Below are 124,071 nucleotides of genomic sequence, written 5' to 3' on the forward strand. Positions count from 1 at the left end.
AATTCCCTATAACACCCAGGAAGGGGGGGCACTATAGTGGAGTCCTTCCCTTCATATACCCTGAACTAGGTAGGTATAACCTGATGTACTTTCACACAGCTTCATACATCTTCACACCATACCTTGCAATCTTATTGGGCCGGTACTGACAGAATTGAAATCTCCCTTAAAATTGTACCAATTGTACTCGTCTATGCTCACATGTTTGGCGGGGGTATATGCCTAGGCAAACTTGGCACTAAAGTGATCTAATATGAGCCAGACCTTAAATAAATGTTCATTACTGGGACTGTGTGTTGTCGGTGTAACTCAAAAACTTATGGATAGTTGCAAAGTGCATCCTGCTTATTGCCGTGCGGAACATCGGGGTGTGGTACAATTTGTCTGTGCTCCAGTAGTCCCTGATTGCAGGCTTTACAATCCCCATAAGAAGTATTATGCCCCAATGCTTCTCCATCTCTGAGGCTACTTGGTCAGAGGAAGTCCCAGGCACTTCAATCGCAGAAGTTCCAGGCACAGGAACCCTACGCTGCCTTCTGGGGGGTCCTTCCAGGTCACTGGTAGTTGAGATGGAGGATGATGATAGGTAAAAGGGGACATCATCCCCACTTGCTGACTCAGTGTCAGAGGTAAGCATGTTGTATGCCTCCAACATGGCGTACTTCTTTTGAGGCATTGCACACAAAAAAAATAAGAATGTGCACCAGAAAAAAACTAGAGAGGTCCAGGTCGCTGTCCGGAAAGGGTGGAGCCTGCACATTAGAGCGGTTGTGCGGTCCATTAATTAACGCATACTATCCACACTTCTGTGCCTGCGTACTGCAAGTTTGTCTTGCAAGATGTAAGACTCAACAATGTATTATGGTTATTAATTGGTGCTTCAATTGTGTAGATCCGCACGCCAGTGCAGAGCGGACATTCAGATACAAAGGTGGTGTATCGCTATGTATATAAATAATCAACCAATATATCCTAACCAACAAACATTAATATAGGCTCAAAATACAGTAATATATTGTTTATTCCGTATTACACGTCTGACACAAAAATCCTTGATGATATAAATAAATGAATACAACAATACTCAATGTCATTAGTAACAAAATGGAGCTAAAATAATATGATTTTATGATTTACAAAATTTATGGCCTCTCTAAAGTAGGTGGAGTTATCACTAAGATGGCCGCCACTGGAAACTACATGTCCCAAGAGCCTTTAGTTCTCAGTAACTCCTGCTACCACTTATGCTCTGCTCCCAGTGATGATCTAACAGGTTTTCTTGCTCTGTTACCATAGTAATGATGTGTAACTGCCATCACCACAACACTGACCATACTGGATGCACTGCAACCAACCGACTACAGCCAAACGTAGTGGTGATCACATGACCTGCCCAGGCAGGTACAGGACATGTGATGTGGACATGTGACCAGCAGCCATCTTCTGTCCTGCAACGGACCGCGCGGAGGAAATTAACGAACTGATTAAAGGGCCAGTAGCATTTTAATTCTTCATTACAGTCTATGTCACCAGCATTTTCTGCTAAGGGGAGCAACATTTTAAACAACAACTAATTACACATTAGCTTATATTTTGAGTGCCCACTTGTATATGAATTATGCTGATTCCTGGAATACCCCTTTAACTAATCCTTATGATATTGAAGTGAATAAAAAGGTATAAAAGTATATTAAAACCCACTTACACACTTTCGTGATGTATTACTTCCACAGGTCTTAAAAAATCAGATATATTCAGAGGGCAAAACACATCAGTTCTCTATACCCACTATTTGTTTTATCCTAATGGACATACAGGCAGTCCCTGGGTTACATACAAGATAGGGTCCATAGGTTTGTACTTAAGTTGAATTTGTATGTAAGTCGAAACTGTACATTTTATAATTGTAGATCCAGACGAAAAAATTTTTGCCCTTGTGAAACTTAGAGTTTCAAAATTTTTTGCTGGAATCGGACCAAGGATTATCAATAAAGCTTCATTATAGTCACTTTACAGCTGATCATTGCAGTCTCGTACTATAGTAAATCTTCCAGATATCTTCACTGGAGGTCATAGGGGGCAGAGGGGTCCGTCTTTAACTATGTGTCGTCTGTAAGTCGGGTGTCCTTAAGTAGGGGACCGCCTGTATATAAGTAGGATGTCATCTCTGTCTAAGATGGCAACTGGTTGGACTGAAGATGTCCAACCTGAGCCTGTAATGTCTGATGGAGTCTTTTGAGCTGAGCTGTCCTCACGGATCCCCAATAGAACCATTTATAAAAAGCATTTAGTAAAAGTCAAGGAGAGTTTGACACTGAAGTCAAGCTCTCCCTGCATCATATCACCTCCTTCACTGTAATTGATGGTCCTGCATCCAGAGACATCACTAAGCAGATATCCTGAGGTCGGGTGTATGATATCCATCACAGCAGAGGAGGCATTCTGAGCTGGAGAGATCTTGACATGAGTACTAAACACTCCAATCTCATCGCATTTCAAAAATTATTTTATGGATGATGCCACCACACTGAGTCATGAAAGTAACATGATCTGGAAGGTATTGAGCTGCTTCACAACAAACTGGTATTGGTATTAGACCAATTTCTGATGGCAGGTTCCCTTTAAGTGAAACTGGCACTGACATATACACATTATTAGGTGGACCAAACCGAACTTGTAGAAAAACCTGCAAATGCCCTATTACAGCAGCACTTACCAATTGAAACCTATGACGTCAGTGCTATATCCATGCCAAATTCCAACTAAGTGCTTGAAAACCAAACATACAGTATTTTGTGACTCACCAAGTGTTAGCAATGAGCTACACTTGTTGGCATAGCAAAGCTGCCCTCTGTGGTCATCCTGCAGGGGGTAGTCTTTGAGCACTATATCCATTGTCAGTTTTTGCTTTAAAATACTGACTATAATTTTTCCACATACATATCACCTTTTCCTCAGTAACCTGAGGAAGGGGTAAGCACTACTCCAAAATGCATTGTTTTGAATATACTATGGAAATGTAAACTTTTAACTCATACAGCACAACTGGATTTGTCTTCCCACATATGGAAGAGTGGCTCCACCAAGGTCCATTTTTCTTCACTTCCTTTGCTTAGGTGGAGAAGTATCTGACAGCTTTCCATTCAAAGTATCCTGGAAAACATAATTTGCATATTTCCCAGAGTCCCATAGTGGAGGATCAATGGCTATAAGTCTCCACACACCTACAAGGCAGTCTTAATTGGCAAAGTGAACTCTTACTCCTGACCCTATTCAAAAGCTTCTTACTCAGCTAAACCAGTTCTCTAGGCTGTACTGAAAAGATGCAACCACGTCAAAACAGCGCTGTCTACAGTTGGGAATCGGTTACTTCTGGAATAAATATACTGGTATGACTTTCATCCCACATAGTATCATAGTATATAAGGCTGGAAAAAGACACAAGTCCATCAAGTCCAACCTTTAAGAATTAAATAAATGTTTTATGCCCATAACCCGTGATATTTTTTCTCTCCAGAAAGTCATCCAGGCCTCTCTCGAACATGTACATAGAGTTCCCCATAACAACCTCCTGCGGCAGAGAGTTCCACAGTCTCACTGCTCTTACAGTAAAGAACCTTTGTCTATGTTGATGGTAAAATCGCCTCTCCTCTAGGCGTAGAGGATGCCCCCTTGTCCTGGTCACAGGCCGAGGTATAAAAAGATCTTTGGAGAAATCCTTGTACTGTCCGTACATTTGTACATTGTAATGAGGTCTCCCCTCAGTCGTCTTTTTTCATTCCCCTAATAATCTTGGTTGCTCTCCTCTGCACCCGTTCCAGCTCTACTATATCCTTTTTATACACTGGTGCCCAAAACTGTACACAATATTCCATGTGTGTTCTGACCAGGGATTTGTATAAGGGCAAAACTATGTCTTTATCATGAGACTCTATTCCTCTCTTGATACATCCCATTATTTTATTTGCTTTAGCAGCAGCCGCCTGGCTCTGGTCACTAAAATTAAGTTTACCATCCACCAATACCCCCAAGTCCTTTTCAGCTTCAGTTTTACTAAGTAATTGACCGTTTAGAACATAATTATACTTTTTGTTTCCATGGCCCAAGTGCATAACTTTACATTTATCTACATTAAACCTCATCAACCATTTCTCTGCCTATCCCTCAAGCTTCCACAAATCCCTCTGTAATGCTAAACTATCGACCTCAGTATTTATTACTTTACACAGCTTAGTATCATCTGCAAATATTGAAACTTGACTGTGTAAACCCACTACAAGGTCATTAATAAAAATATTAAAAAGAAGTGGCCCCAATACTGACCCCTATGGCACTCCACTGGTAACGTCAACCCAATCTGAGAATGTGCCATTAATGACCACCCTCTGTTTTCTATCACTAAGCCAATTACTTACCCAAATACACAGATTTTCTCCTATTCCCAGCAGTCTCATTTTATATACCAACCTTTTATGTGGCACGGTGTCAAATGCCTTTGAAAAGTCCAAATATACAACATCTACAGCGTCCCCCAGATCCAGTCTTGAACTTACCTCCTCGTAGAGGCTTCCTGAAAGTCATGCGTGATGTTAATGGGGCTGCCCTTGAAGGTAGTAAAAAGCAGCATCCTGTTAGGGTTGGGTAACACAGAAGACAGTGGATAGTGTGCCCTGAGCTTGCCCCAACCTCTGTCCCTTCCTATAGCCCCCCCCCCACGCAAAACCGTGGGGCGACTACTTGAAGACTCGAAATACACTAGGTAAGTGCGGGAAGGGAAAACACAAACAGACTGACAAACATAAAACACAAAAGAGTGGTAAACAACGAGAGGGTACGTCAAGAGCAAAATCAGTAAGCAAAAGGGTCAATGTCACAAACTAGCCGAGATCACAACAATTCAGGACACAGAACAAGTCAAACCTATAGCAAGGAGCAAGCGATGAAAGGGATTTCAAACACTGGTACAGGTGACTAGTGAAGCTGCAATTTATGTACTGCAAATGACACTAATCCACATAAACCGTGTATATTTTATGCAGATTTACATGTGGATTTTCCGCATGGCAATCTGTAACATATGCAGTTAGCCTTAGGGTGATTCCCTAAAACATGCGTTTTCAGTCCGTTTTTAAAACGCATGTTTACCATGTGTTTGGCTGGTTTTAATCTGTTTACAGCTGCCTACACTTCTATAAATGAAGATAAACAGGTTCAAACAGCCAAACGCATGGTAAACATTCAAAAACGTATGCATTTTTTTAAAAAAAATGCACGCTTTTTCAAAACGCATCCTTTTTTTACTGTTTACCATGCGTTTGGCTGCTTTAACCCCTTAACGACTTGGCCTTTTTTAGTTTTTTCACTTCCATTTTTCACTCACCAACTTCAAAAATCTATAACTTTTTTATTTTTCCACATAAAGAGCTGTGTTATGGCTTATTTTCTGCGTAACAAATTGCACTTCATAGTGACGGTATTTAATATTCCATGGCGTGTACCGGGAAGCGGGAAAAAAATTCCAAATGCAGTGAAAATGGTGAAAAAACACATTTGCAACGTTTTCTTGTGGGCTTGGATTTTACAGCTTTCACTCTGCATCCCAAATGACATGTCTACTTTATTCTTTGGGTCGGTACGATCACGTGGATACCAAATTTGTATAGGTTTTATAATGTTTTCATACATTTAAAAAAATTAAAACCTCCTGTACAAAATATTTTTTTTTTATTTTGCCATCTTCTGGCGCCAATAACTTTTTCATACTTTGGTGTACGGAGCTGTGGGTGGTGTCATTTTTTGCGAATTTTGATGGAGTTTTCATTAATATAATTTTTGGGACTGTACAACCTTTTGATCACTTTTTATGAATTTTTTTATATTTTTCAAAATGGCAAAAAAATGCCATTTTCGACTATGGGCGGTATTTTCCGTTACGGGGTTAAAAGCAGTGAAAAAACTTTATTATACTTTGATAGATCAGGCATTTTCGGACGCGGCGATACCTAATGTGTTTATGATTTTTATTGTTTATTTTTTTATCAGTTCTAGGGAAAGGGGGGTGATTAGAATTTTTAGGTTTTTTTATTATAATTTTTTTTTTTTAACTTTTTTTTATTTTTACTTTTACTATTTTTCAGACTCCCTAGGGTACTTTAACCCTAGGTAGTCTGATTCATCATATCATATACTGCCATACTACAGTATGGCAGTATATGTGGATTTTACTCCCCTTGCATTACAATGTGCAATTAGCACATTGTAATGCATGGGTTAAAACGAAGTAGCCTCGGGTACTCGGAACACCCGAGGCTACCATGGCGGCGCCATCTCTTTGAAGCCGCCGGCAATGCTAGCACCGATCGCGGGTGTTACCGGTAAGCCTTTGCTGCAATATGCAGCAAAGACTTACCGGCTATGGAGAGGGCTTGGCCCGCGAGCCCTCTCCATGCACCGGGACCCGGCGCGCGCCGTACTAGTACGGCGCGCGTCGGGAAGGGGTTAATAATAGATAAACAGGTTCTAAGCAGCCAAACCCATGGTAAACGGTTAAAAATGCATGTGTTTTTAAAACACATGTGGGCTCCTGCGATTATTGCCCGGGATTCCCATCACTACAACACTGAGCTTGTAATTACAAATGGAGGTTAGTCAAGCATTACTAAGCATGACAAATCAACCTGAGTTGGATCACTCATACACAGCAGCTGGGGGATGGTGCAGCAATTGATTATTCTGTCTGGCAGGGAGAAGAGTGATTGCATCATCTTCTCCTGCAGAGAAAAACTGCTAGGAGAAGCGTGGAAGCAAGCGCTGAAGGAGCCATAGAAGAGACAGAGCTTCATTATCATAATGTTAGATCCATTTTATCAGCAAAACCACTCAGCACAGGGATTAACCAAGATTTCATCCTGTATCAGTGCAGCTACAGTGTCTCAAGGTATGTTTGGTTCAGTTTGGTTCATACTGCATCATATCAAATGGTATGTTTGTCAGCCTATACATACAAATTGTAAGGTGGGTTTTCTCTTTTTCTCTTTTGGAAATGTGTAAATTTTAGGGCTAAATGAACGTTTTACTATGAAGATCTCAAGGGGTTAACAATCTTCCTAAAAGCTGTTTCTGATAGTTTGAGGGATGCGGATTTGAAAATGGGTTGATTATGTAGGGTAGGTTTTCATACTAAATATTTAAAATTTCATTCAAAACAGTAATTATCCCCAAAATACTCAATTCTGAAAATAGGGAAAACCGATATTCGATTTGTAAGCCGCGTTACATCAAAATAAATTATCCAGACATTTCAAAAATTAGGAAAATGGAAAGTAGACAAATGGGAAATGTTATTCAGCATCTTATTTAAGTGGTAAATCTATCTGCCTGAAAACACGATGATTTCGAATTTTGAAAATTTGCCACTAAAATGTACAACATGTAAGGAAAAAACTATCTCAGAATCGCTGTGATAAGCAACAGTGTTCAAAAGTTATAACCATATAAAGTGACGCAAGTCAGAATCCAAAAAATGGGGCTGAGCCTTAAGCTGTAAAATGGCTGCGTCCTTAAGGGATTAAACAGACTGAAAACTCATGCTCTAAACCTGACCAAGAATGCCTTGTTACCCTAGCTTAAAGGGGTATTCCCATCTGGGCATTCACATTTGATGTTATTAAAAAAATGTTCCTGTGTAAAGATAATTTCTCAAAAACATAACCAAAAAAAGCACCTCAAAAACCCACACCAAAAAAACGCAGAGGAGAAACCGCCAATTTAAGACAATTTAACCTAAACCGATTAAAATAGCCAATATGCAAATATGATACGTTTTTCATGGATGCAAAAATGCAATGAAAAAAACACACAATAAAAACGCCACATGTCAACGGCCTAAGGGGAGCGGAATGAAAACTAAAAATAGAAGGTTTTATGAACCTTCTGTTATCTTCTGTTAAACATCTGTCATTAATGGCGGAAAAAAACACATACTGCTGTTTGGAATATTTTTTCAGCTATTATTAACAGACCCTGCCGAACGCAGGCGTGAACCTAACCTTAGGCCTCATCCACACTATCATTGTTTCCTCTGATGATACGGCTGTTTCATGGCTCTATGTATTTCTATGGCATGCTATAACAGCTGAGGATACCTCTGCACCATATCTGACCCTGCTGGGCAGGAGAAAGAACACAGAACAGGTCCTATTCTTGGTTGTGTTTACAGCTCTAGCCTTCCATAGAACTTTATAGGGGCTGCAAAAAACTGTGAGTCTTTTTTGCAGTGGATTGCATGACCTGAGGCCTGAAAACTCTACAGTACTCCTTACAGTGATGGCTTGTCTGCCAGTGGAGAAACTCATTTGATGTTCCATGACCATCCCATCCTTTGGGATGAACGGCTGTCACAGTACGTTGATGAAGGGATTAAGGAGTTGTGGCTGTGGAGCTGTATGGCAATTTGTGAGAAAGAGCAGATCCTTCTGGCAGAGTGAAATTAGGTACTTGTTTCTTTTTTTATTTTACGGAAGATGAACATTATACCTTTTTGACGTGTAATTTTTAATTTAGCGAAGCAAGTCAAGCAAGGTGACTGCATGCCCCCTAATTTGAGGCGCATGGAAGCCAGCGCAGCAGCGCCACAAATGGGATGCGTGCGCCACAATCACAGCACAGACACTTCTTACCTGTGCACGCCGTTTTAGCCATGAAGAATGTGCATGGTCCGACAAAAGTGCAGCGCGTTACCACATTGCGGGTTAATTAATAACTAAGGGTTCTTTGTGGCAAAGAAATTATTTTTCAAAATGAAAACAAATTGTAAGCTTGCAACTCAAGTTAAGAGGCCTCATGCTTGCGGTCTGGGTAGTAGTCAGTGGACCCTCTGGATCACCGCGGGAGATGGTACCAGCCGACACCTGAGACCGGAGTTTAAGTGGCACCCCTTGTCTTCACCAGAGCCCTCCGCAAAGCGGCCAGGTCGTTCCACAGGTGCGTCTAGCCCACGATGGCAGCCAAGGTAGTGATGCAGGAGACAGTAGGACTCACGTCAGGAAACTGGAGCTGGCACACAGAACAGGAACACAGGACCGCTGGAGACACAGGAACACAGAGGAACACGGGTAACGCTGGAGACACAGGAACACGGAGGAACACTGGTAACACTTGCAGACACAGGAACACGGAGAGCTTTCACTTCACAGGGATGGCTTAAAGATCCGGTGGGTAATGATGGGATTAAATACAGAACCGGAAATGGTCGCTGGGCCTTAAAATCCCAAAGTCCTGCCGTGCGTGGACCCTAGGGAGCAGGGCCTAGTCCGGACGGGAGCTAGGAGAAGTGAGTCCATGGTAGCGGGGCCAGGGCAGCGCATGGAGGTACGGGTGCACCCGCGATCCAAGTGTCACTTGCGAGTCCTTTCACTATTTTAAAATAAATGTACCCAAAAAATTTGCAAGGAAAATTTTTAAAAAATCTGGCACTTCCTATTGCCGCCATCTGCCCAGGAATGACCCCAGCTGGTCACATGACGTATGCTGCAAACTGCTCCCGAACAAACAGTCCCGCAACTTGGGGTCGACTGTGTTGGGTTTGTTTAGGGAAATCACTTCTGCATCATGTATTCTAACAAAACTGCAAAATAACGCAAGCATGAATTACTAGCTTTGCGTTGTCAGAATCCGGCTGAATGGAGGATAGGAATACCCGCCACATGCCATATACTGTTGCGCAGGTGTGAGGCGGAAGTTAAAAATGCTCCTCAAAGAATCCAAGCCATGGAAATGAAATGGCCACAGCATGGGAGATAAGACCAAATCCTTCAGCAGCAACAAAAACATAAGGGACCAGGGGACCCTGTCACCCATACAAAAGTCTGTCCTCAGGTAGTGCAAGCTGGTTAGAACGAATCTGCTCTGCCATTACGGGCCTACAATAAATAGTCAAAAGATGAGGATTGACATGCGACAGTACAAAATGAACCTGGTGCTATATATAAATTGTGGAAATGTCCTTTCCTTGGGTTAAAAGTGGTCTTGTGCCTTGTATAGGGATGGTAAGTTTTTGATTGACAGGTCCACAAAAAAGGATGACATAAGGAATACACACGGGCATACTTTGTAGCCACATGGCAGAAACACTGGTGATACAGGGTCCTAAAGAATGACCATTCGACCCTTTTATTCATGCGCAGATGGCCTTAAAACTACAGCAGAAACCAGACCTTCCATGGGGCAAATATATTGGAGAAAGGGCTCACTGACAGAGCAGGATTGTACTGTCCTGATACTCTTGTGAGTACAGCGTGGCAGGAGGTGGGTATTGATGTAAATACCCCATTCCTTTGCAGTTATTATGACATTTTATAGTTTTTCATATAATACTGTGTTTTTTCTCCCTCCATTGTGCCTGAAGGATGAAGCTGCATTGAAGCTTTGAGGTTTTGAGTTTAGTTGAGACTATTACCATGCATATTAAATGTCTGAGAAATAAAAGATTCACTTTGAGGTGAGGACCACTCCTCGATAGCTGCAGATGAAATATTCCACACAATGGAATGCAAAGGAACACACAGACAGCAACCTCTCCAACCCCAGAATGTTTTTTACAATTTATCAGGGGAAAAAAGCTGCACAGTGACTAGTTAAACTGTAAAAACCATATAAAACAACATAGCAACCAATATCTTCCATTCTTTCAATGCAGTTTGGCATGTGCTGTCATACTGTCCCTGTAACCCCGCAGCTACAGATACAGCAGGTAAATAGTCCATTCACCTCCCCTAAGGCCATGAGGAGAGAATTATGGCATAGGCTAGTGACGGTCCTGGCAGGAGAACTTTGGCCTGCAGACATGTGTTTACTGTGAGGTGACTCATGGATAAGCCTAGATACCTGTGAGGTGCGGATACTCGTGTGGGATGTGTGACGTCACAGATCACAAGGTGTTACAGGAAATGCAGTGTCCTGAATAGTCACTTCCGCGGCTCAGGATGTCTCAACACGTTCTGCATGTTTATAAAAGTAATAGTATTACCAAGGGCCCCATAAACCACATACATGTCACTGTACAGTAATATCCCCTGGAGCCGGGGAACACCTTATATAGAAAACTGATGAGTAACTATTTATCATGAAAGCTCTTATCTAATGAGCTTTAGATTTTACTAAACGGGGTCTTATATATTTAAGTAAAAGCCGAATTGCACTATGAACATTTCTAAAAATGTTTCCATCAAATCAATAAAACTGGCAGAGCATACGTCTTCATTTGTTACACTGACTACCTACTTCATTCTAATCATAACTAGTGCATATGTATTTAAGTATGTCCCAGAATTTAAAAAAAGACACCAGTAAATACAGACCACGCCTACAAATACATACATAAAAAATCACAGCTCATTGGGCACTTGTATGAACAACATACATCCGGGGGGATTACTACAAGACAGGTTTGAATTCGTATGTAAGTCGAAATGGGTATATTTTATAATTGTAACTCTGGACAAAAATTTTTTGGCCCAGTGACAATGGTATTTTTTTAATGTTTTGCTGTCATGGGAACAATGATTATCGAAAAAGAAACTGTATTACAGACATCTTACAGCTGACCATTGCAGCCTGGGACTAAAGTAAAGTATCCAGAGAGCTTCACCAGAGGTCACAGTGGACAGAGAGGTCCATCTGTAACCAGGAATCGTCTGTAAGTTTGGGGTGTCCTTAAAGGGAACCTGTCATCGCATTTTCACATTTACAGCTAGTGATAGGTTCCCATAGAGCCCTATTAACTAACTGACACCTTTTTTTAAATAAAAATTGTTCCCCTTACATCCTCATAAATCATTTATGTTATATTCCCTGGCATCAGAGGGGGCATGTCCTGCTCGGCCTGCCCCTCCCATCTACTCCTCCCCATGTCCTTCTAAATATTCAGCTCTTCATGTCATGTGACCAGAGTGGTGTCATTTAAGGTCCTGTTACATCTGCAACATCCACCCCATATATGTATCTGATCACATTAAAGCATGCCCACATTGATTTCTACTCCTCCCCATGCCTCCATGGACTTCTACACCTCCCCATGCCTCCATGGAGGCATGCATTGATTTCCTGTGATCAGATACTTACATGGGCTAGACTAACAGAGCTCTCTCTCAATGTTCCATATGCTGTCTAGCCTGGGGTACTACTTAGGGGGGCCCTGCCACCTAATTAATAGCTAAGGGGGGCTGTCACCTATTAGAATGCTAATAGGGGCCCTGCCACCTAATGAATTTCTAAGGGGGGGGGGTGCCCTGCCCCATAATGAATTGTGAAGAGGGGCCCTGTCACCTAATTAATTGCTAAGGGGGGACCCTGTCACGTAATGAACTCCTAAGGGGGGTGTCTACCGCCTAATGAACTGCTAAGGGGGAACCATATATTACATGGATTACTGACTGGGAGGTGGGTGCATATAGTGATCAATTGTGGTGTGAGGAGTATATATGTTATATCGGGGGCACAGTGTGGTCAGTGTTGGTGTTAGGGGTATATATGATATGTGTGGGGGCACAGTGTCGTCAGTGGTGGTGTGAGGGTATATATGATATATATGGGGGAAAATTTACTTACCCGGTCCTGTCGCGCTCCCCGATCCGGAGTGTCCGGCAAAGATGAAGTCCGGCACGATTCACATAGCTTGTGCACCTGAGTTCCTGCATCCGTCGCTTCCCCGCTAAGATCCGCCAGAGTTCACCTTCTTCTTCCTGGTGCATGTAAGTGTGTGTTTTGCGACACAATTTGAAATGTTAAATCCCACGCATAGTCCGACAGCCCTCCCCTGATTTGTGTCACGTGCAAGCCGGCGCCGCTGCACCAAAATCCGATCGCGTGCGACACAAATGTGTGCGATCGCACGCGGATCGAAAATCGCCGGAATATCCGTCCAAAGTGCGGCCGTAGGACCCTTAGTAAATGAGCCCCATTGTGATCAGTTTTGTTGTGAGGAGTATGTATGATATATGCAGGAAGCCCAGTGTGGTCAGTTGTGCTGTGAGGGGTATAAATGACATATGTATGGTCACATTGTGATCAGTTGTAGTGTGAGGCCCATCCTAAATTAGGTGCTCCATACTGCTGGTACCCTTAATCTGGCCCTACATAGGAGGTAGAAGTACTTGTACAATGGTTCAGCCATTCTTTTAAAAAATATCAAAATAAATGTGTAATGCTGCTTTACACATTTCAGTTTTATTGTAGTTGTGCAATTGGCTGATAAGAGAGGAAAGCGACAAGAGGACAACAACAGTTACTCCAGATAAGGGCTGCGGGTGTGTAGCTTATAACCAAGGTAGTGTCCACGCAGAATGTTGTTGCTTTTCCAGAAAACACAAAAACATCTTTATCTTTATGTTATGCATGCAAGTACTGTATACTGGATATGTGATACTGTTCAGAAACATTAATCTTATGTGAGCAAAGCCATCATGACTTTTGCTTTAAATATTTAATGACATTTGCTATATGATAAAAGATGATATTGTTTTGTGTGGTGTATGTAGGATAATATGGTGCTCTGTGTGGTACTGCGTGCTGTGTATGTAGGGTGATACTGTGTATTATGAAGGCAAGGTGATGCTATGTGCTCTGCATACTGGGTGATACAGGGCCTGGCTCTAATAATGCTGTATTCTGCCGGCAGCAGAGGATGCGCCTCCTGAGCTCTGCGATGTTCTACAATGATTTCCCATTTTCCCCATCACTGAGCACAGTTTGAAGAGTTCTCGCTGCTGGGGATGCGTGAAAACAAAAGCATTTTATCCCAAGTCACAAACCGCAGTATTCCTCATAACATTCAGGAGAGGCAGCACATCCATAGATGCCAAGTGATTGTCTATTCAGATGGTAATTGCCTGGGCTCTGTAGCCCACTAATTATTAGTCCCTGACTTTTATCAGGTTGATAAAAGCGGCAATATTTTTTTAAAAAAAACCTTTAGTGATAACCAATATGGCTGCCATTGGAACTCAAAAGGAGTAGTGGTCAACTTTTCCAGGTGTAAATGGCAAGCCTAGCAGAATCAGAAAATTTTTGTCCATTTAATTTTGTCCCTTAGTTAAAGTTTGGGACCATTTCCAACTTACAAAGATTATGGCAGCATGGCAAATCTGGTCATATAAGACTCTACTTTAGGTGCGGCATAACTTTGCAAACAGTCAAAGCACTGTGGAAGTGTCACAGGGGCACAAGTGCTCCCGCGACCCATATCGCCGGTTCACCCTTGCCTTTCCACATTCGCAGGCGCAGCGCATCGTTAATTGGCGCTGGCTATTTCCCAGAAGGCTATTTTAATCTGCCTCTCCCATAACACCCTGCTGGATCTTTGAGCCTATGCCATAGAGAAAGCGATATCCCTGAGTATTCCTGACTTCCTGGTTGTTCGTGTTCCTACGTTCCTGTGTGTTCCTGCTCCTGAGTTGCTGTGTTCCTGCGTTCCTGTTCCCTTGTTCCTGTGTGTTCCTGTGTTCCTACGTTACTGCTCCTGTGTGTTCCTGTTACCGTGCTTCTGTGTGTTCCAGTCCGTTCCTGTATTCCCGTTCATTTCTGCCTGGACCTCCCGTTGCTGACCCCGGATTGGACTTGACCTTGCATCTTTGCCGCCTGCCCTGACCCTGCCCTGACCCTTACCACAAGACTGTCTTCTGCAAAGGTACCTCGACCTTGGCTGCCACCGCGGGCTTGTCGCACCTGTGGAACAACCTGGTGGTACCCCGCCATAGGGAGACCATCCTGCTTTGCAGCGGGCTCTGGTGAAGACCAGGTGCCACTTAGATTCCAGTCCCAGGTGTCTGCTAGTACAACCTCCCGGGGTGGTCCAGATGCACTCAATGCACATGACAGGAAGATGGTAGCGGTGCAGGGAACTGGAGTATAGAGTAGAGAAAGAATGCATGAGGAGACTGAGACACAGACTGCTGAAGTTGTTACCCTATACCCCGAGGACTCACCACATGCTAGGGAGCCAGGTAATGTGAAACAAAAGCAATATTCAGAATGCTGACAAAGGCATTTCTTAAAAACAGGATAGGCTTTTGGAACTTGTCACCAGCTAAAATTTACATAACTGGTGACTGTAAAGTGAAATTATTTTACCAAATTATTAAATGTGATTTAATAACATAAGCAGAACAATGCCTACTTTTTGCTGCTCGTCCTTTTGTTTCCAAAATTATGGCATTATCTGTTCTGAAAGTGTTTGACGAAAATGTTTCTCACCAGAGGTGAAGTGGGTGGAGACTAATGACTGTCTGTCTATTCTATCAAGCTAAGCCCAGTTAGCTTGCCCACAGATCCCATGATGCCGTATGTTCTCTCTCAAAGTAATTTAGCATTAAACCCATTTAGTTTCCCACAAGTAAATCCATTAAGCACTGCACAGTGCACATACAGGATGTATATGGCCACTAGCCTGGCAACTTCCATCACATGGAGGAGCAGGGAACATGTAAGAAGTGGTAGAAATCATAAGTCAACCAGATACATGAAGTCTATAGCCTGTGCTGTGTGAGCACTAAGGGTTAATAGTTTATCTGCACAGTGCACAAATTGCAGATGCCAAGGTGGGGGGGGAGGAGCATGAGGTGAAGAGAGAGACAGAGTAAGTTCTGTAGGATCACAGGCTGGGGTAAAGGGACTGATAGGGAACAGAGGAGATCTTGTACCTCACTATTCTGTGCAGGAGACATCTGTATCCACAATGCTGAACACATCCAGCTCTGCTACATACACAGAGAGAGCTCTGTCACATGACCACCTCCGTTTAGCAGGGAGCATCAGCCCCTCCCCTCCCATGAAACCATCAAATAAACAAACTACAGACTCACAGGGCTTATTTATCAACACAGGGAGAGGAAGCATTTATTGCAGCAATGCGGTAATCTGAGGGCTATAGCAAAGAAACTGCTAGATTTAGATAACAAAGATAATAGGCAAAGTTATTTTACATCCCAAGAGCTATTGATTTATGGGGGGAAAAAACCTTTGCAGTAACTGTTTGAAGGGAATCTATTTAATAAAGTGTTGTTCCGTACTTTACCGCTGGGGTTTCTATTTATTGCATCTCTTGTCGCAATCTGCACTCGGCCAAGGGGTTAGAGAAACTGGCCATACAAATAACAACACACAATCCATAATAATAATCACTCTATCCACCTGAACAGTTGAATTCTGGGGCTCATTTACTAAGAGTTCGCGGTCTGCACTATGTGCGCCACATTTAGAAAGGGTTTTTGGCGCACCCGAACGGATTTTGGTGCATTGGCTTTCATGCGACACAGATAGGGGGCGGGCCATCTGACGATCCGATGGATTCGGATAATGCGCGGGATTTAACAAAGCAATTTGTGTCACAAGATCAGCACTCACATGCACCGGGAGGAAGATGGTGAACTCCAGCGGACCTCAGCGGGGGAAGCGACACCTGCTGGATATCAGGCACACGATCTTCATGAATCGTGGCAGATGTGGATTCCAGCGGACAACGCACCTCGGGGATCACGCAGGGAGCATGTAAGTAAATGTGCCCCACTATTTTGGTTGAACTGTGCAAGTATAGTTAATGGAGAAAAAGAGTTGAAGCTTTGGTGCAGGCTTTTCTTCCCAAGAGGAAACTGAACAGGCACTTGAATCAACTACTGTAATCCTTATTATCTTCTAATATCTGTAGTTAGGGGAAAGTTGGGAGCATTACATACACAATAGGAAACTTGCAGTTTAATAAAGGAATGTAGGTTAAATTGCTACCACAGAAAGGAGAACTGCTGACAGAGGATGATAAATCCCCTGAAGACAGGAAATCAAGACAGCATCACTCATCTCATCACTCATCTTAAGCGCCGAGCGCGTACCTCCCTGCGCCGGCTATAAAGTTTAAAAAGTGTTTTAAACCGCTATACAGCGGTTTAAAACACTAACAAAAATAAGCTCCGGCACCAGCTCACCCTGAGCTGGTGCTCGGTATTTCCATCTAAAACCTGCCACTTCAAGTGGTAGGTTTCCTTTAATGCTTCAGTACTGGATTTGAAGCAAATGTGTGTTTCGTAGACCCATAGGGGGAGATTTATCATATGCTAGTGGTCTGTGCATTATGAGGATTAGACTAAGGCTATGGTTCGTCCAGGTGTAGTTTTGCGTAAAAACCTCCAGTGTTTAATGTTTGCAGGTTTTTAGAAAGTATGCAGGAAGGGGGCAGACTGCACCCCTTCTGATCGTAGAACTATTCTAGTTGTCTATGGCAACCAATCAAAGCTTAGCTCTAATTTTATAAACAGCTCTGATTGGTGACCATAGGCAATTAGAATAGTTCTGCTTTCAGGCACTTTTCATAAATCTCCCTTGTAATATAAAGGTAAAATCGAAATCAATAATTGTGAAATTGAAACAGTATTCGTTTTGGCCAAACTCCATCCCATTTGCGTTTTTGATGCGCTTAAAAACGCCACGTGGGAAACCGCCCTCAGGGTCAAAATGCACAGTTCCTGTGTTATCAATGGCGTTATCACATGGCGTTAATGCATGCATTTTGAAACGGAATACAACAACTGAAGAGAGGAGATTTGGCTTATTAAATTGCTGCTAACATTTGCATTTACAAAATGCAATGTTAACGCAATGATAATGCATGTGTTAACATTGCGCTAGTACAGGTGGTTTGTTAACACATTAACATTGGTTTTGTACTTATGATGCTAACATGTATGTTAACATTGCGTTATCGGTTGCTTTTGTAAACACAAAATGTTAACTGCAGTGTAATTAGTTAAATATTCTCTCCTCAGCTGTTGTATTGCGTTTCAAAAACACAATACAGGCAGTCCCCGGGTTACATACAAGATAGGGACTGTAGGTTTGTTCTTAAGTTGAATTTGTATGTAAGTCGGAACTGTATATTTTATCATTGTAGTTTCCGACAATTTTTTTTTTTGCCCCAGTGACAATTGGAGTTTCAAATTTTTTTGCTGTAATAGGACCAAGAATTATCAATAAAGCTTAATTGCAGACAATTTTAAGCTGATTATTGCAATCTGGGACTATTTTAAAGCATCCAGAGAGCTTCACCAGAGGTCACAGTGGGCAGAGGGGTCCGTCTGTAACTATGGGTTGTCTGTAAGTCGGGTGTCCTTAAGTAGGGGACCGCCTGTATAAATGCTAGATGTGAACAAAGCCTAAGCAAAAATAACACTCCAACTGTCTTGTAGGGTCAAGGATCTTATCTGCCATGATTGAAACAACATTTGTCTCCAAAGCCACTACTAGTACACGTGATGATCATTTATAATGAAATGCCATCTGGAATCTCCCTTCTGTGGGTTCCTAATGCTCCTCTTTGTGCCCTTCCCATAGACCGCTGAGTTATCCAGACATCTCTCTGTGTTTAGCACACAGTCACCATGTGAATCTCCCTTCTATAGGTTATAAATATCATGATGCTCAGCTGGGGATTGATTGGCGCAGGTGTTGTGCACCCCGGAGACGGTGAAGAGCCCCAAAGCATGAAATAATTGCCATGGAGAGGATTCACTTTGGAAGTGAGGCAGAGAACCGCAGCCACTACTGTCAGGTCAGTTGGTTCACAGGTGGTCGAGGAAGATTATACTGGCCACTGTAATTTAAGAGGTGACTACATTTTACATTTATCATTACTGACACACACAGCCAATTCCTCAGAACCTGAGGCAACAAAATTATTAATTACCCCAGAAATGGCCTAGATGGCCTTATAGACTTCAGCGTAAATTTAAGACAAAAGAAGGGATGGATTTTTACAGGTAAAGCACCACTAAAAGTTATTTCTGGTGCAGATGTTATTGCTCTACCACTGTAATAGTTATTACAATTCGGCATTGATGTCTGACTATCAGCAGGGAGTCCTTGCATCATATGTCTTTATAATACACTGACTTGCAGTTAGTGGTATTTGACCAGAGCATGGTCCTTTTTCCCCACACCAAGCACATACTTGTGCAGGTAGACTAAAATGCAACATGAAGAAAAACTGAATACATCATCTTCATGCATATCAGTTAAAAGGGTTGCCTGACTTAAAGGAAACCTACCACCACAAATCTACCTATAAAGGTAGATCGGGTGGTAGGTGAATCAATGGGACGTGAGGAGAGCCCTTTTAAGGGCTAATCCTCACGTCCCCGCACTGTTTTATAAACTTTTATTACTTATATATGTTAATTTACTTATGCGGCTACCGGGGCGTGGAGTAGCCGCATCTGAGGTTACACGAGGCGGCTACTCCACGCCCCGCTAGCCACATTACCCCTCCTACTCACCATGTTCGGCGCGCAGCTGCTCGTAGCTGCGCGCCCCCGTCCGCCGATCCTGCCGTCTGCGCATGCGCAGAACAGCAGGCCCGCGCCTGCGCGGTCACTGCTCTGAAGCCGGGGCTGCGCAGGCGCGGGCCTGCTGTTCTGCGCATGCGCAGACGGCAGGATCGGCGGACGGGGGCGCGCAGCTACGAGCAGCTGCGCGCCGAACATGGTGAGTAGGAGGGGTAATGTGGCTAGCGGGGCGTGGAGTAGCCGCCTCGTGTAACCTCAGATGCGGCTACTCCACGCCCCGGTAGCCGCATAAGTAAATTAACATATATAAGTAATAAAAGTTTATAAAACAGTGCGGGGACGTGAGGATTAGCCCTTAAAAGGGCTATCCTCACGTCCCATTGATTCACCTACCACCCGATCTACCTTTATAGGTAGATTTGTGGTGGTAGGTGCCCTTTAAAGGGAACCTATCATCAGAAAATTGACCTAATAAACCACTACCTTTATGTTTCCAACAGATGAACACATTCCAGATCACATTTCTTTCATGACCCAGTGTGGTGGCATCGTTCAGAAAATCTACTTTGAAGTGAGATGGAAATTGGTTGTATAAAGTCAAGGAGGGGGAAAGTTTAACACTAAAGTCAATCTCTCTCTTACTCAGAAAGCCCACTTCTCTGTAATTGATGGTCTTACTTCCAGAGACATCATTAACCAGATCTCCTGAAGTCCAATCCATGATGTCAATCGCAGAGGAGGAGGCATTCAGAGTTCTGCACCTTGACTTCAGTGTTGAACTCTCCGCCTCCTTGACTTTATAAAACCTATTTACATCTCACTTCAAAGTTGATTTTCTGGATGATGCCACCGCACTGCACCATGAAAGAAACAAAAACTAGAAGGTGTTACATTGCCTGACAATATTCTGGTAGTGGTTTATTAGATCATTTGCTTATGACAGGTTACCTTTAGACACACTTCTGCTTCAATGCACGAATGTCGATGTCCAGTTAATCCTACATTCTGCCTAATTGCTCTTTTGCTTTACCCTGTTGCAGGCCATCTACACATTATCTAATTATCTAGTATCCAGACAATTCGCTACAAAATATTAGCAACGCAACAGATCCTTTCTATTTATCTTTTATATCAATTAAATATTAAATCTATTAGAAGGACATTTCAGCACTCACATTCTAATAACCTGTTATCAGCAGTCCCTACAAAATCTACTTTTCTTTCCCATTTGCAATTCTGCTCCTCCCGTATCCATACTTTGGTTCTCTCTATCCCAACACATGAAACTGTTATAAGATATTTATAGCTATGGAACTGGTTCAAATGATATGATTAAACAGGTTCAGTGCTAGATGATGTTATATTAGGGTTCAGTAATGGATGTTGTCATAATGTCTGGTGTCAATCACAGAGTGCCAGTAAGAGGACTATGTGTTCTGAATGGGGGCTAGGGATGCTATGTGAGGATCTCATCAATTGTTATTAATGTTTTAAGCACATCTTTGTATGTAAAGCAAGTGGGGGAACTTATATACACAGTAGCTGGAGGCCCTGGATGATGTTATATTATTGCAGGTTAATCATCATATAACAGGGGTATAACTGGGTAATTTCATATTTTTTCATGTTCAGCACTGGATGAGGTTTTAGTATACCAAGTTCAGCACCGGATGATGATTATTATATGAATTAATTATTATTATAGGTTCAGTGCTGGAGAAAGTTAGATTATTACAGGTTCAGCACTGGATGATGTTATATTATTATAGGTTCAACACTGGATGGTGGATATTATAGGTTCAGCACTGGATGATGTTAGATTATTGCAGGTTTAACACTGGATGACATTGTGTTATTAAAGGTTCAGCAGTGGATGATGGCTGTCATAGGTTCAGTAATGGATGACATTGTAGCATTATTACAGGCTCAGCACTGGATGATGTTATATTATTGTAGGTTCACCACTTGATGATGGATATTACAGGCTCAGCACTGGATGATGTTATATTATTGTAGGTTCACCACTTGATGATGGATATTACAGGTTCAGCACTGGATAATGTTATATTGTTACAGGCTCAGCACTGGATGATGGCTATTATTGGTTCAGCACTGGATGATGTTATATTATTACAGGTTCAGCACTGGATGATGGATAATACAGGCTCAGCACTGGATGATGTTATATTGTTACATGGTCAGCACTGGATGATGGCTGTTATTGGTTCAGTACTGAATGATGTTTTATTATTTCAGGTTCAGCACTGGATGATGTTATATTATTATAGGCTCAGCAGTGGATCATAGCTATTATAGGTTCAGCACGGGATGATGTTATGTTATTACTGATTCAGCACTGGATGATGGGTATTATAGGTTCAGCACTGGATGATGTTATATTATTATAGGTTCAGCACTAGATAATAGGTTTTATAGGTTCAATACTGGATGATGTTATATTATTATAGGCTCAGCACTGGATGATGGGTATTATAGGTTCAGCACTGGATGAGGTTATATTACTATAGGTTCAGCACTGGGTGATGTTATATTATTATAGGTTCAGCACTGGATGATGGGTATTATATGTTCAGCACTGGATGATGTTATATTATTATAGGTTCAGCACTGAGATGATGTTATATTATTATAGGTTCAGCACTGGATGATGGGTATTATATGTTCAGCACTGGATGATGTTATATTATTATAGGTTCAGTACTGGATAATGTTATACTATTATAGGCTCAGCACTGGATGATGGGTATTATATGTTCAACACTGGATGATGTTATATTATTATAGGTTCAGCACTGGATGATGTTATATTATTATAGGTTCAGCATTGGATGATGGGTATTATAGGTTCAGCACTGGATGATGTTACATTATTATAGGTTGACTACTGGATGATGTTATATTATTATAGGTTTAGCAGTGGATGATGTTATATCATTTTAGGTTCAGCACTGGATGATGTTATATTATTATAGGTTCAGCACTGGATGATGTTACTGTATATTATTATAGGTTCAGCACTGGATGATGTTATATTATTATAGGTTCAGCACTGGATGCTGTTATATTATTATAGGTTCAGCACTGGATGATGTTATATTGTTATAGGTTCAGCACCGGATGCTGTTATATTATTATAGGTTCAGCATTGGATGATATTGTATTATTATAGGTTCAGTACTAGATGATGTTATATTATTATAGGTTCAGTACTGGATGATGTGTATTATAGGTTCAGCACTAGATGATGGGTATTATAGGTTCAGCACTAAATGACGGGTATTATAGGTTCAGCACTGGATGAGTATTGGTATTATAGGTTCAGCACTGGATGATGTTATATTATTATAGGTTCAACACTAAATGATGTTATTTTTTTTATTGGTTCAGTACTGGATGATGTTATATTATTATAGGTTCAGCACTGGATGACGTTATATTATTATAGGTTCAGCACTGAATTATGTTATATTATTATAGGTTCAGCACTGGATGCTGTTATATTATTATAGGTTCAGCACTGGAAGATAGGTATTATAGGTTCAGCACTAAATGACGGGTATTATAGGTTCAGCAATGGATGAGTATTGGTATTATAGGTTCAGCACTGGATAATGTTATATTATTATAGGTCCAGCACTGGATGATGGGTATTATAGGTTCAGCACTGGATGATGTTATATTATTATAGGTTCAGCACTGAATTGTGTTATATTATTATAGGTTCAGCACTGAATTGTGTTATATTATTATATGTTCAGCACTGGATGATGGGTATTATAGGTTCAGTCCTGGATGATGTTATATTATTATAGGTTCAGAACTGGATGATGGGTATTATAGGTTCAGCACTGGATGATGGGTATTATAGGTTTAGCACTGGATGATGGATATTATAGGTTCAGTACTGGATGATGGGTATTATAGGTTCAGCACTGGATGATGGGTATTATAGGTTCAGTACTGGATGATGGGTATAATAGGTTCAGCACTGGATGATGGGTATTATAGGTTCAGTACTGGATGATGTTATATTATTATAGGTTCAGCACTGGATGATGTTATATTATTATAGGTTCAACACTGGATGATAGGTATTATAGGTTCAGTCCTGGATGATGTTATATTATTATAGGTTCAGCACTGAATGATGGGTATTATAGTTTCAGTACTGGATGATGGGTATTATAGGTTCAGCACTGGATGATGGGTATTATAGATTCAGTCCTGGATGATGTTATATTATTAAAGTTTCAGCACTGGATGATGGGTATTATAGGTTCAGTACTGGATGATGGGTGTTATAGGTTCAGTACTGGATGGTGGGTATTATAGGTTCAGTACTGGATGATGGGTATTATAGGTTCAGTACTGGATGATGGGTATTATAGGTTCAGCACTGGATGATGGTATATTATTATAGGTTCAGCACTGGATGACGTTATATTATTATAGGTTCAGCACTGAATTATGTTATATTATTATAGGTTCAGCACTGGATGCTGTTATATTATTATAGGTTCAGCATTGGATGATGTTATATTATTATAGGTTCAGTACTGGATGATGTGTTTTAAAGTTTCAGCCCTAGATAATAGGTATTATAGGTTCAGCACTAAATGACGGGTATTATAGGTTCAGCACTAAATGACGGGTATTATAGGTTCAGCACTGGATGAGTATTGGTATTATAGGTTCAGCACTGGATGATGTTATATTATAATAGGTCCAGCACTGGATGATGGGTATTATAGGTTCAGCACTGGATGATGTTATATTATTATAGGTTCAGCACTGAATTATGTTATATTATTATAGGTTCAGCACTGGATGATGGGTATTATAGGTTCAGTCCTGGATGATGTTATATTATTATAGGTTCAGAACTGGATGATGGGTATTATAGGTTCAGCACTGGATGATGGGTATTATAGGTTCAGTACTGGATGATGGGTATTATAGGTTCAGCACTGGATGATGGGTATTATAGGTTCAGTCCTGGATGATGTTATATTATTATAGGTTCAGTCCTGGATGATGTTATCTTATTATAGGTTCAGCACTGGATGATGGGTATTATAGGTTCAGTACTGGATGATGGGTATTATAGGTTCAGCACTGGATGATGTTATATTATTATAGGTTCAGCACTGGATGATGGGTATTATAGATTCAGTCCTGGATGATGTTATATTATTATAGTTTTAGCACTGGATGATGGGTATTATAGGTTAAGTACTGGATGATGGGTATTATAGGTTCAGTACTGGATGGTGGGTATTATAGGTTCAGTACTGGATGAAGGGTATTATAGGTTCAGCACTGGATGATGGGTATTATAGGTTCAGTACTGGATGATGGGTATTATAGGTTCAATACTGGATGATGGGTATTATAGGTTCAGTACTGGATGATGTTATATTATTATAGGTTCAGCACTGGATGATGTTATATTATTATAGGTTCAACACTGGATGATAGGTATTATAGGTTCAGTCCTGGATGATGTTATATTATTATAGGTTCAGCACTGGATGATGGATATTATAGGTTCAGTACTGGATGATGGATATTATAGGTTCAGTACTGGATGATGGATATTATAGGTTCAGTACTGGATGATGGGTATTATAGGTTCAGCACTGGATGATGTTATATTATTATAGGTTCAGCACTGGATGATGGATATTATAGGTTCAGTACTGGATGATGGATATTATAGGTTCAGTACTGGATGATGGGTATTATAGGTTCAGCACTGGATGATGTTATATTATTATAGGTTCAGCACTGGATGATGGGTATTATAGGTTCAGCACTGGATGATGTTATATTATTATAGTTTCAGCACTGGATGATGGGTATTATAGGTTCAGTCCTGGATGATGTTATATTATTATAGTTTCAGCACTGGATGATGGGTATTATAGGTTCAGAACTGGATGATGGGTAATATAGGTTCAGCACTGAATGATGGGTATTATAGGTTCAGCACTGGATGATGGGTATTATAGGTTCAGCACCGGAAGATGGGTATTATAGGTTCAACACTGGATGATGGCTATTATAGGTTCAGTACTGGATGATTGGTATTTCCAGGTTCTGTACAGGGTTACTATAACATCCATATTCACGGGACGCAGCATCTTCTGCAGTGCATTCTCGCTGGGCGTGGCCACTGCTCTGTGAAAGCAGACCTAATGGAGAGCCGCAACTGTAGGGGCTGGGTTAAGGAGCCCTTCTACCTGTACTGGGCGGGGAGTGAATGGGAAGAACAAATTTGGAATGTTCTCATTGGGCTAATTGTTGGTGGGCGGACACTGGAAGGGCGGAGTTCAGTGACGTCATATCCGTTTGGGCTGGCTCCTGGGCTGCTGTTGAACGTCTCGTCAGTCAGGAGCTGGAGGTCGAGAGGAGAGGAGTTGCGAACATGGCCATGTTTTCGGCGTTCTGCGCTTTGCTGGCCGCGGTCATCGTTCCCGGTCTGGCAGGTTACATCGAGGTACGAGCTCCCTGTCTGTCACTGTGATGAAAGGGAGGGGATCAGCAGACTTCCCCATCCTCCTCGCTGTGCTCATACTCTGTATGCAGCCTATGGGCTCCCCCTTCACAGGTTTCCTACCTCTTACCCGCGGTGATTGTGTGTTGTGTACAGCTCTGTCTATGCGGGGGGGAAAGCTGGAGTAGAGTGGGGTGAGCGTCATTCTCCTCCCGCGGTAATGTGCAGGTGGATGGGTGGGAGAGGGGGAGGGAGGGAGGACTCTCCGGGATGTGGAGAAGATGTAAACACTAGAAGTGCTCTACTTCATCAGTCACATCTGTATGTGTGACGGCAGGTGCTGCCTGCTGGTGTGTGGGAGTGTATGCTGAGTATGGGTAGGTGTTTACTGGGATGCAGGGGCAGGTCCTTTCCACTGCCACTGGTGGTGTACCAGGACCACCGGTAGTGGACTAGTCTATAGAGGGCAGGGACTCTCTGGGACCATAGGTAGTGGACTAGTGTATAGAGGGCAGGGACTCTCCGGGACCACAGGTAGAGGTCTAGTGTATAGGGGACAGGGACTCTCCGGGACCACAGGTAGAGGTCTAGTGTATAGGGGACAGGGACTCTCCGGGACCACAGGTAATAGACTAGTGTATAGGGGACAGGGACTCTCCGGGACCACAGGTAGTAGACTAGTGTATAGGGGACAGGGACTCTCTGGGACCACAGGTAGTAGACTAGTGTATAGGGGACAGGGACTCTCCGGGACCACAGGTAGTAGACTAGTGTATAGGGGACAGGGACTCTCTGGGACCACAGGTAGTGGACTAGTGTATAGGGGACAGGGACTCTCCGGGACCACAGGTAGAGGTCTAGTGTATAGGGGACAGGGACTCTCCGGGACCACAGGTAGTAGACTAGTGTATAGGGGACAGGGACTCTCCGGGACCACAGGTAGTGGACTAGTGTATAGGGGACAGGGACTCTCCAGGACCACAGGTAGTGGACTAGTGTATAGAAGGCAGGGACTCTCCGGGACCACAGGTAGTGGACTAGTGTATAGAGGACAGGGACTCACCGGGACCACAGGTAGAGGGCTAGTGTATAGGGCAGTGATGGCAAACCTTTTAGACACCGAGTGCCCAAACTACAACAAAGACCAGTTTTAATTGGTACCAGCACTGAGGACACCAATAAAGCAGAAAATAGTCCCAGGTAGCACTGTCACTTTAATATAGCTCTGTGCACAGCAAGTCCTGGGCTGTCTGGGACTGCAGGAGGATACCGGGAGTCCTCTGAGTGTCACCTCTGGCACCAGTGCCATAGGTTAGCCATCACTGGTATAGGGAATAGGGGCTTCCACCATATCGTTCCTGTTACTATGCTGCACATTACTGGATCTTTAAGTTAATGACTAGTTCTGGTGCCTGTGATACAGGTGTATAGGACGTTCTGGTGTGTTGGGAGTATTGTACTAATTCACGTCCCTGTTGTTCTATAATATGGTGGTGTGTATGGTATTACATAATGGCTTCACTCTGCCCGCCTCATACATGCAATGGCCCTGGGGCCCTTTGTGCAGTCTGTAGCAGCATTGATGAGGCAGAAGGGGTTAATCTGGCAGCTCTCCACCCTCCTGTGTCAGGATATCCTTAGGATGCTGGACTGCTCCACCCTGGCTCCTGGGAGGGGGGGTGTCCTGGGGCCTGTGCTCAGTGTGGCTGCTGGCCTGGGTGTGGGCTGGTGAATGTCATGATGCAGGTGCCCCTTGTCTGGGGATGTATCTTGGTGGCATCCTGCTATCTGGGATGGTGACTCCTGCTGTCCAGTGTCTGGAGGGAGGCTGCTGGTTCATTAACCCTTTAGTGTGTGGCATCTTGTACCCCCCCCCCCCATCTCCATCCTATTGAAGTGGGTTTTAATAATTAATAATCTCTCATGGAAAATTGCCCAAGGTTGCATGTGAAACAAATGACACATCAGAGGCTGCACCACATGTTGTCGTGTCTGCCACCGGGGCCGCAAGCCTTGTCCTGGCAGGGAGTCCCTGTGATGTGTGTGGTCTGACCCTGCTTTTCCTTCACCTTCTCTGCTGGCTGGGTGTTTGCTCAGGGTGGGGTGAGAGGGGGTGGGAGTCCTCCTGCTGGTGCTCTTCACTATTTGTTTTTCCTTTGCTCTCATACTTGATGTGGCTCCAGCCATCTCTCTGCTAGCACTTGGCCTGTAGGCACCTGGTTATAAAGCGGGTGGAGGGCTTAAGCTGTAGCCATGTCTGTTAGGAGATGTGCATTCCTGGGATTCCTACTTGTGTTGGATGTTCCAGGTGTGACAGGGAATCCGCCCGGGGTAATGGCTGCACCTGGACTTGGATCTTGTGGCTCCTGCTTAATCTCTTTGAAGGTGTTTAAAGCATGGGACAACCACTGCATGAAAAGTAACCAACCCCCCACTACCTCCTCCCAATCTTGCCAACTGCAAAAAGTGCAGAGCCCCCAGAAAACTAGGTGATAACAGCTGCACGGTTACAGTCTTAACAATTGACTTGCCATCCTTTGATCATGGTGAGATGTCTAGTGTACAGTTCACCATTTCTGGAACACACTTGAGTTTTAAGTCTTAACCCTTGTGCTAGAACTAGTGTGGGCAACTGTACTGGTCACTTGTGATCCTGGAACAGCTGGCTTGTTCATATCCCACCCAGATCAACATCTGCAAAGCGTTCTTATGTTCTCTCCGTGTTTCCGTGGGTTTTCTTTGGGTCCTCCAGTTTCCTCAAACACTCCAAAACATACTGTTAGGTTGTTTAGCTGGTGAGCCCCATGGGGACAGGGACCAATTTGACATGCTTTGTGCAGCGCTGCGTAATCTGTGTGCGGTATATAAAGAATTAGGGTGATGCCACACATGGTGTTTTGGTCCGTTAATTTTTTGAAAACTCATCCTTTTTTGACCATTTTTATTGAGATAATTGGTAAAATCTGTCAAAAATGCATCCGGTTTAAAAAAAATTGCATGCGGCTTTAAAAAATTATTTATTATTATTAATAATAATAATATCTTTAGCCCGGCACGATGTAAGCAGACAGCTTCTACTAGATACAGCTCATCCTGTATTTGTCACCTGAGTGCTATGAACATGAGTCTGTGTTCAGATTGTTGTGGAAACGTACTGTTCCCTGCTTTTTGGGATATCTGCAAACAAGGCAGAGGATACATGGATTATTGTGCTGAGGGTCGGTATTTCTTTTGGTAATCTTTTTATATCGGTGATTTCTCTGGTTCATTTTCATCTCCTACTGGTTTGCAAAAGAAGCTGGAAAATATTAATGTGGGTAGATAATTAAAGCATAAATTAGGGGCTGACATCACAGCAGCACAGAGGATTTCCCTGTTCTTGTGTTCACTATCTGCTTGCTATTTGTACATGCTAGGTTTATGCCGGGGTACTCTGCATAAGTAATTCTCAGGTGACCTAATGCTTTATGTACTGGGGATTGTACTCGCTATAGGAAGTTTACCTGCGCATTATCACACTTGTACTTGTACCATTTCCTTCACCCAGAATGTATTCATGGATTGCCTCTTGGGTGACATTTGCCCTCACCTAGTCATCTAGTGGTAATGAATGTTGACTGGACATTGTGGATGTGAGTGTGCGTCCACACATTCAGTTTTTCAGATGCAGTTTTTGGAGTCAAAAGCAGGTGCGGATAATATTGGGTTGAGACAAATAATTGAAAGGTGCTGCTCCTACTTTTACTCCATTTCTGGTTTGTGCATCCGAAAAACTGAACATGTGGATGCATCCTGAAGGTGGTGGGGGATTGTTTAAGATGCTGGGAATCATCGGTAAAACCAATTCCTTATAAGGCTAAAGAATCTTCTGGAAATATTTATACTGGAGTCAATGTCTTGCTTCCCACCTTTCTAGCTGATAAGGAGAGAAACCCAAATACTTTATAGTGGAGGGAGTCCTACAGGCAAAAATCTTTTTACTATTTTTTTTTTTTTTTTTCTAGTGCTGATCAGTTACACAACTCTGAGACTGAAACTTTCTGAAGGAACTAGACATGAATACGGGAAAACCCTGGCCTTTAAACAATGCAATTGGTTATTTTTAGGGTCAGTGCAACCAAGTTCCTCTTTACATTTACTGAAGTTGTCCTGACTTTATTCCCCTCACCAAACTGAAGATTGGTTATAGTAATCTGGTTTGGGTAAGACCTGTTGACAAAGATTACACTGATTGTGTAGACTGTTACACCGTAACATAATTCTGTGAGGAGGGCAGGTTTATAGGCCCATTCACAGAGGGGAAAGCAGATCCTGAAGAGGTTGTTCAGCGATTAAAAACATGACTGCTTTCTACCAGAAACGTCTCCTACTAACTATGGGTCTTGTGTATTATTACAACAAAATTCTATTCATTTCTATACACTAGTTGCAATACCGGCAGAAACCTTGTTCAGGGGTGGCGCTGTTTTTGTTAGAAAGCAGCCATGTTTGTCAACCACCTGAAAATGGTAAGAGATTAAAACACAAAATTCATTAGAGGCAGAACTTTTTATTCCAGTGTTTTACCTTTAATGGACATGAGGCTGGAGAATTGTTATAAAGTAGCTGACAGTTGCAGTGTTGTGTAGTGAAGCGTTCTGCAATCCCAGCCCTGTGTCAGGGATATTGCTCGCAGGAATGTGATCTTTGTCCTTCCTCTTGTCGCTGTTGACATTGGATCTTTCGGCCCCAGGTCCTGCTGTTTACCTGGTGCAGTGGTCATTATGACACTAGTACTCTGCCTCCATGATGTTTCCTGGGATCCCGTTCCCAAGCCAGTAGACAGGAGTAGTCTGTCATCGTGGTATTAGTGGATCAGGCCAAATAAGATGCTGATCGCAACAAAAAAAAAAAATCCCAAAAGCAGAATGGAGCACTTTAATAAAAAAAAAAAAAAAAAAAAAATTGGGGAAGCTTATGCAACAATAAACATAAACTTGTATGCCCTACTTTACAGTTCTGGGGCAGAGAAGGGTCACTGTTGTTGGGCTGTTTTTCCCTTTTAGGCTGCAGTCACATGTACCGTTTGCTTTCTAATAATAATAATCTTTATATAGCGCCATCAAATTCTGTAGTGCCTTACAGATTCTGGGGAACATATACAAATATAATAAGACATTACAGAGTAATAAGTCACGTAAAACAACTGGAGTGAGGGCAGTGCTCGCAAGAGCTTACAGTCTGAGGATGAGGGAGTGACACGAGGTATAACATTGCGTTTTGAAATTGTGGGGAGAAAATTTGTCTAATTACATTGTGTAAACATATAAACATAAATTAAACGCTTTGTTGACTTAGCGCTTTGTAACGGTAAAGTTGGTGCAGTGTGTTTACATTGCATTAACATGTAAAAACAAAGCAATTAGCCAAATATCCTCATCAGCTGTTGAAATGCATTTTTAAATGCAATGTAAACGCTGCATGTTTACTCCCCTTAGGCACATTTGTAAAGTAGGGGACAATGCTATTGTTGAGTATGGAAGTGGACATGCATGGTGGTGGTCTGTAAATGGAGCTGCTTTGTATAGTACACGGTGATGTAAGTTTGTAGCTGGTACAGTATATTTGGATGGATGCTTGTGGCTTTTGTTTATATATCAGATCCTCACTTAGCAATTCTTTTCATAGAAATGGGACATGACGTGGCCTGACACCCCTTCCTTTCCCTGCTGTAACCTGCAGCCAAGAGCTAAATTGCTTATTGCACCTCTATGCCTAATGGGATCACCTCTGTCTCTAATCTTTGTTACTTACAGCCCGAATGTTTGTTGAGTTACTATGATGCTCCCTTCCATTAGGTTACAAGGTTAGAATACATTGTAGCCACCATTTTATTGTCTGTGTTGTCCTTCCGCAGTGTCTGCTCTTGTGTGGTTGCTTATCCTGTCTCCTGGGTAGAATAACAGATACGCAGAAACGTGTGAAATACATGGCTTGTGCAAAGCTGTGTGATTTCTCATATGTATAGGCATAGCCTCAGCTGCATTGGGGTCTGATGTTTGATCTGATATTGCTATAATCCTCTATGAACACCCCAGGTGTGTGGATTATAATCAGGAAATGATTCTTAATGGTCTGTAGCCACTTGCCATTTTATTTTGTAGGACACTTTAAGAACACTTTCTCAGTCGCTTGTAAGGTTCAGCTGCTAAATAATCCTTATTGTTATTAAGCATTGTCTGAATGTGTAATGGAGACAAGCATATTACGTGTCGCTATCTCATGCTCGCAGTAGTCGTAGACAGGGAGTCGTTCTGATAACATTGGATTGATTCAATTATTTCTGGTCTTGGTGATTCGTCTCTGGTTATCGCAGCAGCCAAGGAGTCACCTTGGAGACTGGGTGTTATCTGCGGCAATCACCTGCGCGCCCTGAGTGATGATCATAAGCAGATTATATAACTGGCGCCAAGATGTGACTATGACGGATGCCCAATGAATGGTGACTTTTTGGTACTAGTTCCATAGATTCTGTTCTACAGTGCAGCATGTGAGACCGGGCTGACATTATCATAGATGCTGGAGTATGTAACCTGTATTATCTTATAATCTAACTGCTGTACCCCTTATTCATTGTTTGTAGTGCGTTGTGAAAGACAAGGTGTTTCTGGTCAGTACTATGCCATTAGTGTTATTCATTTTATGTTGCCTATAGATCAGCGCTGTACTAAAGGATGAATGGTTCAGCCAGCAGGCCTCTACATATATAAAGCCTAGCCATTAGCTGATGAAGTCACCCACATTCTCCATCACCTGTAGCTGTGGGGGCACCTTGCAGCAACTCCTTCCCCATTGCCAGGTTTCTTTGTGGTATAATTGTAGAGTTGGACTTGCTCAGTATTTTGTGCATTGCACTTTTCTGCTGCACAGAACGTGTGGAGAGCTAATAAGCTTGAAATTACAGAGCGATTACAGCCGCCGACGCCACATCTTTCTCTAATGGGACTGTTAAAAGCAACACCTTTCATTTTATAACCTCCGCCAGTAAAGTGAGAAATGTACACAGTGGGAAAGCATAACTTTATATGACGTGAAATCCTGGACCTCCCGGGGAAATAACTTCACATCATGGTTTCTATATTGCACTCCACTCATTGCATGACTGACACCTTCTACATTGTGTGCCCTCTACTCTCCTGTCAAATAGAATCCACACAAACCACCTTGAGTGGTGGAGCTGAAGGTTTCACCTGGACACTAGGTCAGTGGGTGGGTTACATAGTAATAACACTTATGGGCACTGTAACAGCAGGTATTGGTGGGCATCACCCAGCAGTGAGGTGCAGTTGGTGCTCTGATCCGCCTCTAGTCACTGGACCTCTGGAGCAGGGTTATGTAAGTGCAGGAAAACAAGGAAGCGTCTGTTCCCGACGCTCTTCCTGATTCTAACCTCCTAGAAATACAGAGAGGCTCATCCTGTCTCTGTGTGGCTTCCTGTGTCCTGACAACACTGTGTAACCTGAAGCAAAATGGCTGCATTGTGCCTTCCATGTAGCCGTGCAACCTGCTTTATATTCACAAATTGTCTATATAGGGATCAATGTACATACCACGCCCCTGTGACAGAGCTGAAAACTTTTTTTCTTTGGGGGGGGGGGGGGGCGGTCCAAATTCTATACTGCGGTCTCGGTTAAATATCCATAATGCATCCACAAGCAGGCGACACAACCTGTTAGGTCTTTACATGCTATTGCTGCTCTGGACTGAAGTCCTAAAGTCCCAAGGGTTTTACGGTCTTTATTACTTTTGGTTGCAATCCTTTTATCAAAGATCATTGTGTTGAGGATCCCTTATTGTCTTGTCAAAGCCCCTCCTCCTGTTCCCAGCAGTTCAGTAGGTTAAGGGCCCCTGATGGAGCCATAAAACTTGTCACATCCATTATCCTTTTAAGGAGTGAATGAGTTCAGGTTCATAGGTCACCATATCTTAAAGGAAAGATCTGTGACTGCTACATTGAGGAAGAGTCTTATCCCTGCATAACTTTAGGAAGCTGCCATTGTTTTTGCTGTGATGGAGAAAGCATATGGTCAGACAGTAGGTGTTCTCCTTATGGAAAGATTGCCAATTAAGGCCCCCTTATAGGCATGTGGAGACTTAAAGCCATAGATGCTCCACTAGGGAATTCTGGGAAGTATGCAAATAAGTTTTCCAAGGTGTTAAATAGAAAACAATGCCTCCTTTTGCTACCTCGAAAGGCAGCGCCCTTAACACAAAGTATGACCTACAAAGCCAAACCTGTATATCTATTCCAGAAGGAACAGACTCCCAACTGTAGACAGCACTGTTTCCACTTGGTTAGGTCTCCTCAGCACAGTGTAGGGAACTGGTTTGGCTGTGTGAGAGGCTATTGACTAGGGTCCATGGCAGTTGGCAACATGGCTGCTACCCGACTAGCATCCTGTTACCGATTCCTATATATTTTCTCTTCACTATTTTGTCATTCACCTTTTCTTATGTGGATGTAATTTTAATGTATATATAGATCACTGAATGTGATAAGTGTGAAGAACAGGTAATTTGATCTCTACTTTGTGTTAACTCCTTAAAGCTAATGAGCTGTAGTACATTTCGCTACAAGGCCAAGGATGGATCTTGGTTGAACATGCTCTGTGCTATACCTAATCCAGGCTGACTTGTGTAATAAGTAAACCTTCATATGATGGGACTAACCCGCCTTATAATGGACCTTTGCCATGTGAGATCTTTGTATAATGGATGGTTGCAATACTGTTTCATCATGAGATGTGGTAGCGTCTCCTATACTTGCAGTGGGTAAGATTGTGACTGTTGTGTCTAATCCCGCACTGAGTGACCTACATTCTAGTCCTGAAGCTGCTCCACTCCCTTATTTTACTCCTCAGTTTAGATAATCACCAGAGATTGTACTGATAAAGTTGTGCATGTTCAGCATTACTTGCTTGTAGCCTGGTAGATAAATATTTTTTGCACCACTATTTTTGTGCCGAAAGCAGAAATAGAACCTACACAAAGTACAATGAGAAATTGGAGCTTGTAATCTTTCGTGAAGTTTTTGGCAGAGGCCGGTGGACACGCACATTCCTTGCCTCCTTTAGAAAGTGGCGAGGGCTTTATTAAAAAATAAATATATGAACAGTGATGGCGAACCTTTTACAGACAGTACCCATACTACAACCAAAATCCACTTATTTACCATGAAAAGCCAGCATAGAATTTTATACAGTAACTTATTGCTACCTGTTCTTTCAAATCTTTCAATTGTATCGGCCGTCTGAGGCCACCAATACAGTTGACAGGAGGAGGGCAAATTCAAACTATCATTGTAGCTTCTTTCCAGGGCCTCTCTGTACAAGGAGAACATTGGGTCCAGCAGGATGACCTCCAAAGATAATGCACTTCTGTCAACACCTTCTTACTTTTCCGGCAGTTCCAAACAGCCAATAAACTGTCGATGATAGCATCATCTCTTAAAGGAAACCTACCATTTAGAATGGTAGGGTTAAGCTGTAAGTACCGAGCACCAGCTCAGGGTGAGCTGGTGCTGGTACTTACTTTCGTTAGTGTTATAAACCGCGGTATCGCGGTTTTAACACTTTTTAAACTTTAGAGCAGAAGGGGCTTCAGCGCTGCGCGCGACTGTGCACGAGCAACATCTCCGCTATTTCCTATGTAGGCGCACGCAGCGCCGGAGCCTCTTCTGCTCTAAAGTTTAAAAAGTGTTAAAACCGCGATACCACGGTTTATAACACTAACGAAAGTAAGTACCGGCACCAGCTCACCCTGAGCTGGTGCTCGGTACTTACAGCTTACCCCTACCATTCTAACTGGTAGGTTTCCTTTAAGTTGCCTGGGACTGCAGGAAGATTCAGTGTCTGGTGAACAGTGTTTGGTGGATGATGGCACCCGTGCCATAGGTTCTCCAGCACTGTTTTAGAGTGCTTTAGATATTCATAATGATCCCAATATGTAGCAGCAACAGGTGAACCTGACTGACCTCTATGTGGTGTAGCATTTATATAGTGGTCACCACTAAGGCCTGTAATTGGCTACACCGGTGACCTGCCCCAAACAGCACATTGCAGAATAACAGATTTGTTGTAGCATCGGTTGGTCTAAATATACTGTATATTAGAGCCATATCCATATGTTGTATTCTGCATATCTGGAAACTGAATAGTGCCACTCTTTTCATGTCCTGTTTACTGGGTATAATTCACAGTATCTCCATATAACGGAGGTGAGCCATCCTGCATTTTCCAGCGAGGGATGTATTGTGGCTTATAAGAATGAGTTTGGTTTGTGAATCCAGGGATGGGATTCCAAGTGTCTTAGTTGTATATGCTGTAAGGAGCCCCCCTACTGCAATGTTTACTGTACGGTACTCCAGTTTGGTGAGGGAAGAAGGGGCTCTTTGCATCATATGGGCATAACGCCGTGTGCTGGAGAGGAGGAGGTGACCCCTCCATAAGAAACAGCAGCACACAGCCGGGAAAAAATTATTCGGTTGTCCGGCGAAGAACGGCACTGTATCTGCAGGGAGGCCATTGTTGGCAGTTGGCAGTTGGCTGTCTGAATGAACCCTACACTGTCCAGTATTCGCAGACCAAGCATATTTGTGTGTGCTTGCTCTACATAATGTAAGCAAAGGCAAGCAAACAAAGTTGTAGTAAGGCTGCCAAGGATGCGGGAGTCCTGGGATGTCTGTACACTTTGAAGAATAAAAACACGTCTGTATATCAATAAATAGAATTGCTACACTTATACACTTAATGGCCTTCAATATTTACTTGCTTTAGTGTTGGGGGTTTGTTTTTGTTTACTTATTTGGGAGGGGTTTACCGTTGCAGTTTGATGTTCTAGAAATTAACTGTATCAAACCCTCTGTGAAACTTACCTGCTCGTAAATGGATTACATCCTGTGAATATTAATTCTCTTAGACCAGCAGAGATTTGGGTGCTGCACAGGGAAATAAACCTCATTACACAATAATGTGCCTAAAATGGGCTCCCCCTTTAATTCTCCCCCATCCCCTTTGCTGTCCTGTGAAGAGTCAAGGAGATAATGGATTGTGCCTCCATTTGCTGCTTCTCTGGGCCTTGAGGCCTCCACACTGATCAGCCATTATTCCAGCCGTATTTGCATTGCTCACATAACTGGTTTCCATGGTGACAGAGAAATTCTAGGACGAGGGAATTTGGGCCAAATACTTCAACCTGTTCTTGTGTTTGCGCAGTTGAGAATTAATCATTGTCTTCGTCCTTGTTCCCGCGCTAATGTCTCTGCCAGGACACCTAATTACCCAGATGTTCAGAGTGGAAACTGTGCCGTTATCATGGTCATCCTAAAATCTTAACCCTTGCATTAAGGCTTAAAACCTCCAAAAACATTAGAGATAAGCCTCCAGAGGTTCTTGGCCCTATGTGATATGGCATCAGGCTCGTGGGGCAGGGAGGTTTCTGTACTTTGTCACTTTGCAGAACACTACACTTTAGCCTGGAATGACTGATGGGGAACATTGGGTTACAGTAACGTACAGGCAGCCTTTCCCTGGACCGTAGGACCGGGAGCAATAAATGGATTGAATTCACATTTTGTATAATCCTCCTCTGTTAGTCTGAAATGAATGAGCAGTAGACTGTATTCCTATGTCCTATGGTCAGCCTCACCCACCCATCTGATAAGGTTAAAGGAATTTACTGTCTGATTCATACCTTATGAGGCAGTGTCACTAACAGAATCCTATTTTCTCCCTGGCCTTGTAATTATTATTTTTTTTACTGTCTCACGTTCCTAAAAATGTTATAAAAATATGCTAATGACTGTGTGCTTAGTGGGTGTAACCACAGCCCTTGCACAGGCAATAGAAACGCCCCAAGCCCACTTGCAGCTCCGTGGCATATTTTAAAAATTTTTAGGAGTAGGAGACCATAAAAAAAAAAAATTACAAGGCCATATCCTGCATCAGGGTGCAAAGAGCATTCAGTGATGCTGTTTTACAAGTGTGAATCTTAACTCTTTCATGCCAATTGCTTGGTTATTTCGTCTATCAAGCTTTTTATTCCTGTAGGTTGGAGGCTGTATTGGTAAGAAGGGTTACACCAAATGCTCCCACCTCTGCAGCTTCCAGATTACATTCGGCTTTCGCAGATTCCAATGTGGTGTAAAGATAATACTTGTACTAGATCGCCTATGGGTTGGTGCCGACTTATTCATTCCTAATGATGACACTTTTAATGTGTTTGTTAATGGATAATGCCTTATTATACTTAAGGCTTTCTAGATTGCCTCTAGAAAATGGTATACTTACATTTTGAGCTGCAAGTGCTGACTCTTCTCGACCATCTTTTCCCTTACATTGCAGAATTGGCTCCAAATAACGTGAAATGTATAACAGCGGCGGCTTCTCAGTGGTTAAATCATGCAGATTACATGAGATTTAAGGCTCCCGGTGTGCACAACCAGGTTTTATTGTGGACTAATTACTGAAGTAATTAAGTTTTCTTTCAGACTGGGCTGCACTTCATTAAAAATCCTGCTCCAAGCTGAAAATCACACGACTGTGACTACAGGCAGAGGCTAGTGATGGACTGTGAGGCTGTGTTCACATGTTGCGTTTACATTGCGTTTTGAAACCTGTTGCAACGGCTGTGTGAACTAAACTCGCTTACTCTTTTGGCATTTTCTTAAAGAAACTGGTGGTTTTTTTTCTTTTTACAGGCCACAATCTATTTTATTAGAAAAAAAGTTTTAAAATCTTGCTCCAGCCAGGATCCGGAACTCCAGTTGGACTTGGGTGTGTCGCTGCTTTCCATAACACAGAGCGCGAGGACCACTGCTATGATGCTTGGTGCTGTGCCTTTGCTTATGCACAGAGGAGGTGTGCATAATCATGCATATACTCCTCCCTCCCTGGCAGCCGGCTGCATGATGTTGCTAATGGACCTGCCTGACGTAATCAGCGCCATAGCAGTGGTGCTCACTCTGTTATGTAGAGCAGCGCCGCGCTGGAGCACCACACTGAAATGTAAAACTTTACTCAAGAAAAGATTGTGGCCTGTAAGAAGAACCACCACCTTGCACAGAACAGTAAGTGAGCTTAACTCACAACTCCATAGTATAAGTGGTGGATTTCCTTTAAAGGGGTTGTCTGAGTTTTTGAAAAAAAGCTAAAAGTGGCCGGGACAGGGCTGCTTAAAAAAAAATTATGTACTTACCTCCCGGTGCCCTCCCGTATCCAGCGCTGCTGTCACTCCGGTCCGGGCGCCATGTAAACAAACATGGCCGCCGGAGCAGCGCTGGACTCAGTTCCGGCCGGACCCGACAACCTTCCTGCCCCCATACACAATGCTGTGTATAGGGACGGATAGGCGTGCCCGGCCACGGCCGGCCGGAAGCTAAATCCAGCGCTGCTCCGGCGGCCATGTTTGTTTACATGGCGCCCGGACCGGAGTGACAGCAGCGCTGGATACGGGAGGGCACCGGGAGGTAAGTGCAGCTTTATTTTTTTTTTAAGCAACCCTGTCCCGGCCACTTTTAGCTTTTTTTCAAAAACTCGGACAACCCCTTTAACTCGTCTTGGACTGCCCACAGGTTCGGACACTGCAGCGATGTCTTTAGAGATGGCTCTTCAGACGTCGCTGCAGTTTTCTACTTCGTCGGAGACCCTAGGGCAGTGATGGCGAACCTTTTAGAGGTGAAGTGCCCAAACTGCAACCCAAAACCTGCATATTTTTTGCAAAGTGCCAAAACACCTTTAGAGCAGGAGAGGCTTCGGCGCTGCGCGCAACATCTCCGCTATTTCCTATGTAGGCGCGCGCACGATCGTGCGCATGCAGCGCCGAAGCCTGTTCTCGTCTAGAGTTTAAAAAGTGTTAAAACCGTGATACCGCGGTTTATAACACTAACGAAAGTAAGTACTGGCACCAGCTCACCCTGAGCTGGTGCTCGGTACTTACAGCTTACCCCTGCCATTCTAAGTGGTAGGTTTCCTTTAAATATGATCCGAAAGTGTGTGCAGACAATCAGCGTCTGGCTCAATCAACGGCGCAGGACCGGAAGTATGAGAAATTCAGACGGACGCTGGCGATCTACTGCGCATGCGCCAAACCAAACGAAGCCTGTAACTAGGCAACATACTGGCGATTTACATGGCGTACTAGGCATGAGCTGAACCAGCCAAAGTGACTTGTAACTAGATAGCCCAGTAACGTATTGCCCTGTTGTAACCTAATGGCCGTTTGTATGGCATTATGCGCTGCAGTATATCGGCACAATTAAATACTATAGATGTCGTCGGACTAAGCAAAATAAAAAATATATATATGTGTATAACAAAGTAGTCCATATCAAATCAGCCGCACTATAGTAATAGGCAGTATCGTGTGCATCGGCCGCACTACAATAGCACCACCCCGGCCGGGGTAAGTATACGTTGCTAAGTGACAGGGTAGCATATTACCCGTTCAGAACAAGGAAGTAGGTTTGCACTAGATATCAAATCTATGGTAAGTAAGTTGGCGCAGGTAAAGGTACCCGGTAAAAAAAAAAACTCAACACCAACCTACTAATAAGAAAATGCTGATAAACTTTAAAAGAACTGATGACAGTAACCCCACACCCTGGGGTCCCTATAGCTATAACCGTACATAAGCTGGTTACTGGGAAGCTCTATGCTGACATGTCCCCTCTACATATAAATACTTTTGTTCCTGTATATTACCCCCGAATATCTTATATGCTGTCACCTCTATGCATTTTCCAAATTGGGTCCCATCATGAATTTCTGTACTAGGCCCCCTGGAATTGTACACGCTGTGCGCCCTCATGTATTATATATACTGGACTATTATACACACTGCCGCCTCCTCCCCTGAATTTTACATAATGGACCACCTCATTAATTTTACACACTGCCTCCCCCATGGATTCTACTTAGGCCCCCTCAATATACACATTGTCCTCCCATAAATTTTACATAGGGCCCCCATCCTCCCATGAAGTTAAAAAAGGGCCCCCTTGTAAAAAATTAATGGGGGCAATGTGTGAAATATTTCCTTCATTTTACGCACTACTCTCATGAATTTATTATAGGCCCTCTCATTGTTCACATTGAATCCAGTGCCCATGACTTTTACTTATGGCCCAGGCCCCTTTATAGCACTGCTCCCCCTCATTTTAAACATCGACCACCCCCATGAATTTTCCACGCATCGCTTGTCATCAGATGGCACCAGCGTTTAGGGTCAGAGTGCAACGTGCGCCGGAAAGGATTCTGGCCACGTCGCACTCACTTCGTCGGCTTCAGTGAAAGTACTCGAGCGGCCATTTCCGGCCGCATTGAGTACTTTTGCAGCCACTGGCAGGGGCCTCCCATGAGACTTCTAAAGCCTCTAAGGTGGCTGCCTAATAATATGCCCCATAAGCTTGTGTGCTTAATATAAGCAATGATGTGGATGGCTTGGTCACTGTTGGCTATACTGGCTTTTTTTCCTTGTACACTAACAGTAATAACTTATAATGTGTTGTTCCAGTTTCTTGTTGCTGTGGAGACTGGAGGCTCAGTCTCTTGGGTGAAGATTGCTCTGAACGCTTAGGGTTAATTATCGGGACGTGGTCAGTTTGTGATTGTGTGGTGGCAGCAGTGGTTACAATTGTCTCTCCCTTATAAAGCCCTATACTCTGAGGTGGATTCCATATACAGATCTTAAAAGGACACTATGAGGGAAGCGTTGGCATATGACATAAGCCCCGCCCCTCCACCACTCTGAATACATTAGGAGTATCCGGCTGTGCTAGTATACAATCCTCCAATGGCGATGTCCCTCTTCACTTCCCTCCATGCCCAAATCTTAAATTCCTGAATTTTAAGAAAAACTGATTCAAACCAGTCAAACGCATGGTAACTTGTGAAAACGCATTCGAAACACTCCGTGTGACCACACCCATAACAAGCCGTTTTCACCCAGGGATAGTAATAGTTTGTGTATATACTATGTGTATTGCAGTGTTGGCTCAGGCCGTCTGTATGTGTGTGTACGTCTATGTAAACAATATGCCTGCCTACAGCTTGTGGTGACATTGTACCTGCCCAGAGCCCATTTCACTGCTGCATTGAGAGGCTGTCATCACCAAAGTACTACACGCAAAAATACTTAATCCATTTATATTTTCTGGCAAACAGGGTGACTATGTTTTGTATTAAAGGGAACCACCATTTTCACACAAATATTGTTTGTGGCAGGTTCCCATAGAGCCAAATTAACTGGCACCCATCTTTTAGATAAAGTTTCCCTCGGAACCTCATATAATCTTTATAATTTTGTCTGGTATCTTGGGATCTCTCTAGCGACTCAGGGGGGGCATGACCTCCTCAGGATGAATCCAGTAACTCATCCCCTACACCCACCGTGTTTTCTTTGTGCTCTCAGCATCTGTTACATTGCAGTTCAAATGCAACCTGTAACGGGCTTGGACCAATCCCATATGCCAGTGATGGTGAACCTTTTAGATAGAGTGCCGAAACTACAACCCACCCACTGTTTAGTTGTTGTTGTTGTTGTGTTTTTTTTTTTTTTTTCTCATCCTTTGAACGTACCACCAATCAACTTAGCATCCTGAGGACACCAATGCAATACAAAGGAGGAACAGGAATGGTATCATTGTAGCTTCCTTGCAGGGTCTTCTTCTGGAATAAGCACTGGGCCCTTGGTAGAAGCTACCATGATATTCCAACTCTGGCTACACATTTTCGCACTTCCTGTAGTCCCAGGCAGCTATAGTTTTTAAAATGGCTCTGATCAAGGATTTCCGGATGAGGCCCTGGGTCCTGTCTGGTGAACTATGTTCTGGGGTGGCGACCTTCGCCACTTGGTGTTTTGCATGGTTTACATGAAAAACACATGGTCCTCCTTTCCGATCACATACCTTTCCATGGAAATGCATATGGGATCATAAAATTCCATTGTTTATAAACGCAATCCAACGGAACATATACATTGCATTTTGACAAGTAGTCATACAGTCCAACAGCTGTGGAGAAGAGATTTGCCTAATTCCATTGCACTAACATTTGAACTTTTTAATGCATTGTGTTAACATTGCCTTAATGTTGCATTTTTGTAAATGAAATTGTTAACAATGTAATTGGGCAACTCTTACATCACGTTTTGTAACGCAATACAACAGCTGTGCAAAGACACATGGACGCAGCCTTAGGATACCAGGCGCACGCCACATCTGTGATCTGTCGTATGTCAACAAAAATGACCCATGTGTAATCTGTATATTATCTGTTTTTGCAAGGTGGGGGGGGGCGTTGAAAATGTAAGGTTGGACAAGGATGTGATTGTGTTAACTAGCAATTTCAGACAGCACATGGAGGATACCCATGTGGCATCCCTATTTTTTTGTTTCAATAGAATTCTATGGAGGGCCAGAGCCAAAAACACAGGTAGTAATATGACTTGATCTCCACACGGATCTGTGAAAAACACGTTCATGTGCATGCGTCCATTGAAGCTAATGTGTCTGTGTGCCATGAGCCAAAGTTTGTGTTAATGTAGCCTACATAGTATCTGATGTGACATATATTTCATGATGCTGTCATTGTCGCTGGTGGATTGAGGCAAGTGTCAGTTTCTAAATTAACACTTTTATTTGCCGGTATTCTCTCCTTTCTTCCTTCATCCCTTATCATTGACCTCCAATCCAGCATGAAGGTTGTGCTGCACATGAGATGTGTTTCTGTCACCATGATAGATGGGGCTGGCACCTTGCAGCGTACAATCCTCCTATGACTGAACATGTCCATCTCCATGGGAATGGCTGAAGCAGTAAAGGTAGCCTTCACATTAGAATAAGATTTGTTTTATTGTGGCTGTTCCATGTTTTGTAGGAGATCCCCTTCGCTACCACCCCCATCCTGGGCTGCTGGGAGAGGATGAAACCAGTACTAAATCTCTTCTCTCTAGGCCTAGTGCCTTCGCTGTCCTCTGTACTGGAGATATGGAAATGTAATATCTTGGGCAGACCCTTGTCTCTGTGATAGACGAACGGACATGGTAGGAAGCAATGTACTGAGTTATAAAGAAACAAATGTATCTTTTCTTTCATCTCCCACAATTCCCTGAAGCATTAGAATGAACATAGCTTTGGGCTCTTCTCATGTAAATTAAGCTTCTGGTTCTCGGATAAAAAAGAACTGCTTTGAATATTGACACCCAGAATATTATCTTTGTGATCTAGCTGTGAATCAGGGCAGTTTCTAGGTAACTTGGTTTAAGGGGTGCATTGTGCAGTGTTGTGTCACAGAGGGTGCCACACAAGAGCTCATAGATGGAGTCATGTGCTGCACACTCATTATCAATAGTATCTGTGTCTTAAGAACAGAGTTTCTATTGATTCTTGTGCAATTTGGAGCAGGTGGAGGCCTGAGATTGGCACCCTCTACCTGCTCCACATGACTGGTTACACGTCCCACCCTGTGGGAGAAACGGCTCTGCTGTAAATATTATTGGATTCCATATATGGAAAGTTTTTGCAAATTAAGTGTTCTCCGGTGTCCAAGTCCTGTGGATAGGCACAAACTTGTTGTCACTGGAGAACTTGAGGCTTTAAGGCTATGGATGAGCTCATTAGGCTATTGTTGGCTGCTGAACTTGCCCAACCAGTTTTACTGCTCCTGGAGAATTACTTTCTCTATTCTGCTGATGATTTAACCCATGATGAGTTATTGTGACTGCAGAACATGACTGGGGGATCTTTTTGTGATTTAAAGTATCCAAAAGATACTTATTGCATTTCTTCTTTTTTTTTTTTTTTTTTTGTGACCACCGAGACACCCTCCAGGGCACAAGTGCACCTTCCTTCTCATTGGACTTGGTCACCTAACATCAGCTTCCAAACTTGGCTTATGTAAAACACTCTTCCATCATGGATGTTTGGTCTACAGTTTTTTTTTTGAACCACCTGAGTTGAAGAGATATATTTTTGCAAACTAAGCATATAACTTCTATGGGTGTAGGCAGACTGGATCTTGAGATGAGTGCTCCGTTTTGACTATACAATCACTTTCAGGACGCAATGGGGGACATTTTAAGAGGTGGAAGCCAGAACGGTGCTTCCACCTCCCATTATGCATTTGTGGACACATAAATGTTGGGTGCTTGCCTGGGGTGCATGCAGAACTTGTCACAAAAATTTGTAAACATCGACTAACGTGGTCTGGTCACTGAAAAGCATGCTGTGTTATCTGTTTCATGGCAACTGCCAGGATAGAAACTGTTTTAAAAGGACTTGTCATCAGTGACTCCTCCCCCAACACCTCCTGCCTCAAATGCACAACACACATAGTACCTTTTTAGATGTTTTATACCTTTTATGCAGTCCTTTTGATTTAAAGGCACCAGTCTTTAATTGATGTCCTTTGCTCCAATCATGGACTAAGGCTGACCTTGCTAACCTGGCTGTAGAGAATTCCGGAGGGTGGGTTGAGGACATGGCGAGTTGGTGGATCTGTACGGGCTCTGCTATATCAACCACTACAAAAAATAGAAGTGAATCCCAGCACTGTGGCTAAAACTCCATGATTTATGAGTGTTGCAGTCGACTTTAGCTTACCGTATGTGTTTTGGGCAGAGTGTAATTTAAAGGCCTTTAATGATAGAATTCTGAGCATGTGTGATGAGAAATCCAACTTGCTCCTCGCCCTTCCCTCAGGAATTCTCTTCAGTGTGTGTACCGAATTTTTCGGACTATAAGGTGCACTAAAAATCCTTTGATTTTCTCAAGGTGCGCCTTATAGTCCAGTGTGCCTTATATATGAACCATACTTAAAGACAACAGCTGCCTTGAACTGTGCACAAGTCTGCCACCTGCTGGTCATTCACCCTTATAATCAGGTGCGCCTTATACTCCGGTGCGCGTTATATTTGAACCTAGATGTTTTAGCAGACATTTATTGATGGTGCCCCTTATAGTCCGAAAAATACTGTATATGTATTATTTTGAAGAATGGTGGCTCAACTTTTTTTTTTTTTAAAGGAACTAATATGTGTAGAGTTGCTTTGCTAACATTCAATAAATGGCTTCTGGTCCCTTGTCGCTGATACTAGTGGAACTTTCTAGTTTAAGAGCTAGGTTAATGGTTGAAGCATTGTACTGTGGGAGATGTGTACACTCCTATTTCTCACCTTTGAAGTATTGGGTATATTAGAGGGCTGTACTCATGTTATGTGTTGGCTATATCTTCAGCCCATGTTTCCAGCTGTGGAACCCTTATCTTTGATCATCCATTATTTTTGAGTCCACTACATTGGTCCGGGTTTATAGCCTCTCATTACCACTGGGGACATGCTCAATAATGCAGATTGTTGTTGGGGGATGAGTCAATAAGAGAAAATGGGTTGGAGATAAATGACCTCTCTGGCTGATAACTCCCCTGAGTGTTGCTATGTGAGGCTCTCCTCAACAGTAGTTTCCATTGCATCCATTATGTGCTGGATCTGGAACTGTTCTATAGGAGAACCTTCATTTTACCTGTACTTCCTTCTGTTTATCCTTCCTTTCTTACTAGTTATTATCCTGAAATATTTACACACAACATATGTTTTCATTAATTCTTCTCGGTCTGCTGCGGAGACAGTAACGGTGCTGCAGAGCTCCATAGACTTTTACTGCATCATGGATTCACATTCTGCTACAGATTTCCACTAGTGACAATTTGTTTATGCAGAAAACATATGGATATTTGCATACTTCATTCAGATGACTTAGGCATTTCGGCTTCAAATGTGTGGGAATGTGTTCTTAAAGTCTTTATACAATCCACTTATCTGAAGAAACTTTAGTTTATTCTTGGCCTTGTGGAAGACATAACATTGGCTTGATTATAGGGAAGAAGAGGGTGTGACACTAGATGATGTATACCATTAAAAGCCTGTGAATGATGTTTTAGGGGAAGTATCGGAGTATTGTCTCCTGGATGTGGAACATCTTCCGTGCAGGGATGGACTGAACAAGGCCTTCTCTTATCCCCTCCTCGTTTCTGCTGCATAAGGAGGCTTATTGATCCTCACATCCTTCATTTGTGACAAGGTTATTTTAAATGCATAAGGAGAATGGGCTCTGCCGTAGAGGCAGTGCCCTCTACCTCTATAGATGGGGCCTGCAGCCTCCTCCCAAAGGCTCATTATATTTGCGTATGTAGAAATGCTGATTATTCTGGCTATCCTCACTGCCTCAGATCACGGTCCCTACTTAAGAGAAGGGATACAAAGGTTCCAGTCAAATTTGCATCTGCAGAGGTTTGTCCCCAGGTGGCATTGAGTGCCCTCAAACATTATCCATGGTTTCACACTTGCATTACTTTCTTTACATCAGTTTCCTTCAACCTTTGCAAGTGACGTAGCCTCTACTGACAAATTGTTTCTACCTTGAACCCCAAAGCAAGCAAATTTCCATTTAGAATGTTCACCCAATGCAGGATATATCATACACTGGTGGCAAGCATTATTATGGGGTCATCTCTGGCTGGCACTCTATTACGGGAGCACTTTTATAGCTGGTCCAGCCTTGTATGGGGTGTACAGTACAGTAACGGCTACACCTGCAGCTGAGAAAGCCATAAACCCAAGTTAAAGGGGTTGTCCGGGACTAAACTTTCCCTAACTATTCTACATCTACCTGTAATCTAACTAACTTTCTAATATACTTACCTTTTAAAAAGTGTCTTCTTTCCGCGGCTCCGGAGTTGGTCACGTGACGCTGCGTCTTCTCCTTTCTCCTCTTCCGCTGACGTCACGTCTACATCGCTCTCACCTCCTGCGGGACGGATGGGCGGGGTTTTGGTCCTCTTTAGAGTCTGGGGGCGGCGGTGTCGAGTCTCCAAGACGCATGCGCAGTTGGGACAGTACTTCGCTCCGTCTACTGCGCATGCCCACCTTCGCTGCATAACTCCGCGGGTCCCTGGTCCAATCCGCAGGTACCACAATGTATACAGATGTATGGCATGTGGATGGTATGTGCATTGGATGCATGAAGGCAAATCCACATGCACGCACCACAATCCACACACTGACAACTTCTGTGGATTGTGGTGCGTGCATGTGGATTTGCCTTCATGCATCCAATGCACATACTATCCACATGCCATACATCTGTATACATTGTGGTAGTAGTAATGTAATCATATAGCCACATTCGATAAAAATATGCATATATACCTTTGTGAACTCATGCGTTCATATATGTCATGGGGCAATGGTCACATAAGAGCTTTCTACAATTAATGTGTGACCAACCCTATGACATATGTGAACACACCAACATCTGTCCTGGTGCAGAACCCAGTAGTGAACTGTTTGAATTGCTTTTGCCCACCACAATAAAGATATAATGGGAACAGCTCAGGCTCCTTATCTGCAGTGGCCCAGTTGTATCTTACAGATAATGGGGCTTATGTACTAAGGGCCCGCGGCAGCACTTTCATTGGTTTTTCTGACATTTTCGGGATTTGCGTCGCTGTGACAGGTATTTAACTGGGGATTGTGTCGCCTGCGATCAGATTGTGACGCGTCTGCGCTGGCTTTCATGCAATAGAAATCGGGGGGGGGGGGTTGCGATCTGTCGGACGATCCGACTGATTGAGCTCTGTCGGACCTGAGCGGGGAAGCGACACATGCAGGATATCTTTTGGTGAACTCTGTGGATGGGGTAAGTAAATGTGTCCCATTCTCTGTGCACTAGCAGGAAATAGGAAGGTGTAGTGGGCTGGATGCAGCAGAGCCTAGAAGGTGTAGTGGGCGGGCTTGCCAGCACCGTGTAGGCTGGAATGGGTGGATACACTCCCTGCTGTGTTTACAGCACAATGCACTGTGGGGAGTGTAGTTTCTGCAGCACAAAAACGTTCATACAGGAAGCTCTGATTGTAAACATTTGCAGGCTGATGTGTAACCCCATATGCAGGGAGGATTCAAAGTTTGAATAAAGGTAAGGCATGGTCATTGGGGTGATGATTGATGACTACTGGGAACATTTGGTGAATTTTTATGGTCCCGGATAACCCCTTTAATATTATGTGCATGTCCTTGGGTGCCCAAAAGTGGTACCTGGGAATAAATAGTTTTATTGCTAAGAAAAAGTGGCAAAGGATCATGTGCACACTGCTGGGGTTCAGCTAGTGTACATTATTGTACTCTAGTTATCCTGGCTTGGCACTGCCTGTGATGTCAGAGGGAGCCATTTTTAGATTATTCTACACCTGAAGGTGTAGGTTGTACCCCATGGAGAAGATGTACCTTTGCTGTGCATTGTAGTGCCTGGTGCAGACAGTTACTGGAGAGACCAGAGCTATAGTACAGTACCACAATGGCACATACATGCTGCGTGTGTAGTATACTGAGAGATTTACCACCACTTGCATTCTTCTGTAATGCTCATTTTGTGGTTATCTTGTCTTCTCCACTCACTCCTGTATATTTTGGTTTTACCTCTGACGCTTGGGGGTGGGTGTCTACTGTTTACTTGAAGTCTGGGCCCTGGAGGGAGGGACATGAAGACAATGAAGTCAATAAAATAAGAAATACTCATTCTGATATAACTTGGAAGTGTTTAAAGTCTTTTAGAAGATTTTACTGTAAGTATGGAAAGGGGGGCGGTTTATTGGAAAGGTATAGCATAAGCCATGCTGCCATTCAAGTTTATGCTAATTAACTGTTAGGTTTTTTGGTTTTTTTCCTAACTTTTTTTTTTTTTTTTTTATACTCTAGTCTAACTTAAACAATGTGTTAACCGTGTGCATCTCTTAACCCCTTTCAGTATCGCACCACACTGTGCCACTCTACCCTCCCAGCATGGCTCCATCATTTAGGTCTGGGTTCTGTGCTGTTTGTAGACTCTGATCAGTGGAGAGCACTTAGTCCTGTGAGCTGAGGATTAGGGTGTTAGGCTGTCCCTTTGTCCGAGCCATTCCATGTGATCAGCTTACAAAGAATTTGCCAACATGAAGGCAATGATTACAATTTAGGTCATGAGCTGCAAAAGCTTTCCCTTCTGCAAGAGAATTAGAGGGACAAATCGGATTCTGACTTAAAAACCAGAAAATGAAAACCTAAAGGTCCTACCAAGTTCTGTGTGATCACTTGCCCCCGTCTAATACCAGACGGCTACCTGCTCATGAGGTTGTGTGCAGAGCATAAGCAGGAACACTACTCGCCGGTGTTATACATTACAGGCTGTCGGATGAAGTGCCCTGGAAATAATAGTTTCGTGTCAAAAATGTGGATTCATCCTACAATTTACAGGTTATTAGGGTGTAGACAGGGGGTACAAATCTAACCATAAAATAGTACATCCAGTTTTCAGATCATGGGGTACATATACATAAGACATTACAGAGCAATAACCTGGGCTGATGAAACCGACGGATTAAGACCACGCTCACACACGTTTACAATCTAACAGTGAGTTCCTTTTAACTTTTATTGTTGGTACATTCAGTACTTATTCCAGATATCTTTTATGCAATGTGTCAAGGGAGCCCAGATACATTTTTGTTTTTAGATGCACTAGCTGAATAGTTGTGTATGTAGCTTTAAATGTGGCTCAGCGTTGACCTATTACAACTCTTTGTAGGCAGGTTACAGAAATCAGATGTTTTATGTGCTAGTTATTCATTCCTCTTCCATTACCTTGAGTAAGCGGAGTATAAGCGCATTACATGTGCAGAGAACTTTCTTCATATCAAATGTCTCCTGTGTTCCTTCAATCCTAACGTATGTTGTAATTCTTCCTTACAGGCCCTGGCCGCCAATGCTGCCGCTGGGTTTGCGGTGTCTGAGCCACAAGTTGCAATGTTCTGTGGTAAATTAAACATGCATGTCAATGTTCAGACTGGAAAATGGGAACCGGATCCTTCTGGAAGCAAGAGCTGTTTTCAAACCAAGGAAGAAATCCTACAGTACTGCCAGGAGGTGAGTGACACTTATCATCTTATGTCTTATCTGATGGATGATTTTCACTTTTTTTTTTTTTTTTTGGTGGGAACTACACCAGGGTCTTAGCCGGTGGGGGTGTCTGTTGCAGTGTTGCCAAATCTATCTTTCCAAGACAGATGTCTTCTTTGTTTTTGCGACTTTTGACACTTTTTTTTTTTTTTTTTTTTAAAGATGCTGCTTCTTGAGCTATCAGTTTATATTGATTTCTTCTCTCCCACATTTAGGTGTACCCTGACTTCCAGATAACAAATGTGGTGGAAGCCAATCAGCCTTTGAGCATTGACAATTGGTGCAAGAAGGGGAAAAAGAACTGCAAGGGGCACAGCCACATTGTTCTACCCTATAAGTGTCTGGGTAAGTCTCCTCCATAATGTACAGGAGATGAGGCCCTTTTAGAGGCTGCAGAGTGTTGCGTCAGATACCCCTATCTTATAGAACCTAGATCCATCCTTCATGTTTTAACTCCATCCTCTACGGTTCTAGGAGCTACAGATAGGGCGTTACATATAAAGATCCCTTTCCTGTCTTTTTTTTTTTTCTTTAAATGTCTGTGTCCCCCAATCCATAGATCACAGGATCACAAGCCTGATGCAGTCTGAGAGAAGACATTCTTATTTTTTTAACATGAAAGCATGGTTCCAGGTGCTACAGAATTGAAGGGCAGCTGGAAGTGAATTTGAAAGTTAGTTGTGACAACCAATTTTAGTACATGTATCCTAGTGGCCCATTCTCTCAAATCTGCTACCTCAGATATTCCAGTATATCCGCACCTGTGAATCATGCTTTCTGGGGGCTGTCCTTTCACTTTTTGTGGGATTTGTACATCTCTCTGCCAGAAATTTATGTGGTTGTGGTGTCAAGGTTGGAGTATACGGAGAAGGGCTAGTTTGTGCTGATTTATCATCTGCAGGGTTCTGCTCCTGTGACTTCAGTAGTAATTCATGGGTAGCATGCTCTGCCGGATACATGTGTGCAGCTAATGCTGCTTCTGTTACGGTGCAGTATAGAAAACTATTGATTATTCATGAAGCATATCTAGCAGAACAGTAATGTAATATGGCCGTATCAGGGGTACAGGGAGCTCAATCACTTCTCATCAGATCCCAGTGAAATGTAAAACATAAGCTATATCCAATCAGGGAAAGCAAGCTGACAAAACTGCCAGGTTTATTTATCTACACCTTCTAGGCTTTGGAAAGGTAATGTGCTGCACTAGGGGTATTGCAGCTACATTGCAGTCTTATGCATATTACTGCTTAAATCTTTTGTGCATATGGAAAGTTCATGCATCAAGTAGTGGTAGATGGATTGTAGGACTTCCCATGATGTAAGATCTTTTATTTTTCACTGTCTTTTTAGTGGGTGATTTTGTTAGCGACGTTCTTTTGGTTCCTGAGAAATGCAAGTTCTTTCACAAGGAGAAGATGGATGTGTGTGAAAGCCACCAACACTGGCAGAATGTTGCACGAGAGGTAAACACCTGCTCCTTATGGGGTGACAGACTGGATAATCTGCCTCTTTCAAAGAGCTCGTTTCAAATTCTTTAATGTGTGTACTAATTTCCGGATCTCTGCTTGCTGTGAAAAGAGAAATTTTATTTATATTCGTGGTTAGAAACCTCATAATGACCTGACCCACTTGCGCTGTAACAAAGAAAATAAGCAGAGATCATTTAAACACAAACTAGATCTAGAAGCTTGTGGTGATTTAAAAGATGTTGTAAAAGAACTAATATTGTCCATCAGAAACGCGTGTGTCAGACAGCGTGGCCTCTGCTGTGTGTGGTATTGCAGTCCTGCTCCATTTAAGTAAGATGAAACACCTGGCAAACTCCTTTGAAGGAAACCTGTCAGAAATGAACCTTTTAAATTACTATCAGTATGTTGTCAAGTAGTTTAACCCCATCAAGACCACATTTTATTTCTTTGCTACAATGGGTGTCATTATTCACAACTTGGAAATGAGAAAGAGAGTGCATAGAGTGCGTAGAGTTTAGCACCCTCTTTATGAATTCCCCCCTCTCCTTCGATTGACAAGTCATCATACTTAAGAGCCGGTTACTTGTGTCCGTGTTTGTGCACCTGCCTGTCCATTACATGACCATGGACAGATTTCTATCCACTGAAAGTAAACCTAGCTTTCTGTAGCACAATGATGGCGAACCTATGGCACTAGTGCCAGAAGTGGCACTAGGAGCCCTATCTGTGGGCACTCAGGCCATCAGCCCAGGACTGAGTTCACCAAACAGGAAAAAATCCATTAAATCTTCCTGCAGTCTTAGGCAATTTATGAGATGCTGCGCTCAGCACTATTTTACAGCAACACTTCATTAGCTGTTTGGAACTGCTTGAAAATTGAGAAGGTGTTGAGAGAAGTGCATTATCTTTGGAGACCCAACATTCTTCCTAAACAGAGAGACCCTGGAATTGAAGCTACAATGATAGTCTGAATTTGCCCACCTTCTTTCAACTGTATTGGTGGCCTCAGGCAGCCGATACAATTAACGAAGTGGAAGAACGGGTAGCAATAAGTTACTTCTTAAAATGGCACATCAGGGTAAATAAGTCTGTTTTGGTTGTAGTTTGGGCACTCTGTCTATAAAAGGTTCGCGTCACTGCTGTAGCAGGACAGCAAGCAGAGATCTTGAAAACCATGAAAAATTGATACCGAAAATATGTTGGAAAATTGTGTAACTTTTTTCATTACACAAACCATATAAAATTTGCTAAGTAGACAATCCCTTTAATGCTTACTTCTAAGTGGATTCTCTAAATGATGCCACAATGCTGGACAATGAAAGAATGATTTATAAGATTGATTTCTACTGGCAAGTTCCGTTTTCAAGTGGGTTGTGCAATGAAGGTGATGTATTGCTATTGCAGCATGGTGTATTAGCATCTGATCAATGGTTGTCTGACTGCTGGAACCCTCATAATATCTGAAAAAGTTCTGTGAAGTACCCCATAGAAAACAGGAAGCAGTTGTAGATGCTATAATTTGCTCTTCTGTCCCAGAAGTCTAATTTTTTTGTACTGAATTGGGATCTGTACTGGTGAAAAACACCCAATAAATGGGCTACACACATGTAAAAAATGGGCTGCATTGAATGAGATGAACAACATGTGTGAAATAGCAAATGAAAATTACTTTATTAGAGTTTGGATACAAGACAAACAAAAACAGGACAAAAATATCACGGAACGCGTGGGGCGATCTATCCTGGGTCCACATTTCCACCTCACACATTTGGTAAATATTGCAGGCTAGATGGGCGTCTAGTGGGCTTTCTATCCACTCTCAGTCACTCCAGCGCAGAGGATCTACCTGCACTTTTGTGCTCACATCCCCTCACATCCTCGGGCTGGACTGCCTGACAGCTATTTCGTCCACCCCTTCCCCCACAGACGCAGGCTTGATGCACATATTCATGATTTCATAGTGGGTTGGTTCTCTTGTGTGGCCCAGGTCTGGTTCAACCCGACATTATCAGGTGTCGGGCTCCAGAAGATTTTGTATATATGGGTGCACTGGGGTGCATTCCTTTTTAAATGATTTTATGATATTTTTGTCCTGCTTTTGTTTGTCTTGTATCCAAACTCTAATAAAGTAATTTTCATTTGCTATTTCACACATGTTGTTCATCTCATTCAAAGAAGTCTAATTTTTGGCACAATAGATGACTTGTTTTCCACTCTCCCCCTGATTACTCACTTTGTGAATAAGTGTCTTGCGAGTCCACATATTGGTTTCTGCCTTGCAGGCTTGCATGACGGAGGTGATGGTCCTCCACAGTTATGGGATGCTTCTTCCATGTGCTGTTGACCAGTTCCGTGGCACAGAATACGTCTGCTGTCCACAGGCTAAAAAGATAGAGGAACCTCTTTCCAAGGATGAAGAGGATGAGGATGAGGAAGAAGAGGATGAAGATGACTACGACTCTTATAAGAGGTTGGTATCTCCACATAGCCAATGCCATGTTTGTACAGAATTATATTCTAACAAAGCTTTTCATCTGGTCTCCAGTGAGTTCCCGACTGAGGCCGATGTAGAGGACTTTACAGCTGCAGTGGAGGAGGATGATGATGAGGAGGTGGTTGAGGATGAAGATGATGTTGTGGAAGACCGTGATTATTATTATGACAACTACAAAGATGAGGACTACAATGAGGAGACGACCACTGAGCCAAGCAACGGCAGGACGCTCTCTGACAAGGAGATTATCACAGATGTGAAAGGTGAGGCCTGAACTAAATTATGTACTCTTGATAAATTCAACCAGAGATCCGATTGATGTCTGTACCACTTCATGGCCAAATTGTGTGGAGAGTCGGGACATCCCCCATCAGCAGCAGGAATGTTCACAAAATCAAAATCTCATAATTTGGATAACTAAGGCAGAGCAGGTGTTAAAGCAGTTTGACCACCTGCCTTATTCAGATGTCCCAAGGTCTGCAGCACAGACTCGGAGCTCTACTTTGCAGCTACTGGTGTCTGCACAGCAGGCGGGCCGTCGTCATGCTAAGATTATGGTGGTGAGGGAGAGGTATGCTCTACCTGCATGTCTCATCCGCAGAACTGCTCCATCTTGTTTTGTAGAAAGTGGTCCTAAAACTGGCAGATTTATTGTCAAAGCAGAGAGAAAAAAAAAGTCTAATTTTGTCCCAGCATTTCCTAATGAGGATTAAAATTGAATATTCTTTCATTCAGTAAGTCTTCATGCACACGAACACGTGCATTTCATTTGCCGAATACAACTGATCTGAAGTCACCAGGTTTGGGGTCCATAAATCAGCACTATGTTCTTTTCTGTTTGTGTTTAAAGCCCAAACTTGGAGTCTGAAGTCCTGTCCACCGCAGCAATAAAGGGCGGCTTGGCTAACTGTGCATGTGTTATCTTGTTTGGCAGAAATTGAAAATTCCTTTTCTGCCTGTAGAGAGTCTTGAAAAGAAGAGTATGAGACTGGATAAGTTGCCCTTAACCTAATCTGAAAAGGCTATGCTGGTTTGGGGTTGACAAGTTCCCTTTAAGACTTTTCTTTTGTTTAGTGCAAGTTAAACTAGAATTGCTTGCATTTGCTATTTATGCGCGGAAGAAATGCTAAATAATGCAAATATAAAGTTTGAGCAGCGTTATGTTCATCACAAACTACCTTCATTCCTCCACACATAAGGCTGTGTTGGCTCTACATGACACATTGTAACAAACCTTTGTCTGTGTTAGTAGAGCCCAGCAGAATTGGTTCATGCTCTAAATGAAGAAAACTTCTTGTTTATAACCAAAGCCTCAAAATATGAAATGGGGTCAAGACTTTTTTTTTTTTTTTTTTTTTTTTTCAGCTCCTTAAAGGCAGGACCTTCATCTTATTTATCTATCTTGGATACACTCCTTTTACATGAACGGGGTGAGCAGCATTCAGATCTCCAGCTAAATGTATGCTATACCTTGGTCCTGTCCCAGGTGTAACACACATTCAGCTGAAGAGTTGAGCGCTGCTCACCCCTCTCGTCTCCTCTCTTTATAGGGAGGCGTGCTACTGGGCCGTAGGTACGGTTAAAGATGGAGCGTGATCTATATTTTTTTCCGGCAATTGCACAGTACAGTGACATGTGCTCCCATGGCGGCCGTCTGTTAGCTGCCGTTAGTACAGCTGCCATATACAGTCATCTGAAAGGGGCCATGTTGCGGGTTGTTTTTGTACACTTCTGTCTGATCACTTAACTTGTTTTGCTATTTTTTTTCTTCCAGAACCAGTAGTAGCTGTCAGTCTTTGCAATACACCCCATTGTAAACTATTAAGTATCGCTAAAAGTTAAATGTAGAAGTCTTACATTTTGTAAAAATGGTCCTATTTATTTACCCCTCCACCACACCTATACAATACAGATATGTGACGAGATGGAGACGGCGATCCTTTTGCGGATGTGTAACTCTAGAATGTGGGGAGTGGAGACGTGTGTCTCCCCTACCTCTCCTCTCTGCTCATTGTTGCCCATCTTCTCACAGCTGTCTGCTCACAAGAGGCCGTTACTGGTCCCTGCCGCGCCATGTTTCCTCGCTGGTACTTCGACATCAACCAGAAAAAGTGTGTCCGGTTTATATATGGTGGCTGTGGTGGCAACAGGAACAATTTTCAGTCTGAGGAGTATTGTATGGCCGTTTGTAAAGTGACCAGTAAGTGGTGCCGGTGTTCACTTACCTCCGGCTCACCATGGTGATCTTGGTGCTGCCGCCTCTTGTCAATCACACCCCTTACATTCTTGAGATGATTTTTTTTTCAATTACTAAATGCTACACTAAGCACGTTTCTAGCTTGCATGGCAAATAATGCAACTATCAAAGTGCTTTACTCTGGAATCAAGAGGATAACGTGTGAAGCTTCATGGATGTTGCTGCTTTTCAGTGTCTGCTTTCTGCGCTGTCTGTGCCTTGAACTCTTTGTCAAGTATCCATTTCTACAAATTTAGGGAAGGGGTCTGTACCTAGAGGTCAACCTTTTCCTTGTCACGGAGGATGATCGATTTATCCAAACACTATCCATTACTTGTGTGATTAATAGTGACCAAATACTGATACTAATCACATGAAGAGAAAAGGAGTGTAGTTCTTCAGTAGGATTTCTAATACATATACATGTGCATAGTAAGTGCGGCTTTGGAATATAATACAGAAAATAACAAAGGATCCTTATAGCGTACAGTGACTTAATCAGAAAACAATAGTGAGCACATAGGGACTATAACACAGGGTGTAACTCCAGCGCTGTGCAGGAGAGAACTTAAAGTCCTCTAGTGGGGCACAAATATGCTTTATTTTTACTAGAAAAGACAGAATATCCTCCAATATACATACAGTAGCTCTATTTCACCAGTGATGTAGGGATGGAGGGACAGGGCAGATCACTGAAGATGCAACAATGCGCACTTGTGGGTGATTCTCCAGCCTGTATTTGATACCGCTTTAACAGCTGAAGTGCAAAAGGAGGACTTTGACTATTGTATATGGACACACTGTTGTGTTGGATTCTTAAGTGGCGTGTGCAGGACACATACATGGTACATTTTATGTGAATATACTGAGCATAAGAGCTGTGCTTTACCAGAGGATGCTGACGTTGCTGCTTGAAAATGGGGGTGATTGTGCTACATATGCATTATTCACGTGTCTAACGCTTCATGTTTATAGTATTTCAGTTTTACTTCCTTAAAACATTGTACTGATTTGCTCTACTTAACAACATACCACTTAGTGTGTGACGCACTAACCTGTAACCTGTCTGCAATGCGATGAGTATACAGCATACTGCAGTATCTAGCACTGGTTATGCTGCTGTCCTGTGAAGTGAACTACCAATGGATAAGCGGTATGCCTTGTATAAAATGTCAAAGCCCCCTGTACTACACCATGATGATAAATAAAAATGTGTACCACCTCAACATTAATCTATGGACACGAGTCAGAGCTTCCTGGTATATTCAGAGAAGTGTCCAATTACTGAGCATATAGAATATCCTAATGTGAGTCCATTGCTTTTCCAGAATCACAAGTTTTGGTTGCACTGGTAAAATGGAATTGTATGGGTACGCACACCGACTGTACTGACTTTTATATCTCTTGGAGTATAGAAACTGATTTGCGTCCTCAGGAGCAGTTGTGACGTTTGGCACGTGTTATTTTAGATCAGTGCACAGTATGAGAAGGGTAGGCTTACGCATTTCCACATCATGTGGGTGTTCTGTATACTCCTCCTTTGCTGCACTCACCATCATGCTTTCCTAGTGTCCAGATATGGTGACTGTAGAAGTGACTACTAATAGAGGGTTTTGAACCTTATCTTTTTGCAGTTCCCACCACCCCGGCACCAGTGGATGATGTAGACATTTACTTGGAGACCCCAGCTGATGACAATGAGCACGCACGCTTCCAGAAGGCAAAAGAACAGCTGGAGGTCCGACACCACAACCGTATGGATCGGGTGAGGAAATGAAACTCCTTGTGACTTTTCTGCAGGATCTGGAATTGGGAGCTTACACTAAACTACTCCAAATTCTTCTTCAGGCAAAAAAAGAATGGGAGGATGCTGAACGCCAGGCGAAGAACTTGCCAAAGGCCGAGAAGCAGACTCTAATGCAGGTGAGTTACGTGGACTGGTGACTATACGTATATGACAGAATAACTTCTAGAGAGTTTCTGGCTTTGTAACTGGGGATGTCTCTTATGGTGCTATTACTGTTGTATGAAAATGGATTTCCCTTTGTTTTACAGCATTATCAGGCCACTGTTAAGGCCCTAGAGAAGGAGGCCGCCCATGAGAAGCAGCAGTTGGTGGAGACTCACCTGGAGCGGGTGGAGGCTATGCTGAACGACAAACGCCGCATTGCTCTGGAGAACTATTTGTCTGCCCTGCAGTCGGATTCCCCTCGTGTGCGTAAGAACAAGTTGCCGGGGAATGTAGATTTCTCGCTAACCAATCCCACTTTATATAAGCCGTAATCCCACCTTTACTTGTTTTTAATCTGCTGTAGGTGACTTTTGCTTCTGACGTTTTATATGGTTTGTGACCAAGCATTCGACTTCTTCTTGTTCTTTCAGCCTCACCGCATTCTTCAAGCACTGAAACGATACGTACGGGCAGAAAACAAGGACAGACTACATACGATTCGGCACTATCAGCACGTCCTGACTGTGGATCCAGAGAAGGCTGCACAGATGAAATCCCAGGTAAGCCAGCTATGACTGATGCAGTAGGATCTGTTTAGTAACATCTTCTATGGTGGCCGTTGCCTTAAAGAGAACCCGTCATGCAAAATAACCCCCCTAAACTAAATATATTTTCATAAACTGCCATTAGAGAGCATTGCCTCTATCCCTTCATTGTCCCTCTACATGCCTGTAAACCTAAGCAATGAGGTCCTAAAGCTGTATGCAAATGACCTGTGAAATGTCCAATGAAGCATTAGCATATTCAAGCTGTCCACCTTATTCATGAGTGGGAGGCACAGCCACACCCCCAGTGCATGACTGACAGCCTGTATAATGTTGTAAGGCTGTATAATGTGCTTCCTGGTGCTGGTGGCCACGCCCCCTGCAGCCTGTGTGTGCATGTGTGTGTATAGGAGAGATACAGCAGCTCCAGGCAGCCATGTTACAGCAGAACATGTCAGATTCATGTGTAGCTGATGTCTGTGTCTCTCACCTGTATATTAGGAGGATGCAGCATGTCAGCAGAGGCAGCACAGACACTAGCCATGCTTTACTATACATTACACACAGACATGAGCAGGGGGAGGAGAGGGGAGGGGTAACAGGGGTGACATCACTGCCTCTGACCATGTGACCAGCCTCATTTACATGATAAAAAATAGATGATTTTACAATGAATAAAGTATGAAATAACTAGATAAAGGCTGGGATGGGATCCTTGTGAGCTGCTCCAACAGGTAGTAGTGACAGGACAAGTGACACAGACCTGATGACAGGTGTCCTTTAAGGCTACCTGCACACAAACAGATGTTGTTCTCCGCTCCATTGTTTGCGGCCCCTGATGTGGCAAGGACAATAAAATGGGCTGCCTGACCACAAACCTGGCAGAAATGAGACCTGCTCTAATTTTAGGCTAACTCGTGGGTCCGTTGAAACCATGCCTGTGTGTATGAGCACATAGAATAGAATCTCTGTGCTAGCCATAAAATTCTAAACATTTGTATCTGGTCTAAACACTTAGTCTTCTGTGACTGGTTTAGGACTGCATGTTAAGTTCTGAATATTACATTAATCCCTACTTAATGGCACAAATAACAGCTCCCTACATGAAGACCAAGTTTGCAGTTTTTTGACTTGAAAAGGGAAATAATGTAAGTATATGCATGAGGATTTGTGTATGAACGCAATGGATGGGCATACCATTTATTTAGTAATTGTCTTTTACAAGGCTGCCCTTGATCATGTCTTGTTAGTCATTATATTATACTGCAGTAGTATTTCTGGTCCGCCGCCATCTTGGTCCTCCCATTCTTTAAAGGATTTTCGTGATATCTCGTATTCAACGCCATCTTGGTACTCACTCGTTATGTATATTTCTTGGATTCTTCTGAGCTGCTCCTGGTCCGGCAATAGAGTTGCTGGTCCCACTTTATCAGTTCTCTGTGTACTACGGTACTTTTCAATGATTTTAGATGACACGTGTATGTCTTTTCTATGATATGGAATAAAGTAATTCTTTGTAGTCTTAGTGTGTTTTTGCGCACTTGCATGAGCATACCAAAGTATATACAATATTACGTAGCAGTCTTTTAGTCCATGTGGTCCGTTGCTCTGAATAGTTTGGTCGTAATCCAGAAAATAGTCTGTGTATGAAGCTTTTAGAGCTTGTAGTTACAGTTTACAGAAGACTGATGAGATGTCAGGTAATTGCAGTGCAGATAATAACTGGTTATTGTATACTGGGAAGCCTTTATTTCTTGAGGGGGTTATTCAACATTCCTCAGACTGATTGTATGTTATGGGTATACTTTGAATATTTTTGCGCTCAGTGTGTGTGTGTGTGTGTGTGTGTGTGTGTGTGTGTGTGTGTGTGTTTTTTTTTTTTTTTCCCTTGTATTGTAGCTGTGGACTCTGGCACACATTTTCAGAACACTGATTTGATAACTGTACATGTCAACCCCAGGGGCTGAGGCTCATCTATGTCTCAGACAACACGCCTCCTGTTGGGAGACCTTGAATGACCGAATAGGGGATCTGATGTTTCCTTATATCCTTCCTGCTAGTGTCTGCCGCTGCATTTTCCCTGCTCTTCCAGAAGTGAAAATGAGGTGTCATCTTCTCCCCTGGAAGTATCTTTGTTTCTGTGCTGTAACAAGAGAATGAGGATATTGAGGTGCTGGCTAATCTTGCGTCATTCATGACTTCATAGATCAGGAGCACCCTCTGGTGGTCAGTTTGCAATTACTGCCTATGAGCCCTTACTACAAATTCTGAAGACTTCAGCCCAGTTCTGTTGAAGGTTGCTTTGGTTTTACCATAGTTTTTAACGTATTGAAATATGTTTGTGGCTTGTTTTTATTTTTTGGGTTTTTTCCCAGAAATTGGTCAACACTAGAGCTAGTCAGACAATTATATTTGTGCTGTGCAACTTGTGAGTACTTATTTTCAGGGCAAATGGTTAAGTAGTTTAAAGGGCTTGTCCCACGAACCAAGTCTGCAGGATTAACATGACTCCCACTGGTCACACAAACAAAGTTGAAAGCTATGATGGGCTCCCTGCTCTGCTATTTGGATCTGAACTTGGCATTAGGGGTGCCGCAGAAATGGCAAAACTGCCAGCTGGGTGTGACCCACCTTTTCCTACAATTCTGGCTGCCTCTGAGTAACTATAGTCTTGGCACATACTGCTAATACATGCCCTAGATTCTGTCCTCTCCAGACAATGATTCCCTTGTTCCTTCCTGCAGGTGATGACCCATCTCCGTGTGATTGAAGAGCGCATGAACCAGAGCCTGTCTCTCCTCTACAAAGTCCCATATGTAGCTGAACAGATTCAGGATGAAATAGGTAAGGGTACAGAGTGGTCAGCATGGTGGCCTGGCAGGTTTAGGGGCTTTAATCATGTTTCTTCTGTACAGATGAATTATTCCAGGAGCAGCGCTGGGATATGGACCAATTCACATCCTCCTTCTCAGAGTCTCAGGGAGATGTGCGGGTCAGCTCAGAGGAGAGCGATGAGAGTCCATTAAGAGAGGGTAAACCCTTCAGGCCTCTGCAGGTCAAGACTTTCCCCGCGATCTCGGAATCAGAAGGTAATTTATTCCTCTCTTGTCCATACTTTAACATGCAGAACTAGCCATGGCCTATTGTGTCCAATATATGCCTATGATGGCTGTATGCCACGGTACCTGGCAGAACTTTATCTGAGTACATTTAACTCTATAGAGAATTATTTCCGTTTTGACTCCAGTCCTGGTATTGAGGATGCCACCAGCTCTTGGAGGAGGATGTGATCTCCTTTGGGGTTGTTTGTGTTAACACCAGATTTTCCACAGGCCTATTGTCATTGGCATTGCTGAAATTAGTTAGTTGGGCAATGGCTCATAAATTTCCCTGCAGTGTTCCTGTTCCTTCAGGGCCCTCCTCCTGTCCTTACACATTACATCTTTGTTCAGGTGTTCATGCTGGCAGAAAATAGTGTTGTTTTTTTTTTTTTTTTTTTTTAGACGGAGACTGTAGGTGTTGAAAATGCCTCCTGAGTTATCATTCAGGTCATAACTATTAGCAAAATGCTAGATTTGTTTAAATACCAGATTTTGAAATTCCATCCGATACTTGGCATAGTATTAAAATCCTCTATTGGCATGATAAACCAGGGACACTTATTCATAGACCCAGGTACTGTGACATTGGTAATCTACTATTTACCATAGCCCCTCCGTGCTGCAGTGTCACAGGCTTATATTTTGGCTTAAAAAAATAACATTACTATATGGAAGCACATTAGGCTCACTGGATGACATTTGCTTGGCACCACATCCAGTTCTACTTGTGAAATCCCCAGCAACCAACATATACTCTACAGATCCCTTAAAGCAATACAGAAATGCCAAAATCTACTAACTGGGGATTCCCCATAAAGGTGTGCCAGGATCACAAATGACATAAACCTGGTATCGTACTGTTGAATGCATCATGGAAAATACCTTTGTTTTTGTTTTTTTTTTACCCCTTTTACCAAAGGAATTACAAAAGTTGTAGTCAGGCATTGCAATTCTACAGTATTGTAGCTGCACTACTGTTTTATGTAGTTGTTATAGCAGGGTACATATAAAATCACATTGTGACCACTTGCACTTATCTTCCCTTACAGCCTGGGTTATACACCAGCACAGTACTTAGGATCAGAACAGAAAACGTAATGTATATACACAGTAACTCCACTAGCAATCTGAGTTACTCCTTTTAACTATATTATTATTATTACTCTAGAGCTGGGAGTCAGGGAATGCTTGTACTTTGCACCTTTTGGCTGCACAATCGGGAGTGCAGCTCTGGTGTATAGCATACAGGGTGTGACTTAGGACCAAAAATATATGTAAGCTGTTTAAGGCTATGTACTATGGTGTGAATAGATAATACAGTGTGGTTCTACCCATTATAGTAGAGCTGCTGCCGTCCGCATAACACAGGCCTGCGATATTAACACTTGTCAGCATGCTGCATGTCCACGTTCCCACAATGCATCTGAGGTCACAGCTTGTGTTGCTACTCGATGAAATATGCACGCCTCCATAGGCAGGTCATGTGGATTTATTACCACACAGGAACAGGTGATGTCACTCGCCAGCCCTGAAGCTTCACAAACCTTTTAGTTATTTTTTTTTAATCTCTTCTGCTTTTTTTTTTCTATCTTTTTGTTTTTCCTTCTTCCCTACCCCGCACCTTCCCTCAATCTCCTGCATAGAATCGTCACGGGACTCCTACCTTCCAGTGAGAAAAGGTTGGTTGTGCTCTTGCACTGCTCCCATCCCATTTCTGTTTCTGTCTATTCACATGAATTCCAACAAGTCACCTACTGGACACGGCAAATCAGATGTGGTGCTGGAATTGTCTCTTTGTGTTTTGATCGGTGTATCATGGGTGACTTGCTGCATTACTCCTGGTGAAAGGGATCACTTCTACTCTATTCTCTTGGCGTTCATTCACACTAGTGTAATTGGTGAGGTGTAGAACTGCTAGATGGTGGCTCAGTGTACGCTTGGTCCAACTGCAAAATCATGGGGCAAGAACGAGTGTTCCCTTGTAAGGAAACCACCTGTCCAATATATTGCACCTTTGTCTGACTTCACTATAAACCCATTGTTGGTAAATATCACTGTCTACAGAGCTGTTTGAACGCTTTACACGCTTTAGAACCTGTATGGGATCCATATTATGTAAGCAAAGCCATGCAATGAGAAGTACCGTATTGTATCTTACAGCGATTTTCAATACATCTGTGGGTAATGTACTTCATCACCTGCACTGTTGATTTATAACATTTTCTTAAAAAAAAATGTCCTTATACATCTCACTATCACTGCTCCATTTTTTTTTTTTTTTACATTACATAATGTGTTTTGCTATTAGAATTTTGTATCTGAGCAGCTTCTGTAATGTTTGTACCCCTCCTCCCTAGTGCAATATCCAGGTGGTTCCTGGTGGTTTCACTCTGTTCTTGACCTTCATTTGGTGGCGGCTTCATGTCCATGACTGTGGTCTTCATAGTAACACAATCTCTCATCTATCCAGGCTCTGGCATGGCCGACAATAAGCCGCTCATTGGTGCGGAGGAGAAGATACTGAACAGCAAAGCTGATAAGAAAGTGGTGAGAACATCTTCTTGTCCTAATCTGTCCCTAGAGATTAAGTTATGTGCCTGTGTGGTCCTACTCCCCAATATAGCCTTGCTGCAGAAAAACCCCACTAAACTGCACAGACCATGCTTTGCACCTATTCCATCACTTTTCCATTATTTTTGTTTTTTTGTTTGGATTTATATTTTCTGTTAATCTCACCACTGTTTCCAGGTCATTGATGAGACCCTGGATGTGAAGGAAATGATTTTCAATGCAGAAAGAGTCAGTGGACTTGTGGATGAGCCGGTATGTATGTCTGCGAGATGTCTCCATGGCCCTTGGAGGCTTCATGTATGTTGTGTGTCTTTCCATGTTTTGCCTTCCCCATTGCCAAACTAAAGGTATGAATCCCTTGTTCTGTCTGTAAATCACATGAAGCACGGAGCATAGAAGTGAATAGCTCAGCCACTACTCTTGCCCCTGACTGTCTGGTTTGTGGTGTGCAGATGGTGATCTCTTGTATCTCATAAGTCACCTTCATTCTACCTGTTGTGTATGTAAGTTCATAGTGATGTAGTTTTGTAAATTTATTCACTTGTTGTGTCCTGATCCTGAATTGTCAACTTAGTTCTGGTTGTAAAGTACTAGGGTTGCGTTATCTGCAGAATTGTGTTTGGAGTATGGATATGTTTGTATAAATGGCACTATATATTTGGACAAGATGGGTAAGACCCAGTTCATATTTTATTTTTTATGTCCTCGATTATTGTGAGACCATTACAGATCTAGGTTATTATTGTACGTTGGCTCCGTGTGATATTGCCATACTTGCGTTACTTGATGGTAGCAGTTAAGGTCATGGATTAGAGGTTGCGGTTACTGCAGAAGTGGGTAGGGTTCAGCTCCCTCTGGTAAGTGCAGAGAAGGCTCCTGTGCCTCCATACAGAGCCTTTCCTTGCTTTATAAACCACCCACAGGCAGATCCCGTGTCCTCATCTACACTCTTCTCCTCCAGGACACAGATGGATCCCTCCGCAATGAGTTCAGTTTCAGCAGTGGCACTTTAATTGGTCTTCTGGTCATCGCCGTTGCAATTGCTACAATAATTGTCATCAGCTTGGTCCTCCTGAGGAAGAGGCAATACGGCACCATCAGCCATGGGATTGTGGAGGTGAGCACAACTTCTTCAAAGGCGACACACACATTTGTTTCACATGGCCATAACAGCTGCACAAAGTCTCAGGGAAACCACATGTGCATTTTTATTTTTCTTTGGAAGGAAGGTCAGAATAACAATGTTTCCAACAAGTAGAGTCAATTGACAATGGAAGTCCAAAACATACCAGATCTTGTAAAATCAGGATAGACATTATTCCATTGTGCCAGAGGACATATTATTTGGGGAACCAAAAATAAAGGACACAATAAAAGCATGATAAATGGTTAAAGGAGACCAGGTGGAAATAAAGAGGAAGAGTAAGGAAGGTGTGGATTACAGTGATAACTTCACTAGAACAATAATTCTATTCCGGAATCAGATTCATTGTAGTTCCAGCATTAGTGAATACTTGCCAGGAGGTAGTGAATACCTGCTGAGGGCATGGTAGTTTCCCCTGGCTAATAATTCATATTGTGCGACCATTTGGGTAATATTTTTTTCAAGCGAGGGTAATTCCCTGGCATCCCCTCATTTTGGTCCTGGAGTGGGACCAAGTATGATTGATATCCAGTCCCAAAAGCAACTCTCAGGGCACCATGATTCCCGGTTCTGCAATGCTACTACAGCATAAGTCAGATGCCCTGCTGCATGCGGAGACCATCTTGTAATACAACCTAGTCAGGATTTGATTTTTTTTTTTTTTCTCCACCCATGTGGCTTCCAGGACTGATGGCACGCATTTTGTCACAATTCTTCAAAATTTAAAAAAGTGATGTGGATGATTCTCTGTTTGTCCTGGATATGGTGCTTAAAATATGTTGTTGTTTTTTTTTTTTTTAATAGGTCGATCCTATGTTGACTCCAGAAGAGCGTCACCTGAACAAGATGCAGAACCATGGTTATGAGAACCCCACCTACAAATATTTGGAGCAAATGCAGATCTAAAAACTGGGAGGGGCATTGGGGAGGGGTGGGAGGGAGGGGTCTACATAAGCCTGGGGCAGGTATGTAGTTGGAAATGGGGCCAAAGATACTGGGTGGGCATTGATTAAGGTTTCACTGCAGACCAATGGTGTTGAAGAGAGTTGGTCCATTACCCTGGATGCTCGTGGACTCTTTGATCACTTCCCAGATTTTTTTTTCCATTCTTTTAAACGGGTGACAGGATGGGGTTAATACAGAGTCTTCACTGAATATTTTATCTTTTTGTCGTTATTTTTGTTTTTTATGAATCAGATGCCATCACTGTGTGAGTTTCCTGCATACAATATACATAGTTATAAATATATATATATATGGATGGGACCGTTTTCCGCAGGTCTCTGTAGGACGCTTGATGCCTCTTTCTAATCGCTTATTTAAGAGAATTAAACAAATCTTTAAAAAAAAGAATCAAGTTGTGAACAATCAGAACTGGTACAATGGATTTCGATGTAATTTTTATTTGTGGATATCACTATTATGAAGTGATAGCAGATGGATGTAATCTATGTTTTTATAGCAACGGTGGAACTGCAACTCCCAGCCTGTGCTGAAATCCTTGCTGAGTCTTGTAATACAACCGCTTATGTGATGCCAACCGATACTCAATGGAGGTAATAATCAAAAGGGGGTCAGTACTTCTGTAAAATGACAATTTCCCTCTTTTATTTTCCTCTATTGTTCTACAATGGAGGATGATGGGGTCCTACAGATTTTTTACTACTGATGTATTCTGGGCCAGTGCTCTGCCACCACCACAACTGCCTGGCTTTGCCCTTGTCCTCATTACCAGTAAAGTTGAACATTTCATTCCTGGGGTTTCTGTTTGAGATTGCTCGCCACCTTAGAACTGCTGCACTTTATAGACTCCACTCCCTTCTTATGTAAAACACTTACTGGTAATGAGACGATGACGGTAACAAAATTGTGGTGAAGGTACTGACTGGTGCCAGATACTGCATTAAGGTTTTGGGTCCAGAGTCGATAATTCACTGTGTATCAGAGCAGGGCAACCAGCAGCTCATTTCTTTGCCCCTTGCCCTGCTGTGCGCCACAACCCCCCCCCCCCCTTTTCCCCCAAACCCTGTGTCTGTTTGGCTTGTAATCAGCGCATCATCTCGGTCTAAGGTTCTGGTAACCTGTGGTTGTGTCTTTTTATCCCGTGCTCTCGTTTTACTGTGTGTTGTTTTTGTTTTTTTTTCCTTTTTTTTTTGTTTTTGTTTTTTTTTTTACATTTATTTTCCTTTTCCTGAATTTTTTAATTTCAATCGCACTATGCACAGATTCAACTTTAAACTGCAAGATCCCTTGTGTGTTCTGTGGGGAATGTAAAAATTGAAGACACGTCAATAAACACTAACTTCCATAAATTGGCAGCCTCTGAGTGGTTTGTATGAATTGTATTACAGGTGGAGCCCTGTGATACGCCAAACTTGTCTAGTTAAAGAGTACTAGTTTATGGGTTGTTTTGTGCAGAACTATGATCTGCAGATCCCAGTGTGGAATACAAAGGTGGAGCTCCAGCTTCCCCTTCCTACTTTGGGTAGTCCAAAGGTTTCCGGCAACCATTCAAGTTAATTGAAGAATCTCATACACACACACTGGATTAAATAGTAACCTAGGGTATTGTTCCCAGGGTGCTTATGCCATACTGTTGGATACTACAAGCAAGTCTTAGGTTAGTCCTACACATTTTCCAGTATTGCCATCTTTTGCCAACTTTATTACAATTGAAGGATCAATCCCTACCGTACAGGACAATAGTCTAACATTCTGACTGGGCTGCTCACCAACTTGCCCTCTGTACCTTTTTTCTGCTGAACTTGTGAAGAAAACAAATGTTGGGATAGGAATGAAAGTCCGGCCTTACTTTTTTCCTTTCAAAAACATCTTAATTGTATATTTGTAAAATATTGGAAGCAAAATGAGTATTCTGAAGTAACTAGAAGTAGGACCCCATAGCAGACAGTGCCAATACAGTGACTACAAATCAAGGTAACTTATCCTAAGGCTATGGCCGGGCATACGTACACCGTGATGGAGGGGTGACCCCTCCCCTCTCCATAGAAATGTACGGCATAAGAGCTGTGTACACGGGGAAAAGATAGGACATGTCCTATACTTCCCTGTGTACAGAGCGGTACGGTGAGGCACAGTATCGCTCCGAGCGGCCATTGGCGTCTATAGGGGGCGTATGTACATGCGTATGTACTGTATATCTTCATTCTTTTTTACTGTGTTACTGTGGGACAAAGAGTGAAAATCTGTCTGTCAGGAAGAAACCAGGCATCACTGAGAGGCACTCATTCAATCACCCATGACCACACCCACCTGGGAACAGGAAACTTGAGCATAAAAAGAGATGACTCCCTCTTAGCCTTAGTGGTTTCCTGTCCCTGAAGGGAACCGGAGTATGCCTTGCATGGCGAAGAGGATTGCTCCTTGGTGCCAGTCTCAGGACAAGTACTTTTATGGCCTTATGCTGCATGATATTTCGTGGGGAGTGGTCATCTACATCCAAGGCCACATGAGTGGGGTTGCTGTGTGCCCCGCCTAATGGCGGCGTGATGACAGTAATTGCAGCTGCCGTGCTGTGTCCAAACCCCTGTATGGGCTAATTCCTGCTCGGCCAGACCCTCCCATCTACTCCTCCTTATGCCTCCTTACAATTCAAAGTTCATGTAATGTACCCAGGGTGACTTTATCTCAGGTCCTTTAGCCTCCTAAAAATACATACATAGGGTATAGTTTTCTATCTGACACCATGAAGTCACAGCAGCCGCCATGAACTTCTACTCCTCGGCTCCAAATATAATGGAGACGGCAGAGGAAATGCTGATAAGTGAAATGGATGAGGCTTCAAAGCATGGTGTAGTACTTATCATGGGGGACTTCAATTACCCAGATATTGACTGGGGGGGGGGGGGGGGGAGCAACCTGCAGGTCCTTCAAAGGTAGCAGGTTTTTATTGACAAAAAAAGACAATTACCTGTTGCAACTAGTCCTGGAACCAACAAGAGGGGGGGCACTGCTGGACCTTATCCTAACCAACAAACCTGATAGGGTATTAAAATTACAGGTTGGGGGAAACCTGGGTATGAGTGATCATAATATCATTGATTTTGTATTACGCTTTACTAAGACCGTTAGTGGAAGGGCAACCAACACTCTAAACTTCAGGAGGGCAAATTTTCAGCAACTAAGGGAAGACCTTAAAGGCATAGACTGGGACAGTGTTGTCAAAGACAAAAGCCCCTCCCCCCCAAAAAAAATGTGACTTTCTCATATGTTCTAAAAAAAAAAAGGCCTGTGAGAACCACATACCATATGGGAAAAAGCATAAGAGGAACAAGAAAAAAAGTCAATGTGGCTAACTAGTCTTGTAAGGAAAGCAATAAGCGATAAAGATGAGGTGTTTAAGGTGCTAAAACGTGAAGGTAGTTATGAGGCATTGCAGGATTATAGAGAGAAAAATAAATCCTGTAAAAAGCAGATAAAGGCCGCAAAAATAGACTGAGAGAAATCTTGCAGGGAGAGCATAAATAATCCCAAATTATTTTTCAAGTATATTAATGATAAGAAACTAAAACCTGAGACTGTGGGCTCTCTTGGGAATAACATGGGGGTCATGGTGGAAGGAGATGAGAAGGCAACATTTAGTAGATTGGCCCTTTCCTCAACTGTCTTTACCCAGGAAAATCCCCTGGTGGAAGACACAATGAGGAATAATGTAAAGTCTATTTGGAATGTCAACAGTTTAAACCAGTAAGAGGTATGGCACCGCCTCACAACCACTAAGATAAGTCACCGGGGCAAGTTTAGTTTAGATAGTTTAGTATTACAGAGGGATTTGTGGAAGCTTGAGGAGTGGGCAAAGAAATGGTTGATGAAGTTTAATGTAGATAAATGTAAAGTTATGCACTTGGGCCATGGAAACAAAGTATAATTATGTTCTAAACAGTCAATTACTTGGTAAAACTGAAGCTGAAAAGGACTTGGGGGTATTGGTGGATGGTAAACTTAATTTTAGTGACCAGAGCAAAGAAGCTGCTGCGAAAGAAAATAAAATTATGGGATGTATCAAGAGAGGAATAGATACTCATGATAAAGACATAGTGTTGCCCTTATACAAATCCCTGGTCAGACCACACATGGAATATTGTGTACAGTTTTGGGCACCAGTGTATAAAAAGGATATAGTAGAGCTGGAACGGGTGCAGAGGAGAGCAACTAGGATTATTAGGGGAATGGGGGGACTAGAATACAATGACAGATTACAAAATTTGGGATTATTCAGTTTAGAAAAAAGACTGGGGGAAGACTTCATTACAATGTACAAATACCTGAACGGACAGTACAAGGATCTCTCCAAAGATCTTTTCATACCCAGGCCCTTGACCAGGACAAGGGGGCATCCTCCACACCTAGAGGAGAGGCGATTCTACCATCACCATAGACAGGGATTCTTTACTGTGAGACTAAGGGACTCTGCCGCAGGAGGTTGTTACGGTGGACTCTATGTACATGTTCAAGAGAGGCCTGGATGGCTTTCTGGAGAGGAAAAATATCACGGGTTATGGGGATAAAACATTTATTTAATTCTTAAAGGTTGGACTTTTTCCAGCCTTATATACTATGATACTATGAACCACGTCTCCTGGGCGTCCAGGTCGCTACTCATCAAAAACGAATGTACGCCCATGTTTAAATTCGTTGAACCAATATCTAACTGTTGTCATAGATGCCCGAAGTGTCTCCATAAACAGCATCCAACTTTGTTTTATCTCCTCGCATTTTTCAAATGGCTGCTAAATCCAAACTTGCCTATCAATCAGTCTGCAATTTGTTTTGCCGTCGTTTGATAGATGGCAGCACATGATGATAACACCAACTTCCCTCAGGAACGCTTCCTGTCATCAAACACAGGTACTTATTAAACCGCCCTCGTAGTACTTTGAAATTAGATAATTCAAAATAATAGAACGTTTGAAAGGAACAAAAATGGTTTATCTCTACATGCATCAACTATCACAAAATATTTAAAGGTGCAGCGTATTGCCAGAGGATTAAGAAATCCATTCACTCCGAACCTCCTGAAAGACGATCGGTGTTTTATCAGTGGTGGTATGTACTTTGTAACCAACATTCATTGGGTCTTATGTTATTGACAGTCCAACATTTAACAAATTGCGATTTAAAAAGTCTTGCAGACAGAGACAGAATATAAAACCTCAGTCAAAATACATATAAAAATAAAAAACTGAGAAAATGTGCAATATTAAAAACCAAGTTGAGTAAATTTGAATGCGATACACAAGACTATTTACAGGATCATGTTTTATACATAGACCGAGGAAAGCAGAAAAAGAAACGAAAGAAGGTACAGAGTCTAAGCAATAGGATCTGAGGAAACATCGACAGAATCAGAGAAAAAACAATTATCCAATTATCTTAATTCAAACCAGTCAAAAACTCATGCATTTTTTTGACAGACGGCTTAAAAACGGACCAAAAACTGGTTCAAAACGCGACAAGTGCCATCACCCTTAGAAAATACAATTCAAGAGTGCACAGAAACCTCAAGTGGAGAAAAATAAATATAAAATCAAAGAAGTAAAGAGGAAAAACTGTATGCTAGAAGGCACAAGATGATGTAAACAGAAGGGGATTAAATATCTACACCAGCTATATGTGGACTCCACATTGAAATCATTCCAGCAGTTGGAAGAAGGAATTTGAGGTTCCCAGACAAATGTTCTTCCAATATTTACAATTGAGGCACAGTTTGCAGTCGCAATTTGAATCAAGTGAGTTGGAGATATCTTCACTTGGGGTAATGATGGGGGTAGTCCAGGCCAGGGCCATGAGAGGGTTAATATATCTGCTATATAGAGAAATCCTGGATAGAGTGCTAGCACATCAGATGATTGGAGTGCGACAGGGATGGGAGCGGGATGTGGGTGTGTTAGAAGAGGAAGAGTGGGGCGAAATATTGGAGTCCTCCTGTAAGCTTTCATTGAATGTAGCGCAGAGACGCTCACAACTGTTCTTGCTCCATAGAACCTGCCATACCCCAGTCATGCTGAGGAAAATGGGGATCCGTAGTGAGGCCAGATGTCCGCGATGTTTGATGGATGAAGCTGATATTATGCATATGCACGGCGCTGAGAGATTTATGGGACAGGGCAAGTAGATTGCTGGAAAGGGTGTTCGACGTGACAGTGGGATCTGACCCAAAGGTGTGTGTATTGGGCTATGTGGGGAAACTGGAGGTTACAAGGGCAGAACAGCTGGCAAAAGCCAAAATTCTATATCGGGTGTGGAAGACAACAGCTACACACTGGCTGGATGCCACATCTCCTAGGATTTCAGAAGTTAAAAAAAATGTTGAATATCACAATTCGCATGGAATTAGGGGTCTACCTAAAGCGTAATACCTTGAGGAAATTTGAAAAGCAATGGTGTAAATGGCTAGATTGCCCAGGACTAGGGACGGAGGAGTTGCTCAGAAGATGGACATCCGTGAACCTAGGGGGACTAGTGAGGGGGAGGTAGGGGCTGAGATGGAGCAGGGGCAGTGTTGGAGTACAGCACACAAAGGTTGTAACTGTGGGCTACATGGGATCGGACCGCTGGGTTGGGGATAAGTTTGTGGCGAGGGGGTTTCTTCCTTTGGGTAAGGGGTGGAAGTTGTTTGTATAATGTTATGGTCATAAACTGTAATTTCTGTGTCCATAAAGTACACTGATGTGTGTTATCAAACGAATAATAATGTATATGCTTAAATAAAGACAATCTGATTTAAAAAAAGAGGAAAAACTGTGGAATCAACGAGAATTGCAAGTAGCAGAGCGTGAACTAGCAGTTAATATATCTAGTCAAGAACTAGATCAATTCACCGTTGTAGACCGGTTTAGGATTTGTTCCTAGCTTCACTATGAATTAATGAAGTTTGACTTCATTGTTGACTTTTATAAACTGTGTAGGGATGTACGATTAAAAATGTTTTTGGGCAAGCTGAATATTTAAAATTATCACTGTGGCAAAATCCCTAAATAACTTCAAAAAGAAAGGTAAAATTGATCCAATGATACAAAGTAGTGAATTTGAAAAAAATTTAAGTAGTTATTTAAGAAGTTGGAGGAAAATGGGTACATAACTCCTATAAAAAAATCAAAAACTTAGTTTAATGCTCTAAAATCATTACAGAAACAGAATATATGTATATACAGGAACCAACATCACAGATAATGGATGAAAAAGTATATGAAAAATGATGTGGGGAAACAACTGAATTAATTAGATGCGCTTCAGTTTGAGATTAAAAAAAAAAATTCTGACTTCTGGTGACAGGTTCCCTTTAAATACATGTCCTCAAGTCAAACAGAGGTTAAACTTTGTACATGATCGATGAGAAATTCTCCTCCATTCTCAATGACAGACAGGCAAAACTTTTAACTTCTCTGAATTTTGCTGGGGGAATGAATCTTGTCACAACGGGGCCTTGCCTGCTCTCCGAGGACTACTAGGAAAACATGGCTTGGTGGAGGCATATATTCAAAGAGATGGTGAAACAACTCTTTAAAACATTTGATAGCTTTGTTAGGGTTTTACCAGACAGAATACAGATCAGACAATGGTTTTGTTTGACCAAGTGATGCCTAACTAGCGAGCTAGCTGGAGACCCCCCTCTGTAGAGTTCTATAGGCCGTAAGTTCTTTCCGCTATAGTGTCTGGAGTCAAGATTTCTGGTGGCATTGGATAACGCAATTCTGATGTTTTTACTTTTGTTATTATTTGTTGCTGTGCCTTATCTTGCTCACTAGATGTCAGTCTTCTGGTTAAAACCTGCTCGGAAACATCCCTATGAGCCTATCTATGTAAGTTATGTTGCATCTAATGATGTACTCTCAATCATTATGCACCTACTACTGATGATTATATGCCTTGTCTCTTTTGTACAGCTTATGTATATTTGACTTATGTTATATAATATGATTCATCCTTGCTGTATAGTAATGCTGAGCGAAGACCACCTAGTAGATCTCTGGCTGAGGGAAAAGAACAAGACAGAGGCTGGTTGAGGACAGGTGAGGGCCGCTGACCTGTTCCTGGGCAGCCATGCCAACTAAGGGTTGTATCTGACGAACCCACAGACTCTTGGCTGGGGTTGTCAGATGTCATTTGGGAGGAAGTGGATGACCTAGTCAACCAATCGAGAACCATTGGGTTGCTCATCAACACACTGCCGCTAGATGACACTGGCAGTTCTGGCCTCAGTCACCCCTGCTGCGACACCCCCTTACTGTGCTGCGACCTGTGCCTGCTCCACCTGCCACCTCTGTCTGATATAGTGGTTAATCAACTATGTTGATTTGACCCGGATTTCTTGATATTAACTTTAGCAACAAAAAATAATTGAAATTTGGGGTATACAGATCCCCCAAAACGGACACCTTGGAGCAAAAATCATCCCATCATCTACTGAGTACTTGCAGCTGGACGCTACAGACAGCACATGCAGTGTGAAATGACGGGATTGCAAATGGACTGCACATGTCATTGAGGGTGTTCCTTTCTTCTTCCCATAGTTCTCTGCCCCCTGTAACACGTTGTGCTCATGTCCATTTTGGTAATGAAGGGGAAAAAAAAATTAGTTCCCACAAATCACTGTAAACTTTGGATTTGTGCCGAACCAAAGTTTTCCTGAAATTCGAAATTAATTCCACTCTACGAATTTCCATCTCTACATCAGCGGGAGAGGGAGAAGCTGTACAGGAGCACAAAGGTTTGGGCCAAGAGCTGAGCAGTCCAAAGCACAGATAAGTCTTGTGTTGTTTTTTTCAATGCATTGTTAAGGAGATTGCACTGGTTTCGGACGCCATCTTGACTGCTGTCCGCCATCTTAGATACAGCAGACATGTTCGCTGACCCCTGTCCAGTTAAATTCATAATTCAAACTTCAGTTCTTTTTTTTATTTGAAGTCTGCCTGTAAGGATTTCTCCTTGACACTCGTTATACATAATTGTTCTCCTTCTTATCTTGTTCTCTAGCATTGTTTATCTTCTGGAGTCATTCTCCGTACTTTTTGTAGCTTTTGATAATATAAACAATATCTGTGTACAAGGTCCCTGAGAACTGAGCACAATTAATTAATTTTTTCCCAGAATGTGCTGATGACCAATAGCTTTGCAGTATACTATTCAAGCCTCTTTGATGACTCTTCAGTCTGTGATATTATGCATTTGAGAGATTAAACCGAGGAGAAGATCTTTACATACACTAACAGACTGACGTGTCTTGGTTTTATGTTCAAGTTCCTGGTACCAGGACAACCATGAAAGGGTTAATTAGGACTCGCCTTACAAAAGTCAAGAGGGCTGTTGGGGCCCTGCATAAAAATCCCTATCATCATACAAACCAAAGCCCAACCCCTGGGACTAAACAGATGATTCTGTAAGGGTGCAAGGTAAGTTATAACACACAATTATATTGTACTGCAAATGCTTAGAGAAAGCAGAAAGGCATATTTGCAATGCAGCTGTAACTAGGGTTTTTTATGGGCTGAGTTAATTTTTGGGCATTTCCAAGGGTCCCAGATTTTCAGGTACTGTATTTTTCACACTATAAGACACTTCTTACTATAGGACGCACCCCAGATTTAGGCTAAAGCTGTAAAATATATTTTACAGCAATTAAAATATCCCTGTTGGTCGCACTAAAGCACAGCACACACAACTCTGCTTCATCCATACATTTAGGCACACAGCTCTGCTTCATCCATACATTTAGGCACACAGCTCAGTATCATCTAAACATTTACACACATAGCTCTGCTACATCCATACATTTACACACACAGCTCTACTACATCCATACAGTTACATACACAGAATAGCTATACACGTATAAGGAACACTCTGGGAACTATTCTACACATGAAGACACACACAGCTCTGCTATACACATATAAGGAACACTCTGGGAAGTACTCTGCTCATACAGAACCCTCTTCCTCCCTTCTTCTTACCCAGTCCCAGCGCAGCATGTCCCTATTCTCAGCAGTATGTGGTGATGTAAGAAGCATGTGATCAGTCACATGATTCTGACATCACCACAGGTCCTGTAGGGCACTCAGGAGAGGAGAGTGGTAGATCCGTGGTGGTAGATTTCCTTTAAGTATATAATTCCATACGTTGAAACAAAGATGTTTTCAAGACACATTTTTAAAAATCTCTAAAAAAAAAATAATAAACCCTATATAAATTTTTTATCCCCTAGACCATAACAACCCAAATAATTAAGGGAAGATGTCATTTGTAGCACACAGCAAAAGCCACAAAAACGAGGTCCATGAAATTCAAAGCATTTTGGAATTTTTTTTTTCCAGCTTCCCACTAAACTACATGGAATAGTAAAGTACAAATGTTAATGCGAAAAAAAAGCCTTTATACAGCTCTGTAAACAGAAAAATAAAAAAGTTATACATTTTTTTTTTCCCAACTTACAATTTTTATTAAAATTTTTCAACGTTCACAGCCATAGATATACATATATTAGCATTGATGCTAGACATTAGAAGCACATTCGTCATGTAACTCTCATTAGGTCACGCAGGACCATGATAACAATCAGACAGTGACAAAAATACTTAAGCAGGATTTCGGTCTTTACTTGCTGTCAGAATGTGACTCCGCTGCTGGTTCCTTGGTATACAATCATGAAGAAACAGTGAAGCTGTGTTAAACAATAACTATAAGTAAAAATACATAAAACATAAAAAATACCCATGGGTCTCTTAAATCGAGAATAAGAAGAGGTTAGTTTTACAGTATTAAGGGAGACTGTCTCCTATAGCGTCCAAAAGGGACTATACCTTGCTAAATTGATCAACTTTCTCATGCAAGGAGGCTGTGGTATATTCCAATGACCGCATCTGTTTTATACGGGAATATAGGTCTAAAAGTGAGGGCGGGGCTGATCTTCTCCAGAACAATGAAATTAAAGTCTTTGCTGCACTTAATATGTGGAGGAACAATCTAGACTGGGATTTCCCCAACCCATGCGGTGGGACTCCCAAGAGGAGCGACACTGGATCTTTCTCTAAATCCATCTCCAAAACCCTCTGCAGCGTGGCATGTACTTCATCCCAAAAAGGCTGAATGACTCGACAATACCTTTGAGGCTCCATTGTCCCCACATCTCCAACATATATCTGGAATAGTTGGGTTAAGTTTATTAAGTAATGATGGGGTATGGTACCACTGCATAAGGATCTTATATTGGTTTTCTTTATATAAGGCTGACAGGGAACCCTTGGGGGCGTTATCCCAAACCACCCTCCAGATTTTCTCCGGTAGTGTGTTCCCCAGCCATGTTTCCCACCTTGTCATGTAGGCATGTCTAATTGGCGTCGGGTATGTCTGCTTTATGAGCAAGGAATATATGTCTGAAATCAATCCTTTGGAGGAAGAACTACGAAGGCTAATTCTTTCAAAGTCCGTAAGTGATGGGATTGTAACGGAACCCAGTGTAGATACACCAAATTGGTAAATCTGGGGATAAGTATTAGCTACCTGCGTGAATTGCTCAGCCGCTGTGCAAAGGTCAGTGACGGTGAGTAGGTGCTTGGTTGAAGGGTGTGAAAGGTCTTTAAGTTGGAAGATGTGCATCGGTTTCCAAAACTCTACAAAATAAGTTATACATTTTTTAAGGCGAGAACCAAAAAATGGAACCAAAAAAACAAAAAGGGCATCTACCACCAGGATTAAGGATTATAAACCAAGCACACATGTCTCCATGATCTGCTCTTCTTTTAGCTTCCAGTTTTTACATATAAGGGATGTGAAAGTTATGCAAATGAGCCTGAGAGGCTCCTTGCTCTATTAACTGCTATGGACCCTGGGGTCCCTCATGCTCATTTTTATAATATTTAAAACCTTTTAAAGGCCCCTCACGCTCATTGGTTGATGTGGGGTGCTGTGCTGCATTATTTATGGAGTGCTACTTATAGTATTGTATACAGCTTACATTAACCTAGATCAAAATCAGATTTTACAAGTGCAGCGGTCTCTTCACTAGGAATCCAAGTGCTTTCTTGGATGCATTTGTTGTGTTTATACTTGGACAAGGAGTAAGCGGAGTTTAAGAAATGTTTGGAATTTTGCCGTTTGATTTTTGGAACCATTGCAAAGATTTCTCTCATCTTAACCTCTCCTATCCCAAACACAATTATCTTTTCCAAACATTTTCATAAATAAAGAACTTGATGTTCTCTCTTGTTCTCATTGTCTCCTAGTCTCTGTAGCTCTTCTGTGGGATGAGACCAAATAGTCTAACCCTTATTCCACAGGCATATCCATGGGTGCTTTTCAACCTTGTTGGCCCTCCGTGGAAACACTTTTGGTGCATTGTAAACACTGTATACTAGAAACACCCAAAAGGACCTAGTGTTTAGGAGATGCTTCCTCAACTAGCTATCAGTTTGGCTCTTCTCAAAGACCCTTCTTTACATGACCGGCATAAACACACAGAGCATACATTATAACCAGAATGGCCAAAATGTTTTGCTAGTAAGTCCTGTCCACATACTGCAAAATTTGCTGTGTGAAACAGTCCTACCACTTGCACCTCTTTCACAAAGGCATTTTTTTTCAGGTATGTGGTTCGGTAATTTTCATAGATGTCTTACTGAGCCATGGTTTTCTAGAGTGTTTTCACGTGAGCTTTTTTTTCACTGGACCATTGTCTGCTGAAAATATTTTGAAATCTGTTTTATTTTTTTATGGATGCAGATTATGGAGGACAATAATGGTCTATGGGTCCACAAAAAACTGATGACATTTATATTTACTGATAAAGTTGTGTTTTCTTTTTTTTTTCTGTACTAAAGTTTATTAGAGAATTTTAAAACCGGTCAAAACAAATCTTAGACAGAAAAACATAAAACTCAACAAGCACACACAATGTAGGGCGCTATGTCGCGCCCAATGAAGAAGCTATAGATGCATACCACAGCTAGTATCCATAATGATGTCAGCATTATAAAGAAAAAGTATGTCACATAGAAAAAGTGAGAGAGAGAAAAATGAGAAAAAGTAGAGTTTAATATTTTCTTCGGTATACTTCCTTAGATTTTTTTTGAGGATTTTTGTAAATTTATGTATGTTTTCATTATGGATTGTTACAGTCCAGCTATGTGTTTAAGATTACTATGACTACACAATCGTTCTATGAGGTTCTCGCGTTGTCGGGTTCTGTATGTTGCTCTTTCATTGTCTGTGATATTTTAATGTTATTATTAGAGATGAGCGAACACACTCGTCCGAGCTTGATGCTCGTTCGAGCATTAGCGTACTCGTAACTGCTCATTGCTCAGACGAATACTTCGCCAGCTCGAGAAAATGGCATCTCCCACCGTTTTGATTTTTGGCGGCCAGAAACAGAGCCAATCACAAGCCAGGAGACTCTGCACTCCACCCAGCATGACGTGGTACCCTTACACGTCGATAGCAGTGGTTGGCTGGCCAGATCAGGTGACCCTGGAATAGACTAGCCCCTGCCCGCGCTGTTCGGATCATTCTCTGTCTGGATGCCGTTAGGGAGAGAGTTGCTGCTGCTGCAGGGATAGCATTAGGGTGTTATATTAGCTTACTGTTAGGCAGGAGTGAGTCTACAAGAACCCAACAGCCCTTTTTAGGGCTAGAATAGCGTTATATATACCGTATATGCCGGCGTATAAGACGACTGGGCGTATAAGACGACCCCCAACTTCTGCCCTAAAAATATAGAATTTGGTATATACTCACTGTATAAGACTACCCCTCTCCCAAATGAAAAAAAGTCTGCTTAAAACTTTGCAAAACAAACAAGAGAGCAAGTGCCTGGTGATCATAACTGTAAGTTGCGATATTAATGAAGATCCGACATGCTTCTGTAAGTGCCGCCTGTGACCCCCAGCTCTGTGACGCCGACCGCTGTGACAGGGCGGCTGCATTAGCATACAGCGCGCCGCCCCGTCAGCGCGTACTAAGCCTCTTCTAATGACTGTGAGAGGCGGACTGCCGCGCATGCGCGGCGGTCCCAGGAAGCGGCTCTCTGCGCGCTGACGGGGAAAAAAAACACCTCACACAGTGCGGCCCCCGTATATCCGGCGTATAAGACGACCCCCCACTGTAGCCATTATTTTAAGGGGTTAAAAAGTAGTCTTATACGCCAGTATATACAGTATATATTTTTTTTTTGTTTGCTTGTGGCTGGGCTTGCTGGCACTAGTAATGCAGCTAGTACCATATTGTGAGGAATTTGCAGGTAGACCTGCGAACGTTATATTTAGCTCTTAGTGACACACATATCCATCTCAAACACCTAAGTGGGACAATTTATTAGGGGTTTGATTGAATTAGGCACAGGCTGACGATTTTTTTTTTTTTTTCAAAACTTAAAGTGACTTAAAATCCAGTTGTTGTGTGCTGTCAGTGTAGGTTAGAAACCAGGCATACAAGAACCCAACCGGCTTTCTTAGGCCTACAATAGCGTTATATATATATATATTTTGTTGATTTGCTTGTGGCTGGCCTTGCTGGCACTAGTAGTGCAGCTAGTACCATATTGTGACGAATTTGCAGGGAGACTTGCGAATGTTCTATTTAGCAAAAAAACACAAAAAAAACACAAAAAAAATTTACAGTTTACACTTTAATTTTGAAAATGTTGAACCCGAGGGCTAGGGGTAGAGGACGAGGGCGTTCCACTACTGCAGGGGTCAGAGGCCGTGGTCCTGGGTGGGGTGAGACACCACCTGCTGATGAGGGAGCAGGGGAACGCCGCAGAGCTACACTCCCTAGGTTCATGTCTCAAGTTACTGGGACCCGTGGTAGAGCACTGCTGAGGCCAGAACAGTGCGAACAGGTGATGTCGTGGATTGCGGACAATGCTTCTAGCCATTTGTCCACCAGTCAGTCTTCCACGCAGTCCACCCACGTCACCGAAATCAGCACTCCTCCACCTCAGCCTCCTTCCCCCCAGTCTGCCCCCTCCTAGGAAAATTTGGCATTTGAACCGGCATACTCTGAGGAACTGTTTTCTGGACCCTTCCCAGAGTCACAAACCACTTCTCCGGTTTCTGCTGAGCTCTTTTCCGATGCCCAGGTTTTCCACCGGTCGCAGTCTGTGGGTGATGATGACATTGTTGACGTAGTGGAAGAAGTGTGTAAAGAGGTGTCAGACGATGAGGAGACACGGTTGTCAGACAGTGGTGAAGTTGTTGTCAGGGCAGGAAGTCCGAGGGGGGAGCAGACTGAGGGATCGGAGGATGATGAGGTGACAGACCCAAACTGGGTTGGTAGGCGGGGTGAACAGAGTGCTTCTGAGACGGAGGCAAGTCCTTGACGAGAACAGGTTGGAAGAGGCAGTAATGGGGCCAGACGGAGAGGCAGGGCCAGAGCTGGGGCATCAGCGCCAAATGTTTCACGTAGTCAAGCTCCCGTGGCGAGGGCTAGATTTTCGGAAGTCTGGAGGTTCTTTAAAGAAACACCGGATGACCGACGGACTGTGGTGTGCAACCTGTGCCACACCAGGATCAGCAGGGGTTCCACCACTACCAGCTTAACCACCACCAGTATGCGCAGGCATATGAATGCTAAACACCCCACTCAATGGAACCAAGGCCATTCACCTCCGGCCAGGCACACCACTGCTCCTTCCCCTGTGTCACCTGCTGCCTCTGCTAGTCAGCCCCCTGCCCAGGACCCCGGCCCAAACACCTCCCGTGCGAAAACCACACCTTCGCCTCCACGATCCTCCACAGCATCCACCAATGTCTCCATGCGCAGTGTTCAGCTCTCCATACCCCAGACGCTGGAGCGCAAGAGGAAGTACAGTGCAACCCACCCACACGCCCAAGCCCTCAACGTCCACATCTCCAAACTGCTTAGCCTGGAGATGCTGCCCTATAGGCTGGTAGAGACTGAGGACTTTCGCAACCTCATGGCGGCGGCCGCCCCTCGGTATTCGGTCCCCAGCCGCCAGTACTTTTCCCGATGTGCCGTCCGAGCCCTGCACCAGCATGTGTCAGACAACATCATCTGTGCCCTGACCAACGCTGTTTCTGACAAGGTCCACCTGACCACGGACACATGGACGAGTGCTGCCGGGCAGGGCCACTATATATCGCTGACGGCAAATTGGGTTAACTTGGTGGAGGCTGGGACCAAGTCTGACCCTGGGGCTGGTCATATACTGCCGACGCCGAGGATTGCGGGGCCTACCTCGGTCCAGGTCTCTCAGGCCTATTATGCCTCCTCCTCCTCCCACCCCTCCTCCAATTCCTCCTCCGAATTACCATCTGTGGGCACGGCGCCATCAGTCGGTAGCTCTAGGCACAGCAGCAGTGCCGTTGCTAAGCGACAGCAGGCGGTGCTCAAACTGCTGAGCCAAGGCGATAAAAGGCACACCGCCCAAGAGCTATTACAGGGCATTACGGCGCAGACTGATCTGTGGCTGGCACCGCTGAACCTGAAGCCAGGCATGGTTGTGTGTGACAACGGCCGTAACTTGGTGGCGGCTCTGCAACTCGGCAGACTGACACATGTGCCTGGCCCATGTGTTAAATCTTAGTTCAGCGTTTCCTCAAGACTTACCCCAATCTGTCTGATTTGCTCACGAAGGTGCGCCGCATCTGTGCGCATTTCAGGAAGTCCAGCACAGATGCTGCCACTCTCAGGGCAGCGCAGCGCCACCTCCAACTGCCCGCTCACCGACTGATGTGCGACGTGCCCACGAGGTGGAATTTAACATTAACCATGTTATCCAGAGTTTACCAGCAGCGCAGAGCGATTGTAGACTGCCAGATGTCAACTTCCTGGTAGTCAGGTCAGTCAGCTTCCTCAAATCTACAATGAGGAGTGGACGTGGATGTCTGATATCTTTCAGGTGCTGAGTAACTTTGAAGAGTCAACACAGATGGATAGCGGCGATGCCGCCATCATCAGCCTCACCATCCCGCTGCTTGGCCTGTTGAAAAACTCTCTGGTCATCATGAAGTCAGAGGCTTTGCGCTCATCACAAGAGACAGGGGAAGAATATTCCCTTGTTGATAGCCAAAGCACCCTCAGGTCTGTTTCTCAGCGCATATCGGAGGAGGTGGAGGAGGATGAGGAGGAAGAGGAGGAGAATTTTGGCGAGACAGAAGAGGGGAGCATTGCTCAGTCCTTCACTGTTCAGCGTGTATGGGCAGAAGAAGAGGAGTTGGAGGAGGAGGAAATGGACAATCAGGCCAGTGAGGGGAGTGAATTCTTGCGCGTTGGGACTCTGGCGCATATGGCAGATGTCATGCTAGGCTGCCTATCCCGTGACCCTCGCGTTCAAAGAATTTATTCCAGCACCGATTACTGGGTATTCACTCTCCTGGACCCACGGTACAAGCAAAATCTTTCCACTCTCATCCCTGGAGAGGAAAGGAGTGTGAGAATGCATGAATACCAGCAGGCCCTGGTGCACCAGCTGAAACAGTATTTCCCTTCTGACAGCGCTAGCGGCAGAGGGCGTACTTCTACGGGACAAGTAGCGAGGGAGAGTAGGCGAGCAGGCAGCTTGTCCAACACTGGCAGGGGTACGCTTTACAAGGCCTCTGCCAGTTTTATGTCACCCCAGCAAGACACTGTCACCTGTCCCCAGTCTCGGCAGAGTAGGGCTGATCTTTACAGAAAGATGGTGAGGGAGTACGTAGCTGACCCTACCATTGTCCTAAATGATCACACAGCTCCCTACAACTACTGGGTTTCAAAGCTGGACATGTGGCACGAACTGGCGCTGTACGCCTTGGAGGTTCTTGCTTGCCCTGCCGCTAGCGTGTTGTCTTAGCGGGTTTTCAGTGCAGCTGGTGGCATCATCACCGATAAGCGTACACGCCTGTTGACTGACAGGCTGACGCTTATCAAGATGAATAAAACCTGGATTTCTCAGGATTTCCATTCTCCACCAGGTGAAAGAAGCTCAACCTGAATAATGTATGCACTCCTCCTCCTCATTTTCCTCCTTCTCCTCCTCTTTGTACACTAAAGCAGAGGAAACTGGCTATTTTTTGCCAGGGCAAACTGGCTATAGCTATAGTACTCTATGTATTTAATTTTTCTGGAGGGCCACCTACCCGGTCCTCTGTTTTAAACAATTTTTGGGAGTGCCACATACAGGCACAGGCACATACAGTGGTTTCTGGAGGACCACTGGTTTGAAAACTTTTTTGGACTGCCACATACAGGCACTATCCAAATTTAATTGTCTCCATAGCAGTCTCCACACGTTGTCTCCATTGCTACCCCCACACATCATCTCCATAGCTGCCTCCCAAAGTCGTCCATATAGATGCCTCCATACATCGTCCCCTTAGCAAACGAGCTGTGTCAGGCAGAATTTTGGGTTGTTTTCATGGCTTCCACATCAAACTTGTTAACTTTGTCGCCACCCTGCTGTGTTATCCACAAAATATACTGGCAAACTTTTATCATTTACCGATATTATTTCAGTGCTTCTTGCGCATCTGTTTACATTCCCCTCACCCGCCATAACCCAAACTTATAAGAACACTACTACACTTGATCTTATACAAAAGGTTCTTAGAAGTGCTGTTTGGGGAGGAGCCGAGAGACAGGGGCTTGGACAGGCGAAAGCTCGCCTGGCAGCGGACCGCCAGCTCCATCCCAAGATCCAACTAACATAGTTTTAACTGCAGCACCTTTAATCTACTACTACCTTACTGCCTCCATACATCGTCCCCTTATCAAACGAGCTGTGTCAGGCAGAATTTTCGGGTGTTTCACCAGATACATAATGGAACTCGGCGCATCTGTCGCCACCATGCTGGAGACCTGAAGTTGCAATCATAGCAGCGCAATATGGATGCCCCATACAGTCGCTCTTAATCATGGAACCATTTCCGAAAAAACTATTAAAAATAGAACCGCTATGCTATTCCATTATTCCTAGATGAAATATTCAAACGACCCCGCCTGCTTTGAAAATTATAATTTTTTCAAAGTAAACTCTTCTGGCCCCCAGGCCCATTTTGGGTGGGGAGGAGCCGAGAGACAGGGGCTTGGACAGGCGAAAGCTCGCCTGGCAGCGGACCGCAAGCTCCATTCCAAGATTAGGCAGCTTCAGAGGCATCCATGCATACTGCCCCTGCTGTTTCCTGTCCATTTCGCCTCCACGATCCTCCACAGCGTCCACCAATGTGTCCATGCGCAACTTTCAACTCTCTATACCCCAGACGCTGGAGCGTGAGAGGATATACAGCACATCATTCCCTTTATCAAACGAGCTGTGTCAGGCAGAATTTTCTGGTGTTTCACCAGATACATAATGGAACTTGGCGCATCTGTCGCCGCCATGCTGGAGACCTGAAGTTTCAATCATAGAAGCAATATGGATGCCCCATACTGTCACTCTTAATCATGGAAGTCGTCTCCATGGCTGCCTCCACATGTCGTCCCCTTATCAAACGAGCTGTGTGAGGCTCATTTTTCGGGTGTTTCACCAGATACGTTATGGAACTTGGTCACTATGTCGCCACCATGCTGTGTTATCGACTAAATATACCGTCAACCTTTTGTTCACATAGGAAATCATTTCAGCGCTTCTTGCTCACCTCCTTTGGTTCCTCTCTGCCACCCATTGGTTTGAAGCCTGAGTCCATTTAGGGTATGTCGCCATGACACTCTCTAGCCTGCCGCTGCCTCTGCATGCCGTCTTCTATAGTGTCAGGGTCAATTATTGGATGTTTTAGATGCTATCTAGCCTCATTCGGTCACTCTGTCATTGCCATGCTGTTGCCCATCATTTTGGCATAATGGTGCGATTAAGCAGCCTCAGAGGCATCCACGCATGCTGCTCCTGCTGTTTCCTGTCCATTTCCATGGTGTTTCCATCATTTTCTGAGGTTTCCAGGTGTTTGGCCAAGCTTCCCTTGGTCCCCTTGAAAAATGCTTGAGTCTCCCATTGACTTCAATGGGGTTCGTTATTCGAGACGAGCAGTCGAGCATCAGTAAACGTTTCGAATAACGAGCACCCAAGCATTTTAGTGCTCGCTCATCTCTAGTTATTATTTTATATTATTGAAACAATAAAGATTGCTCTTTTATTTTTTCTTTTAGAGCAATTTGATGTGTTTTGGTGTCGTATATTGTGAGGTATGTTGTATTTTTCCCAGTACATTTATCCGCAACTTTTTTGGTGTATTACTCGTGATGGTTTAGCAAGACCCAAGCGTTGATCATCCCACAAATGCCTACCTGTCACCTTACATATCACCTCCAGTACCGACTTCCAATAAGGGGTGAGTTTAAGGCAGCACCAACAGTTCGGTGAGACTTTATGAAGTACACAGGGTAACTTATACCAGATTATAGTCCTTCTTCTGATAGGCTGTGCTTATAGAGGACTTGTGTGCCAACGCATAGATCTTTTCCCTCTGCTCCGCAGAGGTTGAGTTTCACCTCTCCTTCCCATTTGAACATGTACAGAGGGACGTAGGCCGGGTGGGGTGGGGGCTTCTAGGAGCCTACTAGGGATTAAAAAATTAGATAGCTGGAGACCCTACCATAGGAGCACCCTCAGTAAATCCGGTGGGGCCATTAGATCAACTCCCTTCTACCAACTCCCATCTGACAAGCCCTTAAGTGCCTCACCGCAATCCACTGTTTAAAGGTGAAGTAACCCCAGGAAGGGAAGTCAGGGTTGTCCAGGATTGGCATAAGAGGCCAGTCCATAGGAGAAACCGCAGCCTTAGACCTGCAATTCTTGAAAGCCAACAGAACAGAAGCAAAACAGAGAAAACACTTAACGAATGCACAATGGATGCACAATGTGAATCTGGCAGATTACTCAAAAGCTTCTCCAATTTTGTGTGTACAGTCATGGCCATAAGTTTTGAGAATGATACAAATGTTAATTTTTACAAAGTCTACAGGATCAGGTTTTATAATGGCATTTTGCATATACTCCAGAATCTTATAAAGAGTTATCAGCTTAACTGAACTTTTTCCCCCAAATCACATTTCAACTTCATTGCAGGCCTTCCTTAAAAGGAGCAGCTAAAATCGTTTCAGTGATTGCTCCATTAACACCGGTGTGGGTGTTGATGAGGACAGGGCTGGAGATCAATCTGCCATGATTAAGTAAGAATCACACCATTGGACACTTTAAAAGGAGACTGGCGCTTGGCATCATTGTTTCTCTTCTGTTAACCATGGTTATCTCTAAAGAAACACGTGCAGTTATCATTGCACTGCACAAAACTGGCCTAACAGGAAAGAATATCGCAGCTAGAAAGATTGCACCTCAGTCAACAATCTATCGCATCAAAGAATTCAAGGAGAGAGGTTCCATTGTTGCCAAAAAGGCTCCAGGGCGCCCAAGAAGGACCAGCAGGTGCCAGGACATCTCTTAAAAGTGCTTCAGCTTTGGGATCGGGCTACCAGCAGTGCAGAGCTTGCTCAGGAATGGCAGCAGGTGCATTTGCACGCACTGTGAGGCGGAGACTCATGGAGCAAGGCCTGGTGTCAAGGAGGGCAGCAAAGAAGCCACTTCTCTCCAGAAAAAAAATCAGGGACAGACTGATATTCTGCAAAAGGTACAGGGAGTAGACTTCTGAGGACTGGGGTAAAGTCATTTTCTCTGATGAATCCCCTTTCCGATTGTTTGGAACATCTGGAAAACAGCTTGTTCGGCAAAGACAAGGTGAGTGATACCACCAGTCTTGTCTCATGCCAACTGTAAAGCATCCTGCAACCGTTCATGTGTGGGGTTGCTTCTCAGCCAAGGGAATTGGCTCTCTCACAGTCTTGCCTAAAAACACATCCATGAATAAATAATGGTACCAGAATGTCCTCCAAGGGCAACTTCTCCCAACCGTCCAAGAGCAGTTTGGTGATCAACAATGCCTTTTCCAGCATGATGGAGCACCTTGCAAACTAAATGGCTAAGGGAAGAAAACATAGAAATTTTGGGTCCATGGCCTGGAAACTCCCCAGATCTTAATCCCATTGAGAACTTGTGGTCGATCATCAAGAGATGTGTGGACAAACAAAAACCAACATATAGGGGCTCATTTACTAAGGGTCCGATTCCATCAGGTTTTGTGGCGCATCGGCGCCGGCTTGCATGTAACAGAAATCGGGGGCCATGCAGTCGGACAACCCGACGGATTTGGACAAACCGCAGAATTTTAAAACAGAATTGTGTCGCAAGATCAAGTATTCACATGCATCGGGGAAAAAGAAGGTGAACTCCAGCGGATCTCAGCGCGGAAGCGACACATGCAGGAAATTGGATGCACACGACCTTAGTGAATCGCAGCAGAACCGAATCCTCGTCGGACAATGCACACGGGGGATTGCGACAAGACTGGGTAAGTAAATTTGCCCCATTGTGACAAAATTCAAGCATTGATTGTGCAAGAATGGACTGCTATCAGTCCGGATTTGGTCCAGAAGTTGATTGAGTGCATGCCAGGGAGAATTGCCGAGGTCCTGGAGAAGAAGGGTCAACACTGCAAATATTGACTCATTCTAACTGTCTATATAAGCTTCTGTTACTCATAATATGATTGCACTTGTATTTCTGTATGTGATAAAAACATCTGACAAACACACAAAAAAACCAGAGCGCAACAGATCATGTGAAAATATAATATTTGTGTAATTCTCAAAACTTATGGCCATAACTGTAGTAGGTCAGACATTGGGGTTTATTTACTTATGCGGCTGCTGGAGTTCACCGAAAGTGCATTGTCTGATGCTAATGCACGGTGCCGTGATTCACTAATATCGTGCACCTGACATTGTGCATGGGTCGCTTCCCCACTCAGGTCCGACGGAGTTAAACTTCTTCTTCGTGGTGCAACACAATTTGAAAGTTAAATCCTGTGATCAGTCAGATCGTCTGGCATGTCCCCCAATTTGTGTCGCAAGGAAGCCTGCGCAGACATCTGTTAAATACCTGTAAAAGCTGTGCAAGACGTGAAAACGGCGGAAAGTCCTACAAAAGTGTGCACGCAACCCTTAGTAAATGAGCACAAATGTGGAGTATGGAGCTGTAGGAGAATGGTGATAAAGAGATTGATGATAGAAGATAAATATGAAAGATTATTTTTGTGCTGAAAATCTCGGCTTATTCTCATATATAAAACAAAATATGCAGCAAAGGGAACGCTAAATCCACACGGGCGCCAAACATTTTTTGTATGCTCCCTTACAAAATGGTAACCCAAATAAATAAGTATACAGGCGGTCCCCTACTTAAGGACACCCGACTTACAGACAACCCATAGTTACAGACGGACCCCTCTGCCCACTGTGACCTCTGGTGAAGCTCTCTGGATGCTTTACTTTAGTCCCAGACTGCAATGATCAGCTGTAAGATGTCTGTAATGAAGCTTTATTGATAATTCTTGGTCCAATTACACCAAGAATTTTGAAACTCCAATTGTCACTGGGGCAAAAGAAAAAAAATTGTCTAGAACTTCCATTATAAAATATACAGTTTCGACTTACATACAAATTCAACTTAAGAACAAACCTCCAGACCCTATCTTGTATGTAACCCGGGGACTGCCTGTATATCCAGAAATGAAGCTAATGAGACAAAAAAGTCACTTTTAGATTTGCGCCACTATATTAGCTGCACAATAACAAAACCCTCTGTGGTTCATAAGAATTTTATTCCGGAACGTGTATTTTTGGTTTTACATATAACTTTATGGACATGTTCTGGGTAATGGTGTTAATATGTAGTCACATTAGGTGAAGAGGAGCGAATGTTCATCGTATTGCTCAATTTTATAAAAACAAACCATCAAAAAATAAAAGGCCATCAGAGAGCAAAGGTGTTCTTAGATTGTTCTGTATAGGAGAGGGTTAAAAACATGAACATTAGTTGATATTATCCCTTGTCAAAATTTTGTAACATAGGGGGGCAGGTTTATCAAGCTGTCTGAAAGTCCGAATATTTCTAGTTCAGACAGCTTGATAAATCTGCCCCATAAAGTTAATACAGGCAGTCCCCAGGTTACATACAAGATAGGGACTGTAGGTTTGTTCTTAAGTTGAATTTGTATGTAAGTCGAAACTGTATATTTTATCATTGTAGTTCCCGACAAATTTTTTTTTTTGCCCCAGTGACAATTGGAGTTTCAAATTTTTTTGCTGTAATAGGACCAAGAATTATCAATAAACCTTCATTGCAGACAATTTTAAGCTGATTATTGCAATCTGGGACTATTTTAAAGCATCCAGAGAGCTTCACCAGAGGTCACAGTGGGCAGAGGGGTCTGTCTGTAACTATGGGTTGTCTGTAAGTCGGGTGTCCTTAAGTAGGGGACCGCCTGTATTTACATTATCTGTGAGGTGCAGCAGCTCCTGTGTGCAGTCTCCTCCAAATTCTCCCTGCAGCCTGATTACATAGAACCTGGAAGAGGGGTACATTTCAGAGGGCTATATCAATGGCTATGTGGCACCTAGAATTTCACTTCTTTTGTCCTATTAAAGAGGAAAGACGCCTTATTTATACAAATCTAAATGTGTGTTTCTAGATGTCAGGGAAACAGAGATATCAACTGTTAAAATGCCACCGAAAGTGATTTTTACATATAAAAATTACACCCGAGATTCTCAAATTAAACGTGAATACCTCCTGTTCCCTGGCGCCTAGAAACACAATTCTAAATTTTCAGGGGGCCCTGGGCATATGCCCAGTTTGCCGCCCCCTAACGCCGGCCCTGTGCACATACACTCACCGGCCACTTTATTAGGTACACCTGTCCAACTGCTCGTTAACACTTAATTTCTAATCAGCCAATCACATGGCGGCAACTCAGTGCATTTAGGCATGTAGACATGGTCAAGACAATCTCCTGCAGTTCAAACCGAGCATCAGTATGGGGAAGAAAGGTGATTTGAGTGCCTTTGAACATGGCATGGTTGTTGGTGCCAGAAGGGCTGGTCTGAGTATTTCAGAAACTGCTGATCTACTGGGATTTTCACGCACAACCATCTCTAGGGTTTACAGAGAATGGTCCAAAAAAGAAAAAACATCCAGTGAGCGGCAGTTCTGTGGCCGGAAATGCCTTGTTGATGCCAGAGGTCAGAGGAGAATGGGCAGACTAGTTTGAGCTGATAGAAAGGCAACAGTGACTCAAATCGCCACCCGTTACAACCAAGGTAGGCAGAAGAGCATCTCTGAATGCACAGTACATCGAACTTTGAGGCAGATGGGCTACAGCAGCAGAAGACCACACTGGGTGCCACTCCTTTCAGCTAAGAACAGGAAACTGAGGCTACAATTTGCATAAGCTCATCGAAATTGGACAATAGAAGATTGGAAAAACGTTGCCTGGTCTGATGAGTCTCGATTTCTGCTGCGACATTCGGATGGTCGGGTCAGAATTTGGCGTCAACAACATGAAAGCATGGATCCATCCTGCCTTGTATCAATGGCTCAGGCTAGTGGTGGTGGTGTCATGGTGTGGGGAATATTTTCTTGGCACTCTTTGGGCCCCTTGTACCCAACATCTGATGGCTACTTTCAGCAGGATAATGCGCCATGTCATAAAGCTGGAATCATCTCAGACTGGTTTCTTGAACATGACAATGAGTTCACTGTACTCAAATGGCCCCACAGTCACCAGATCTCAATCCAATAGAGCATCTTTGGGATGTGGTGGAACGGGAGATTTGCATCATGGATTTGCAGCTGACAAATCTGCGGCAACTGTGTGATGCCATCATGTCAATATGGACCAAAATCTCTGAGGAATGCTTCCAGCACCTTGTTGAATCTATGCCACGAAGAATTGAGGCAGTTCTGAAGGCAAAAGGGGGTCCGACCCGTTACTAGCATGGTATACCTAATAAAGTGGCCGGTGAGTGTATATACACACACACACAGTGAAACCTCTCCAGAAGACTAGCTCTCTTAGAGGACCTAAAAGACAATTTTTTAAATTAAATCACTGACAATTTATTAAAGCACCCGTGACAATATTTTTGTATTTAATATACATATGTACTGTATACACCTTTTCTTTCATAAAAGAAACACATTAAAAAAAAATATAGTTAGTATGCTAGTTTGCTACTTTTTGTGGGTTAATTACACGCACACATGTAAAACATTGTAACCTGTAGTAAGCCTTCTTTTTTGTGTTATACATAAAAATCAATTAGAAAAAGCGTTTAGCCATAAATACCTGTTTGTGTAAGTACATGTATAACTATATATGCATAGTCACTGGTAGAGGCTGGTGACTTCAATGGGAGAAGTGCAGAAGGAGCAAGAAGGACTAATAAAAGTGCTGTTGGGTCATGAATTAGCCAGTGAAGCCAAAACTTCACGCATGGGGATGCGCTATTATTAGAGATGAGCGAATTGATTCGAACAAAGTGGAATTAGGTCTGAATTTCAGGGAAAATTTGATTCGTCACAAATCCGAAGTTTACAGTGATTCATGGGGACAAAGTTTTTTTTTACCAAAATGGGAACGAGCTTAACATGTTACAAGGGGCAGAGAACTCTGGGAAGAAGAAAGGAACACCCTCAATCACATGTGCAGACCTGTAAGCCAATCAGCGACCGGCAGGCTTATGTTAAACATAAAAACAGGCAGCCATTTCCAATCGCGGCATTTCACACTGCATGTGCTGTCTCCAGTGTGTAGCTGTTTGTACTGTACTGTACTGTAGCGATTTCTGCTCCAAACCCAGGGTGTCATAGTCTGATAGGCAATGTTTTCACCCGTTGGAATTCCAGCCTCCAAATGTTAGACCGCCTGTATGAACAGAGAAAAGCCATTAATGATTTTTTTATGATACAAGCGGACAGGAGTACTCCCGTGTAACTTTGATGTCAGCCACTGGCAGCTCATGCGTGACACCTGCCATTTGCTCAGGCCCTTTGAAGAGGCCACATTACTTGTCCAGGACTGCGGGATGAATAACATCACTGCACTGCTTCATGTCCTGGAACTGATACTGCAAAATCTGGAGGAGTGGCGACTACATCTCCTGGCCACTCACCGGTGGGTGCTGAACTGGAGGAGGAGGACATTGGTGCACAAGCAGAGTCTGGTGAAATCAGTGGTTTTTCCACTCGGGTGACAAGAGAGGAGGAGCAGGAGCATCTGGAGGAGGTAGAAGACGAGGCAGATGACCCAGAAGCACCATGGCAGTATACAGTGGAGATGGAGGCAAGGAGTCCCTCAGAGTCACTTTCGCACATGGCCCGCAGCATGTTGCTTTGCCTAACTAGTGACAGCTGAATAGTGAACATCCGGCAAAGGGATGACTTTTGGCTCTCCACCCTCTTGGACCCTCATTACCGGTTAAAAATGGGTGACTTTTTTCCAGCTGCCAAGAGGGAGGAACAACTGGCGTACAATAGAGAAATACTAAAAAGACAGTTGACCACTGCCTGTGTGCACCATTTTCCATCCTCTGTCAGGTCTGACCAGGGGATTCCTGGCAGTCATCTCTCACGTACTACTGCCACAGCTGCTGTGGGGAGATGGGGGGTTAGGAGCAGTAACCGCTCCATCAGCAGCAGCTTAAGTCTGGAGTCCTTAATAAGCAGCTTCCTTCATCTGTCTAGTGAGGAGGGTAGCCGCCACCAGCAGCAGCAGGACATGGAGCAGACCCTGTACCAGCAGGTGGTGGCCTACTCGGATAGCACTTTACCACCCCAGGTAGAGGATCCCCCTGGACTGCTGGACAGCCAAACCCAGCCAAACTGAGTTTGCAGTAGAGAAGCTGTCTTGCCCGGTCAGTAGTATGGCATCAGAGTGGGTGTTCATTGTGGCCGGGGCCATCATTACCGCAAGGAGAACCTGCTTGTCTACCCGTAATGTGGAGAGACTGACCTTTGTCGAGATGAATCAGGCTTGGATTGGCTGGATTTTAACACACATATGCCTTATGCATCAGATTAGATCAGCCATGACGCCTCCCCCAAACATTGAGAAATGAGTATGGATTCTAACTACCTGCCTCAGCCACTATTATGATGCTGCCACCTGTCTGATTCCACACATCTGCTGCCAGTTGCTCCATCTGCCTCCCACCATCTTTACCAGGGACTGGAACTGTCACCCACCTCCACACTCTGTCATTGTGCCACTCTGTGGCCTCCCATGTTGCTGCCAGCTAAAGAATTTGTCATTGTGCCACTCTCTGACCTCATGCTTCTGCTGGTGCCACCTTTGCAGTTCTTTTTTGTCAAAGACATAATATTTTTAGGAAAATTGTAATGTATTATGCATGTGGCTTCTCTAATCTTCAAATAATTCAAATTTAAATTGAAAATTTCAACTTCATTGTGCCACACTGTGGCCTGCCATGTTGCTGCCACCTAAAGAATTTGTCATTGTGCCACTGTGTCCTCCTGCTGTTGCTGCCACGTCCACACTCTGTCATTGTGCCACTCTGTGGCCTACCAGGTTGCTGCCGCCTAAAGAATTTGTCATCGTGCCACTTTCTGACCTCACGCTGCTGCCGCCATCTCCACACTCAGTCATTGTGCCACTCTGTGGCCAACTAGGTTGCTGCCACCTCCACAGTCTGTCATTGTGCCACTCTGTGGCCTACCATGTTTCGCCACCTCCATAATTTGTCATTGTGCCATTCTGCGGCCTACTCATGCTGCTGCTATCTGACTGCTGTCTCCCTGGAACACCCTCTGATTTCCATAATTCTGTTTTCACCCTCCACCACTCTGACGTTGCCACTATGTTTGGTTTTCCCCTTCATTTCATCTGTCAGAAGGAATGAAAAGCCTCAGGATTGATAGTCAAAAGCAGGCGTGGATACAGAACACAGAGGACATACAAATATCCCATTTACTGGTCATCTCTGTTTTTGATCCACTCCTGTTTGTTTTTGGCTTTAGCAATACTGATGCATTATTGACTGATTAAAAGCGGACACTGATGGATAAAATGGAGGCCAAAATGATCAGTGATGTCAATGCAAAATTAATGCCGACACCCTCTCCACTCTTTTGGGGGGTTTCTGCATCCATGTTCTGTTGTAATCTATGGAATCATCGGATGTCAGTGTAAAAAGAGTGCTCCCTTGATGTTATAGTGGGATCTTGGCCCTCAGATCAGTCCATTCGAGCTGGCACAGATGTTACCTTGTCAGGCTGCGTTAACACTTCACTTATTTGGTGAAGTTGGCCTCTGTAAGTGCCCATGGAATTGAAGAGTGAAGCGATTCTAAGAGCGGCAGCTGTCATGTGCGTGTCATACTAAAACACAGACCGTTCTACAACACCCTACAGGCTCTCTGCAGGAAATATGTGCATTTAAATGTGATTCATCATGATTTGATTTGGGTCAAATCAAATTTTTTCAAAAATTCGGCAAATCGGGTCGAACTGAATTTCAACAAATTCGCCTATCTTTAGCTATTATGTCTAGCTTTTGACATTGGCAGGACTCACAGAGCCATCTCCGATCGCGAGTGTAAAGGTCTTCCCCCTAGGTATCGGACCCTCGTACTACTTACCGGGGGATCCGCAGTCAGACCTTCCGAGTCTGATTGAAACTGTCTGCTATCAGCACATTGCTAGTTCAAGTCCAAGTTTGAATAAAGTAAAAAAAAAGAAATAAAGTTTAATAGTAATAAAATGTTATTAAAATAAATAAAAATATAAGTTCCTAAAATTACACATTTCAATACAAACACCTAATAAAGTATAAAATATATATTGCTGTGACCGTAACAATCATATACAATAAAATAGAATCGTTATTGGATACTGTAAAAAAAAAACCCTGAAAAACATTCAGAAAAAAAGATACATTTTCATTAAAAGAAAAATTATAGCCTGTACAATTTTACATTGCAAATCTGTTCTGAATGGCGCTCCTTCCATTTTATGCCCGGCCGTTTGCCTTTGCAGCAGTTACCACCACTCATGGGGTATCAACATACTTGGGAGAAATTGGGCATCAAACTCTTGGGAGCAGTTTGAAATTTAATCCATTAATAATGTTTTTTCCCCCCAAAATGAATGCATTTTCCAAAAATATCAACATTTGTAGACCACGACTGCATTTTGTTTTAACCCCTATAAAACACTTAAAGGGTTAACAAACATCTTAAAAGTGGGTTTTCATACGACGGGGGAGGGGGAGTTTCCATAATGGGGTAAGTTACGAGTCTTGCTATTATTTAGGCCTCTAACAGTCAATTAAAAGTTCCCACTAAATACATGTTTTGGTGATTTTCCCCAAAAAATGTGAAAAATTACACCCAAATGCTAAGCCTAATAACATTCTAAAATATGTGGATACTGTACTTAAAAAACCATGGCAACATAAAGAAGACATTTGGGAAATGTAAATTTTTGACAAATTTCCTTTTTTTCATAACTAAACAAAAAGATATCATCCAAATTTGTAAACTAATTTACAATGTACAAGTATAATGTGTCACGAGAAAACAATCTGAAAAATCACCTGGACAGGTTAAAGTGTTCCAAAGCTATAACCACTTATAGTGACAAAGGGCAGATTTGAAAAATGGGGTTGTGTCCTGAAGGGATTAAAGCTCACAGTGGGCAGAGAGATGTGTTTGTAACTAGGAGTTGTGTGTAATTTGTTTTTAAGCCGGGGACTGCCTGTAAAACCTTATTTTATAAAGAAAGGAGTAGAGCAAACCTCTATATAAACATATGACTACATGACTATATGACTACATATGACTGTACGTACTAAGACCAATCAGGCAGCAGTAAGGTTGAATACAGGAAAAATTAAATCTCCTTTATCACACTTATATAAAATATAAAGAAGAGGTATCATTTGGGCCACACAGTGAAAGTCATACACGCAAAGCCCTCAAGAAAATGTGCATAGGTTCCACCCCATATGTAATTTCTTTTCAGCTTCACTGCATGAAATATTTAATGGTACGAAAAGGAAGTACAATGTATGCTGCAGAAAACAAGCCCTCATATGTCTCTGTAAATGGAAAAATAGAATATCAAAAATGGAAAGAGGAGAGACGGCAGAGGAGCCAACATGTGTAAAATCTGAGTGGTATAAAAGGAATTGTTTCTGGATGTCGAATAACTGTTTGGGATAGAGGAGGAGTAAATACTAACAGTGATTAGAACTATTATATCACTACAGGTTTTCCAAGGGGATAACCTTTGCTATACTAAAAAAATGTTGTTTTCAGGAGATTAACTACTGTTTGGCATAATTGAGGTTTACATGTGATATTGTTTTCAGATTACGAAATTACAATCTTTGCAACTTTTGTTATAGTAACTAATCGATGCTTTTAGGGGCATAGGTATAGTTTTGCATAGTGGTGGAATAAAAGTGAACTGGGTCTTGGATTATCATATTGCCACAGCTTTCCTGAGGGGATAAATTTTGTTCAAACCTGGAATATGCTATACCAGTGGTGGCGAACCTATGGCACGGGTGCTAGAGGTGGCACTCGGAGCCCTCTCTATGGGCACCCATGCCATCACCCCAGCGCAGAGTTCGCCAGACAGGACTCAAGGCCACTTGCAGTCCCAGGCATCCCAGGTCCCTAGAAGGAAGCTACAATGATAATCCAAACTTCTTCTACTTCTCTCTACTGTATTGGTGTCCTCAGCTGCCTATACAATTTAAACATGTGACAGAGCAGGGAGTCATAAGTTACTGCTTAAATTGTCATATTGGCATTTTGCGAAAAATATGTGGGTTTTGGTTGTAGTTTGGGCACTCAGCGTCTAAAAGGTTTGCCATCACTGTGCTATACTAACAAAACGTTACTTTAAAAGTGTGGTATAGCAGTGGTGCAAATGCGAACTGTGATAGCATTAGATTATTACAGCCCCCTTCAGGGGACTATTTCTGCTAAACTAACATAACCCTGCTCCTAGGAGAAGTTATTTTATCACAACTTTTTTTAGAAGGGGAATATTTCTGCTTTATTATTGTGTGTCATATCCAACTTTGTCGTACAAACTAAGGTTAGTGCTAAATAAACGAGGTAGGAATAGATGAGATAAAATCAAAATTATGGCCCCCAAAAAAACAGACAGTAAATCGACCGGATTAGATGAAATGTGGAAAGTCTTGCCATCTTAAACCAGACAAAATAGTAAAGAAGAGGCGCAACCCACATTGTCTAATACGGAGACAGCAGGAGAAGGTGATACAAATATGGAGGGGATATTAGCTAGAATCCTAGCTACAGCCCAGGAAAGTAAAGAATCTATAGCAAAATTTTAAAAAGAGTTGAGTAATGTCAGAGCAGATACCACTATTATAAATCATTGAGGGAGAAATTTAAAACGGTAGAGAAAAATTAACAAAAAAAACTGCGGATTGGGTAAAAAGCATACAGGAGGATGTTAAAAGATTAAGGGAGGAAAATGTCAGAATAAAAGAAAAGTTAATCAATCTTGAGAACCGGTTAAGGAGAACTAATTTGAGAATAGAAGGCTATCCGGAAGAGAACTGGGAAAGGGTCTCCGTGGAATCGATTCAGAAATGGTTAAAGGATGTTTATTGGCCGAAAGGCCTTTCAGCCAATTTTATGGTGGACAGGCCTCACAGGGTCCCCTCTTGGAAACCAGTTCCAGCTGCTTCCCCCAGAACCATCTTGGAGAAATGCATATACTCACAGGTCAGAGATTATATAATAAGGAATTCAAAAGCGTTTGAATGAATGATAAACGGTAACAATGTCGTAATATTTCCAGACTATGCAAGAAAATCTCAAAAAGTCAGAGCCAGTTACTCTATAAAGCTAAGATTCAATTCTGACTTTATTTCCCTCTAAGTTGAGGGTGACAAAACTAGTTTTTTTTGATACCCCAGAAGGAGCCTCAGAATGGCTGGAAAGCCAAGGAGTCTGATCAGGTCAATGAATAAATAGATGAGGTGTTTAAGTCAGGGCAATATTGTGCCTTTTCTTTTATACTATGATGGTGCAGAAAATGGGCGTTGGGAGGGCAACAGTAGATGGAAGGGCTCAGCTTTATGGAAAGTAAGAGTAGATTGGGTTGGGAGTGGGGACCTGGGATGGTTTGGGCCTTTTTTTTTTTTGTAGTTAACAAACATCTACCGGCTATTATAGTTTTATTAGAGACACAATTGACACCAGAATTTGGGTACCGACTTAAGAAACGGTGAGCATGGGAGTATCACTCTTCCGGGGATATATACTCCAGAGGAGGGTCAGTATTGATACACTCCAATATAGATTATAGACCAATGGCGGAGAGTATTGACAAATGTGGCAGATTTGTCTTTCTGCACTGTTTCTTAGAAGATATGGAATGTATCCTAGTGTTTCTGTCTGTTCCTTCTCCCTTGTCCCTTGGGATGTAATATGAGTTAGTAAAATTTACTGAGAGTAGGGATTGCAGAAAAATTTTGGTTATGGGATATATGGTCTTAATTCAAAACTGGATTGTTTGAAGTGAACAAAAAATAGGGGGAAAAGAGTGTCTTAAACTTTGTAGCTCTTGTGAGGATATCAAGTTATATGATGTTTGGAGGGCCAAGTATGGCACAAGAAAAGCATATTCTTGTCATAGTAAAACACATGATACATTGGGGCAGATTTACTTACCCGGGTTGTCTCGAATTGATCACGGTCTGGCTAGTCAAGACATGCTAGGGGATGTTACGACGATGCGGTATGAACCGATTGTTATTTCGGATCATGCCCCAGTATTAGTTACCCTCTGTAGTGTTTCAAGGGGGAGGAAAGCTTTTAAACGTAATACTCATTGGTTGACTATAATAGAGCCCAGTTTGGGAATGAAGATGAAAATAAAGGAATACTGGGAAAGTATTCCACTCGATCCTGTCACTGGATGCGGTCAAGGCGTTTGACAGGGTTGATTGGAGGTTTCTATGGGAGGCTATGAATAGATTTAGTTTCGGGCCTAGTTTTATGAGGTGGATTAGGTGTTTGTATGACTCACCAAAAGCAAGAACTGTTATAAGTGGGATAGAGTCAGAGCCCTTTCATCTAAATAGAGGTACTAGACAGGGCTACCCCCTTTCCCCTCTCCTCTCTTCCCTTTTTATTGAACTGCTGGCCATTAAGATTAGGTCAGATGCAGAGGTGAGGGGGTGTGTGTCACAGGTATCCCCGTGATCCTGGTCATGGATCGCGGGCACACCCGCGCTCCTCTCCGTGCCGGCGTCTCTGCCCCATCCCTGGACTTACCTATCCTGGCTCCTGGTCGCCCGTGTGCAGGCCGCACATCTCCTGCATTCCAGGCCTCGCACTCCCGCTCCTAGGGAGTGCGCGATGACTCCTCAGAACTTAAAGGGCCAGCGTCCTTTCCACTAGCGCTGGTCACTTCCGGGTTTCCTATAAAACCCGCCGACCCCTTCACTCCCTGCCGGATCTTCAAGTCTTCCCAACTGAAGTGAAAGCCTCCTGTGCGTATCCCGAGGTCCCGTTCCTGTGTGTATCCCGAAGTCCCGTTCCTGTGTGTATCCCGAAGTCCCGTTCCTGTGTGTATCCTTTGGCCTGTGTCTGGTGGTCCGTGTCCTGTGGTCCGTGGTCCGTGTTCTGTGGTCTGTGTCCGGTGGTCCGCGTCCGGTGGTCTGTATCCTGTGGTCAGTGTCCGGTGGTCCGTATCCTGTTGTCCGTGTCCGGTGGTCCGTATCCTGTGGTCCGTTCCCGTACGACTGTGCTCCTGCGGTGCTGTCCAGGGTTCCAGCCCGGTGGTGACTTCCTGCCTTCCTGCGCTTCTGCCGTGCCTTTCAGGGTTCCAGCCCAGCGGTGTCTTTACTCCATGCCAGTGTTTCCAGTGCTCTTCTGCATTCCTGCTGTCATCTCAGGTTGTGACTGTTTCCTGCTTTTGTTACCTTGGCTGCCACCGCGAGTCTCATACCATCCCCCGCGGTGGTCCAGAGGGTCCATAGACTCTCAGACGGTTCGCCCCTCAGGAACCGTGACAGTACGATCCGGCCGTGGATCCCGCCAAGGAGTCCAACCTTGCCATGGAACCGAGTCGCCTTCTGGCTGAGTTCTCCAGCAAATTGCTTATCATGGGAAACTACTAGGTAAAGTTGCCTCCACACTTCAACAGCTGACTGACTCCCAGAAACAGGCTCCTACATCTGCTACTGATCTCCCTCCTTCCACCCCGGCATCTCCTCCGGCAGCAGAGCCCAGAATCAGACCTGACAAATTTAATGGCAACCCCAAATTGTTCCGGAGTTTTGTTTCCCAGTGCTCACTACACATTGAACTAATGCCATCCCAGCTCACCACCGAACGTTCCAAGGTGGCATTTGTCCTCTGTCTAATCTCCGGGGAAGCCCTAGCCTGGGCTGTTGTTCTATGGGACAAGGGCGACCCAGTCACGACCACCCTTCCTGCGTTCCTGGCTGAATTTCGGTCTGTGTTCGAGGAGCCTGCTAGAGCCTCCTCAGCTGAGGTGGCGCTGCTGAATCTGCGCCAAGGAGACTTGTCCATGGGCGAAAATGCCATCAATTTCCGCACCATAGCTTCTGAACTCTCCTGGAATGATGCGGCCTTGTCAGCAGCCTTCAAGAAAGGACTTGAAGGTAAAAGACGCACTGGCTGGCCATGGTCTCCCTTGTGGTCCCATCACTCTGGCCACTTGGATAGACCTGCGGTTCACGGAGCATGCTGGAGAATTGCTCCACGAACAACCTCAAGTCTGTTCTCCATGCCTGTCTCCCCTGGCTCTGGTGTTTCAAAAGCCTCTCCAATCTTCGGTGTTCCAAAAGCCTCTCCAATCTCCGGTGTTCCAAAAACCGCTTCAGATCCCAGTGTCCCAAAAACCACCTAATACAAAAACAGAGAAGCATGTGTCAAGTAGCAAAAAGCCAAAATTTATTTTTATTAACAGAATAGACATATCACAAACATCAATAGGGCAAAAGATAAAAACATTTAAAAAGGATGCAAAGCAATGCACCCATGGATGAAAAGCCAAGTAGAGCCTGACACCTGATACTGTCAGGTCATCCATACCTGAGCCACCCACAGACCAATCCCACAGCACTGACTTCAAAGTGCAAGTATATGATGGCTGGGTGCGTGTATAGCAAGCTGGGCATAAGGAAATGTAAAGATCTGTGCACAACTTGTGCAAAATATCCTTCTATGCCAAAAAGTGATAATAATGTCCTTATGACATATACTACCCACACGGACCCATGCCTATAGATTTACCAGAAAGATGTGGGATGGGGATGAGGACTCAGGAGAGGTTGCCCCACACGTTCCGCCTTCCTCTCCTGACCCTCATCCCCATCCCACATCTTTCTGGTAAATCTATGGGCATGGGTCCGTGTGGGTAGTATATGTCATAAGGGCATTATTATCACTTTTTGGCATAGAAGGATATTTTGCACAAGTTGTGCACAGATCTTTACATTTCCTTATGCCTAGCTTACTGATTGTGGACACACCACTTCTTTTTATATATACACGCACCCAGCCGTCATATACTTGCACTTTGAAGTCAGTGTTGTGGGGTTGGTCTGTGGGTGGCTCAGGTCTGGATGACCTGACAGTATCAGGTGTCAGGCTCTAGTTGGCTTTTCATCCATGGGTGCATTGCTTTGCATCCTTTTTAAATGTTTTTATCTTTTGCCCTATTGATGTTTTTGATATGTCTATTCTGTTAATAAAAGTAAATTTTGGCTTTTTGCTACTTGACACATGCTTCTCTGTTTTTGTATAGTTTGTTTTTGCATGTGTGTAGCCCTTCATAGGGTTTTATTATTGTGTTTAGATCCCAAATCTGCTTACCAAAAGCCACCTCAGACTCCGGTGTTCCAAAAGCCGCTCCAGTCTCCAGCTGCACAGTCTGAATTGGAAATCTATGCAAGTCGACATTACCCGTCTCACCATTGAGGAACATTTAATCTTCCTAACAAGGTTTTCTTCCAAATAAGAAGCATTCTAATGGAAACGAAAAGAGAAAGTAAATTCCATCTGCGGCCTCTCAGGAACCTATTTGACCCATCTAGGGAAAAATTAAGGGGCATATCAATAGCATATGATATTTTTAATTTGCAAGGCAAAGTAAATAAGTTGAACTACATGATAAAATGGGAATCAGATATTGGTGTGAAATTTGATAATGGACAGTGGGCAAAAACTTTCAGATGGACAGCTCAATGCTCTCCATGCATTATTCACTTGGAACAGATAAAAAAAAAGATGCATCTTAGGCTATATTCACACTGCCGTTGCCCGCCCGTACCGTAGCGGGCAACGGCAGTGTATGGGGAGAGGAGGAGGAGGTGAGCGCAGCTCACCCCCGCCCCTCTCCATAGGAATTAATGGCGCACGGCGCCGTATTACGGCAAAAGATAGGACTGGTCCTATCTTTTTCCGGGTACGGAGTGGTACGGTGCCGCACGTGTGCTGCACCATACCGCTTTCGTAGGGCGCCGTGCGCCCATTGCCGTCTGTGGAGGACGTATATCGGACGTATATACGTCGGCTGTATATACGTCCTCCATGCGTTAGTGTGAATACAGCCTAAGATGGTATCTTACACCAGAGAAGCTAGCTAAGGGAGGAATGTCTCCCACTTCTTTGTGCTGGCGGGGACTCCCAAACCAAAAGTGATCAAGTGCATATGTGGTGGTCATGTTTAAAAATGATGCCATTTTGGGCACAAATAGGGGATTTGATCAATATGGTGACACATTCACATAATGTTATTTCCCCTCAGTTAGCTTTACTTCATCTAGGGATGGATGTATTCCCAGTATCCCAGAGATGGATTGTTACCTACATATTGATTGCAGCAAGGCAGTGTATAGAGACAAATTGGAAAACTGTGCAAAAATTAGACCTAACAGATGTTTGTAATAGAGTTAATACATATATGCATTATGAAGTTACCATGGCCACAACTTACATTTACTTCCGTAAAATAAAAGAAAGATGGTTTCTGTGGAAGAATTCAGCATTTTCGAATTTGTAAATAATGTTTTTCTGCCCTTGAAGAAAACTCTTAGATAAATTAGAAATTGAGATCCATGTGAAATGCTCTTACTTTTATTTTCCACTTTGGATGCAAGGTGGAATTTTTTGCCTCTCCCAGGCTATTGCAAAAAAAAAAAAAAAAAAGAAATACTTAGCTTTCTTCTGTATGCTATTAATGTTGAAACAAGCGATGTAAAAAGTAACAGCTGTATGTAAGTCTTGATTATGTTCTGTTTGTATTTAACTCCTTTCTGCTCGCCCGCTGACTTTAGACGTCAGCGGGTGCAGGTCCGGAGTCTCCCGCGCTAATCGCGGGAGCAGGACCTGGTCTCCGGGTGTCAGAGGCACCGGAGACCCTAGGGAGAAGGGAGATGCGGTTTGTTACCGCTTCTCCCTTCTCCGATCCTCCCTGGAGGAGCTGAGTGGCGCAGCTGCCGGCTCCATAGACTCGGCGGTCACGTGACCGCCGGGTCTAAATGGTTTAATCAGAACTGCTGGGCCTAATTAGACCCAGTACAGCTCTGATCACCTGTGCCAGTGACAGGTGGGCATTTACCCTGTAACTGAGGCTCTTATAGATGCCTCAGTTACAGGGAAAAACTTGTATTAGAAAAAAAAAAAAGTGAAAATGTCCCCCAGGGGTCTTTTATGACCTCATGGGGGACATAAAGTTAAAACACACTCACACACAAAAAAATTAACCCCTTCACGCTCTGCATCCGATATATCGAATGCGAGGGCTACTTGCATGGCATGGCAGCAGGCGTAGCGTGGGGGAGCAGGCGTAGCGTGGGGGAGCAGGCGTAGCGTGGGGGAGTAGGCGTTCTGTGGTGGAGCAGGCGTAGCGTGGAGGAGTAGGCGTTCTGTGGATGAGTAGTAATAGCGTGGGGGAGTAGACGTTGTGTGGAGGGGCAGGAGTTGTTCTGTGTTGTTCTGCGTAGGTTGTGTACTACCCCCACCATGTTCCAGAAGTCATACACTGACTTGGAGGTATATAATTATATGGCCTCCGATATGGAGTCTGCTAGTGGGGACGAGTGTGGGGACATTTTGTTTGTGCACCTCTTCCTCATAAAGCGACTCTGAGGAACCCCCGAGAAGGCGCTTTCGTAGTAGTGCTGAAGCGCCTAGGTATAAGGACAAGAGAGAGGTTGCATCATTATTCTTGGGGTGTTTGTCTCCTGTGGCAGGAGCTGGGCACAAGATGACATTATAGATATTTTGTACTATCCATTATGCATCATCCTTGGGGTCCACCTGTGGGGTTAAAATGCTCACTACACCCCTAAATTAATTCATGGAGGGATGTCGTTTTCAAATAGGGTCAGTTCTCAGGGGTTCCTACTGTACTGATCCCAGAGGGCATCTACAAATGTTTTATGGTGCCAAAAAAAATGTAAATGTCAGTACTCCAAATGCCATTGACTTCCGAGCCCTGCCCTGTCTCCATCTTTTAGATTATTGGCATGAACCCGGGAGAACTTGTATGATGATTTTTGGGGTGTTTGCCTCCAGTTGCATGAATTGGGTAAAATACTTTTGACACTACAATTACAAATTTAGAGAAATTGCAAAGCAAATTTTACTCAACACCGTTCAATTTGTGTTACATTTGAGCCAGGATCTTATGGGTTGAAATGCTCATACAACCCTAAATAAATTCCTTGACGGTTGCTCTTTCCTAAAATGGGGTCACTACACGGGGGTTTCTATTGTACTGGTACCTCAGGGGCATCCCAACACCAGTCTAGGGAAACAGGTGCTCCAAAAGCTAGATTTTGCTTGTCCCTTCTCCGGCCTGCTGTGTCCCCAGCCTGTAGACTATTGCTACACATGGGGTATTGCCATACCCGAAGTAACCCACTGAATGATTTTTGGGGTGTTTATCCACAGTGGGATGAGTTGGGCTGAATACATTTCTTCCTACTTTGGCACATTTGAGAAAACAATGCAATTTTTACACTGCCCCCATCATTTTGTATTACATTTGACCCAGCATCTCAGGGGTTGAAATGTTCATACAACCCTAGATAAATTCTTTGAAGGGTGCCCTTTCCTATTGTACTGGTACACCCCAACACCAGTCTAGTGACAAGGGTGCTCCAAAAGCAAAATTTCGCTCCTTCCCTTCTCAGCCCTGCCGTGTGCCCAGCCTGTCAATTTTGCTGTACTCGGAACAACCCAAAGAATTATTTTTGTGGTGTTTGTCTGAAGTGACATGAGTTGGACACAGTATATTAGGTGCTAAAATGACATTTTTGAGATAAAAACTCAATTTTTAATATGCACCATTTATTTTGCATTAAATTTTGACCATCATGTTGGGGGTTACAATGCTCACCACACCCCAAGATAAATTCTTTGAGGGGTGTAGTCTCTAAAATGGTATAATCTCTTGGGGGTTTCTTTTGCACTGGTACCTCACGGGCCCTGCGAACATGACATGACCCTCTAAATCCAAACGTGTGAAAGAGGAGCTGCAAAAGCAAAATTTCGCTCCTTCCTTTCTCAGCCCTGCTTTGTGCCCAGTTTGTCAATTATTGGCACATATGTGGTATTGCCATACTCGGGACAACCTGCCGAATGATTTTTGGGGTGTTTGTCTAAAGTGGCATGGGTTGGGCACAGTATATTAGGCACTAAAATGACATTTTTGAGATAAAAATGCATCTTTTACTCTGCACCATTTACTTTGCATTAGATTTTGGCCAGCATGTTGGGGGTTAAAATGCTCACCCCCCCCAACCCCAGATAAATTCTTTGAGGGGTCTAGTTTCCTAAATGGTGACATCTTTGGGAGTTTTCTATTATACTTTTACTTCAGGGGCTCTTCAAGTACACTGTGGCACCACAAAACCTTTGCAGTCAAATTGGCCTTCCAAAAACCCAATGGTACATACTCTGTTCTGGACATCGCTGTACGACTAAAGAGCAGTTGACATCCACATGTCTGGTATTACCATACTCGGAAGAAGCAGGGCAAACATTTTGGGATGTATATTTACCTCAAATTCCTTCTGAATTTGTCCATTTTAGGGCTAAATGAAAATAATCTTATTCAAAAATTGAAATTTCAAAATTTTCAATCCATTTTTGTTTGCTTCCAGAGAAAGATTTAAACGGTTAACAGACTTCTCAAATGCTTATTTGAATAGTTTGAGATGTTAGGTTCATAAAATGGTGTCACTTGTGGGGGTATATAATACATAAGCCTTTATAGAGCACTTCCAAACTGAATTGGTCACTAAAAATTTAGAAGTTCCTTCTCAGATCCATAAAAAATGGAAATGGAAAACAAATTATGGAAATAAAAATAAGACCAATGGAAAAAGGTTTCTACAAAAAAAAATTTGTGGTATGACTTCTTGTCTAAAAAGTATAACATTTGAAATTTGAAAATTGTCATTTTTTAAAAAATGTTTCCTAAATTATTGAATTTTTACCCCCCAAAAAAGAAACTGATCACCAAAATGATAATACTAACATAAATGACAATATCTCACGAGAAAACAATATCAAAATCACAAGGATATCTTAAAGTGTTGAAAAGTTATTACCACAGGAAGAGAAACTGGTCAAATTTTAAGAAAAGGTCTGAGCATTAACTTAAAAACCGTCTGCGTCATTAAGGAGTTAAAAAAAAAAAAAAACATTGAGGAACGTTCCAGGCGTCTCCAGGAGAACCTTTGCCTTTACTGTGCCAGTAAAACTTCCAGACAAACTTCCATGGTGAGAATACAGGATCTCCACGATTTACAGTGGCCGTACTCCCCAGTGTTGGTAACAATGCTCCACTGAAAGTCCCGGCATTCCTGGACTCTGGTTCTGCGGGGGAAATTTTGTGGATGCCACCCTGGTCTCCCGGCATCACATTCCGGTGGTTCCCCTCAAAAACCCTTTATCCATATCCTCAATTGAAGGACAAATGTTGCCTGATCTGGTCCGGCCCCATCAGTCCTTCTCCAGGTTGTAGTTCGTCATAGAGAAAGACTTTCCTTCTATGTCCTGCCACATTCCACCTCATCTCTTCTGCTAGGTCTTCCATGGCTACAAATCCATGCTCTGGTCCTCGACTGAGTTGGGGATCAGGATGCCACGCAAGATGCACAATGTGCCAGTTCCTTTACAGTTATCCTCCGACAAGACGCCTCTTGCACCTGCTCTCCTCCACACATGCTCTGGTAGAGGAGTGAAGAAGAGGAGGGAGGCCGCTAAGGGGCGGGGGTACTGTCACAAGTGTCCCCGTGATCCTGGTCACGGATCGCGGGCACACTCGCCCTTCTCTCCGTGACGGCGTCTCTGCCCAATCCCCGGACTTACCTATCCTGGCTCCTGGTCGCCCGCATGCAGGCCGCACGTCTCCTGCCTTCCAGGCCGCGTGCTCCCACTCGATGACTCCTCAGAACTTAAAGGGCCAGCGTCCTTTCCATTGGCGCTGGTCACTTTCGGGTTTCCTATATAACCCAGCGGCCCCTTCACTCCCTGCGGATCTTCAAGTCTTCCCAACGGAAGTGAAAGCCTCCTGTGTGTATCCCGAGGTCCCGTTCCTGTGTGTATCCTGTGGTCCATGTCCGGTGGTCCGTATTCTGTGGTCCGTGTCCGGTGGTCCATATTCTATGGTCCGTGTCCGGTGGTCCGTATCCTGTGGTCCGTGTCTGATGGTCCGTGTCCGGTGGTCCGTATTCTGTGGTCCGTGTCCGGTGGTCCATATTCTGTGGTCCGTGTCCGGTGGTCCGCATCCTGTGGTCCGTGTCTGATGGTCCGTATCCTGTGGTCCGTGTCCGGTGGTCCATATCCTGTGGTCCGTGTCCGGTGGTCCGTGTTCGATGGTCCGTATCCTGTGGTCTGTGTCCGGTGGTCCGTGTCCGATGGTCCGTATCCTGTGGTCCGTGTCCGATGGTCCGTATCCTGTGGTCCGTGTCCGATGGTCCGTGTCCGGTGGTCCGTATCCTGTGGTCCGTGTCCTGTGGTCCGTATCCTGTGGTCCGCATCCAGTGGTCCGTATCCAGTGGTCCGTATCCAGTGGTCCGTATCCTGTGGTCCGTATCCTGTGGTCCGTGTCCATTGGTCCATATCCTGTGGTCCGTGTCCGATGGTCCATATCCTGTGGTTCGTGTCCAGTGGTCCGTATCCTGTGGTCCGTATCCTGTGGTCCATATCCTGTGGTCCGTGTCCGATGGTCCGTATCCTGTGGTCCGTGTCTGGTGGTCCGTATCCTGCGGTCTGCGTCCGGTGGTCCATATCCTGCGGTCCGCATCCTGTGGTCCGTGTCCTGTGGTCTGTATCCTTTGGTCTGTTCCCGTACGACTGTGCTCCTGCTGTACCGTCTAGGGTTCCAGCCCAGTGGTGACCTCCTGCCTTCCTGTGCTTCTGTCGTACCTTCCAGGGTTCCAGCCCAGCGGTGTCTTCACTCCATGCCAGCGTTTCCAGTGCTCCTCTGCGTTCCTGCTGTCATCTCAGGTTGTGACTGTTTCCTGCTTTTGTTACCTTGGCTGCCACCGCAGGTCTCATACCATCCCCCGCGGTGGTCCAGAGGGTCCACAGATTCTTCCCAAAGAGACTCTCAGAGGGTTCACCCTGAGTCAGTGCCAAGGATAGTGGAGACTGTTAGGGAATTTGGTAAGTATACTGGGTTTGAGATTAATTGGAAAAAAACTTGTTTGTTACCGCTGGATGGATGTAGGGGAGAGGATTTGGATACTGGGGAAATTGGATTGTGTCAGGATTCTTTTAAATATCTAGGTATAGACATACGGAATGAAAGTCCAGGCAGCACGCTTAAGCAGTAATGGGTGCAGGCTAAATTGGATCGGACATAGGATCCTCCATAAGTAGAAAAAAAGAAAAAAAGCAGCACTCCAAACGATGTAGTCAAAAAGAATGTGGTCCTTTTATTTCATGTGCATCAGCGACGTTTCGGCTCGCCTTGAGCCTTCCTCAAGCTAAACAATCAGTGTTTCACATGGACATATATACAAAAATTCAGTGGTCACGTGACTTCATGAGCCCCGCCCCTCACAACTTGTGGCGAATCAAATAGTGTTACAAACATGTCCACATATGACAATAAATAGGTATACAAACATTTATAATATTAAAATTACATACACTGTGTAATCATTGTGACCAAGCTCCCATTAAAACAGACATTAATAAGTCAATCATTGTGATACAGTGCTTCAGTGTAAGATACTAAAAAAACACCCATCGAGGTGTTTAGACGTACCCCCGCTCCGATCGTCACTCTGAATGTTCGCACAGTGTGCACGCTCCCCAGCATATAGCTCGGCCGCATCCTTGGAGCGCAAGCCGGGAACGCCCGACTGCGCATGCGCCAGGGACACCGGAAGTTGCTCTTCGTTGCCTCGGAGACGTGTAAACAGCCAGCTTACGGACAGATGCCGTTTCCATAACTTGTATGAGGTAAGTATAATCGATGCGAAATACATTTATAAATAATATTTAAATAAATAAATAAATTTGTGACTCCAACTATATGACCACCTATATTATGCTATATAGCCCTCATAGGGGTAGACAAACGTGAGGAACATCAGTTCAGTGTATGCTGTGGCCCAAAAGTACATAAAGTTTGGCTGTATTAATAATTCATTGGAACGTGCACATACGTAATACATAGAAAAAATTGAGTGATACAAATGAGGAATGGAACATACGGAGGTCGTCTGGACAAGCTCTAATTCTTTGTAAATTCATAATCTGAAAAGATGAATAAGAATAACATTTCCATTAGTATACATATCAAATGTCCACCAATCATATCAATTTGTATACACTACTAAGATGTTAAGAGAACAGGAACAGGACCTATAGGTCGGCACCACAACCTTTTAACCCCTTTATATTGCATTCAGTTTAAAATCTACATTTAATCCATTAGGTTTGAGTGTATTCAGCATAAAAATCCACTGTAATTTTTTTTTCTTTAATAAGCGTTCCCTATTGCCCCCCCCCCCGTCTCAATGCAGGGATGTGATCAATCAATCTAAAACGCAGGTGTTTTTCTGTATGTCCCATCTCACAAAAGTGTTTTGGGACCGGAATGTCTTTGCGTCCCGATCTTATGGTGTATCGATGTTGGTTGAAGCGTATTTTAAATGCCAATGTGGTTTCTCCCACATACATCAGCCCACATGGGCAGTACAGGATATAGATAACATATGAGCTGTCACACGTCAAAAAATGTTTAATAGTATATTGAGTCCCATTATGTGTAAAATTAATCCCTTTATGCATTAAATTACAATTGATGCAATTGCAACAGGGGTAACATCCCCTCCTGTTCTGTCCAGTTAAAGTCAACTGTTTTTTCATTTTGAAAGAACCAACATCTGACCTCACCACTCTATCCCTGATACTCTGAGATCTACGATACGAGAAGAGTGGGGGATTCTCAAATTCTGAGACCATATTGTCACTCCCAGTTAACTTGGGCCAATGCTTGCGAATGACCCTGGCTATTTCGTCACTTCGGTCATTGTATGTGCTTACAAATGGTATTCTGTGTACGTCCGTTTTTTGTTCTCTGTCCATTAAAAGAGTATCCCTTGTTCTCGTTTCTGTCTTAGATAGGTTATGTGAAATGACCGCATTCGGGTATCCCCGTTTTTTAAATTTTTGAGCCATGTTCTGTAAATTGTTTGTCAACTTTTCCGGGTCACTAGTGATTCTCTTGACCCTGAGCATTTGGCTATAGGGTAAAGACTTAATAGTACTTCGTGGGTGATTGCTTTCATACCTTACCAATGTGTTCCTGTCAGCTGGCTTGGTATAAATGTCTGTATCGAATCGTTCACCCCGTCTGGTCACCAGCACATCTAGAAATTGTAGGCAAGTTTCAGAGAAGACTACCGTAAATTTGATGGACCTGTCTATCGTGTTTAGAAATGAATGAAATTGTTCAAGTTCATCTTGGGTACCCGTCCATAGGAGGAAGACGTCATCTATGTACCTCCACCACTCCAAGCAATGCTCAAAGAGTGGGGAGGCATAGACGACGCCCTCCTCCAAGGCCCGCATTACTATATTGGCGTATGTGGGCGCCATATTGGCGCCCATAGCCACCCCTACTTTTTGAAGGAAAAAACCATCTCCATATAGGAAATAATTGTTTCTTAAGACAATTTCCAGCAATGTCATGATCAGTTCTTGTGTCTCTAATGTCATTTGAGTGGTACTGGGTAGCCCTTGTACTGCATCCAAGCCCATCCTGTGTTCTATTGACGTGTATAACGAGACAACGTCAAAGGACACTAGAAGGACCCTGTCTTGTTCTGAAATGTGTACAGCATTTAATTTATTAATGAATTCCGACGTATCTCTTATATAAGATTTGCCATTGATCGCTAGATCCCTCAGAACTCTGTCTAAAAAGGTGGCAATATTGGAGAAGATCGATCCTGAGCCCGAAACGATCGGTCTACCAGGAGGGGAGACTAAACATTTATGGATTTTAGGCAGTACGTAAAACACAGGAGTAGTAGGGTGTTCTATTATTAAATATTTATACAAGTCATCGTCAATAACATTTGCTCTCAATGCCTCATCCAATATCTCCTTTATCTTGTTGCTTAAAGTAAACTTGGGATCTGATGCAATTTTTTGATAGGTATTTGTGTCAGAGAGCTGTCTCATGATTTCTGCTAGGTATGAGCTGGTCTCCATGACGACGACAGCCCTAGGTACATAGATGACGTCTTCCTCCTATGGACGGGTACCCAAGATGAACTTGAACAATTTCATTAATTTCTAAACACGATAGACAGGTCCATCAAATTTACGGTAGTATTCTCCGAAACTTGCCTACAATTTCTAGATGTGCTGGTGACCAGACGGGGTGAACGATTCGATACAGACATTTATACCAAGCCAACTGACAGGAACACATTGGTAAGGTATGAAAGCAATCACCCACGAAGTACTATTAAGTCTTTACCCTATAGCCAAATGCTCAGGGTCAAGAGAATCACTAGTGACCCGGAAAAGTTGACAAACAATTTACAGAACATGGCTCAAAAATTTAAAAAACGGGGATATCCGAATGCGGTCATTTCACATAACCTATCTAAGACAGAAATGAGAACAAGGGATACTCTTTTAATGGACAGAGAACAAAAAACGGACGTACACAGAATACCATTTGTAAGCACATACAATGACCGAAGTGACGAAATAGCCAGGGTCATTCGCAAGCATTGGCCCAAGTTAACTGGGAGTGACAATATGGTCTCAGAATTTGAGAATCCCCCACTCTTCTCGTATCATAGATCTCAGAGTATCAGGGATAGAGTGGTGAGGTCAGATGTTGGTTCTTTCAAAATGAAAAAACAGTTGACTTTAACTGGACAGAACAGGAGGGGATGTTACCCCTGTTGCAATTGCATCAATTGTAATTTAATGCATAAAGGGATTAATTTTACACATAATGGGACTCAATATACTATTAAACATTTTTTGATGTGTGACAGCTCATATGTTATCTATATCCTGTACTGCCCATGTGGGCTGATGTATGTGGGAGAAACCACATTGGCATTTAAAATACGCTTCAACCAACATCGATACACCATAAGATCGGGACGCAAAGACCTTCCGGTCCCAAAACACTTTTGTGAGATGGGACATACAGAAAAACACCTGCGTTTTAGATTGATTGATCACATCCCTGCATTGAGACGGGGGGGGGGGGGGGGGATCAATAGGGAACGCCTATTAAAGAAAAAAGAATTACAGTGGATTTTTATGCTGAATACACTCAAACCTAATGGATTAAATGTAGATTTTAAACTGAATGCAATATAAAGGGGTTAAAAGGTTGTGGTGCCGACCTATAAGTCCTGTTCTCTTAACATCTTAGTAGTGTATACAAATTGATATGATTGGTGGACATTTGATATGTATACTAATGGAAATGTTATTCTTATTCATCTTTTCAGATTATGAATTTACAAAGAATTAGAGCTTGTCCAGACGACCTCCGTATGTTCCATTCCTCATTTGTATCACTCAATTTTTTCTATGTATTACGTCTGTGCACGTTCCAATGAATTATTAATACAGCCAAACTTTATGTACTTTTGGGCCACAGCATACACTGAACTGATGTTCCTCACGTTTGTCTACCCCTATGAGGGCTATATAGCATAATATAGGTGGTCATATAGTTGGAGTCACAAATTTTGTGGCAAACCCAGACCACCAATGCATTATTCTCATGTGTGTCGCATTAACTAACCCTCTTTATACTGGTGACATTGTGTATTCTTGTTAGCTGTGTGCCAGTCTATCCAGACGCATGTATTTCGCATCGATTATACTTACCTCATACAAGTTATGGAAACGGCATCTGTCCGTAAGCTGGCTGTTTACACGTCTCCGAGGCAACGAAGAGCAACTTCCGGTGTCCCTGGCGCATGCGCAGTCGGGCGTTCCCGGCTTGCGCTCCAAGGATGCGGCCAAGCTATATGCTGGGGAGCGTGCACACTGTGCGAACATTCAGAGTGACGATCGGAGGTTTTTGAACATGCGGGGGTACGTCTAAACACCTCGATGGGTGTTTTTTTAGTATCTTACACTGAAGCACTGTATCACAATGATTGACTTATTAATGTCTGTTTTAATGGGAGCTTGGTCACAATGATTACACAGTGTATGTAATTTTAATATTATAAATGTTTGTATACATATTTATTGTCATATGTGGACATGTTTGTAACACTATTTGATTCGCCACAAGTTGTGAGGGGCGGGGCTCATGAAGTCACGTGACCACTGAATTTTTGTATATATGTCCATGTGAAACACTGATTGTTTAGCTTGAGGAAGGCTCAAGGCGAGCCGAAACGTCGCTGATGCACATGAAATAAAAGGACCACATTCTTTTTGACTACATCGTTTGGAGTGCTGCTTTTTTTCTTTTTTTCTAGGTATAGACATATCTACAAAGATTGGGGAATTCGACACTTTAAATTTAAATCCTTTAATTAGGCTTGTATCCTACTGCTTGGAGTTCTGAGTTAAGCTGCCCCTTTCATTTGCAGATAGAGCTGCTTTGATAAAAATGGTTCTCCTACCTCAAATACTCTTTTTTGTAGCCTGCCCCATTTGGATTGATGATTCTTATTTTAAAGCTATGGAATCGTTGTCTAACAAACTCCTATGGGGGTGAAAGAGAGTAAGAATAAAGCTTAGGCATTGGTATAAACCCACTGCAGAGGGGGGAATAGGGACGCCCTTTCTTTTTGGTTATTTCCTTGCAGCTCAACTATCGAGAATAGTGGGCTTGAAGGATGTGACCAACCCTGTTAAGGTAATCACACAAATTCGGTATTTGAAGCACTAGAAAGAAATATAGATCACAAAGAGGGTTAGAAAGCTACTATGAAAACGAGCCATGTTTAAGGTTTGGAAATGGGTTAAGAAAATATTACAAATTAATGGTATATTAGAATGCACTTCACTTGCACAATTATGAATTCCCTGAATTGAGTAGATTGCTAGATACATGTTACTGGGAAAAAAGGGATTGGTTATTTTTTTTTAAATATTAGAAAATGTAAGAGTTGTTAGTTTTTACTCTATGAAAGAAAAATTTGCAATAGGTGAAACTGATTTTTTGAGAAAAAGTTTAGAAATACAATCACATCGGGGTATAGAGTTTTTGCACAACAGCGGTAAACGAAAAGGATTGATTGCTTGTATTTACAAGTTTTTGGATAATGGTCATTCTGTAGGGGTGTTACATAAATCACAGGAGAAATGGGGAAACAGGGTAGGGAGACTATCAGGGGAGGAGTGGGGAGAGATCTACAGAAACATAAGGGAAGTGTCACGGGTGCTCCTGCGATCCCTGTCTTGCATCGCGGGTGCACCCATGCCTCTCCTGGGTTTCGGAGTCGGCTCCACTTACTTTCCCCGGCTCCAGCGGCTTCGTCCACAGCTCCCGCGGCTCGGCATGTGCGTACCCGTCTCCTAGGGCGCGCGCGTTGGCGTGTTCCCGTACCCTTCTGCTTGGACCTCCTGTTGCTGACTCTGGACCGGACTCTGACGTTGCACCTCTGCCGCCTGCCCTGACCTTGTGCCTGGACTTCGACCACGAGATTGTCTGCCGTCTCTGTACTTCTACCTTGGCCGCCACTGCAGACAAGTCACGCCTGAGGAACGACCTGGTGGTACCACGCCGCAGCTTGTCTAACCCGTCTTGCGGCGGGCTCTGGTGGAAACCGGGTACCACTTAGACTCCGGTCCCAGGTTGTGGCTTGTGTCATCATCCGCAGTGGTCCAGAGGATCCACACCTGCAAGCCTGACAGGAAGGATCAATAAATGAAAATCATAGATTGATTCAGGTAAAGATTTTTTATATGTTATATTATTCTCCTATCAATTCATATAAGTTGAAAGTTAGGGAATTGTCTAAATGAAATAGATGTGGATAGGTGGGGGCTGATATTGTACACTTTATATGGAACTGTCCAGAAATTTACAAGTTCTGGAGCGAAATATTCCAACAGTTGAACAGTACCTTAGATCTCTCTCTTAATCCATCAATCATGTTAGCCATCATTGGAAGAATTAGAATTTCTGAGAGCATGTGCACCTGTGTAACTAGCACCTGTGCTGCTAGTACTCATAGTAGAAGAATAGGGTAGCAATAGTACTAAGACTTTAAAGGTTCAGAGGTGGCTGAACTTATCTTTTAAGGTCAAGCACTATGAAAAAATTCAAGCGGAAAAAAGGGTACGATGAAAAAATGGGCTAGAACCTGGGAAAAATGGAGATAGATAAATTCAGAAATTTGATAGCTTTAACATTTTTATTACTTGTGGTTTTTTTTCTTTTCCTTCTGCTAGGGGGGTGGGGAAGTGAGGGATATGGAGAGTGATATCATATATATGTAAGTGGGTGGATTTCTAAGGAATTTTACAGTGGGTAGATATGCGGGGAAACATGTATATGCAACATCCCCCACCGGGGCCTAGCCCTTGAGGTGAGGCCTGGAGACAGCCGGGGCCCGCGGTACCGGAGTGGCTGGCGGTTGCGGCCTAAGCACGCTATTGTCACGGTGCTTGGTACGGGGGAACCGGAGGGCTGTCCTACAGCCTGGCAGGTCTCCAGCAGGGTGGTGTTGGCAAGAAATGATGAGGGAGAGGCTGCTATAGCGAATCTCCCTGGGGCAAACCCTTAATGTCCCGAGTGTGAGTCTCTGGGTGATGGACAGGGTGCCGGTGATGAAGGCAGCCGTATTAGCAGGGACCAGACGGAGACAGAAGTTGAAGAAAACAACTTACAGTTCTTTATTTGAACCGGCAGGAACCGCAGCAACGTGCCTTTAACAGGTAGATGGAGTGCTGAGATCAGGGCCGGCGCCAGCACCCGGCAAACCCGGGCAAGTGCCGGGGCCCACAGCTGCTGGGAGGGCCCACTCGTGGCCAGATCTCATCCCCCAGCAGCCGGGCCGTGCCGGGTGCTGGCACCGTAAAGCGGCGCTCCGTTTACCGCAAGACCCTGCCGTGCAGCAAAACCCCCGTCCGAAGCAGTAGTGCCGTGCCGGGTTCTAGCGCCGTAAAGTGGTGCTCCGTCTGCTGCAGGATGCTGCGCGTGAGGCCGCCGGCAGGAGGAGAAAGACGGCGAAGGGGAAGCTCCGGACCTGACCAGAAGACTGAGGTGAGTAGTATTCTCTTTATTATTTTTAACGGTCACATTTACTAGTGCATGAGGGGTGAGGAGGCCGCTGTATAGAATGAATGGGGGGGATGTGGAGGGGCTGTATAGAATGAATGGGGGGGATGAGGAGGGGCTGTATAGAATGAATGGGGGGGATGAGGAGGGGCTGTATAGAATGAATGGGGGGGATGAGGAGGGGCTGTATAGAATGAATGGGGGGGATGAGGAGGGGCTGTATAGAATGAATGGGGGGGATGAGGAGGGGCTGTATATAATGAATGGGGGATGAGGGGGGGCTGTATATAATGAATGGGGGATGAGGGGGGGCTGTATATAATGAATGGGGGATGAGGAGGGGGCTGTATATAATGAATCGGGGGTGCGTGCAGGGGGCTGCATATAATGGGCGGTGAAGGGGATGCATATAATCCATGGGGGGAGAGGGGCTGCATATAATTAACTATGCAGTGACGTGATAACTATGGGCGGTGAGGGGGGCCTGGGCTGTATATAATTAATTTATGGGGGTGAGGAGGCTGTATACAATGAATCCATGCCGCTACGCCAGTTTACTGCAAAGGGGCCCACTGAGGCTCTGTCGCCCAAGGGCCCACTGAAACCTGGAGCCGGCCCTGGCTGAGATGTGAGTTGGAGGGAGCCTCAGGAGATAGTTCACCAGCCTGGATGTAGAGGGCAGGCTGGGAGGCAGCTGTGTCCTGGTAGGAAGCTTCAGCTTGTCCTGTAGGGCTTCAGGTATCACCTTTAAAGGTAAGATGATACCCCTTTTCCTCACTACACTACTCTAGTCTTCGGCTCCACTCTTCAGAGGCAGGGGCTAGGCTCTTCCTGCTCTGGTATGGGCTAGACAGAGATTGCTCACTACTCACTAAATAGACAAACTAGAATGCTCTCTCTTGAGAGACTTCTCTCTAATTCCTTACTAGAATAATCCCCCTAGAATCTCTCCAGAATCTGAGACCCAGAACATTCCTGGCCAGGGGGTTTTATTACCTCCCTTTGGTCAGGTGGTGGCTGCTCCTCCAATCACATCTCAGCTTACAGAGCACAAAATGTAACACAGACGATTGGACAATAGCATCTTGCATCATACAAAACACTTAACTTCTGCCTTGCCAGGCAGGATTCACCACTGCAATACCCCTATGTCCTATCAGGACCATGTAGTTTGATGTGATTACATGCAGGTGGGACGTATTCCCAAACACTCCCTCGCCATTGCATCGGCGAGGGTGTTGCATATATATATATATATATGTAAAGACATAATATTTAATGTCACTGATGGTTGTTTTATATAGATTTTTTATCTAGATTAATATATATAAGTTAATTGATGTCCTGGGATTCCGTACATATATGAGATTTAATGATGTCACACATGTATATTTGAGTTTCAATGTAAATTCTGTAAAAATTATAAAAATTAAATACATTTTTAAAAAAAAGAGTGGTATAAAGTGTATTGTTACAAGGTATACTCAACATGTTATGTTGTACTGTCAGTACAACACAGATAAATCACAATAGAAATCCTTGGGGAGGTGATCCAGCAGTGGGAACACTTGGCATATGTTGAGGTACGCACGGAACGATACAAACGCCAACTCCACAAAGAATATATAAACAGGTTCAAAGCAGACAAACGCAAGGTAAACAGTAATAAAGGCATGCTTTGAAACGGTCCAAAAATGTGACTTGTGGCATCTCCCTTAGGAAGCTTCTGTGTTTACTTCAAGTGGACAGAACTCGTTAGGTGCACGGCTCGTTAGTATTATAGGGAGTAATTAAGTCTGTGGGTTATAACGAGCTGTGAATTTGCGTGACCATGGTCAGATGTATATCCACTTGAAGTAAACAAAGAAGCTTTATATAGAAGAACAGCAAGCAGAGATTTTAAAAAACCGTGAGGAACTGATAAAGAAAGTGTATTGCAAAATTGTATAACTTTTCATTGTACAAGCAATAACATGTATTTGCTGAAATTGGACAACCACTTTAAATTAATTAATTATATTTTCTTTCAGATATGATACTTCGCCCTACACAAACAAGTGTAACCATCTCACAGGATGCAGTCAATCACATATTGAAACCTATTGCAAGGTGCTGGGTCTCATTGTTTATTCATATTTCTGAAGATGGTGTTTCATTTCCATGTACCGTATATCATTACTGGGGACTGTATGTACAGTATATATACAGCTTCTTGCTGGTGCTGGCGTCTGTATGTACAATATATATACTTAATACTTACCATTGCTGGTGACTGTATATACAGTAATATAAATGTGTATAACTCGCATTCCTGGGGTCTGTATGTACAGTATATATACCTCCCATTATTGGTGCCAGTATGTATAGTATATATACAACTCTAATTGCTGGGAGCTGTATATATAGTAAATATACCTCCCATTACTGGTGACTGTGGGCACAGTATATACAGTTTACACCTCTTATTACTGGTATGTGTGTACAGTATATATACCTCCTATTATACATACATCCTGCTAATTGTCTTAATTATCTGATAAACCCTATTAACCAGTAGCTTAAATTTCCAGTTTGCACTGACTTTGCAAAAACGGTATATTGTTCCAAAATGACTGACACCTTCCAGCAGTGTGTTGCCCATATGAAGGCCAAAGTGGTGGCACTATTTCCCACAAGCTGATTTGGCTTTATTGGCACTTTTTGCGTACCATACAGTCAAGCTGCTCCCACAACTCAATGGGGTTGAGATCTGGTGACTGGGCTGGTCACTCCATTACAGATAGAATACCAGCTGCTTCTTCCCTAAATAGTTCATGCATAATTTGGAGGTGTGCTTTGGGTTATTGTCTTGTTTTAGAATGAAATTGGCTCCAATCAAGCTTTGTCCAAGGGTTATGGCATGGCGTTGCAAAATGGAGCGATGACGTTGCAGAATCCCTTTGGCCTTGTACAAATCTCCCACTTTATCAGAACCAAAGCAACTCCAGACCATCACATGACCCCCACCATGCTTGACAGATGGTGTTGTCAAGTTCTGCCCCTATTTACACCACCTCAGGTTCTCAGGCTTTATTTGCGTCACAGAGGATAATAATACAGAAATTTCCAGTGGGGCAGGAACTGGTCTTGGTTAGTTAAAGATAAATAAGTAATGTCCATAGTTCAATTTTTAGTAAATTATCAAATGGGCATCACAGAAACAAAGGCTTCGCTTTCCCTGGAATAGGAAGTATCCGTAAATCTCTGATGGCTTATGTAAAAATCAGCTCAGGTTGTTGGAGGTTGTTGGAAATGGGCTTACATACACAAAGATGTTGCATTAAAAACCAGATGTTTGCAGATAGAATAGTCAATTACCACATTAACAATGTATGTATTTATGATGTTAGCTTCATTGAAAGAAAATGTGCTTTTCATTCAAAAATAAGCAAATTTCTAAGTGTCCCCAAACTTTTGAGCGGTAGTGTGTATTACTGGTGACTGTAGGTACAGTATAAATACCTACTATCACAGGTGTCTGTGTAGCGTACATATACTGTATACTGTACATAGTCACCAGTAATAGGAGGTATATATACTGTACATACTGTCACCAGAAATTAAAAGTGTGTGTGTATATACATATATATATATACACTCACCGGCCACTTTATTAGGTACACCATTCTAGTAACGGCTTGGACCCCCTTTTGCCTTCAGAACTGCCTCAATTCTTCATGGCATAGATTCAACAAGGTGCTGGAAGCATTCCTCAGAGATTTTGGTCCATATTGACATGATGGCATCACACAGTTGCCGCAGATTTGTCGGCTGCACATACATGATGCGAATCTCCCAAAGATGCTCCCAAAGATGCTCTATTGGATTGAGATCTGGTGACTGTGGAGGCCATTTGAGTACAGTGAACTCATTGTCATGTTCAAGAAACCAGTCTGAGATGATTCCAGCTTTATGATATGGCGCATTATCCTGCTGAAAGTAGCCATCAGATGTTGGGTACATTGTGGTCATAAAGGGATGGACATGGTCAGCAACAATACTCAGGTAGGCTGTGGCGTTCCAACGATGCTCAATTGGTACCAAGGGGCCCAAAGAGTGCCAAGAAAATATTCCCCACACCATGACACCACCACCATCAGCCTGAACCGTTGATACAAGGCAGGATGGATCCATGCTTTCATGTTGTTGACGCCAAATTCTGACCCTACCATCCGAATGTCGCAGCAGAAATCGAGACTCATCAGACCAGGCAACGTTTTTCCAATCTTCTACTGTCCAATTTCGATGAGCTTGTGCAAATTGTAGCCTCAGTTTCCTGTTTAGCTGAAAGGAGTGGCACCCGGTGTGGTCTTCTGCTGCTGTAGCCCATCTGCCTCAAAGTTCGACGTACAGTGCGTTCAGAGATGCTCTTCTGCCTACCTTGGTTGTAACGGATTTGAGTCACTGTTGCCTTTCTATCAGCTCGAACCAGTCTGCCCATTCTCCTCTGACCTCTGGCATCAACAAGGCATTTCCGCCCACAGAACTGCCGCTCACTGGATGTTTTTTCTTTTTCGGACCATTCTCTGTAAACCCTAGAGATGGTTGTGCGTGAAAATCCCAGTAGATCAGCAGTTTCTGAAATACTCAGACCAACCCTTTTGGCACCAACAACCATGCCACGTTCAAAGGCACTCAAATCACCTTTCTTCCCCATACTGATGCTCGGTTTGAACTGCAGGAGATTGTCTTGACCATGTCTACATGCCTAAATGCACTGAGTTGCTGCCATGTGATTGGCTGATTAGAAATTAAGTGTTAACGAGCAATTGGACAGGTGTACCTAATAAAGTGGCCGGTGAGTGTATATATATATATATATATATATATCATACAGTCACCAGTAAGGGAGCTGTATATGTGTATATATATATATATATATATATATACATATATATACATATATATATACATACTGTACATGCAGGAATCAGGGACATATATACTGTATATATAGTGACCAGAAATGACAGCTGTCTACTTAAGTACACTCGACTTACATACGACCCCTAGTTAC

The 124,071-nt window shown here is 43.3% G+C and overlaps 1 protein-coding gene and 1 long non-coding RNA gene across 8 annotated transcripts; one reads left to right on the forward strand and one right to left on the reverse strand.

The window, feature by feature from the left end:
* The first annotated feature begins 25,685 nt into the window (after positions 1-25,685).
* On the forward strand, positions 25,686-68,685 carry APLP2 (amyloid beta precursor like protein 2). 7 transcript variants are annotated; one of them, XM_072156721.1, is made up of 18 exons: positions 25,686-25,845; positions 50,656-50,829; positions 51,078-51,207; positions 52,213-52,325; positions 54,614-54,801; positions 54,877-55,088; positions 56,858-57,025; positions 58,696-58,826; positions 58,910-58,984; positions 59,117-59,275; positions 59,444-59,572; positions 62,302-62,401; positions 62,473-62,646; positions 64,302-64,337; positions 65,129-65,205; positions 65,407-65,481; positions 66,191-66,346; positions 67,178-68,685. In XM_072156721.1, exons 1-18 carry the CDS (start codon positions 25,774-25,776, stop codon positions 67,277-67,279), a joined length of 2,271 nt encoding a protein of 756 aa, XP_072012822.1. In that variant the 5' UTR covers positions 25,686-25,773; the 3' UTR covers positions 67,280-68,685. The 7 variants fall into 7 exon arrangements, with proteins under 7 accessions (XP_072012822.1, XP_072012824.1, XP_072012823.1 ...); XM_072156723.1 differs by lacking the exon at positions 65,407-65,481; XM_072156722.1 differs by lacking the exon at positions 64,302-64,337.
* A 24,704-nt stretch (positions 68,686-93,389) lies between these two features.
* Positions 93,390-104,274, reverse strand: LOC140065792 (uncharacterized). Its single transcript, XR_011848049.1, has 3 exons — positions 104,126-104,274; positions 96,869-96,928; positions 93,390-94,137 (listed from the first exon to the last, which is right to left on the reverse strand). It is a non-coding gene; the product is annotated as an uncharacterized lncRNA (long non-coding RNA).
* Between the last annotated feature and the right edge of the window lie 19,797 nt (positions 104,275-124,071).

The sequence above is a fragment of the Engystomops pustulosus genome, chromosome 6, assembly GCF_040894005.1.
Source record: "Engystomops pustulosus chromosome 6, aEngPut4.maternal, whole genome shotgun sequence".
Classification (NCBI taxonomy): Eukaryota; Metazoa; Chordata; class Amphibia; order Anura; family Leptodactylidae; genus Engystomops; species Engystomops pustulosus.

Bases quoted from the DNA above. Each gene is read 5' to 3' on its own strand.
- APLP2 (XM_072156721.1), top strand. From the start codon at position 25,774: ATGGCCATGTTTTCGGCGTTCTGCGCTTTGCTGGCCGCGGTCATCGTT. The intron at 57,026-58,695 runs GTAAGTGGTGCC...ATCTTTTTGCAG, and splicing joins GGCCGTTTGTAAAGTGACCA to TTCCCACCACCCCGGCACCA. The intron at 62,402-62,472 runs GTAAGGGTACAG...TCTTCTGTACAG, and splicing joins ACAGATTCAGGATGAAATAG to ATGAATTATTCCAGGAGCAG.